The 101,144-nt window shown below is 41.5% G+C and overlaps 3 protein-coding genes and 1 long non-coding RNA gene across 8 annotated transcripts; 3 read left to right on the top strand and 1 right to left on the bottom strand.

Moving 5' to 3' along the window:
• Positions 1–11,391: 11,391 nt before the first annotated feature.
• LOC112432411 (phospholipase D1-like) lies at positions 11,392–24,688 on the top strand. Of its 5 annotated transcripts, XM_076889128.1 has the most exons (6): positions 11,392–11,636; positions 13,740–13,845; positions 22,714–22,830; positions 23,120–23,368; positions 23,792–23,885; positions 24,224–24,688. In XM_076889128.1, exons 2-5 carry the CDS (start codon positions 13,828–13,830, stop codon positions 23,843–23,845), a joined length of 438 nt encoding a protein of 145 aa, XP_076745243.1. In that variant the 5' UTR covers positions 11,392–11,636; positions 13,740–13,827; the 3' UTR covers positions 23,846–23,885; positions 24,224–24,688. The 5 variants fall into 5 exon arrangements, 3 of the variants coding, with proteins under 3 accessions (XP_076745243.1, XP_076745240.1, XP_076745237.1); XM_076889125.1 differs by lacking the exons at positions 11,392–11,636; positions 13,740–13,845 and having other exon boundaries at positions 22,474–22,830; positions 24,228–24,688; XM_076889122.1 differs by lacking the exons at positions 11,392–11,636; positions 13,740–13,845 and having other exon boundaries at positions 22,477–22,830.
• A 4,457-nt stretch (positions 24,689–29,145) lies between these two features.
• Positions 29,146–40,677, bottom strand: LOC143413424 (stonustoxin subunit alpha-like). The gene is made up of 5 exons (XM_076876480.1): positions 40,598–40,677; positions 39,160–39,333; positions 34,447–34,620; positions 30,080–30,126; positions 29,146–29,931 (listed from the first exon to the last, which is right to left on the bottom strand). Exons 1-5 carry the CDS (start codon positions 40,675–40,677, stop codon positions 29,411–29,413), a joined length of 996 nt encoding a protein of 331 aa, XP_076732595.1. The 3' UTR covers positions 29,146–29,410.
• Positions 40,678–43,978: 3,301 nt separating this feature from the next.
• On the top strand, positions 43,979–45,556 carry LOC143413585 (uncharacterized). Its single transcript, XR_013094188.1, has 2 exons — positions 43,979–44,097; positions 44,423–45,556. It is a non-coding gene; the product is annotated as an uncharacterized LOC143413585 (long non-coding RNA).
• A 14,147-nt stretch (positions 45,557–59,703) lies between these two features.
• LOC143413425 (protein NLRC3-like) lies at positions 59,704–96,901 on the top strand. Its single transcript, XM_076876486.1, has 8 exons — positions 59,704–59,756; positions 84,759–84,837; positions 86,809–87,013; positions 87,165–88,962; positions 90,156–90,329; positions 90,543–90,716; positions 90,893–91,066; positions 96,329–96,901. The coding sequence occupies exons 1-8, from the start codon at positions 59,704–59,706 to the stop codon at positions 96,519–96,521; spliced, it is 2,850 nt and encodes a 949-aa protein (XP_076732601.1). The 3' UTR covers positions 96,522–96,901.
• The last annotated feature ends 4,243 nt before the right edge of the window (positions 96,902–101,144 follow it).

Here is a 101,144-nt window from a genome sequence, read left to right on the forward strand (position 1 = left end):
AACATTTTCGGTGCGAGCACCGTGTACCGACCTGTAAAAGCAGGTGAAGAGCAGAGTAAGGAAGACACGATGCGTCTCTGCTTTCCTCCAGAACGTGTCTGAGGAAGCAGCGGAAGGTGGGCTCCACTTACTGCTCCCCGAAACCCCGGAGCAAGCACCAAAGTTCCGCCCTCACTGCTTTCTAACATAAAATGAATCCCTGTTACATGGATTTTCTATCCTCTTAAAGAAACTGAAAATAAATACATATAGCAATGAAAAATGTCCCGTTACATGAGTGTTTTACACAAAATAATATTCATGTGGTCATTCCCTCACAGGGGTGCCACAACTACACTGCTGTTTTGACAGAGACACAGTGTGTTTATCTAACTTGGCTGAAGCCAAAGTTCTCCAGACAAATTCAGTCTGTTTCTGCCAAGTGTGAACTCACTGGATGAGCGCCAGATACACAGAATCAAAAAGGGATAAATTACTTTTCTTATGTCATGTTCCCGTCACAAACTGGCTCAAGGAGAGGGGAAGCAGGAGTCCACAGATGAAATGTTCCTATAAATAAAGTGGAATTTATTCAAACTTTACCAAAACTTCAACACATCAAATACAAGCAGCTCAGCAGGGAGTGGATGTGTGTTGCATGTGCCAGGTGGATGCAGAGAGAGGCCAGGGCCACGTTCAAACCTGAACACGCTGCACAGTGTTTTGTTCCATTTGTTAGGGATGAATGAAATGCTTCCTTGAAAGGATGTGTGCAGTCACCAGTGGGCGTGGAAGCATGTGCGCCCTCATTTGGTGGGTGTGCAAGAAAAGTCATCCTGTCACACAGCAATGCCTACATAAATCACACCACTCTGCTTAAAATAATAATGTTTAGTGAAGCAGGTGAAGCAAAGGGCTGCTTTTAATAGGCTGGGAGACCCAGGTGTGCTGCTTTAGCTGCTGAGCCTCTTATGACAGAACAGCGGAGAGTGGTAAGAAGGGAGGAGGGGGTCTGGCTGTGTTTGTGAACGATAGATGGTGTAACTCTGGGCATTTCTCTATCAAAGAGACGCTATGCTGTAAGGACATTGAGCTGCTAGCGGTTAGCATGAGACCGTACTATCTACCACGAGAGTTTACACACGTGATTATGATAGCTGTGTATGTCCCGCCCTCTGCTAACGCTGCAGCAGCCTGTGAGGTCCTGCACACTGTAACCAGCAGACTCCAAACACAGCACCCTCAGGCCCTTTTCCTGATCTCTGGGGACTTTAAAGATGATGTAACCATTTAATTATGGTTACATAATTAATTATGTAATTAATTATGCAAAATGCAAAACGCTCAGCTGTGTCTCCAATCAAAGCTCTGTAACTTCAGAGGTGATGTTCATATGTTGACTAATGGTTTTCTTTCATTTTTGATGTACTGCAGAATATTTGTATAAAATCCAGGCCAGGAAAATCTCCTTCATGTGTTTCTGTGTTTTGTCTTCAGCTACGTTGACACAAAGGCCTCTGCTGTGACGCTCACACCTTTGATAAAGTCTGGAGAGTGTCAGCTTCCTGTTTATAGATACAAAAATATGTAATGTTGTGAACTCTGGCCGCAGCGGCGCAAGAAAAAGGAGAATTACGGGAAGCACTCACAACAGGTAAAATCCAAATAACAAAGTAAAGTAGGATAAAATAAAAAACAACAAAAGAACAACACAATATACTTCCCCGTACTGTTACTGCTAACCTCTGTTAACCTAGTAACTCTTACCTTCTAACTGACAGCTGGTCAATAAACGAGCTCCATAAACGCTCCATATTCACCTTTACATGGAATATAAAGGGAAAAGAAGAAACACAGTGCTGTGTCAGCGTTAGACATATAGATATATCCTTGCTTTTAATACATTTGAAGGTGGGTGGGAGAGGTGCTTCTCCGCGTAGTCTACGGTCTCTTTGGGATCGCTAAAGCTTTTCCTCACATCACCATGGGTCACTAACAGCTTTGCAGGGTATAGCAGTCTGTACCTGACGCCGGTCATCCCACGTAGTCTTCCTCTCATATTTGCAAATGCGGCTCTGCGTTTCCAACAGAGGGAGGGAAATCTGGGAGGATGTTTATTTTAAAAACCCTTATACATCAGGTTCTTGTTCTCTGCAGCTTTCAGCAGAATTTCCTCACCAATGTGGTAGTAGTGCAATCTCAAGATGATGGGCCGAGGAAGATGACTTTGTTTGGGACGCTGGCGATTCACTCTATGTGCTCGATCGATGAGTGGCTTCTCCTCGAGAGATAGCGCCTCCGCCAACAGGTGTGAACCAACTCAGTCATCTTGGGTCCCTCTGTGCCTTCTGGTATTCCTGCAGTTCTTAAATGATTCCTCCTGGAGTGCCTCAAGAGCTCCACATCTCTCATCTAACTTCTTTACCTCCGCAGACAAACGCTCCACAGTGGCCTGGAGAGTGGCGATGGTGTCAGAGTGGTTCGAGGCACAGTCCTGCAGTTCAGTCAAAGTGTTATCATGCCTGGCCACGTCGCTTTTTATGTCCGAAATTGAGGGCTGGATGCTCTGGTTCAAGGATGATATCTCGCCTCCTATGGTGGTAGAAATCTCTAATATGCAAGTGTCCAGTGCTAGTTAGTTAGTTCTAGTTCTAGTGGTTAGTGGGGCTTTATTTGATGATTCTAGTGTGTGTTACATTGTTGTCATATTGTTGAGTCGCAGAGCTGTACAGTGTTATAGTTTCTGTAGAGTCTGGTATAAGGAACTCAGATCCCTCTGTGAATAATGTTCACTGAAACTGATCTGTAGTTAATGAACTAGTCAGGATTTACACTAGAGAACGTTTCTGCCATTACATGGCCTGTATTTGTAGAGCGCTTTACTCGTCCCTAAGGACCCCAAAGTGCTTTTTTGCCCAAGGACACAACATGTCCAAGCCGGGGCTCGAACCGGCAACCTTCCGATTACAAGACGAGCTGCCAACTCTTGAGCCACGATCGGCCCACATATTGTTGTCTTTTGTTGCAGACACCAAGTGTTGAGATCCTGTCTCAACCTCCTACATTCTTCCAGCAGGTTACACATTATTTTTTGTATTTGGAATCAAATATATGTGTCAGTTGGGCCTAGTGCAGGGGTCAGCAACCTTTAACACCCAAAGAGCCTTTTGGACCCGGTTTCCACGCAAAGGGTCAGGGTTCGGGAAAACACTGGGAGCCGCAAATACTTTGTGACATCTAAAATGAAGATAACACTGTGTATATTGTTTTTACCTTTATGCTTTGTGTGAACAACTACAGTGTGTTGCTTATGAAATCCATGAAGTGCTACAGAGAAAATTACATTTGATTTATGTAATGAACACATTTTGAGCTCTTAAAGAAATATAACAAAGGAAAGCTGAACTACAATGATCCATGTAGCAAACACAAACTGTTATATCGCCTTTGGGCTTTTGGAGCCTTGACCTGACTTTTAAAAAAAGCGCGTTCATGCAAACATCGTCGGGTCTGCCGTGATATGTTTACAACGGGACTTCTGCTCCTGAACCTCTGCGCACAGCGTCTGCAGGTAAGGTAACTTTATTTATACCCAAAGGCAAGGTAAATTTGCTTTACAGAAAAATGACAGCATTTGACATCCCTTTAAAAACACACATACCTAGTAAATATATAAAGCTCACTGTGACACATACTTTAATATTTCGAATCAAAAACAGTTCTTATTTAATTCAGTGACAGCAACGGGGACAAAGCTATTTTTATAACGCTTTGTCCTGCATCTCGGAAATAGAAACCTCCGTCCTGAGGGAAGAAGCTGAAATTCACCCCTTAGAGGATGGGAACCATTTTTAAGGATTGATAAAGCCATCCTCTGTACCTGCTCAGAGTACAGGGAGGCTAAACAAGACTGTGGCTCACCTATCAGACGGCTGGACCATCTCACTATCTGATTCAGAGAGTTTTTCTCTGTGACAGAGGTCTGACCGAACCATGCCACCAAACAAAAGGATAAAACAGACTCAATAAAAGAACGAGAAAACAAAGTTAACATTTTTTGGTCAATGTGGAAATGAACAAGTTTCCTAAGGCAATAAAGGTGCTGGTGACCCTTTTTACAAACTGATTTGCAATTTTGATCAAAGTTCAGTTTTTCATTGATTATGGTCCCAAGATATTTATATGATTGTACTTGCTCTATTTTCTGACCTTTAATTAAAGTGACTCCGTGCCCATTTTGTTCTTTCCTAAAATCAACAACCATGTCTTTTGTTTTAGATATGTTCAGCTGGAGATAAGACTCCTCCCACCACTGAACAAAGTCATCAATGACTGGGCCGTGGTTAGTTTCACCCTCTTTCAGTAAGCTGACAATAACAGAGTCATCTGCATATTTAATAATGACCCTGTTTTCATGTCTGCCCTGACACATGTTTGTATAGAGAGTGAATAATAAGAGCGATAGGACGCAGCCTTGAGGAGAACCTGTGGAGGAGAACACTGGGTCAGACAGAACCCCATTTATTCTCACTCTTTGTGACCTGTCAGTTAGAAAATCTAAAATCCAGCCCAGCAGGTTTTTCCTGATTTCAAACTGTTCTAAAAGTCTTTTAATTAAAATATGGGGCTGTGTTGTATTAAAAGCCGAAGAAAAATCAATGAAAAGAAGTCTTGCAAAAGTCCCTTTACTCTCTACATGTTTAAGAATCAGATTTAGTAAAGTCAAAAGTGCGTCCTCCACTCCTCTGTTGGGCCTGTATGCAAACTGCATTGGATCCAGCTGACCTTCAGTCTCTTCATAATCACATTTCTGAGGATTTTTTCAAAGACTTTCATTACAACTGAAGTGAGGCAACAGGCCTGAAGTCGTTTAGATTTAGGGACAGGAACCACGACTGCTTCTTTGCAAAGAGAGGGCACATGTTGTGTTTGCAAGGATTTGTTAAAAATAACCTGAAATATAGGCCTGAGTTCATCAGCACAAGATTTAATTAGGCGGCCACTAATATTATCAGGACCTGGCTCTTGTTCACATTGACTGTATGAAAGGCCTTTTTAACATCGCTGAGTTCAATGATAAAGTGCTGAGTATCTCTCAGTTTCTGTTTCAGTTCCCAAATATCCTCGCTGAAATCAGAAGAACTAAAACGAGCATAAAACATGTTTAAAGCGTTTGAAAATCTCTGTCTGAATTAAAACATCTAAAATGACCTGACTGCTGCTCTGGGGATTTTGAAACCCTGCTATGGTTTTCATACAAGTCCAGGCAGACCCAAAAGTTTTTGCAGCAAATTTGCTTTCAAGAAGGTTTTTGTCTGTTTTGCTTTCAACATCTCGATTTTCATTTCCTTGGTAGCTGTCTGAAAATCAGTAACAGCCCCTCTTTAAAGGCCTGTCTCTTTTTCCTTAAACAGGATTTGACACTTTTAGTGACCCATGGCTTATTGTTAGCGTACATTTTAACGCGCTTACGGGGTATAATCATGTCTTTACAAAATACTGCATAGGAGCTAGTAACATCCACCAAAGCGTCGAGATCATCTCCACAAGACTGAAGACGGGGCTGTACGAAGTCACTTTATCTCTACAGGACTGTAAGCTGTCGTCTGTGAGGCGTGAGCGTGTTTGTTTGAACACAGTTCACGGTGGAGAACAGCTGCTGACATAATGTGGATCCCAAGATCCATAACTGGCCTACCTGGGGCTGAAAGTCTCCATAAATGCAGGCGTTTCGGCGGCTACACCGGCTTCCACGAGTGTGACGCTTATTTTGAGAAAATAATAGAATATAAATGTATTTTTATATTTCAATATCACAATAATCTTCCAATGTAGAACTACAAGTTAAAAAAGAAGTAACATAAATCAAATCCACTTCAGCTAAATACTTCTCATTTATTTCCATCTTACATGCTGTGACTGCAGCCATTCCCACATCTCTGTGAATGGGACTCATGGACATGGATCAGTGGTTGTTGATCAATGGTCCTGAGAATCTGCATAATTAAGATGAAGGAACGGAGCTCCCAGCCCATCGTTCCTGCAGCTGCTTTCAGTCTTTATGCAAATGTCCTGTTTGTAAGACTGAAACCTGCAGCTGAGACTGAAGACGTCACCTGATGATGACGACACGTTTCTCCCACAAAACGCTGCGTCCAGATGAACAGAAGCAACAGACTCACTTTCCTGGATGATTGAGATGCATCAAGACTTCATTGTGTGTTACTTCTCATTCAGCACAGACACATTATTCCTGTTAGGTCATGTCAGCTGTCACTCAGTACAAGCACAACTGTGAACAACACAAACTTCTCTTCAATGTGTCACAGAAACACTAAGTGTGAGAGCCTGTATGACACACAGGACAGACTGTAAGCTCTGCTGGCTGCACAGCACTTTGTAGCAGTTTTCCAACATGTCCTCCACCCGTGATGTCAGTGGTGGGACCCCAGTCACAGCACTCAGCACCACCTCCTTTAAATGGATTTTATAGCAGTTCCTCCCGTTACTCGGTGCAACGCTTCTTAAATGTGTTTTTGCAGGATAAAACACAGCAGGTGGTGTAGAGAGGACGTCAGCTGACGGAGCAGAGGGAGGCAGACTGTGGATAAATGACAGAGTGAGAGGAGAGCAACCATGACAGAAGCACAGGTGTGGCAGATAGAAGTGGCTTTATAGACACTTATTGTCAGTCCTCGTGCATGCTGTGGAAATAAGTGTCTGTGTTATGAGGTGACATGTGAGCTTATCTTTGGTCAATAAAGCTGAACGACCAGTTTTCACTTTGCTTGTTACGCTTGTTTAGTGACGTCTGGGTTTCTGTGGAGCCCGAATTTTGATGAGTTCTGGTGAAATCATCTGAGATCATCTGAGCATCGGTGAAGAGTCAGCAGAGAAAGTGTGGGACAGAAGTTTGCTTTGGACACATGGACTGAAATCAAAAAGTAACAAACAGGATTTCCAATGGACAGTATGGAGAAGTGAAAGTACACAAAGGCTGTGCTGGAACACGTGTGTTACACTTTTTGACAGCTGAGAACAAAACACAATATTTTGCATCATCTCTGCAGTGTCTCTTCTTTCCTCTGCTGTTGTGCTTTTAGCTCCAAACTGTTTCAAATGGTTTGTCAGCAAGCTGACCTCTGACCTCTGCAGTACTAACTCCTGACCCGTACAAAGAGCGGGCGTTTCTGACCTTTGACCTGCAGCTGTATGTCTCTCAGTCTCAGTTCTTCTCTCCGTCACTGATGGAGCAGGTGTAGTTGCTGCTGACAGTCAGTCGTTTGTTTTCTCAGAGTGAGGCTGAAGTCTGAACTGTTCAGAGCATCAGGTCTCATCAACGTGCGCTGCTGTAACGCCGCTTTGTCCTCTGAGATCACCAGGTATGAAACCTGAGTGCTGACAGAGCAGCATGTTCCCCCTCATTCACCTCCACCACCACAGCCAAGGCATGCTGGGAAACTGAGGACACACAGACGGAGAACTGAAGTGTCTGCTGTGTGTTCATCTCAGAGTCCTCACAGGTGACACATTAGCTCCAGAACACCAAGCCAGGTGTTTGAAGCCTGACAGGGATTCTTCCCATCCAGAGGGAGGATTTAGCTGCACAACAATGAACATTAGTGTGTAGTTTAGAAACACAGACTGTGCCTGCACTGCATCTAGTGAAGAAAAGTGTTACTGCCAGAGAACCAGGCTCCTTTAAAGCAGCTGATATTAAGGTTGAAAAATCAACAATAAGCTGATGTAATCAACGTTTCACAAAATGGTCAGCAGCTAAAATCTGGAGCCGTTCTTTGGTGGTAATTAACAGTTTGTTCTTGTTAGCTAATTATGTCATTAAAGGTAGCAGCAGAAGCCTTGTGTTGAAAGCCCATTCACTCACACATTCACACAGTATGTGTGTGTCTGTGTTACACTGTGGACATCCCTTCTGTTGGAGCGCCATCTTGTGGCAGGTTTAAGAAATGTTCTTCTTGTAAATCCAAACTGATGCACCTCCATAGCAGACTGTGGAGGCTTTCAGTGACATGAAGACTTGATTTATACTGTCATATTCTCCTGTTACACAAAGCACAGCACGCTGAACATGGATGAACTGAAACTCCCAGCATCTGACTGAGGAAAAGCACAAATCATTCTCACACTGACTCCTGCTTGATTTTAGATTTGCTTTCAAATCCTCACACTTTCATATGAAGCACTAAATGGGCTCCAGACTGTTTATCTCAGCTTCCTGTCAAACACACTGCTGCTCACACCGAGGCTCAGTTTACTCCTCCAGCCTGGCTTAACCTGCTGTCTGTTAAAAACAGTCCCACACTCCTCTGTTTAATCCTTCTGATCAGACTCTTTGATTTTGTATTGTTTTTACCTGAAGTTGTGTTTTTGACATGGTTCTGTCTGTGAAATAAAGCTCACACACACACTGCTACAGTCCTTCATACACTTAGAAACGAAGCTGCTCCTTTCCTCAGTGCTGACACATAAAGAAGAGTTGGTTTTATATCCAACACGTCTCTGTTCCAGAAAACAGCTTCAGCAGCCTCTGAGTCTGAACTTGGAGTTGGTTATAAGCCACAGGCCTGTGTGCACAGCAATGAGGAAATATAATGCAGTAAGTGAAACATGGATGTGTGGAACAGATTATCCCAAAGGTTGATTCTGTTCATCTGGACGTTCTCAGTGAAACATTTGGTCTCTCGGTCAGGTGACTCCTTTAGTCTCAGCTGACTGCAGCTTTCCAAACCTTTGTCACTGGATCACTCACTTCATCTCCAACGTGTCCCTGACACAGACAGCTGGAGCCGTTACAGCAAAATCATTGATCATCGTTTTTAGAACATTAGCTGGTGTTGGTGGGCAGGCTAGCAGTGCTAATTGTTAGCACTAGTTCTGCTGCTCTCCCTTTGTCTCTGTTATTGTTGGTCTTTAGTGAACAATAGAAAGTGTCTTCATGAGACTGTTGCCTAATGTTCAAATGTAGATAACACCACCTGCACCAACCTGTTACACAGCACAACCCTCTGGTGTAGCTTTGGCTGGAGCACATATTGGCAGCTCCAGTGACATCACCACTCCATGGTGACATCATCTCTACAGACTGTGGCTGTTACATATCCTCACCTGGTAATAATAAGACTGTCCTCAGCTGCACACAGCTCCAAGATGAACAAACTGAAGTAAATACAAATTAGAGTTACGATAGATTGAAATCTTGTAATCAGAGCTAATTCTTAGTGAAACTCTCACAACATCATATCATGATCCTGGGTTAGTGTCTCGGTCTCAGATCACAACATCAGCACAGGCTTGGCTTGGGTGAGGTATTGAGTGGTTCTTGTCCATGACAGCTGCAGGTACAGTGCCATCAGCCATGCTGCACCACATGTCTGCCCAGGAACATTAGTGTGGCTGAGTCTCATGTAAACATTGTGCTAAAGTGGTGGGAAAGTGGCTGCAAGCTGGCTGCACTGTGTCCAATACTCTCAGTATGATATCCACAAACCTCTGAGTGTCACAGAGTGGGCCTGTGCTCAGCTCACTGTGCCCCATTCAATTCTACTTGCATAGTTTTACAAGTAAAATTAAAAGTTGCTCAATGATAAGTTATTGTAGTAACAACTAAGTCCATGGTCATTATTTGTTAATAGTAGCTTAAAGCTTCTGCACCAATCATGGAGCAGCAGGTTTAGAGCATGTGGATCTACAAAAGTAAGTCCCAGTAAGATGGGCTGAGCCTTACATACTAGAAGAAACATGTCATTCCCAGCAGATGAAGCGCCCTTTAAAGCAGGATCTCACTTTAAACCTAAAGAACTTGCTATGAGCATGCAGTGCATTCATGGTTATTATTCATACGATTGTGGGGAGCTAATAAAGTGCAACTATCACATTACATTTTATTATTAAATTGTTGTTAACAATCCCTTCACTTCTGCTTATCTAATTCATGGTTGCAGGATGGCTGACAGCTTCCATTAGGCAGGAGGTAATGTCCATTCTGGCCACAGTGCAACCCACAATGTGTAACTGACACTATTATATTGCATTATGTCACATTGTTACATCTTTTTAATAAATGATGACAGTCAGCTGAATTTGCTGCCCCCTTGGTGGAGGACATCAGGATCAGCAGCTGCTGCTCCATCACAAACACCACAGAAGAAGAACAACACTGGATCAGATTATCTGGACGTGTTTGACAGGGACAGTGTTCATGTTCATGGACATCAGGACAAAAACAGACGATGGAAACCTGCCAGATTTGAGCTAAACTGCTCGTTTCCATGTGTAGTCCCTGGGAGGTCACATGACCAACAAAGACACACAAGCTGTGTCCCAAAACGTCGGCTGCATCCTCCGGAGGCCGCATTTGAAGGCCGATGACGTCACAGCCAGGCGACGAAGGCTGTCCCGATTCCTCGACTCCTTCAAATGCGTCCTTCATTCCCCCGAGTTTGAAGGATGGGTCGGGTGTGTCCTTCGTGGCCCACCATATCCCAGAATTCATAGCGCGGCCCAGCCAAATTTCAGCTGCCAACAATGGCGGCCGCTACTAAGTTTTAAAATTTAACGAGGGAGTACTACTTACTTACAATGAATTCCTTACACTATATAATTTTCCCGTCAGTGTTGGGGAATTCTCAATGGTGCTTGGTGCCATACCCTCAGGGACTTTAATGTTATATAAAAACACTGACAGCTCAATATCTGCCTCAGTCACTCTCCCTGATCCAGCTGAGTCAGCAGTGGGAAAAATCTGCTTTTCACAGGAACTTGGTAACAGCAATAAGAGAATACGTAGTTTATTCCAAGAAGATATCATGTCTCTCCCATATATAGAATATCTTACTGGAACCGACATGTTCCAGATATCACCTGGAAGACAGTCTGGATGATCCCATAAATATCTAATTGTGAACAAGGTGAAGGAAATCTCATATAAAATTCTTCATAAATGTGACCCAGCCAGTCACTATATGGTAACATTTAAAAGAGACATAAATACTAATTGAACTTTCTGTGGGGATCATCCAGAAACTGTGGCACATCTCTTTTGGTTCCTCTACACAGAGATTCTGGAAGAATTTAGCAGTTTTGTTATTGTCCATATTTTAAGGGAGTTTTCTTTACGATGGAAAATGTTTTATTCTTTTTCTTTAAGTTCCCCAGGAAGAATGATAAATGTTTTTTTATAAAATATTTGTTAATACTTTTAGCTATTTTATATCCATAAATGTAAGTTTATTAATAAAACACCATATTTCTGCCGTTTTATAAGGATATGAATTGTACATACAATCAATTTCAGACTCAACCAACAAAAAGCCTCTCAGAACAATATTTATATGTAGATTTTTTTCGCCTACTCATATCATCATTTTTTTACTCCTTGTTCTGTATGTTCATGTTCTGTTCTTTTGTAAACTTCATCTGTTTGTATGTTGTATACTCATTGTGTTTCAATAAAGTTCGATTTAAAAAGAGGTACGTTCTAAACGAAGCTTCAGACGTCACTGATCACGTGACTCTGGCCAAACGAATCAAGCCTCGACACGGTGCTTCTGAAGCAGCGCGTTGATCTTTCTGACACACGCACCGGAGCGTCAGCTTCAAGCGGACCATCACTACGTCTCACATCTAAAGGTGTCAAGGTAACTTTGAACTGAGTTCAGTCAATCTGGAGTTTTTCCAAGTTTTCTGTTGCTCTCTGTGAGAGAAGAGCGTTAAAGGCGGGGCTCTCCAGAGTCCAGCAAAACAGGAAACCACAGCTGGGTGTGTGTAAGTGTGCAAACCAATAGAATGCATCGTGGTGGGGGGGGCATCACGGGCAAGAAAAAAATAAAATAATCGGTCGTACCCATGCTTCCCCGACGTCATGCCAGCGCATATTGGGAAATTCGTAGGCACCGATCGGTTTTCTATCAGCCATTTGCTGGGAGTAAGGGCGCCCTCCGTTTGCGAGGTGCGCCTGCTGCTGGCGGCACAGGGAGGAGAGGGCGGGGCGGCGGGGAGTCTCTGGCTGGCTGGAGCGGCATCTAATAACCAACTCGCAAAACAAAATAAAAACAACAAACAGATATTATGATACAGACTTATAATCTGCACCCATGTTTTTTCTAAATTCTACAAAGTGAGCGCGAGAGCCCTCGGTGCGCCTGCGCGCTGCTGAAGTCAAAGTAAACTTTATTGTCATCTCCGCTACAGACAGTCCAGCATATAGAGAGACGAGACGACGAGGCTGCAGTTACAGCGGTGCAAGTAAACAAACAATAAATATAAGAAGAGTAAGAAAATAAATCTACACTTTAGGACTCGGGGTAAAGGATCAATAACAATTTAAATTTATAATTTACAGTTTGATGATTTAAAGTCTCACACAACCCGTCAAAAGGGGCGGGGCCGGCTGCTTCCAAGTAGAGCACATTTCATTTATAATGATGTAAATCCAAGCCCATCATGGATTCACGATCTGAATCCTGGGTTGTGTGAAATCCCAGAAATCAACCTTAGACAAAGTGAATCTGTGAACTAAGGTGTAGGTCTGTTAGGTTAATTGTGCTGATCCTCGGGTTGGGGGATTTGTGTTTGTACTGGAGCGCAAAATTCAAACCAATGGAAGATGGACAACAAAAGTTCAAAGCCATCAGGTGCTCAGGTTAGAAAAAAGAGAAAAGATGCAGGTAAGCAGACGTGTGATTGGATAATGGCAGCTCATCCTGAACCAATCAGACTAAACTCCAAACAATACATTATGTTACAGATTTTAATATTAATTAGTCATTGTTACTTGTTGATTTGTCCTTTTCTCATTGTGTGACGAATTATGACGACTGTTTGGTAGCTGTTATTGTCTCTCTCTCTCTCTTCATGTGTGTTTCTCTGGTGAAACAATAGTTTTGTGTTAATGTTAGGGCTGCACGATTTTGCATAAAATGAGAATCACGATTTTTTGGCTTAGAATTGAGATCATGATTCTCTCATAACAACAAATAAACATAAAAACAACAAATGTCTCACGTTTTGTTGTTGCAGCAAAATGTTGTCCTGCTTGAAATTCCGTCTCCACCGTTGCTCGACGCTGCGTGTACAGAGCAGGTAGTGCAACAATAGAAAAATAGTTGCGGGACGGCACTGTGTAGCGTTTGTCTAGGGTGTTGATCGTTTTCCTAAATCCCTCGTTTTGCACAGTGTTGATGGAGCCATATCTTTGGTCAGGTGATAAGTGATAGCCTCCGTAATGTCTTTGTGCCTGCGGGAGTTCGACGTGTATAGGGAAGCGCTGTATAAGGTTCCCGTTATTGATGTTTGGGTGGTTGACCGGGACGGATTTTCTCCTGTCACTTTCTCGTCATCCCTGACGTGCTCTCCGTTGTTGTTTCCCTGCTAATTTTAGCATCACACGGCACAGCTTCTGTATCACGTGGTATAAGGCTCCGCCCTTGTCATTTGTTGAGCAGGAAGAGTGAGCGCTTGTTTTCATGCAGAGTACGTCCCGGATCAAAATGCGGTACATTTGATCCCTGTTGTCTTTGCTTGATGATTGGTTTGAGTCTTGACAATCCACATTGCTGGCGTTGCATCTTTCAATGGCAGCAATGGCAGGTATCAGTGCTCAAACCTTTTGTGTTTGTTTCCAACAAGTTGCCCACCTCGGGAAACAAAAATGTGTTCTTTTACTTGTCAGATGAACATATGAGACACTTTGACTCTTCAGTGCAGTGTGGAGCCTAACAAAGATCTGTTTTGTGTCCCAGCTGATCAGCAGGAGGAGGAGAGTCTGACGGAGCAGCAGAGGAACATTTTCAGCTACTTGGACTCAGCTCAGCCACTACAGAGGAAACAATGAGCTCAACACAGAAGGTGACAGACAGAGCAGGACCATATGACCAAAGATATTTATCACCATATACATTTGAACATTTGCCATAACGATGTAGCTGACGATAGAATTGACACCAGACAAAATACTTTACAGCTGCACAACTTTATTAAAAAGCCATCAATGTATTTTCACTGAAACAAGCAGCTGTTGTTTATGTGCATTAAAGTTATATAAAAATGTAACAGTGCAAATGCAAATTCCTCGCTGACAGTTTAACCAAAAGGCGTTTCCAGTGGAAACTGGCCGACACATCCTGAGCATAACCATGTATAATATCCACTAAACTTCAGAAGAGGTTATACAGTCATGGCCAAAAGGTTTGAGAATTGCATAAATATTGGAACCTGGAGAAGTTGCTGCTTAAGTTTTTATAATAGCATTTTGCCTGCACTCCAGAATGTTATGAGGAGTGATCAGATGAACTGCATCGTCCTTCTTTGCCATGAAAACGAACTTAATCCCCAAAAAGCCTTATCGCTGCATTTCATTGCTGTCATCAAAGGACCTGCTGAGACCATTTCAGTGATCGTCTTCTTAACTCAGGTGAGAATGTTGGCGAGCACGAGGCTGGAGATCATCATGGCTGTATCCCGATTCAGGTTCTGCAGCTTTAAAGTCCTCAAGGGCCGCGTACTCAAAGACCGCTAAGGCCGAAGTGCGAGGCTCGTAGGCTCGTGAAATGGGACGTCTAGCCTCCGTCGCGCTGCCCAGGTTGCCTAGCAACCATGATACTAACAGCTGGAAACGTTTCATACAGCTTTGTTTGACAGAAATGAAGGAGAACATATTTAGTTCATTTGTTTCTACATGAGCTCTGTGTGTTTTGATGAGTATCTGAGGCTGAGACCACAGGACTGTGAAACATGATTGTTGGGCTTCATTTCTGTGCTGCTGGCTCTTCCTCCTCCTCTTCCTCACACACTGCTGAGTTTGTCCTGGTGGATCATCAGGGCTGCAAAGCCTCACAGATGATGTGCAGCAGTGGCTCCCTCAGTCTGTCCTCACTCTGGACACTTGCAGTCGTCACACATGGAAATCAAATGTGTGATAAGCTGCAGGATTCAAACACAAGTGTAACTTATAAACACATGTTCATACTTTTATTCCACAATCAGAGAGAAAGAAACAGAGAGAGAGTGCAGGACAGACAGACAGGTGGCAGTCTCAGGTGTACACACTGCTACACAACAGCAGCAGAGAAGCAGGATTTAGTGTTTGTGTTATTACGAGTGTAAACAAGAAGAGTTCCAGATGGTGCAGTGGACACATGTGTGACTGCTGTGATTAAAGCATCTTTCTTTCAGCTTAACGAGTGAACCATCAGCTCGTTCAAACACACGTTAAAGTGCGTTTGGCTCGACACCACCGAACAGAGGCAGCAATATAACACAGCTAACATTAACAGTGCAGTGGATCCTGCTTGTGCCGTGATGTTCAGGACTGCAAACCGAGCAGCATCACTGACTTTCAGCTTGTTGTGTTTGTGGATATATGACTGACTTTAATTATCCACAAAATCATCACATTCTCTGTCAGATTAAGGTCGACTATTGAACGGCGTATATTTTAAAGGCTTTAAAACCAAGTTAACGCTGAAAGTACAAACATCACTAATGTCACATAACTCTGCCGACAAGGCATAGCTATGGCTATGAAATGCTCTTTGTGTATCACTTCTTCATTATGAAAGATGTCATTAATGCACTAGTAATGTCTCATCTGGAGTATTGTTCAATCATTTGGTCAGCAGCTAATAAGACAGATCTTAACAGACTTCAGTTAGTCCAGAATAAGGCGTCCAGATTAGTGTGAAGATGTTCATACTATACTAATATTGATAAAATGCATAATAACCTTTCTTGGCTTCCTGTACAGGCTAAAATATTCTATGGCTTACTTGTAGTTCTAAAGAAAGCAATTCTGTTAAACACACCACATTTATTCTGCTCAGCTGCAGTATCCAGATGAAATACATCATCATATTACACAGTTTTCAACAAGCTGCAATTTAGTAAATGCTCGAGTTAAAAGTAACGTTTTGTAAAACTGTTACATTTAGAGCAACTTTTAAGTGGAATAAGTTGCCTTAAAAAATTAGAGAATTATTCAAAACTTCAATGAACACTTAAAAGCCGATTTACAGAGCTTTTAGTTGTTGTAAATATTGTAAGACATGATTTGTTTTTGAAATTTGTGAAATGTCCCTCAATGTTATTGATATTTATCATCAACATTATGAACTTTATTTATAAAGCACTTTAAAACAACCACAGCTGACAGAAAGTGCTGTACACTGGAACTGTAAAATAAAATTACATGAGATATAAATAAAACACAAATAAAAGAAGAGTGAAATCATTAATTAAATAACTACTTCAATTTAAAGAGAAACTAAGTCTCACTGAGGTTAAAAGCCAAGGAATAAAAGTGGGTTTTAAGACGTGATTTAAAAGTGGACAGTGAAGGGGCCTCTCTAACGTGCATGGGCAAATCATTCCATAACTTTGGAGCCACAATAGAGAAGGCCCCGCCCCCTCTGAGCTTCCTCCTGGATCTCGGTACCTCCAGGAGCAGCTGGTCAGCTGACCTGAGAGACCGACAGGGTGTGTGGGGATGAAGAAGCTCAGAGAGGTAAGGCGGGGCAAGACTGTGAAGGCATTTAAAAACAAACATAAGAATTTTAAAATGAACTCTAAAAGACACAGGCAGCCAGTGCAGAGAGGCCAGCACGGGGGTTATATGCTCTCTTTTTTGAGTCCCTGTTAGGAGTCGTGCAGCCGCATTTTGAACCAGCTGCAGACGTGAGAGCAATGACTGACTGACCCCCACATAAAGTGAGTTACAGTCGTCCAGGCGGGAAGAAATAAAAGCATGGATCACTGTTTCAAGGTGCTGCCTGGAAAGAAAAGATTTTACTCTTGCCAGTCGCCTTAAATGATAAAAACCGGACTTCACCACTGCTCTGATTTGGTTGTCCAATTTAAAATCACTGTCCAACTTAAAACCAAGGTCAGTAACCACAGATTTAAAATAGACTTCCAGGGATCCTAAAACAACAGGGGAGGACTCACAGGGACCACTGGGTCCAAACACCAACAGCTGTTTTCTTTTCATTAAAATTTAAAAAGTTTAGAGCCAACCAAGCTTTAATGTCATCTAGACAAGTCAAGAGAGGTTTTATGGAGATGCCATCCATGTGTTTTAGTGTCAAATAAAGTTGGCAGTCATCGGCATAACAATGAAATGAGATCCCATGCCTTCTAAGGATAGAACCCAGTGGCCCTAAAATTGAGCCCTGTGGGACGCCGCATGACAGAGGAGCAGAAGACGATTCGTAACCGAGAAGGCTGACAGAGAAATATTATTATTATTATTATTGATTGCTTATATTTGAACAATTGTGAAACCTCACTGTGGATGTAAGAGTGAAATTATGTGGATATCTTGAATCCACTTTATTGTGTAATATTTTATGTGAGTATTTGACGGAAGACGAGCAACATCTGTTGTGGAAGCTAACGGGGTTCCTTTAGAATAAACAAACATAGGATTTATTATCACTGAATAATTATGTATAAATCTATACAAATTATAGAAATATGTAATAGGAAACAACAAAATAATCTAAATTATAAAATAGAGTGTGTGTGTGTGTGTGTGTGTGTGTGTGTGCATGATTTTAGTGTTTGAACAGTCATGAATTATCTTTAACAGCAGGTTGGATGTAATGTGTTAGAACTACCAGCAGGTGGGGATAAGAGACCTTTAAGGTGTTTGGTGCCACGCTCCACCTTCAGGTTTAAAACTAGTGTTAATGGAGTTTGAAGGTTGAGTTTGTTCCACGACTGCATTTCACTCACTGCCTCTGTTTGTATCTCTGTCACTGCAGGACCAACATGGAGCCAGAAGTCAGCGCTCTCAGGAGGCCGACAAACCTCACAGAAGAAAGGGAGAGAAAAAACACACCTGTGACGAGTGTGGGAAGGCTTTTACTGAGAAGGCTAAACTCAAACAGCATCAGGTCATCCACACTGGAGAGAGACCGTTCAGCTGTGACTTGTGTGGAAAGTCTTTTTCCTTCAAGGGTTCCCTAAAAACACACCAACTCATCCACAGTGGAGTTAAAGCGTACAGCTGTGATCAGTGTGGCAGAGCTTTTACTCAGAGTAGCCACTTACAGAAGCATCTAGTTACCCACTCTGGAATTAAGCCATACAGCTGTGACGAGTGTGGGATGGAGTTTACTCTGAAGGCTTCACTAAAACAGCATCAGGTCATCCACACTGGAGAGAGACCGTTCAGCTGTGACTTGTGTGGAAAGTCTTTTTCCTGGAAGCGTTCCCTAAAACAACACCAACTCATCCACAGTGGAGTTAAAGCGTACAGCTGTGATCAGTGTGGCAGAGCTTTTACTCAGAGTAGCCACTTACAGAGTCATCTAGTTACCCACTCTGGAATTAAGGCATACAGCTGTGATCAGTGTGGCAGAGCTTTTACTCAGAGTAGCCACTTACAGAGTCATCTAGTTACCCACTCTGGAATTAAGCCATACAGCTGTGACGAGTGTGGGAAGGGTTTTACTGTGAGGGCTAAACTAAAACAGCATCAGGTCATCCACACTGGAGAGAGACCGTTCAGCTGTGAACAGTGTGGAAAGTCTTTTTCCTTGAAGCGTTCCCTAAAAAAACACCAACTCATCCACAGTGGAGTTAAAGCGTACAGCTGTGATCAGTGTGGCAGAGCTTTTACTCAGAGTAGCAGCTTACAGAGTCATCTAGTTACCCACTCTGGAATTAAGCCATACACCTGTGACGAGTGTGGGAAGGGTTTTACTCTGAAGGCTTCACTAAAACAGCATCAGGTCATCCACACTGGAGAGAGACCGTTCAGCTGTGAACAGTGTGGAAAGTCTTTTTCCTTGAAGCGTTCCCTAAAAAAACACCAACTCATCCACAGTGGAGTTAAAGCGTACAGCTGTGATCAGTGTGGCAGAGCTTTTACTCGCAGTAGCAGCTTACAGAGTCATCTAGTTACCCACTCTGGAATTAAGGCGTACAGCTGTGACATCTGTGGAAAAACTTTCAGCCAGAGAAGGAGCCGAAATAAACACCTACGCATTCACACCAGACATGATGTGTACTGCTGTGAACAGTGTGGCAAATACTTTACAACAGACGCACACTTACAACAACACATGTTTACCCACACTGAGGAGAGACCTTATCAATGTGACCTGTGTGAGAAGACTTTTAAATCTCCACGTTACCTGAGACAACACCAACAGATCCACACCAGAAAGAGACTCTACAAGTGCAGCTACTGTGAGAGAAGCTTCTCACATTCACGTAGTCGTAACATTCATGAACGTGCACACATGGAAGGAAACTACAGCTGTGACCAGTGTGACAAGAGCTTCAGGAATCTCAGATCATACTCTGCACACAAACTATCCCACGTTACTAATAAACTGTTTCACTGTTACCAATGTGCCCAAACATTCACCTCATTGTCTGCTCTGTGCAAACATCAGCGTGATCACTCAGGGCTGAAATCACTCCCATCACTGGATCACAGTGAATCTGAAGACACAGAAAGATCCTCTGGTTTCTGTGTCGGACTCAAAAAGCTTGAGATCAGGCTCCACAGAGTTCAGATAGAATCATTTAACCTTTTTTGAACTGAACTGGTTGCTGGGCTGAACTTCTACATAATACAGATCTACATGGGATCTTCTTTTCTGTTTTTTACTGAGTCAGTTTTGTCCTTTTTTCTCTGTCCTGGTTTTGCTCGTCTGTAAATGATTGAAACTCAGTCAAATAGTTCATTGTTCTCCAGCAAAACGTTTTGGAAACTCATGTTTAACCTTTAAAACTCTGACATGTTTTAGCACACAAGGCTTCATCGGGGAGTTCACTCATGATTGGACCATGAGAACAAAGGTTTTTAGTTCTTTCAAAGAGAGTCTTGGAGATGTTTGATGTTTCTGTTTTTCTGAAACCACCTGAAAGAAAAACTATTTTTCTTGCTTTATGTAGTGTGGAAGTTTTTAATGTTTCTTCATCTGTTATGTTCTTGAATGTGTTCACGTGAAGATGGTACAAATAAACTGTCCTTTCAGCTTTAGCTCCTAATTTATTCATTATTTATGGATGTAGCACAGCAGCCGTCTCTTGATTAACACATGGAGGGCTCGGGATCTGATGGTGTCGTCTCCCTAATTTGCCCACTCAGTAAATCTCACTCATGGCCAAGAAATTGAAATAAACCTTGTTTCCCTGCTGGATAGTGATCCACTGTAACTCTGCTCCTCCTTCCTGTTTAGGATTTCTGTGGCTGAAGTAAAATTCCCTCCATCCATCACTTATCCCAGCTAACCCAAAGTGAAATAAAGTTTTGCTGGTCTTAAAAAAGCATTACAATAATGGGCATTACCAATGCAAACTGAATGATACAGAAGATGAAAGAAGAGACTTTGATCAGTTAATAAAGCTCATGATCTGGATTCATTGTGGCTGCTACACAGATACTTCTGGGTCACTTCTCTCAGTTAGGAACCTTCCTCACCAAACTGACTGTTGGACCACACCCCTGGTTTCATGAGAAATTGTTTCAGCCATGATTTCTCTTCCTGTATTTCAGAGTAAAGACTGAAGTGACAAATGGAAGCATGTTTAAAAAACACAATGTGAGAGAGACGTTGAGGTCCTTAGAAGTTACCCTGGGTTTTTCTGTCACCCTGCTAGATGTTACACACCTTGTTATTGGACTGATTTCTACTGCTGGACTACTCCTGCGGAGAGTAACAATACTCTTACTAATTAGCTCCCTTTCACACCTTTGGGGATATTTATTTTTGTGTTTGCAGCGCTGTGAGCCAGAACAGCGAGAGAAAAATCTGCAACAGCGACGAGCCGAATGCTTACGTGAATCGCAGCAGCTGCACATGTGCTACGCTGAATTAGAGGATATCTTTGCTCTGGATTTCTATTTCTACTCTTTCATTTCTATATGATTCTTCTTGCATCTAAACAAAGATGATTCAATTTGCTAAATGTTGATGGCTCTTCGTGCTCAGGTGTAAATGAGACGTAATATTTGCTCTTGGTTTGGTTCTCCTGTACAGAACCTTGCAGTACAACAGAAACCTAAAAACATTATTTGTAGTTGTTATTCTTAGTTGTTCTGCTGCCTAAATACCACAGGGTCTGATTATGAAGTTACTGAGCTGCACATACGTTACGACCTGCTTAAGTTCGAGGTCACAGCGTCTGTAGAGCAGCTGGAACATAATGAAGTCTACAAGGTTAAAGTTTTCTCTTCAGTTATTGTTCTTTCTGCTGCTTGGTTTGATGGAGCTGAGAGCTTTTGTTTTTATTATTGTTATTATAATTATCATTAATATTTTACTCTCTAGAAGCTTTAAAATAGTGTTTGCGTTTGAAAAAAATTGATTTAAGAATTGAACAGAAACATCTGTCCTTCTGAAAATCGCCCAAAGGCACGGAGACAAAGTCAAAGGATGCAACCTGTAACTTTCTCTTCCTTCATGTCAGGACCATCATCCATGATTTATATAAAATGCATATAGCAACAGTAGCACTTTAGTTTGGACTTTATGATTTCTGTAACTGGAAAATATAATTTTGTTTAAAGACAGAAGTGACCGCATAGTTGCAACATCAAAGGGAAATATTAATTAATTAGCATCAAGTATATTTGTTGCTTAAGCGTTTGCACTATAACTTAAGTAGGATTATAACTTTTAAGGAAGGAAAGATTTCAGATATTTAGTTCACTGCTTCAGTTATTTTATATGAAATTAAAACATTTACGTTGGTCAAATATGATGCTCTAAATCAAATAAAAGTTTGAAAATAAATGATGTATTTTTAAATGCTGCAACAAATGTTCACAAAAAGTAACTATAATTAAAACCAGTTAAACAAAATCAAATGTTTGAATCATGCTTAACCAAATGCCAGGCTGGAGAGCTGAACCTAAAGTATACGTAGAAAGATTTCAACATCTGAGCAGTTTTTAATGTTTTTATCACATATAAATGTCACAGCAGTGGGTCCTGGCCCAATGCTTTGTGTTTTTGGTTTTCTTTGACTCTTGTTTTTCTTGGTTTTTGTTCTTCTTATTTATCAGGCTCTCAGTAATCTTAGTTCTCCCTCCCTCAGTGTTCATTTCAGCCTGTGTTTAGTTTCTGTTCCCGTGTCCCACGTTTCATCGTTTCATGTCGAGTCAGCCCTGTCTCTCTGTTTCCTGTGTCTCCCCAGTCAGCCCCGCCTCCCTCGGGCACTCATGTGTGATACAGAGTAATAAACCTGACTACATTTGCTACACTCTCTTTATTACCTGTTACTTTAAAACTCATACACTAATTATGTCTGCCCATCTCTCTAATGTGAAGGTCAAAGGTCAACATCCCAGTGACATAAGAATAATCCCAAAGGGGCAAAGGCAGCGGTTAATTTAGCATATTTAGCATTAAGGGTACAGCAAGGATATACTTTTACTTATTGTGGCAGGGGTGTGGTCTCTGGCCTGCTGCAGTGGAGGCTGGTGGCGGGACGTTGGACGGCACAGGTGAGGGTGATGGAGCTCATGACTCTCCCCTTTATAGTGACGGAGGAGACTGGCGTGGGGGAAGCGTGTAGTGGAGGAAGCCGAGGAGAGAGCTGGTTTCTGGCTACAAAGACGGCGTCAAACCAGAAAAGATTGCTCGTGGTCAAATAATGTGTCAATCAGCTGTGAATCAAACTGTGTGTGGCTCAGTTCATGTCACAGTGTTGTTTAGTATATCTTCACTTGTCTCACTCTCCTTCTGTTCTGTCCATCAGGACGATCCTCAGCGCTTACACAGATCCTCCATCGATGTTTTGGATCCAATCAGTGATCAGTTCTACGAGGAGGCCTGGATGTTCACCAGCGCTCGCTACACCTCCATCTACCAGAAGGTGAGTGTACTCCTTTGTACTCAGATTAACATTTTACTTCTTAAAATACATTTTCATATATGAGCTTTCTATTATTTCATGGCCATTTAATCAATATTAAAATTACAAGCATATCAACAAAGGTGAAGCTGGTTTGTTCCACTTGCTGTCACACAGTCATGGAGGAATACAATAAATACATAATCAGTCATAGATCCTGAACAATGACATTAAAAGAAAGTCTGTGGCTCTAAAAACTAAACAGTATAAAGACATGCTCCAAGCTGCTGTTTCTCTCCTACTCCTCTAGGTTTTCCACTGTCGGCCATCCAGCGATGCTGGAGGGCTACCTGGCCAATGCTGGCCTACACAAAGAGGTCCCGGCTCGGAGGAGCTGAAGAAGATCCTTGCCTTCCTCGTCAGTTTCCTCTTCAGTTCCTATCCCAACAAAACCTTCTTGCACCTATTAGCTCCAAAGAGGCTATGGTGCCCGTGGAGGTCTGGACCTGAGGCCTGTGCTCATCACGTGGATAGAAAACACTCTGACACCATTCTGGAGGTCTGATGGGACTCTGACCAAAACACAGATGAAATAAAACTTGTGGCTGGAGCTTTTAAAATTACTTTTTCACCTCATAGATTAATGCTCATGATTGCATGTTAGCAAGACAGCATCTCCCCAAGGTGAAACTCTCAGGAGACATTTACTCTTAAACTGTAATCTGGTTGAGACTACTTGAGGAGATCTTAGTAGCGAGTATGTGGATTTAGTCTCTTCACCAACAGCAGACAGACCCATGCCAAGAAAGCAGACATGTTCTCAAAGAAAGCCGAGAGCAGAGATTGGAAAAAGCTAAAAAGAAAAAGCTGCAGCTTCAGACGACTATCTGCCTGTAAGGCTGAAAAAGTCCAGTTACGCTCTATTTTGGAAAAGCTCCCAGTTTTGGTAACCTGGACTTTTATTTCCCCTCTTCTGCTACAGATGTTGACTGTGACCTCAGAGGCCAACTGGACCACACAGCTGCAGCAGGAGTGAGGGAGAGGAGTCTTCATCCAGCTTCAAAGAAAACATCCAGGTAAAGTGACGTGGATCAGCGGATAAAGCCGTCTCCACTTTCAAAGGAGATCCTCTGAGAGAGAGACTCTCTGAGCCATTTTAGCCTCAAATTATAGGACTTTATAGTACAGCAACACTTTTAAAGGACAAAAATAAGATAAACTGTGACTGTAATACAAACAAAGTATTGCATGTGTTTTTAAAAGTGTTCCTCCGATGGGCAGGATATCACTATTAGACTGTCCCACCAGCCAACTTCAACAAGAGACCACAGCAGCATTCAGTGATCAGCACAGATGTTCCTCTAACACTCAGCATCTGATCCCTGTTGGTCTGTGTGCTTCTGCTTTTGCTCAGTTAGAAACCCTGCAGCAACCCGACCCAAAACTGTGTCTTCTTGTTGGCCTCAACGTTGAAGTGTCAAACGTCCAACATCTGGAAAGGAAACCACGCCAGTGTACTGTGATGTTTCACCAACATGTGGCAGACGCTGGTCCTGCCTTTCATGCTGACATCAGCAGAGAGCCCCGCCTACCTCAAAGCCTCCCCTGTCATGTATTGATCAGGATGATTATGAAGATGAGCGAGTGCAAATAAGACTGTAAAAGTCCACGAGCAGAATGTTTGGATGCTTTCTAATGATTCATGAATATCATGAGAGTGTTTGTGTGTTTTGTCTTTTCTTTGCTGACGTTTGTTACTAACAAAGACAATTTACGCTCTGTGTGTGTTTTCATCCTTACCAGCCGCACTCTAACTGCAATGAAGGAAACAAACTGTAGAAATGGTCGACTCAGTGACTTCATAAAATATTGAAGTGGTTCAGGTAAAGCCAGTTTTTAAATGACCATGAACACTGAGCGTATTGTATCTGTACAGCATGTTTTTCTATTAGACAGATTTGTAACAGAGGCCTTGCTCTCAGTAAGTTTGAAATCCTTTTCTGATTTCTTTTGTAATCTCTGATCTTTGTGTATCCTGCTCAGTTTGCATGCTGCCTGTAGGAGTTTCTGTCTTTGTATTTGAAGAGAATTCATTGAATATACTCAGCTGCTTCCCTTTGGTGCCTCACACATCACTGAAGTTTTTCAGTGTCCAGTTATTTGTTTTTAATAGCTTTTTGAATTCTCTGTTTGTTTGACCCTGTAGACTGTTTAATGGACTGCTCGTCTTCCTGTTTGTAACCACTGCCTGTTTAGGACTAAAGATTTGGATTTTTGACTTTAACACAGCCTCTGCGTGTCGTCCCTTTGTGTCCTCGTCCTCTGTGTCACAGATGTTTCCATGATAATAACACAGCTTTCCCACAGTGGCTTGCAGCAGCATTTATTCACAGCACATTTGAGAAAGGTTCAGATTAACTCGATGAGTTTATATTCAGAATGATTCTGACAGTGGGCCACTGTGAATTGTGATCTTTCATCAGGTCAATGTTTAAGTTCAGTATTTCAAAGCAGGAGCTATGAACAGTCATCATGTTGGCATTAGAATTATTATTATTAATCATTATTAATAATGTCGTTACTCATGTATAACTTTGATTAGTATACATGAATTTTATCAATAGTAAAAATAATGAATAATTCATGTATAACTTTGATTGTGTTTTGTATATTAATTATATTTAAATAGAGATGTTGACCCTGTCTCTACAGTAGCATCAGTGTAACATACATTATTGGTCCAAGCTGTCATAAATGGGGAGCCTGATCCTTTATTATGAAAACATGACGAGTATTTTTCTTGTCAGTTGGGAAGAAGTTGGTCTTTTTTTCCTTCTTTTTGCTCAGTTTGTCTTTTCTTTGATAATTGAAACTCTGATCAAACCTACTCATGTTCACAGCATGTAAAAGCAGCTGACAGTCCGTGGCATTGTTGTTTGTAGAGGTGCAGTGTAGTGGGAGCATAAATCAAAAGAAAACAGTAACATTTATGTAATAAAACATCTGAATGAAAATGAACAGGCCCTTTATGAACTTCAAAGGGATCTGAAAACAACACTTTTTAAAAGAGTATCTTGGGGTGCAGGTGGTCAAAATAGAAAACTGAGCTGAGACTCTAAGTTCAATCCATCCATTGGTTTTTACTTAGGAGGAAGAAATGTCAGGCTGGTGCAGGCTGGTTAGGTGCATGTGGTTATCTTTACCTAAATGAGTTCACTTTGTGGCTGCCAGGTTGGGCAGAAGTACCTGTCCCCTGTTAGGCTTAGCAAGGTTCTCCAGGAGTTTCTCCATGGGTAGAGCTTCTAGCTCCTCCAGCACATCTGTGGCCGTGCAGGCTGCCACTTTCTTGGTTGCTCTTTTTACCCCACTGGTGGATGAGCTGCAATGGTCTCCATTTGTCCCATATGTGTTTACTTCTTCTTCTTCTTTTGCATATTAAACACATTATTCTGTTTCTATGTATTTGCTATGATTTGCTATTTGTTAAGTAACATTGCTTCACTCACTATGCCGGGTTTGTGTGTGGAAGCATTCAGTTGCTGGCAAATCAAACATTCTGCAAATGAAGCTGAATACTCAGTTACATGTTTCTTTACATCTTATTATGTTACAGATTAAGTCATTTGTTCTTACTTTGTTTGTCTTTTCAGTCTTCATGAGGGTCAGGTGTGGGGAAACGCCCGCCCGGCATTTCCTCATTTTAAAGTCCTGCTGATGTCACACATGACATCAGCAGGTCAAACCAAGTGGAGGGGTTTGTTTGTCCATAGAGATGCTTCCTTTTGTTTGTTTTAAGGTTTAAATGGATTTGTTGAATGTGTTTCTTTTCATCAATACTGCCATTTAGTTGTGTAAATGTGGATGTTAGAAGTGTGAAGAGGTTTTGTGTTTAGAAATGTATAGAAACCAATCATTTACTGACAGCATGTCTGATGGAAATAAGTGCAGATTATGTATGAAGTCTAACTGCACACAGTAACTGTGTTACAATAAGGACTTAACAGCGCCCTCTGCTGGAGTGTTTCAGTACTGCGTTAACTAGAATACACCACCTCCTCCTCACACCACCTGCTACAGCTCTACTCTTCTATGACTACAGTCATCCACAGCACTGATGTGAGGTCACATGGTTCATATGTAAGGAGCACAGCTGACCTCAGGTCAGTTTAATGACTGTGAGCAGCAGCTGTGTTATTGTCACTGTGACAGGGAGACACTCTCAGACACAGCGCTCATGTCAGCTTGTTCTCATGCAGGAGGATCAGGAGCTCCATGTTTGTCTTTCTGTTTGAATCATGATGTGTTTGTGCCATCAGAGTCTGTCATGAGTACTCAGGGTTTCACAGCAGCTCTTCTGGATGCTGACGAGGACTCCAACCTCATGTTTCACCTCTCTGAGCTTCTGATGTCTGTGAACACTCGTGTTTCTTCTCTGGGCTCATCTGGACAAAAACACCTTTCTGTGTTTGGCTGCAGCCTCATTCTGACTGACAGGAAGTGTGTTATCCATGAGCTGCACTTCTGTGAGGAAGTTTCCTGCTGTGTTTCCTGTCTGTGGACAAACACGAGTGTTCCAGCTGAGGACTTGGTTCCTTCCACCTGTCCATACAGGACATCACGCTGTCTGCAGCTCTGTAAATGCAGCTCCAGGTCCTTCCACGTGCTGCTCTGTATTTGTGCAGTTTGTAGTGTGTCCTGGGAAACGTAGCACACATGGTGTTCTTCTGCTGTTTCCTCCTTTCACTGAGTGTGAAACACTGACGCTGTGCTGTTGTTCACAGAGGGGAGCTGATTCTAGCTGCAGCTGGACTCTGTCATCTAACTGAATGTGTTGGTGCTGATCACGGGGCTCTGAGGGGGGAGCAGCAGGAGGACTCTGGATGCTGACGTCAGTGTATCTGTGGAAGCTCCCACAGCGTGTCTGTCATTCAATATTGTGCTGTATATTGTATCTATGCAAAGATGAACAGACTGTGTGTTCACTGGTCTCTGTGCTGCAGCTCTGATGTCATCATCACTCCCTCCTCCACCCTCAGCAGTCCCAGCATGCTGCTGTGGTGCACCCCACCCTCACTCTACACCTGAGCCACAGACCACACCCTCCACCTCAATATACACCACAGTTTTCTCTGCTGTGGAAATGAGATCAGGAGGAAATCATCATTATTATTATTTAATAAACGCTCACATTAATGTGGGCTTATTTGTTTCATATTAGAAACATTAGTTGAGTGTTTTTAGTATAAAATGGTCAAAGTCCCTCTTTTTGCTCCTCCCCTCACCTGTGGATGGGCGGTGCTGTTACCGTGGTGACAGCTTGGATGTGTTTCAGTCCTGCCTGGTTATCACTGCAGGAATCTTTCACATTTATTACAGGTAATAACTCTGATTTTTCTGTGTATTATGAACCAAATGTATCCTGATACACACAGAGATGGATGAGCAGAGGTTTTTTTTGCAGTTTATGTAGTTACTATGGACTTAATGCACACATATTATTAAAATTAGGGCTATAACAGTTGTATTGATGTATAGCAACTTGAAATGCTCCCACAAATGGCTCCACAGCATGTAAAAATATAACAAAAGCTCTGGCGGACTTGGTTCTGTGGTCAGTCTTAAAGGGTGAAGTTAAACTCTGTAATCTTCACTGTGTCACAGAGTTCAGTGAGTCCCGTTATTCACAGTATCAATCAGATCATCAGAGAACAGCTGATCAGCAATCAGTGGTGCCAACAGCGCCTCCTGTGGTGAGAGGATGCAATAATGCAATGTAGCATTTTTCCACTCAACACTTGCAGTCATGGAAACTGTCTGTTGGATCTGTGTGACGTTGCTTTCTTGGTTAGAGTTCCTCACAAATGTCCAGATGATTCTTCTAATGAGGCGTCGACCATGTTTGCAGCTCTTTGGAAGAAAACGTCGCCCTTTGCCATCCTTACTTTTCTTTGACTTCTTCAAATGCAGCTGAACTCCAGCTGGTATTTTCTTGGACTTTGCAGCTGTTTCTGGTCATCAGTTCATTCTTGCAAACCTCTGAAGCTGAACAACAATGATGCTGCATTGCTGGCTGATCCCAAAAGGTTGATTCTGTTCATCTGGACGTTTTCAGAAACGTTTGCTCACTGATCAGGTGACTTCTTCAGTCTCAGCTGACTGCAGCTTTACAAGCTTACAAACAGCACATTTGCACAATGACTGAAAGCAGCAGCACCTGATATATATGATACTAATATAATACATATACATATATAATCCATACTAATGATGAAGGAACTGAGCTCACAGTCCATTGTTCATTCAGTGAACTACTCAGTTTATTTTGGGCCTCAGAAATGCTCACTCTGTTTGTACATCACTGTCAGCAATAGACTCATTCTGCTGTGTGGACAGGAACACATGTGACATCACTTCCTGTTTGTTTGTGACTGAAGAGGAAGAAGTTTACAAGGAATCATTTAGAAGAGTTTCAAACATCAACTGATTGAATCCATGAATCTGAAAACGTGTTTGTGAGTGAAAGAGACAGACATGTACAGACTGAACTATCTGTTCAACAGTCAGAGTGTTTCTGTAACAGGAGACACTCTTTACACTCCACTCAGCACAGGGACACTGAGGAACCAGGATAGACTCCAAACCCAGGATAAAGAGTTTGAGTGAATGTGGTGTTGAAGGTGTGGAGGTGGATCAGAGTGTCAGAGGAGACTCTGTAGAAGGACAGAGTGCCAGCAGGACAGTCCACATACACTGCTGCTCTGTTAGAGACAGAGGAGGAGGAGATGGATGTGTAGCTGTTATTGTGCCTGACAGACTGAGGACCATTATAATCACAGTACAGACTCCAGGACTGATCATTGTATCCAAACAAACAGTCAGCACTGTCTCCTTTCCTTCTGATGCTTCTGTAACTCAATGATATAAAAACGTCTCCTCTCCACTCGACCTCCCAGTAACAGCGACCAGTCAGACCATTTCTACACAGCAGCTGATAAACATCAAATCTGTCTGGATGATCAGGATATGACTGAACCTCCTCCACACGTGTCACCTTCCTGTTGTTGTCAGACAGTTGGAGCTTTGTGTTCACTGTGTTTGTGTCGATTGTGAGTTGACAGGAATCTGATGGAGAGAACAAACACAATCCAGCTGCAGTTATTGATCCATCATCTGTTCATTGATTGACACTTTGATGATGACTCCTGACATGATGAAGATGGTTGAATGTGTGCTGCTTTGTTTTCATGAATCCCATTAAAAACACACTTACACTTCCTCAGACCTGGTCTCAACCATCGGACTCCAGCAGGCTCCACCCTGAAAGGAGGAGGGGGGTCAGAGCAGCACAGTCAGCATGCACACATGGACATTACATGGCTCTCACACACACACTGTTACACACTGAGCTCAAAGCTCGGCTCCACTGTTTTATTCAAAGAAATCTACATTTATTTATCAGCACATTTAAAAACAGCTTGAGCCAAAGTGCTGCACAGAGTAGAGAGAAAATAGGAAACATACACAGTAATGACTATAAAGACTGGTCAGGATTGAAAGCTACAGAGTACAAATGTGTTTCCAACCGGCTTTTAAAAATGTCCAGTGTTGGTGACGACCTGATGTGAAGGGCGACTGTTCCAGAGTTTGGCTGCAGCCATCGATAAAGCTCACCTCTGTTTTTACGTCTAGTTCTGGTCAGAAGCTGCTTATCTGCAGACCTGAGGGCTCCACTTGGATTCTTTTGTTAAAGAGAGATAAGATGGAGCCAATCCATTCACAGATTTAAAGACAACCAGATCTGGAAGTGGATTCTACCACGTACTGGTAACCAGTGGAAAAAGCTGGTGATGGGTCGTCTAGCACAGACCCACCGCTGGAACCAGACAATTGATGAGGGAGAGAACTGTGACAGCGCCGTTCCTTCACTTGACCTCAGTCGCTCTCGTCTGCTCCCTCGTAACACTGCTCTTTATTGAGCTTACATGAATATGCACAAGTTCATTATGACGTCTTACACAGGTATGAACAAAGAGTACCAGTCTGTGCATAGTGTGTGTGTGTGTGTGTGTGTGTGTGTGTGTGTGTCTGTGTGTGTGTGTGTGTGTGTGTCTGTGTGTGTGTGTGTGTGTGTGTGTGTGTCTGTGTGTGTGTGTGTGTGTGTGTGTGTGTCTGTGTGTGTGTGTGTGTGTTCCAGATGTGACCCTGTGACCCCAAAGCTGGTGCTAAGAGTCCAGCGGTCCCCCTAACAAAGGGCTCTTATACTTAACCAGACACAGAGTAGGTGTCCTCCTACAACCAGGGGTCTCAAACTCGCGGCCCGCGGGCCAACTGCTGCCCGCAGGACGATAGTTTTTGGCCCCACCTTAATATGAAAATGTAATGTTAGTTTGATAATGTATGACACTTTACAGTGTTGTGGGCGGAGCTGAATTATCCCACCAATCAGGGTGGGATATGGATCTCAGGGGACACCAGCCGGGCTTGATGCAAGCAGGGAAACATTTCTCAATGAGTCAAAGTTCCAGCAGCGTTGCCCTGGAGTGTTTCTTTCTTTCTGTGCCTGGCTGGCTTCCTCCTTTCTATTGGGCAAACGCCGACATTCGCCCCAGCGCGCTGCGTTCACAACACTTCAAAAAAAGTTGTTTTTTTAAGTTGCTGCCCAGCGGGACATTATACGTATATAGATTTATACACACGTCAGTGGGATTTAAAGTTTTTTTTCCACAGAGAGAGATCTCATATTAACTCTCACAGTGATGCGTAGGCGGCGGGATAAAAGAAAAGTCATGAACTCAATGCAGCCCAATTTAGTCTGCAGTCACATAGCGACACCTGTTCATCGGCAACAACAGTCCCCGGTAACCCGGACTAATTATAGGGTCGCACCGTAATTTGTGGCTCCATGTTTTTATTTGCATCACTGCGTTTGCATTGCAGCAAACATGAACATGACAAGCTTGGACAATTTTTGAGAGACTTGAGCCCTAGTTTCCCTCGGCTTTCCCGAATGTTCAAGCGGACCATGTGCCTTTTTGGTAGCACATACTTGTGCCAAAAGCTCTTCTCCACTTTGAACTTCAATAAGTCCAAGTACAGGTCCAGACTTATGGATGATCATCTTCAAGACATACTGAGGGTCGCAACTGCTTCCTCCCTCAGGCCAAATCTGGCTCGGCTATGCGAGAGGAAACGCTGCCAGGTCTCTAGCAGCAAGGAGTAGGCAAGAGAAGCCATGTTCAGAAGAACAGTTCATTTTCTACAGTGTTCCATTCATGTTCAGAAGAAGGTTATAGAACTGTTAATACAGACATTTCAATCTAAATACAGCAGATATAGAAGACTGAAAAAAACACACAAGTTCACTGACTAAAAATATCTTATTATTATTTTATTTATGTATTACAGATTGATTTATTTTCTTATTAATTCTTAATTTGTTTATTTATTTTTCATATTTTGTGTTAAAAAATAAAAATAAAGAGATTTGAGAAGATTGGAATTTTTTAACCATGCCTTTCTTGTAGAAAACCTAATGCGGCCCAGCCTCACCCAGACTCTGCCTGCAGCGGCCCCCAGCTAAATAGAGTTTGAGACCCCTGTCCTACACCATAAATCAGTAAGAGAGGGTACGACCTCTCTCACGGCCCCAAGTGGTGTGTGCATGCCAGAGCACTCTGGAAGGCACACAAAGTCTTTACAGACTACTCAGGATCAAACCTCTATCATCATGCAATCAATTATACAACTCTAAGCATATATGAGTAAATATTTCTAAGCATCAATCAACAATATAAACCTTACAGCTGGTTTTAATAACAGAGTTCATTTGTTTCTCAAATGAGAAAGAGCTATCGAGAAACACTCCTAAATCTTTAGTTCTGAACTTTTCCAGTGGGCCAAGGTCAACATTATTAGATAATGCTAATTCTTTTCCCTTACATTATAACAATGTGAGGAGTTAATGCTAAGTATACTGCCATTAGCGGCTAATTCTAATTAGGGGTGAATAATTATTAGTAGCTAATGCTAATATCGTTTTCTCTTCCCTTTTAACAATGTGAACAACTAGTGCTAGGTAGGCTGATGCTAGCAGCTAATGCTAATTTGACGTGAATTAGCATTATATTAGTGAGGAGTTAATGCTAAGTAGGCTGCCATTAGTGGCTCATGCTAATTTTAGATGAAAAAGCATTAGCAGCTAATGCTCATATTGTTTTCCTTTGCTTTGTAAGAACGACAGCAGCTAATGATACGAAGTCTACCATTATTAACAATTGTTAATTTGATGTAAATTAGCATTATCTGATAATGGTAACCCTTTTCCCCTGCATTATAACTATGTCAGGAGTTAATGCTAACTAGGCTTCCATTAGGGGCTAACTCTAATTAGGTGAATAATTATTAGCAGCTAATGCTAATATTGTTTTCCCTTCCCTTTTAACAATGTGAGCAGCTAATTCTAATTTGATGTGAATTAGCATTATATTAGTGAGCAGTTAATGCTAAGTAGGCTGCCATTATTAACTAATGCTACTTTGACGTGAATTAGCATTATGTGCTAATACTAATACTGTTTTCCCTTACTTTTTAACAATGTGAGCGGCTAATTCTAAGTACGCTCTTGTAAATAGCTAATTCTAATTTAGTGTGAATTAGCATTATTCAATAATGCTAACACTGTTTTCTCTTACTTATTAAAAATGATAGTAGCTAATACTAATACTCTTTTCCGTTGGGTAACAACGATGTGAGGAGTTAATGCTAAGTAGGCTGCTTTTAGAGGCTTATTCTAATTAGGGCTGAATAATTATTAGTAGCTAATGCTAATACCGTTTTCTCTTTCCTTATAACAATATGAGCAGCTAATGCTAATTTGATGTGAATTAGCATTATATTAGTGAGGAGTTAATGCTAAGTAGGCTACCATTAGCAGCTAAAGCTAATTTGAGGTGAATAAGCATTAGTAGCTAACGCTAATACCCTTTTCTCTTGTGTTATAATGATGTGAGACGTTAATGCTAAATAGGCTTCCATGAGTGACTCCTTTCCCTTGCATTATAAAGATGTGAACAGTTTATGCTAAGTAAGCTGCCATTAGCAGCTAATGCTAATACTGTTTTCCCTTTCTTTATACAACTTGAGCAGCTATTGCTAAGTAGGCCACTTTTCTCTGCTAAAGATTTCTGTGACCATGATAGAAACTCTGATAAGCTAATGCTGCTAAGCTAATGCTGTTTATGGGCCCTGTTAGAATCAATATTTCATTCTCATTCTGTTGTTTGAGAACAATAACAGAAAAATGTGCACTTGAGAACAAATTTATTGTGAATTCAGCTGTGAATGTACAGTTTGTCATTATTTAAGCTTCCATTTCCAAATGTTAGCTGACACTTTATTAGGTACACTGGTATCTATATCAGGTACACCTGTGACCTAAATGTTCCTGCAAACAGACTCCTTGGGGACCCCTACATAAATATCCATGAACTATCCAGCTAGACTAGTGTGTCTGACCCTGAAAATATTCCTGCATGTGTGATTGTTCATGTCTCATCTGCAGGAAACAAACAGGAAGTGAGTGAAAGACACGGGAAATGTTTCCAGCTCTTCCTCCTCTATCAGATTTTCTCTCCATACCTGAGAGTGTCCAGTCTCCAGCCTGGATCCTTCAGTCCAGCCGACAGCAGCTTCATTCCTGAGGGACCTGGATGATTGTAGCTCAGGTCCAGCTCTCTCAGATGGGAGGGGTTGGAGCTCAGAGCTGAGGCCAGAGAAGTACAGCCTTCCTCTGTGATCAGACAGCCTGACAGACTGCAAACACACAAAACAACAATCTATCTGTCAACAGTTGTTTTCTCTTTGTCACAATAACATCTATCCATTTACATCCATTCAATGTAACTTTATTTATAAGTGACAATACCCAACAGACAACAACAGTCATCTGAAGCTGTTTAACAGTGTAAGGTAACCGCCTCCACTGTGAGCAGCACTTGGTGATGGTGGGAAGAAGAACTCCCTTTGACACAAAGATCCTCCCAGTGAAAACAGGCTCCAGGAGGAGCATCTACCATGACTGGTTGCAGGGTGAGGGGAAAGAGAAGAGATGAGCTCAGAGAGACAAGAACAAAACAGAGAGACAAAAGTTAAGGACATGCAGTAGTGACATATAAAAGCATCAGGAGTGAAAAGTGGGGAGAAGAAAGCAGAGCATCATGGGAAGTCCACCAACAGCCTGAGCCTATAGCAGCATAACTAAGTGATGGTTCAGGGTCACCTGATCCAGCTCGAACTATAAGTTTTATCAAAAAGGAAAGTTTGAAGCTGATCTTCAAAGTAGAGAGGGTGTCTGTCTCCTGAACTCAAACTGGGAGCTGCTGCCACACCCAGTCCAACATAGCCAGGCTTTCTTTGCTGCTTTGACAAAACCTCAAATCCCAGTCAGAGACGATGAGCATCATCACAGTGATGATCATTTCTCTGTAACCCAGGCTTTCTGCTTCAGGATCTGTGCACGCTCACAGAACAAGGAGACCTTTAAACATCATTTCACTAAATGGATGGACTGAGCTCAGCCTACAGATGAACTGGTGCCAGAGATCATAAAGAACATCAAACAGTCAAATTCAACACTTTTAATGGAAATATGAGATTAATGCTGCAGACAATCATGAAGCTGCTGAATTCATGAACATCAAGAATGCAGCGAGTGGTAAAATAAAGATTTGACCTCAGTGTGCTCAGTGTTCCTGTCTATTCCTAACATATTCCTAACATGATAGCTGCACTTTAGAGCTCTAAAACTGGAACTGACACATGTTTAAACTCTACATGTTACTCAGTACATTCAGTTCTGACACTCGCCCACAGTCCAACAAAGGAAACATGGAGATCACATCAGTTTGTCACCAAAGTCTAATTATTAGGGCAACTTAACCTGTTATAATCTCGTTAACTCATTAACTGATTAACGTCAGCAATTATTTTAATCACAGTTTTTAAAATCATGATTATTGTGAAAGTGCTCACTGGCTCTGAATATAACAGCCATGGGTCACAGGAGGGATGTTGATCAGTGCTGGCTTGAAATGGGCGTCATTATGCATCTCAGCCAATGAGAGCATTGAGGGTGGGCCTAATACTACTGCAGCGCTCACATGACCCAGGACAGAAAGAAAGGGGCGGGGACAGAAACATGGAGACAGGTACAGATCTTTGACATGTTCATTTTAAACTGTTCCAGGAGGCAGTGTTGATACAACTAAAGTTATCTGTTGTTGAAGAAGTCGGTCTGAGGAACGTTCTTAGGATCAACAAATGACGGCATGTATGAGCCTCAAGACGCAGCATCACAAGAAGAACACATGAGCTGTAGAAAAAGGAGAGACTACGAAAGCCACGGCGTTACAACATGAACATGCTTGATCAGAGTGTGATTGTGAACAGGAGGAAGACTCAGCTGAGAACAGTGTGGTGGACACAGAGCAGAGCCCACCATCAGTACAGAGGCCTGTCCATCAGAGTGCTGCTCCAACATGCAGCACATGTACTTGGCCACAGCTGCAACATCTGTACCTGTGAAAGCTTCTTCTCTGTTGCTGCTCATATTGTGCAGAAGAAGAGAGTTTCTTTATCATCAGAAAATGTCAATGAGCTTGTGAGTCTCAGCAGCTGGCTCGGTGCAGAGGAGGAAGAACATGTCAGTCAGAGGAAGATAAATGCAGTTCATGTTGTCAACTCAACCTGGACTGTTGAAAGAGTTTTTCTTTGTCTTGTTTCTGACTGAGATTCTCCAAAGGAAATCCAGCACAAACACACACTTCACACACTCAAAGTCCTGCACAGTAAATGAGCTGATGAGCGTTTGTGCTGCTGCCTGATAACAGAACAATAGTTCTGCTGCTTCCTGTTCTGGAAACACACATTTATAAATGTTCACTTGCTGTTGATCAAAGGTATGTTGGTGGCTCTGGACGCTGAGGGAACTTTGTAAAAAACTAGATCAAATGTTAACGTCCTGGCAGAGGCAAAGAACTTTGATTTGATATTTGATTAGATTCATGTTTCAGCTCAGACTGACAGAAATATTTGAACTGCTGCTGTGTTAAAGGGAACACTGCTGTTAGAAAGCACCTGATCTGTTTCTGCACACTGAATGTTGCACTTCTCATACTGCAGTACTATTAAAATAAGTACACAATGCACTACTTTTGAACTCATGATTGCATGTTGCTGTAACAAAGCCATTAATGTGATTCAAAGTGTTCATGGTTTCCAGCACAACAAATGATTGCACAAGTGTGACTGATCCACTTTCTAATGTGTGTGTAGCCCACACTGTGTGTCACTGTGTCACAGGTGAGTCTGTGTGTCCAGGTTCTATGAGGACAACAGGATATAGTGACTGAGTCCAGCAGCTTAAAGTCTGACTCCATCCTCCATTTAAATAACTCACAGCAACAACTGAATAGCTTTGCCTTTGTGTAGCTGACACTTCATTTTAATGTCCTTCTATTCTGGTCCATCTGGTCTCAGTTTCTATAAGCACACAGGTTTCATCAGGACTCTATGACCTCAGTGATCTTTGCTGGGCCTTAATGCTCTGAACAAAGCTGCACATCACAAGACTAAATAGAAATGAATCAGTCTTTCATTCTCACTGCTGTTTGACTTCAGCTCTCAATGTCCCACCATAACCCATGGAAAGAATTACTGTCCATCCAGGCTGCTGAACATGGAGCTGAAGAAGGTGGAGTATTGTGAGGGCTGATGGAGATGATGATGAGGAATCCAGGAGCAGTGGGTGGATGGCAGCATCAGCATGAAGGATCAGTGTGAGAACACATCATCATCCACAAAGGAAACCAGTCTGAGTGTCTGACGCTCTTGTTAGAAAGACGCAGTCCCAGCAGTTAGCTTGTCTGCTAGTTAGCTGAGAGCTAACTCACTTGTACATTGAATACCAAACTGTGTAAACCAGGGGTGTCAAACATATGGCCCGTGGGCCAAATCCAGCCCTTGACATAATTTCATATGTCAAATATTGATGAATTTTCAGGCTTGCTGATAATCAATGTGAGCACGGCTGAGGTTTTATTCTGATGAGCAAACCATGTGGCCAATCACTTTCAGAGACAGACTGGGATCATACCATTATGTGAAAGAGGACATGTCCCATAGACAGCAAGGGTAGTGGTAGAGACCAGTACACAGAGAAATGGGAGCTGTACTGAAATGCAAGCGTGTCAGGAAAGAGTGAAAAGGCAAAATGAGCAGCATCTGGCTGCATTTCAGTGATATTGGAGACCACAAAGCTGAGTGCAACATTTATACAGGAGATATACAGGAGACGCTGAGAGTAGAACTGATAAAATTAGGAGCTGGCTAAAGTGAGACCCATTTTTATTTCCACCCATTTTCCACTGTGGAGGACAAAAGGTTTCAAACTGGTCCAGGTCTTAAACCTCACGTGTTCTTCCTAATAGCAGTAAATGGATAAAAATAAGGCTTTTATGAAAACACTGAATAAAACTTGCTGCCTTTAAAAAGACTAAATGTACAGTTCAGTATTGAATACTACATAAAATAAACTATATAAAGTGTGTCTGAATGGCAGAGATGCAGAACTATGTGCATGTAGCACAGAGCCACGGCTCAGTGTCTGAATGAGTCTCACAGACCTGAATGTGCTGTTGAAGCCATTTATAATTATAACGTAATTCTTTACTCGTTTGATCTGCTCCTTACCACAAGCCACCAGACGTAGAAGGTTTTGGACTTTTAACTATATTTTCTGAAGTTTTACAACTTTTCTTACTGTTAAAAACCTCGTTATGGCCGTTCATGCTGTACAAAGTAATTAGACGTGTGGTATCTACAGAAATGTCAGAATCTCAGCTAAAAGTTCACAAAACCATCTCAACAACCACCAAACAGCTGAAACAGCAGGTGAACGGATTACACAAAAAAGATGTAAACACAAATCCCCCTGATTATCTGTTTTTTAAACATGAAGCGTCGTTTTGGACGTTCATTTACTGCTGGTTCAGTGAATTTTGGTTGGACAGTGATGAAACCTGCAGCCTCAGAATCTGTGAGAAGTCTGCTTTCAGCACGCAACTGCATTGTTGTGTTGTGTGGATCCACCTCTGCAAACTCATCACTGTTTCACCATCATGTTTCTACTTAGACAACAACAAAGGAAGCAGTTCCCAGGAACTACTTCCTGTCTTGTTAACATAAGAGTATGTTGCCCTTCAAAACACCTCCACTTCTCCTCTTATTAGAGGACTGCCTTATTATTAATCTGCTAATTCTGTCAGTTGATGAAAGAAAAATGCTTGATCTCACCTGAGAGTTTCCAGTGTACAGCGTGGACTCTTCAGTCCTTCAGACAGAAGCTTCACGCCTGAATCCTTCAGGTTAATGTTACTCAGGTCCAGCTGTCTCAGATTAGAGGTCTGAGAGCTGAGATCTGAGGCCAGAGCTTCACAGCTTCTCTCTGACAGGTCACAGTGACTCAGTCTGAAAAATAACAGATAAACAATTACAAAAATAAAACACTTATGTTGAAGTGTAATGAGATACTATTATATTTAGCAATATTTCATCTTGTTTTGTCAGGAAACTGAGCACTGATGCAGAGCAACATGTGGAGAGAATCAGAGGAGAAGAAGTGAAGAGAGAACAGCAGTAAAACAACACTGAATTGTTCAGTGTGCTTTTGATATCAACAAAATGTGTCAAACTTCTTTATTTTGTATTTGTTTTAGTAGAATTGATGATTATCACTTAGATAACAACCACAGGCCAGGTCTAAATTGCACTTTGGTGACAGTTACACCCAGAAATATTTCAGAAACGTGGACAATTTGTGCTCCATTGTATTCAGTATTGAACAAACTGAGTACCGATGACCACTTAATATTTTTGATATTTTATTTGAGTTGTTCCACCTGATCTGTGTTAACTAGAATAAACATTTAAAAGCTAAAGCTATGATCACATATGTACTTACAGAGCTTTGTTGGAGGCTTTGACCACTGGCAGCAGCCTCAGAAGAGCCTTTTTAAAGGCTCATGTTCTCACTTAGATCATTTATTTCTACTTACATTTCATTCTGGGAAAAATGGGGATTACTTTGAAAATGGGAACTATTTTCCCCAAAAATCAGCCCTGGATTAGTAAATCACTCCAACATGTTCTCAGGCAGAAGAAGCTGTCTTGTTATGAGGGAGAGAAGAAAAGCAGCTAAAATCAGGTGTAAAAGTAAAGCAGAGGATGAGCTGAATAAAGGACACTCAAGGCTGGCTTGGAAAGGAATGAAGTCCATGGTGGGGATGCAGAACAAGGAGCAAAGATGAATGTGAGGCTGAATCAGCAGAAGACTTGGACTCATTTCATTCCAGCTTCTTTATTTTTATTGACATTTTAGAATCACTATACAATACCATCAACTTCAGCTATCTTTCAGTACATATATTTTTTTCTTTTTTTCTATATTTAAACAACTAAAATATCCATACAATAAGAATGAAAGAAGAAGAAGAAAAGAAAAAGAAGCAAAACAGGAAACAACAAACAACATAAATAAAAAATACATAAGGAAAAAGAAAAAGGAAAGAAAAATAAATAAATAAATATAGGGAGTGTGTTTTTGTTTCCATTAATGTAACTAATTTTTCCTGTAGTCTTCTAGTAGTTAACAAAGTCAAAATCTAATGCAAAAGCAAAAACTGGCCTGCGTTTTCTAATGTAGTCCATCCATTTCTTCCATCGTGATACAAACAGGTCCCTCTTGTAGTTCACATCTGCTGTCATTTTCTCCATTCTGTAAATGTCCAGTGTGATGTTCATCCACGTGTTCATAGTTGGGCTCTCTGAAGAAAGCCATTTGTTTGTGATGGCTTTTTTGCCTGCTGCCAGTAAAATATTAAACAAGTATTTATCGTTCTTTGTCCATCCTTCTGGCATAAGTCCAAAACGTAGAGTTTTACTTTCCAAAGGTAAATATCTTCCAAATGTCTCTTGTATTGCTGCATGTATTCCCTTCCAATAAGTTTTAATAACATGACAGTCCCAGAAAATATGATAGTGATTTGCATTTGTATTTCCACAATTTCTCCAGCAAGCGGGAGGGTTACCTTCATAGTGAGATTTTTGGTGAGGTGTAATAAAATATCTTATCAGGCATTTCCACCCAAATTCCCGCCAGCTCTGTGAGCTGCTACATTTCCATTGATATGCCCATATTGTTGTCCATTCTTCCTCCTTTATCTCTATTCCTCCCTCCATTTCCCATTTTGTTTTGATATACAAGGTTGAGTGTAATTTCATATTTGTTAATCCTTTATAGAGGTCACCTATAATACCTCTATTTTTATTTGAACTGCCCTTTAACCCTTGTATGGTGTTCGGGTCTGTGAGACCCATTTTCAGTTTTTTTTAAAAGAAAAATTAAACAATGAATTATTTTTTCAACCTGAAATTCATTGGCTTTGGCTTATTTTCTGTGAAGAACATAAATCTGAACTAATTTTCAATGACCTCATACTGTACCTCCCCCCACGCATTTACATTACATACAAGGTGTTCGGGTCCACTGGACCCAGGTCTAATAAAAGTGTTGAAAGTGTAGGTCCTGTGTTCCCACACTCTGTCTTCCTCCTTTCTGGTGCTGCTGATAGTGTTTTCTTCCCCTCCTGCTCCGCACAAAGTTGCAACATTGTTGAAAATTCAACTACCAACACCGTCCGCTCTGACATTCCCACACATTTTACCCTCTTTCTTGAGGGATCCAAATTTCGTTTTCTCATACCCTGTCACACCTGCAAATTAGGGGCATAATACTATAAATAAGACTTTGCCAGTGTGGTTCTTTATCACAACTGATCAAGATGGCAAAAGATTATCTGCTGCGAGGGCCATCCAATTGATTTTGGAAGAGAGAGGAGCTTCGGATGATGATGTTGACAAAGAGGTTTCAGAATATTTCACATTTCTGAAAATTCAGAGTCTGACAGTGACTTTGAAGAAGAGGATGAGGTTGAGCACCATTTAGTAACAAAACGAAGACGAGTACCCCATCTGCTGCCAGCTCCAAGACCAGAACAAGCCCACCAGACAGCAAGTGAAGAAATATGGATGTCAATAACTGGTGACATTGAATGGTCTTCTTGCCCAAGAAATGAGCCACCCTGCAGAGCTGTTACTGTGATAAGCCAGGGCCAACACGGCTGAAGTTACTCATGTGCAGGACATCAAGTCTTCATTTGAGCTTTTCATCCCAGATTCCATCCAGAAAATTATTCTGGATTGCAGTAATCTAGAAGGAAGGTGTGTTTTTGGAGAGAGGTGGAAGGAGATGGACCAAATTTATTTAAGAACCCCAAAGGCCTACTTTGGGGTTCTTATCCTTGCAGGAGTTTTCAGGTCCAAAGGGGAATCCACAGAATCCCTGTGGGATGCAGAAACCGGCAAGAACCTTTCCGTGCATCAATGTCTCTGGAAAACTTCCACAAAATTTCCAGGATTATCCGTTTTGATAACCGAGACGACAGACCAGCTCGACGGCAGAGAGACAAGCTAGCTGCCATCAGGACAGTGTGGGATAAGTGTGTGCACCACCTCCCCTGTTTTACAACCCTGGGCCTAATGTCACCATTGATGAGCTGCTGATCCCATTTAGTTGTAAAACATATTGCTTCACGTGTAAATGTGTTGTGTCTTTCCACTCACTCCACTTGATTATAACTGATTTATTTTTTTATAACATTTTATAAAAAAATAAAAAAAAACGAGAAGCACATTAATTCATAAATGTGATCTAACAAAGGTAAAGGGAAAAAATAACCATGTTTGCTGTTCATATGGCTTGTAATTGGGATGAAGTAAACATCTGTTGAGTAATTTAACATAAAATTGTTTGATAGTGTTGATTTGGAAAGCCAAAACTCTAGCGGGTCCAGCAGACCCATGAACACTGGCTGAGTAACAAAAATATGAACACCACACAAGGGTTAAATGAACACTTAAAGGCTGATTTACAGAGCTTTTAGTTGTTGTAAATATTGTAAGACATGATTTGTTTTTGAAATTTGTGTAATGTGCCTCAATGTTATTGATATTATTATTATTATTATTGATTGCTTATATTTGAACAATTGTGAAACCTCACTGTGGATGTAAGAGTGAAATTATGTGGATATCTTGAATCCACTTTATTGTGTAATATTTTATGTGAGTATTTGACGGAAGACGAGCAACATCTGTTGTGGAAGCTAACGGGGTTCCTTTAGAATAAACAAACATAGGATTTATTATCACTGAATAATTCTGTATAAATCTATACAAATTATAGAAATATGTAATAGGAAACAACAAAATAATCTAAATTATAAAATAATGTGTGTGTGTGTGTGTGTGTGTGTGTGTGTGTGTGTGTGTGTGTGTGTGTGTGTGTGTGTGTGTGTGTGCATGATTTTAGTGTTTGAACAGTCATGAATTATCTTTAACAGCAGGTTGGATGTAATGTGTTAGAACTACCAGCAGGTGGGGATAAGAGACCTTTAAGGTGTTTGGTGCCACGCTCCACCTTCAGGTTTAAAACTAGTGTTAATGGAGTTTGAAGGTTGAGTTTGTTCCACGACTGCATTTCACTCACTGCCTCTGTTTGTATCTCTGTCACTGCAGGACCAACATGGAGCCAGAAGTCAGCGCTCTCAGGAGGCCGACAAACCTCACAGAAGAAAGGGAGAGAAAAAACACACCTGTGACGAGTGTGGGAAGGGTTTTACTGTGAGGGCTTCACTAAAACGGCATCAGGTCATCCACACTGGAGAGAGACCGTTCAGCTGTGACTTGTGTGGAAAGTCTTTTTCCAGGAAGGGTTCCCTAAAAACACACCAACTCGTCCACAGTGGAGTTAAAGCGTACAGCTGTGATCAGTGTGGCAGAGCTTTTACTCACAGTAGCAACTTACAGAAGCACCTAGTTACCCACTCTGGAATTAAGCCATACAGCTGTGACATCTGTGGAAAAACTTTCAGCCAGAGTGGGAACCGAAATACACACCTACGCATTCACACCAGACATGATGTGTACTGCTGTGAACAGTGTGGCAAATACTTTACAACAGACGCACAGTTACAACAACACACATTTACCCACACTGAGGAGAGACCTTATCAATGTGACCTGTGTGAGAAGACTTTTAAAGCTCCACATGACCTGAGACGACACCAACAGATCCACACCAGAAAGAGACTCTACAAGTGCAGCTACTGTGAGGTATGTATTTATATTGTTATCTTGTCATTTTAGCCTGACTGTTTGGAACAACTCTGCTCATTAAACTGTGTTAGCATGTTAGCAATTCTACTGCATGGAAAAGCAGCTCTGAGTGATTATTCAGATTTTCCTTTCAGTTATGATTTTAGTATTACTGTAGTATTATGGTGGTAGTATTGTAGTTATTGCAGCCCAGTAAACTGAGTGTGTTAACTGAAACAGTCAAATGTAGTTGGACGTCTGCAGAGATTCTCTTTATTTCAGGCGACGTTCAGGATACAAATGTTGAAGGACTAACTTACACTGTCTTTGTGTCTTTGTTTAGAAGCAGAGCGACACAGATGGATCCAGTTCTCAACCCTGTCATCACTGTGGTGGTGGGAAAGACTTTCATTGTGACCTCTGTGGAAAAACTTTCAGTCGGCAAAAGACCCTAAAAGTACATCAACGTAGACACACTGGAGACAAACTGAAATACTGCAAAGAATGTGGGAGAAGCTTCACCACACCAAGTGAGTTAAAACGACATGAACTGATTCACAGTGGGGTTAAAAAGCACCTCTGTGATCAGTGTGGGTCATCCTTCACCACTGCAGGTCAGCTTAAATCACACAAACGAGTCCACACAGGAGAGAAACCACACAAGTGCAGACACTGTGAGAGAAGCTTCTCACAGTCAGGTCATCGTAACATTCATGAACGTGCACACATGGAAGGAAACTACAGCTGTGACCAGTGTGACAAGAGCTTCAGGAATCTCAGTTCATACTCTGCACACAAACGATCCCACGTTACTAATAAACTGTTTCACTGTTACCAATGTGCCCAAACATTCACCTCATTGTCTGCTCTGTGCAAACATCAGCGCGATCACTCAGGGCTGAAATCACTCCCATCACTGGATCACAGTGAATCTGAAGACACAGAAAGATCCTCTGGTTTCTGTGTCAGACTCAAAAAGCTTGAGATCAGGCTCCACAGAGTTCAGATAGAATCATTTAAACTTGTGTTGAACTGAACTGGTTGCTGGGATGAACTTCTACATAATACAGATCTACATGGGATCTTCTTTTCTGTTTTTTACTGAGTCAGTTTTGTCCTTTTTTCTCTGTCCTGGTTTTGCTCGTCTGTAAATGATTGAAACTCAGTCAAATAGTTCATTGTTCTCCAGCAAAACGTTTTGGAAACTCATGTTTAACCTTTAAAACTCTGACATGTTTTAGCACACAAGGCTTCATCGGGGAGTTCACTCATGATTGGACCATGAGAACAAAGGTTTGTAGTTCTTTCAAAGAGAGTCTTGGAGATGTTTGATGTTTCTGTTTTTCTGAAACCACCTGAAAGAAAAACTATTTTTCTTGCTTTATGTAGTGTGGAAGTTTTTAATGTTTCTTCATCTGTGATGTTCTTGAATGTGTTCACGTGAAGATGGTACAAATAAACTGTCCTTTCAGCTTTAGCTCCTAATTTATTCATTATTTATGGATGTAGCACAGCAGCCGTCTCTTGATTAACACATGGAGGGCTCGGGATCTGATGGTGTCGTCTCCCTAATTTGCCCACTCAGTAAATCTCACTCATGGCCAAGAAATTGAAATAAACCTTGTTTCCCTGCTGGATAGTGATCCACTGTAACTCTGCTCCTCCTTCCTGTTTAGGATTTCTGTGGCTGAAGTAAAATTCCCTCCATCCATCACTTATCCCAGCTAACCCAAAGTGAAATAAAGTTTTGCTGGTCTTAAAAAAGCATTACAATAATGGGCATTACCAATGCAAACTGAATGATACAGAAGATGAAAGAAGAGACTTTGATCAGTTAATAAAGCTCATGATCTGGATTCATTGTGGCTGCTACACAGATACTTCTGGGTCACTTCTCTCAGTTAGGAACCTTCCTCACCAAACTGACTGTTGGACCACACCCCTGGTTTCATGAGAAATTGTTTCAGCCATGATTTCTCTTCCTGTATTTCAGAGTAAAGACTGAAGTGACAAATGGAAGCATGTTTAAAAACACAATGTGAGAGAGACGTTGAGGTCCTTAGAAGTTACCCTGGGTTTTTCTGTCACCCTGCTAGATGTTACACACCTTGTTATTGGACTGATTTCTACTGCTGGACTACTCCTGCGGAGAGTAACAATACTCTTACTAATTAGCTCCCTTTCACAGCTTTGGGGATATTTATTTTTGTGTTTGCAGCGCTGTGAGCCAGAACAGCGAGAGAAAAATCTGCAACAGCGACGAGCCGAATGCTTACGTGAATCGCAGCAGCTGCACATGTGCTACGCTGAATTAGAGGATATCTTTGCTCTGGATTTCTATTTCTACTTTTTCATTTCTATATGATTCTTCTTGCATCTAAACAAAGATGATTCAATTTGCTAAATGTTGATGGCTCTTCGTGCTCAGGTGTAAATGAGACGTAATATTTGCTCTTGGTTTGGTTCTCCTGTACAGAACCTTGCAGTACAACAGAAACCTAAAAACATTATTTGTAGTTGTTATTCTTAGTTGTTCTGCTGCCTAAATACCACAGGGTCTGATTATGAAGTTATTGAGCTGCACATACGTTACGACCTGCTTAAGTTCGAGGTCACAGCGTCTGTAGAGCAGCTGGAACATAATGAAGTCTACAAGGTTAAAGTTTTCTCTTCAGTTATTGTTCTTTCTGCTGCTTGGTTTGATGGATCTGAGAGCTTTTGTTTTTATTATTGTTATTATAATTATCATTAATATTTTACTCTCTAGAAGCTTTAAAATAGTGTTTGTGTTTGAAAAAATTGATTTAAGAATTGAACAGAAACATCTGTCCTTCTGAAAATCGCCCAAAGGCACGGAGACAAAGTCAAAGGATGCAACCTGTAACTTTCTCTTCCTTCATGTCAGGACCATCATCCATGATTTATATAAAATGCATATAGCAACAGTAGCACTTTAGTTTGGACTTTATGATTTCTGTAACTGGAAAATATTATTTTGTTTAAAGAAAGAAGTGACCGCATAGTTGCAACATCAAAGGGAAATATTAATTAATTAGCATCAAGTATATTTGTTGCTTAAGCGTTTGCACTATAACTTAAGTAGGATTATAACTTTTAAGGAAGGAAAGATTTCAGATATTTAATTCACTGCTTCAGTTATTTTATATGAAATTAAAACATTTACGTTGGTCAAATATGATGCTCTAAATCAAATAAAAGTTTGAAAATAAATGATGTATTTTTAAATGCTGCAACAAATGTTCACAAAAAGTAACTATAATTAAAACCAGTTAAACAAAATCAAATGTTTGAATCATGCTTAACCAAATGCCAGGCTGGAGAGCTGAACCTAAAGTATACGTAGAAAGATTTCAACATCTGAGCAGTTTTTAATGTTTTTATCACATATAAATGTCACAGCAGTGGGTCCTGGCCCAATGCTTTGTGTTTTTGGTTTTCTTTGACTCTTGTTTTTCTTGGTTTTTGTTCTTCTTATTTATCAGGCTCTCAGTAATCTTAGTTCTCCCTCCCTCAGTGTTCATTTCAGCCTGTGTTTAGTTTCTGTTCCCGTGTCCCACGTTTCATCGTTTCATGTCGAGTCAGCCCTGTCTCTCTGTTTCCTGTGTCTCCCCAGTCAGCCCCGCCTCCCTCGGGCACTCATGTGTGATACAGAGTAATAAACTTAAATACTTATTTTCCATCCTGATTTATGAATAAATTCTTTACAAATCCTACCATGTGAATTCATGGATTTTTTTTTCACATTCTGTCTCTCACAGTTGAAGTGTACCTCTGGTGCAAATTACTGACCTCTGTCATCATTTTAAGTGGGGGAACTTGCACAATCGGTGGCTGACTAAATACTTTTTTGCCCCACTGTACAGCTGATTATGATGCATGTTTTACTGTTGCTATGTTCACATCATCTGCTTGGCTTTATTACTGAAAGCCTGGAGATCCTCTGACGTGTGCATGGCTGATGTGAAGTATGATTAGTCCTACATGACATCAACAACAGAGGCAATGAAAGCTTTGTTGTTAACAGGTTGTAGGTAAAGTCAAATGTCTACTTCTACACTTGTGTTGGGTAAAGTTCTTCTCACTGCAGCAGATTTATATCTGTGCTTTCACAGGGCGTGATGTGGAGCTCAGCGCTGAGGTGCAGGTCTCCTTGGAGACGGCATCCTGGCTGAAAATATTATCATGCTTCCAAAACATTTCAGCTTTTATTTTGAAAGAAACAAGACTTGAAAACGAATCCCCTTCTTCCTCTTTGTCTTTGTTCTTCAGAGGAGTGTCACCTGGACAAACTCAGGGCTGTTCTAGAGCCTTTCTTATTATTTGACTCCATAGAAATAAAACTGAATGGAATCAAACAAAAACTCCCAAACAGCTAAAACACTTTGCTTTATTCTCTTTTTTAACAAATACGTTGAAGTCCATCCACAACAACACAGCTGAGATCTCCTTTGTAATCAAGTGTTTACATCCTTTGTACAGATCTGCATACAAAACAATCATTTACGTCCCACAGAAGTCTAGTTACACGTAACTATACAAGAACTGGTGAATGACAGAAACATGAGACACATGATCACAGGTGATAACAAAAAGAGAAAGAATTCATGTGTTAGTGATGTTTTTCAGCCCTGATGGCTCATGTTGGAGAAACAAGCTGAGGTACGTGGAAAGTTCACACACACAAGTGGGCGTGAGCGCACACACAGAGAGAAACACAACTGAAGCATCTGTTTGCTGTTTCTGCTTTCATCATCTCTGCTGCTGTGTCAGGCTGGGGTCTCTCAGTGACGTGGTTGAGGTGAAGTATGACGAGTATCCCTGATTCAGTCCATCGAGACAAAGGGCAAAGAAAGCTGTTGTTAACAAACTCTATGGTGATGTGGCATTTAGCTCTGACTCTACGCTCTGCTGAATCCTTTGAACCTGCTGATCAGTAAAGCTCTACGTGCTGCAGCAGATTGACCTCATCTGTGTTCACAGGTGTGGACCTCAGCGCTGAGGTGCAGGAGAGTTTCATTCAGTTCTCCCTGCAAACAGCATCCAGCCTGGAAATACTGTCATCTTTCCCACAAACGGTGCTCTTATCTCAGAGAAGAAGTCTGATGTAAATAACTGCAATCAACAGTGATGTTCTGCACAGATCACTTTTCCATTTTGCTCTCTAGATGAGTCCCAGCTGCCTGACCTTGTGTCCAGGTGATCGTCTCACTGAGGAGCTTTTGTTCTGAAAATCTCACGTCCATCACCTGTTTCCTTTTTACTATCTCTGCTCTTTCTTTATTCACAATGCTCATAATATCACACAATTATATTCATCACCTGCATGTTTTTATCCAGCTGCTGTTAGAACCAAACAAATAAAAAGGATGAAAAGCCTGAAATCCTTTGATTTATTACATTTGAAACAAATATGAGAGCATCCCTAACAGCACAGCTGAGACCTTTGTTTTAATCAAGCCTTTGTATCGACACACTTGTAAAGATTCATATACAAAACATAATAGAATAAATCAATATAAAATACACATAATCACAAAAATGCAGCCATGTTGTGAGTTTGCATCTAAAACATGCATGTTTCCCTTTGTACAGGCAGATTTACAGCAGACAAAGCAACACGCTGATCGACTTTGACCGCTGCAAAAACAAAATACCCACCAAGTCTGAAGTCGATCAGAGGAACTGTTGACAGACTGACAGACAAACAGATGCTTGATTCATTAGTGCGATTAAATGTTCTTCTTTAGCAGCATCACTTCATGTGTTTGTGTTCCAGGAATAAAGGTCTGTTTAAACTGGACGTCTCCTCAGCATCACTCGTGCTGTCATGGTTTCAAAGCTGTGCAGAAAGAATCTGAGGGATGATACAGAGGTGACCAAAGTTACAAACATCCAGCTGTGCTGCAAATGTTTGCAGAGCTCCAAACTCTTTGGCTTTCTGCAGAGCAAGTATGGAAGAAGCACCTGAGCTAACTTCAGTTTAGACGATATGAGGAAAAATGCTGCTTCCCAAAGTTTCCTACAAGTATCCAGTTTATATTTAGAGAAGCGAAGGCTCTTTATCCTGACAACTACTCCCTGGTGGATCCCTGTCCTGTGACAGCAGCAAAGACTGTGTATCAGTATCATCAAAGCCACTTCAATAACCAGTGTTTAAAGCTCTCTAGCAGATGGACTTCAGTGGCAGCAGCCTCTGTCTGCTGTGTACAGAAGGTTCTCTGATGAAGCACACAGCAGATGCTGCACTACAACAGCAGCAGCAGCTCAGCTTCAGTTTGCTTCGACGCCCTTTTTGACCTGTGAAACAGCAGAAAATGAAACATTTCAACACCCGTTTGTTAGCGTGAGCTATTCTGCTGTTTTTCATCATTTCACAGGTGAAATAAAATCACATTTACTTCCTGTAGGAGTGATCGTGTCCAGCCTGACTGAGACCATGTGCTCCATCCTGCACAGGTAATAAACCTCTGACATGAAGGGCTGTCAAGTAGTTTTAGACAAATGGGGGTAAAAGAGACGTTAAAAGCTTAAAGAGAAACTACATTTTCTAAGAACTGTCTGACGTTCACCTCTCACACAGTGGATACGATTCTGCCGCTGCAGGAATAATCTTTGTGCTTATGAAACTGTCCATGTGTTTGCAGAAAATGTCACATGTTCAAAGCCATCCCAGCACCTGGGGTTTGTATAAGTGCAGCTGTTGGTGGGGAGATAGTCTCACTCTTCTATATAAAGAGTCAGCAGGCAGCAGATCTTCATCTGTGATCTCCTCCATCATCACGTCTTCACTCTTCAGCAGCTATGGCTTCACTTCGTGCCCTTCTGCGAGTGGTGCTGTGCTCCTCATGGTTTCTGCTTCTGCCTCAGGCCGACTTTGATTTACAGAGTCATCCATAATATTTTTTATTTTTTATTTTACTGCCCATCTATTTTCATACAAATGTCTCCGTCTTATGGAAAAGGGGTGGAGCTTATCCAACGAGGACAGGCAGGGCCCCCCCAGACAGTTTAGCAGTCTATACAGGAGGCTGACCTTTGCAACATGTACTTCTATAATGACTTCACCATTTAGGTTATTTGGTTATGTTTCACCCTGGATTTTGTGTGATAATATTTATTTTGTCCACTGATTTAAAAACAACAAACTATATGAATATAAAACAGAGTGAACAACAAAACATCAGCTTTGGAAACTTTGATGTAAAATTCTGCAATTGTTTTCTCAGATATAGCATAAATCAAACTAACATACATCAGTGTGTTATTAATGTGCACACACACACACACACACACACACACACACACACACACACACACACACACACACACACACACACACACGTGTTACCATAAACAGCTCTTATGCTTCTGTATGATTCTCAGTGCTTTCCATTTGCGTGTCCACAGGTTGCTGTAAGTGGTGCTTGACTGCAGTTTGCTCTCATTTCAAGTGGTTTGCTGTCACAAAGCCAACAGGAAGTCCGGCCATGGTTGAGCCAACTGAAGATGGGTTGAAGGTGGCGTCCTCGTTTCCTCTGTGAGCGCGAGAGGACAGACAAAGCAAACACCGTTTGGACAGCATTAAAATATTTACACTGATGATTAATGTTGTGTCTTTGCACCTGTAGCGATACATGTTGGAAAATGGAGACTTTAGCCACCAAGACTGACGTGCCTGGAAACTTCCCTGTGAGTACGCCCACAAAGACAGGAAACAGTTTAGCCACCGCGGTTAATCCTCCATCATCATCCAGTATTTTCCACATCTTTTCTTCTGCTGTTTCCCTTGTTGTCAGTCACGGGGTTTGTGACTGAAATGCGTGTGGTCGACGGGAAGCCTGACGAGTACGGCCTGAATCATTCCATCAACACCGGACGGAGTGAAACCTTTGTTGAAAACAGATTATATGGTAACGTTGCATTTAGCTTCAGTAAACTGTGAAGTTACAGCAGCAGATTTACATCACGTGGCTTCACAGGAAGTAGTCTGGACCTCAGCGCTGAGGTTCAAGCAGCTCTGCTTGCAGACGGCATCCTTCCTGAAAATGTTCTTCATCTTCCTAAAACCAGAACTTTTACATTGGTGCTGAAGTTCTATATAAAAACAGCCTGAAATACAAAGTGATGTTGTGCACTGATTACCTCACACTTTCCATGTTTCCTTCTACAGAGGAGTGTCCGCCTGAGTGTTTTGTCTGATCTGTTGTTGATCGTCTCATTGACACTGCATGCAGATCTGACACCAGGGCTGGACTGGGACAAAAAATGGTCCCGGGCATTTTGACTGGAGACCGGCCCCCCAGGTATTAAAGGAAAAACCATGAAGCCTTTGAATGAAAACAAACGCTGTTGTCACAGTGATGGACGCTGTCTTGTTGGTATACATGCATCAGTCTAATAAACTTAAACCTGCACCATCCTCCCTGTCCTGCTATTCTAAACAGGAAGTAGACTGTTGGTCGAGTTAACCTCCTGAACATCTACAACACACGGTGGAAACCTGACATTAAGACAGAGACTAGAGGTGAGACATGATCATTGCTGATTACTGATGACAGATTTAGATATATTTCATAAACCTTTCATTTGCCACATCAATAAACAGCACGGCAGGGCAAAATATGTTTTCTAACATGGCAACCTTTAAAAAGTGAAAGGAGACAGAAAGACAGCTGAGAAAGAATCAAACGGACTTTTTGATGCATTTTACACACAGTACTGGTGCAGAATCTAGAAAATGTGGGAAACACTGGCATCATATGCAGTACTTACTTCTGAAGAAATTATGATGGGACCCTAAAAAATGACTATGTACAATAATGGATTTCTATACATTTTACATCAGATGAAAACGTTTGTTGTAAGATTCAGATAATTATTTATTAAAAGTGAGACATTTTAAATGAGAATAAGAAAGAAAAGTATTTCTTTGTGCCCCCCTCTCCCTGTTAATGCCCTACCTGCCCCCCTGGCAACACTTTGCTAGACCCGCCCCTGCACAGTTACCAGCTGTCAGCTACACAAAAAGGATCCTGGTGTTATTTGTCTCTCAGAAACAGTTCATAACTTCAACTCATTTTTGTTTTGTCATGTTTTGTTCTTTACATTGTCTTTCTTCTATATAATTGTTAAACATTTAATAAATATGTCTACAAAAAGATTTTAAAAATCAGACATTTCACACAGACACCCAAATGATTTCTGACTGATGAAGGGGGCTGAAGGTGCCCTGCTCTTGCCCAGCTTCTGCTGCTCTCTCCCTGCTCACTGTCAGCAGCTGGCAGCCTCGGTCCTGCCTGAGACTCTTCATCTATCAGTGCCAAAGAATATGGGAAATAGCAACGCACAACATGCACATTACAAAACAAGCACATGAATCAGCATTACATTCATTAGTGAAGTGCTGACGTTCGTTCCTAAACTTTGGGCCTTAATTAACATCACTGTGAACTAATGTTTGCTTTGCTTCTTAACCAGTGAAGCAGCGAGGGGCTTTCTGAGGTTCCTGCTCGTAAATGCCCAAAATGAGTCGAGTATTTCTCTGCAACTACAAACTCTGCTTTCATCAGAGGTGTAAATATTACAGCACTGTGTCAGAGTCACTGAGGCTGGAACACAGAAAAAGGAAGTAGATGTATTTATTTTTAGGCTTTATTGCCTGGAACCACTTTAAAAATACGCTTTGGGTCACAATTAACTGCAGAAACCAGGAATCCACATATGAACATTATCTGTGCAGAGATCTATGCTTCTGAAGGTAAACAGTGAAAACTTGCAGCACTAAATGCACAGATAGCCAGGCGTTTCACATTTTGGGACCATCTGCCAGTTTTCATTTCTTAGGTATTGAAGAGCAGAAATGATTGAATTTTATTTACATGCTTAAAAATGTTTGCTTTTGAATATTATTTGAAGAATTACCCACACACTCAGGCACTGTGGGCCTGTTTCCCTTTGCACAACCGAGTGTTGGAAACGGGCCTTTTCTCTTTAAACTCTGAGGGGCTGTAACTTTGGCTTCTATTGGCAGATTTGCATGATTGACCCTCTTTTTAAAATAGTTTTAGCCAAGAGAATCAAGCTAACATCACTGTTTTTACGTCAGCTCACGTCACACGAGCTGTTTCAAGAAAAGTCCTCCTGTCACACAGCAATGCCTACATGAATCACACCACTCTGCTTAAATAATAATAATAATGTTTAGTGAAGCAGGTGAAGCAAAGGGCTGCTTTTAATAGGCTGGGAGACCCAGGTGTGCTGCTTTAGCTGCTGAGCCTCTCATGCTAGCCTCCATCTATAAGCTGGGATCACAGGAGCACTGCAGTCCTGACTAGATCAAGGATTGTTATTCATGCAGGTGACAAAAGTTTACATTCACAGAGTCATAGGATTGAGCCTGGTTTGAAAAGCAGCTGTTTAATGCAGCTGCTTAGAGTTCACACACAGTAGAAGAATCAGACTTGAGTCACATTTCAAACACTGGAAAAATACTCAGCAAGTAACAATGAAAACAGCACAGACTCAGTATATCCTGTTCAGTCCTGTGTTTGATATGAATGTGCTGTTCAGAGAGGATCTCATGTCCTCTTTTACAAAGCCTTTGTTTCATGATGTTTGTGTATAAATGAATGTAGGTGTGTTTCTAAGTGTGAAGGAGCCCTGGGAGAAAAGACTGAAGCTTGTGCCAAAGAACAAACAGGAAAGAAAGATCAGCATTAATGAAGACGAGCACAGAAGGAGCCCAAGCACGTGTTGCTTTTTCAGATTTCTCTAAAAGTGTGTGTTCATTTGTTCCATCCTTCACAACAAACAACAGCTGACAGACACACATGCACTCTGTGTCACTTCACAGGGGCTGATGAAAGTGGACACAGTAAAGGGAGAGCTGGACCTGCTCTACACATCCTGCACTCTGTTAACAGACTTTATTCTGCAGCATCAACAGATAAAAATATATGAAGATATAGAAACGTTTAACATTGTGACTGTTCACATTAGTGAAGCTGTTACTTTGCTGCCAGGTGGGAAAAGAAGCCTAAAGCTGAGTCTGATTAAACATCTGCTGCACCAGAGAGTTTCATGGCCCTGCTTTATCCTGTGCTTGCTGACCACCTCGTCCTGAAACCTCTTCATCATCCTCACAGTTGTGTGAAGAAAGAGGGAAGCAGGTGGAAACCATCTGTGCTGCTGTGTTCACTTGTGTGTGTGCGTCTATGGTCATATCTAATGTGTACCTACAGACAAACACAAACACCTGGCATTGCACAAGAGTCTCTACTGGAGCAACCTGCAGATGTCAGAGATGTGATTAGAGGGTAAAGTGGACTAGTGAGAGCATCTATGTTGTTGTTGTCTGCTGGGGGACAGCATCAGCTCCAGAGATGCATCAGGATCAGCAAACTAATCTGCAAGGCTGCAAGTGTCACTGAAGGAGTTTGAGTCAGTGAGGGACTCAAACTCACACAGCTGGTCAAGAAGGCTCAGCAGCTGCTGTATTTCCTGAGGAGGCTGAGGAAATTTGGTATGTTGGCCAAGATCCTCAGCAGGTTCTACAGCTGCACTGTGGAGAGCAGCCTGACCAGCTGCATCACTGCACGGTACGGCAGCACTACTGCAAACCGCAAACGCCTGCAGAGAGTGATAACAACTGTGGAGAAGATCATCAGGACCCCGCTGCCCTCTCTGCAGAGCAGCTACCATCACAGAGTCCAGAGGAGAGACACACCTCTGCCCTCGAGACGAAGGTTCAGAAGTGTGAAATGTAGAACATCCAGACTCAACAACTCCATCTTCCCCACTGCTATCAGACTCCTGAACAGCTGACCGACCTCAAACTGCAGTTTGCACATCAGGTCACTTTGCACACTAAGTTCATTTTGCACATTAAACTCCATGTACATCCATGTACATCGACATCTGCAGACCACACGTGTCTTCAGTTACTTATTTGTACTTATTTGCAGTTATTTATCTTTTTATTTTATTTTTTTAAGTTATTTCTTATCCTTATTTTATCTTTTTATTTATTCTTATCTTGTTCTTTTAACCATTATCTAACTTGGCATTGTGCACGGTGTGTTTAGATTCAGTTTAAATTCAGGGACACGGAGCCCCTGTTGATCCTCTACCTAATCACACGAGCCACGGTGTGAGAACGGGTGTGGGTCACAATCAGCCAAGGTTTTGGGTGAACCCATTGTGAGATCTAGCCCCACCCCATCATGTGATTTCCTGTGATCAAATGTCCCAGGATGTGGGTGGGCGTTAAGACGTCCATGTCCCTCTTCAAGCAACTTAAAGAAGTCCAGACGCTTTTCTTTCCAAGCTCCTTCAACAACATCATTCATAGAACAGCTTCCAGCTTCTTTTGCTCGGCTACAGTTTGGATGGATTTGCAGATGCAACAAGACTAAAATGGTTAGGGTCAGGAGGTCAAAGGTCAGGGCTCCTGTGGGTCTGAGGGCGGCCTCACGCTGGAGAAGGATGAAGGAGTCTGACCTGAGCCAGTGTTTGACATGAACACATCAGCACTGCTGTCAGTGAGCCTAACGACAGCCGTTAGCATCATTTCAGTGTTTCAGTCATAAAAACACTTCCTGTCACTGTGGTGGTTACAGTGACATCATGCAGTTTGTGCTTTGACCTCCAGAGGGCGACAAATCAGCACAGACAGAGAGCTCCATTCAAACTTTGCTGCCATCAGGAATAATTCTTCAAATATAATCATCAGTGTTTGAGCAGCTATGATATCAGGGACAATCTAGACATGTGTGACAATACTGAACATGTCACATGACACACCTCAAACATCATGTGATCCACTCTCAGTCTGCACTTTCATTCATGACTTCAACAGGTTGAAACGAGCTTTGAAGAAACATTCAGTGAAATAAATCTTTCATGGATTCATGTGAGCAGCAGATGAACTTTGTACTAACAACATCTTCAATAACAGAGTCTGAATGAAGCTCAGGTGTTGATGCTGCTCACTGATTGGACGCTTGGTTTCAGCTCTGCTCTCAGTCTTTACTGCACAGGTGAAGGTAGAAAGTGTGACTGGATCTATAGACTGGAAACAGAGAAACATGCTGAACATTTGAAGCTTTGCAGCAGAAATGTTCATGTTACAAATACAGCAGAGCTGATCTGGGATCAGTGTGTTCACTAGTGATGTGCGATACCACTGATTTCCTTTCCGATCCGATACCAAGTAATATTCAGGGTGGTATCGACGATACTGATCCGATACCGATACTTTGTACAAAACGGATTTTATTTATTGTATCTCAAATTATAGCGTCATAATGATTACAGGACATCAGAATACCTTCTTCTTATCACTTAATAATGCAGAGTTCATCATATAGAAATAAAAAAACTAAAGTTGTGTGCTATTTGAACACCTTGCCTGCCTGGAGGACTAAAGGACTCCGTGAGAGACTCTCACCCTAGCAGCACCTGTCCCTCTCCTCCTCTTCAGTTCGCCTCAACATACACTCGTCATATTTTGTGATATGATTTACTCTGAGGTGTTTGACAAGGTTAGTGATGTTGCCACAACCATACATGCCAACCCTCCCGATTTTTCCGGGAGAATCCCACCTTTCTCCAGATTTTCCACCCGGACAACAAAGTTGAAAAACCATATCGCAGAATTCATAGCGCGGCCCAGCCAATTCTAGTTTCCAACAATGACGGCAGCGACTTAGTTTTAATATCACTCTTATTTCTCTTTCTGGGTCGCAAAAAATTTTTTAACATATTTTCAGGTGAGAATGTAGCTGTGTAAACTTCAAATATCTGAGCCGACCGACACATCGTCTTCAAACCCCCGCGGTCTTTCACCACTCGGGTTAAACATGATGTACAAGTCACTTTGATAACTTAAAAATGTTCTTGTTTGGCTTTTTCAGTGTTTTATTTGTTCGTGAGTAAATCGGTTTGGCTGAGATTAAAGTTATTAGATTAGATTAAATTAAATTAAACTTTATTATTCCCTCGGGAGGGTTCCTCCGGGGTTTTCACACAGCTGAATAAACGTCAAACAGAAAACTGATTAAACAGAAGAGTTTACGTCAGTGTCCGGTTATATTTTAGACAGCAAGGAGCAGACGGCAGAGTTTCACTCCACCGAGGGAGCTCGTGACGTACTACCCGGCTTTCTTTAGACCGCGAAGGCCGGTCCTCAGGTGGAAGCAGCCTCTGAATTTGGACACCCCCGCTGTTTCCGGGCCGGCCAATAATAACGGTGACATTTAACGTATTTTATCCGATAAATAAACCCTGTATAATATATTTATCCGCCCAAACAGCAGAGAGTGATATTATACCCCTTTCGTCAAAAAAAGTGACAGGTTACTTCCGGAGCTCATTAATTATTCATGAGCTCCGGAAGTCCGGAAGTAATTAAATTATTCATGAGCTCCGGAAGTCCGGAAGTAATTAAGTAATAAAAATATGATATTCATAAAAATATGATATTCATAAAAATATGATATTCATAAAAATATAATTGATTATTTAGAAAGTTTCTTATATATCAAAATAGCATTCTTTTATTTCTTTAAGCAATTAAATTTTTTTTTTTTTTTTTTTATGCTCAAAAAACGCCATCTGGTGGCGGGTCAGTGTGTGTGCGCGCGCCCGCGCGCGCCCGAGGCTGTGTGTCTGGGCGCGCGGGGGCGCGCCCGTGTCTCCGGACCGTGCTCTCTCGGGCTCCGTGCTCATGTGTTTAAAAATGTATTAAACCATATTAAAATTGTTTAGTTAAACTTGTGCTTTTGTAACGTTCAGTATGGCCACAAACACATGCTGCATGCCTTGGGGGAAAACTTTATTTCGATTTATATGCATTTGTAGATTTAGAATAAAACTCATACTCAGAAAAAATTCGCGATCCCCTAACCCTCCTTAGATACATAAGCAGGGAAAACTCCTTAAAAAACCCTCCGCTATTTCTCCAAAACCCTACAATAACTTGTTAGGGTACCCCCTCTATTCCCAAAACCTTATATTCGATAACAGGGAAAATCCTGAAAAATTCCTTAGTCTTTTTTCTCAAATTCAGCGCCCCGCGGCTCCCTTCATGCTCAGCCAAACAAAGCCAAAACTCCTTTTAAAAATTTCTCCGCGATTTCTCCAAAACCCCTAGAATAACTTGTTAGCTACCCCTCTATTCCCAAAAACCTTATATTCGATAACAGGGAAAATCCTTATTCTTTTTTCCTTCAAAAACTTCCCTCTTACTAGCAAGCTCTAAAATTCAACCCACACTCTAAGTTCTACCTCGCTCTTAATCTCCGATCCACAACTTCTTGCAGAGCACAATTTTTTCCTGCTTGTTCGCTCCCCGCTCTGCTCCCTAATGCGCTGCTTACCTCGTTTGAAAATTCCCCCCTTAGACCAACTCCGCCTCACTGCGCCCCGCTGCCAATCACATAACCCTTGCACCGCTCCCTTCGCACCCCGGTTAGCCAATCCGCTCCAGGTCTGATTTTACGATCTCCCGCTGAGGTTAAGACTATCTTCGAACCCCCAGAACACATCTGACTTCAGACGTATCAACAACTGGAACCGCTCAGACTGCTTGCGAGCTCAACAGCCATGAAACCAGGGATCAACAACTACCTTCGCGTGCCCTATGTGCATATCACTCGGTAAGTGTTAATCTTCCTCTCTAACTACATTTTCGCATTTTCCTTTTTACCATTCTGTCAATCCTTTCATTTAAAAAAATAAATAAATATCACAATGGTTTGTAACAGGTACAATACACCATCCATCCATCCATTCGCCTCCACTTATCCTTTTCTCAGGCTCGCGCGGTGCGCTGGAGCCTATCCCACGTACAATACACTTTAAAATATATATAAGCTCCACTTTTAACTCCCGTAAAAGTTTATACATTACATGTCTACATCACCTATCATGGCCTCATCGGGTATCTCATATCATCTTGTTATTGTTATGTTATGCTCCTTTGATATTTTGCTAGTTTGCGTGTTTTAAAACTCTTTTTGTTTTTCTTTATATTTTTAGACCCAGATGTGTTAACCTGATCCCTGCGAAACACCAGCTCTGCGTAGATTTTGACCGCGAGTGACCGGATGTTGTTTCCGGCCTGAGGTTGCCTGAAATGCCGTGAGGCTCGTTTGAAAGATTGCGCCCGAGACCAACTCCGCCTCCAAGGCATGCCTACCTTTAGCTGCCACCAGTGAGATATCAGAGCCGGGCTCCACATATCCAATCAGGAGCACGAGCAAGACAGCTTTTGCAGACTCTCCAGAAATATACAAGTCCTTACCAACTGCTCTGCAACCCAGTGTTTCTGGTCCCCTCACTAACATCGCTTTTTGAGATATTTTTTATGAACCACCAAAAAAGCAATTTTACCCCACAGACTGGGTCTGAGGGCAGCAGCGGGGACAAATGATTGTAATGAAGCGACGGACATTTCATGGCTGGTCTTGCATAATCGTGAGTTATTATGTCATATGGTGATAAGTACATAGTTTTGCAAGAGGCATACAAGCACTGTGGAAAAAGTAATCATAAAACTGTTTTTGTGAACACCCTACGTTATGCTTTAAAAAATGTGATACATGTAATGTGATCATCAAAGAACATGATTTTTTAAAAAAAACTTTTATTCTTATGCTTTTAAAGTATGTCAGATTATCTTAAAACACTTATTTGTATGTTATAATGTTTTTCTTACACCATGTGTAATTTTTATAGACACCTTATTCATTGTATCAATGTGTAATTATGTATCTTTGATAAATAAATAAAATATTTAATCTTGTATTTGTGTACTTTCTGGTGATTCAATAAAAAATTAGTCACATATCGCTCTGATAAACACAGATGGCTGAAAGAAATGTTTGATGGAACAAAGGAAACAAGTGTCTTGCTGCTAAACTTTTAAGTCACCATGGTTTAAATGAGAAAGTCTGTATGTAAAACATGAAAAACTCCATATCAGTGATATCTACAAAGGTGTACTCATTTCTTTGTTATGGTACTTTACTGTTCCAATGAAACAAAAAGAAAATCTCATTTTTAAAGTACATTTTTCGGCCATCCTGACCTATTTTCAGGGGCAAGAATGTTGATGTTAGACTGTGTTTTAAATCAGGTTGTGATCTTAAACTAACTATCACAGCACTGATTTCAGTTGTAATGTCAATTAGAATCCCAATTTGGCTTTTCTCCAGTCAGTGTTATGGTGAAATTTAACTTGTTCTTTTGTGTAATTGCACATGGCCCAGCAAAGGACCCCTTAGTAAACTGTACAGCATAAGTTTTCAATTCACTTTTGTCAGAAAACTTCACAGTATGAGAAGTTACAGCACAGTTTTCTCCAAACGTGTGGTTCTTTTTCAGCCAGCGTGCTTTTAGAGCATCTACATTAGCTCATGTAGTAAAAGTACAATCAGTAAGTGTACTTTAACATTTGAGATTCCGAGTCACTCTTGCTTAGATCATGTGAACTATATCATGAACCTTTTTTTGTATAATGCATCAAACGTGTTCAAATCAGTTTATTTTCAATTTATTTTAACTAATCTAGAGACAAGCAACTCCTTTTTAGCTTCTGTTATGCATTTACCTCTCACGCGTTAAACTAAATGTTAGTGTTCTCAGAGTTAACATGTCTCATGTTGCCATGTTGTATTTCTAATACCCAGCCTCAGTGTTCGCCCTGTTGACCCTCAAATCCAAACACCAATGATCTAGATATTCACAAAATTCATAAGGAGATTCTTAAGGTCTTAAGTTTTATTGTTTTTATGTTTTACAAAAAAAAAAAACTTCACATTTTTTATATTTTTAAACGAAAGTGACATGCAAGGATATTTTTCTTTAGTGATGTTGCTTCAGCAATCTCAAATACTAATTATTCTGGGAATTTTTATGGTCAAACTATGTGATTTTCCAAATGTGTGTGTGTGGAGTAAAATGACCTTGTTCTTATGATGTTGTCACCGTGAATCATTTAGGATTAACAACACAAATTGTATCGATAGCAGAAACAGTCTTATAACTTATAATTCTCACACGTTACCGCTAGTTTTACAAACGCAGTCTTCTTCAGCTCTGTTTATGTAGCTTTTATGAAACTGATTTTCCATAGTACAAGTAGAATTTAATTTTTCTTTGCTCTCCAGTATAAATGCAATAATTTGCAGGCTTTTTACTGAAACTCTCACAATGCAACACTCAATGCTCAGAGCTTCATATATCAACAGCTCTGAAAATATCTTCTTTTTTTAAAGTAATGTAGGACAGGATCTCTCACTCTCTGTGTCTCAAAAAAAAAAACCAACTAAACTGGCAATCACCACTAAACAAATGAAAGTAGTTTATGGCTTTTTTTATCAGCTGCATTTCTTTCATTTATGTATTGATCCCATTGTTTATTGGTAATGCTTTTAGGTCACTGTTTTAGCATGTCTGCCTCACACTCCATTTAAACAGTTTAACAGATAGTGGGGTCTGGTAAGGAAGTTGGGGGGAAGCAGACAACTCCACAGGAAGAGTCTTTTTGTCTTTTCTCCACTGTAAAAGATAGCAAGGCAGTGTGAAACTTTCTTTGCGGGAAAGACAAAACTGAGAGCCATGCTAGGCTCAGTGAGAGACTCTGCTCACCCTCTGCCCCAGCGATGGCAGTCCCTCACCAAGCTTGATTTCTGTTCTTTGTCTTGATTAAAGAATGGTAGCTACCGCTCATCGCTTGTCTGCAGGCTTTATTAAACGGAAAACTTCCACAACAACCTCTAAACAGTGGTTTATGGCTTTTTGTCACCTGCAACACCATGTAACACTTGGATGTTAGATTCTTTTACCAGTCAGTGTTGTTAGCCCCAACCCCCAGGCTCCAGGTGTCTGAGCTCTAACCCTGGCTGCCAAATGTCCCCCTGAGGCCTTTGTGCCTTTTACCACCAGACTAAGTTTGTAGTCCTATCTACTAATATTATTTTATTTTTTTATTATAGCACAAGTTTCAGTTAGGTTACTACTTTGACTTCCTCAATTTGAGCACATTTCTGACCCGATACTTTATCAAGCTTTTACTCGAGTGTTTTTGACACTAGCAGCTGTACTTCTACGTAAGTAAAAATTGCCTGCAATTTTGCCACCTCAGTTGCCACTTTTCTGGAGTTTGTACACTTTTTATATTGAAACGTTCAACGTTTTACGTGTTATCCTTGATCACAGTTCTAAACAAGTTAACTTTCTTCACTTCAAAGTAACCCAAAAAAGAAACTATATGTCCAGTTCTCTTTACTCCAAACCTGGTTTAAGGCTATGCTGTTGTTGTGATATGGCCATACAAATAATATTAAGTTTAATTAATCTTAAAAAAAAAAATGGCTGCTTCATGGCTACCTGTTCAGAGAATTTGCAGACTTTTATGGAAACTGTCACAATGTAACCCTCTCACTGTCAAAACATGGTTGATCCATGTTTCTATGAACACTGATTAATATATCAACAGCTCTGAAAATCCTTTTTTTTTTTTAAAGTAAAGCAGAACAGGATCTCTGTATCTCTAAAAATCCCAACAAAACTGGCAATCACCTCTAAACAAATGGAACTAGTTTATGGATCTTTATCACCTGCAACACCATGTAACACCTAGATGTTAGACTCTTTTACCATCACATTTGCAAGGGTTTATGTGTTATGGGGGCGCGCGGGCGCGCGCACACACACTGACCCACCACCAGATGGCGTTTTTTGAGCATAAAAAAAAAAAAAAAAAAATTTAATTGCTTAAAGAAATAAAAGAATGCTATTTTGATATATAAGAAACTTTCTAAATAATCAATTATATTTTTATGAATATCATATTTTTATGAATATCATATTTTTATTACTTAATTACTTCCTACTTCCGGAGCTCATGAATAATTTAATTACTTCCGGAGCTCCGGAAGTGACCTGTCACTTTTTTTGACGAAAGGGGTATAATATCACTCTCTTAAGTATAAGAGCCCTTTGTTAGGGGGACCGCTGGACTCTTAGCACCAGCTTTGGGGTCACAGGGTCACATCTGGAACACACACACACACACACACACACACACACACACACAGACACACACACACACACACACACACACACACACACACACACACACACACTATGCACAGACTGGTACTCTTTGTTCATACCTGTGTAAGACGTCATAATGAACTTGTGCATATTCATGTAAGCTCAATAAAGAGCAGTGTTACGAGGGAGCAGACGAGAGCGACTGAGGTCAAGTGAAGGAACGGCGCTGTCACAGTTCTCTCCCTCATCAATTGTCTGGTTCCAGCGGTGGGTCTGTGCTAGACGACCCATCACCAGCTTTTTCCACTGGTTACCAGTACGTGGTAGAATCCACTTCCAGATCTGGTTGTCTTTAAATCTGTGAATGGATTGGCTCCATCTTATCTCTCTTTAACAAAAGAATCCAAGTGGAGCCCTCAGGTCTGCAGATAAGCAGCTTCTGACCAGAACTAGACGTAAAAACAGAGGTGAGCTTTATCGATGGCTGCAGCCAAACTCTGGAACAGTCGCCCTTCACATCAGGTCGTCACCAACACTGGACATTTTTAAAAGCCGGTTGGAAACACATTTGTACTCTGTAGCTTTCAATCCTGACCAGTCTTTATAGTCATTACTGTGTATGTTTCCTATTTTCTCTCTACTCTGTGCAGCACTTTGGCTCAAGCTGTTTTTAAATGTGCTGATAAATAAATGTAGATTTCTTTGAATAAAACAGTGGAGCCGAGCTTTGAGCTCAGTGTGTAACAGTGTGTGTGTGAGAGCCATGTAATGTCCATGTGTGCATGCTGACTGTGCTGCTCTGACCCCCCTCCTCCTTTCAGGGTGGAGCCTGCTGGAGTCCGATGGTTGAGACCAGGTCTGAGGAAGTGTAAGTGTGTTTTTAATGGGATTCATGAAAACAAAGCAGCACACATTCAACCATCTTCATCATGTCAGGAGTCATCATCAAAGTGTCAATCAATGAACAGATGATGGATCAATAACTGCAGCTGGATTGTGTTTGTTCTCTCCATCAGATTCCTGTCAACTCACAATCGACACAAACACAGTGAACACAAACCTCCAACTGTCTGACAACAACAGGAAGGTGACACGTGTGGAGGAGGTTCAGTCATATCCTGATCATCCAGACAGATTTGATTACTGGAAACAGCTGCTGTGTAGAAATGGTCTGACTGGTCGCTGTTACTGGGAGGTCGAGTGGAGAGGAAGAGTTTATATATCAGTGAGTTACAGAAGCATCAGAAGGAAAGGAGACAGTGATGACTGTGTGTTTGGATGCAATGATCAGTCCTGGAGTCTGTTCTGCTCTGATGATGGTCCTCAGTCTGTCAGGCACAATAAGATACAAACATCCATCTCCTCCTCCTCCTCCTCCTCCTCCTCCTCCTCTGTCTCTAACAGAGCAGCAGTGTATGTGGACTGTCCTGCTGGCACTCTGTCCTTCTACAGAGTCTCCTCTGACACTCTGATCCACCTCCACACCTTCAACACCACATTCACTCAAACTCTTTATCCTGGGTTTATGGTCTGGTCTGGTGCCTCAGTGTCCCTGTGCTGAGTGGAGTGTAAAGAGTGTCTCCTGTTACAGAAACACTCTGACTGTTGAACAGATAGTTCAGTCTGTACATGTCTGTCTCTTTCACTCACAAACACGTTTTCAGATTCATGGATTCAATCAGTTGATGTTTGAAACTCTTCTAAATGATTCCTTGTAAACTTCTTCAGTCACAAACAAACAGGAAGTGATGTCACATGTGTTCCTGTCCACACAGCAGAATGAGTCTATTGCTGACAGTGATGTACAAACAGAGTGAGCATTTCTGAGGCCCAAAATAAACTGAGTAGTTCACTGAATGAACAATGGACTGTGAGCTCAGTTCCTTCATCATTAGTATGGATTATATATGTATATGTATTATATTAGTATCATATATATCAGGTGCTGCTGCTTTCAGTCATTGTGCAAATGTGCTGTTTGTAAGCTTGTAAAGCTGCAGTCAGCTGAGACTGAAGAAGTCACCTGATCAGTGAGCAAACGTTTCTGAAAACGTCCAGATGAACAGAATCAACCTTTTGGGATCAGCCAGCAATGCAGCATCATTGTTGTTCAGCTTCAGAGGTTTGCAGGAATGAACTGATGACCAGAAACAGCTGCAAAGTCCAAGAAAATACCAGCTGGAGTTCAGCTGCATTTGAAGAAGTCAAAGAAAAGTAAGGATGGCAAAGGGCGACGTTTTCTTCCAAAGAGCTGCAAACATGGTCGACGCCTCATTAGAAGAATCATCTGGACATTTGTGAGGAACTCTAACCAAGAAAGCAACGTCACACAGATCCAACAGACAGTTTCCATGACTGCAAGTGTTGAGTGGAAAAATGCTACATTGCATTATTGCATCCTCTCACCACAGGAGGCGCTGTTGGCACCACTGATTGCTGATCAGCTGTTCTCTGATGATCTGATTGATACTGTGAATAACGGGACTCACTGAACTCTGTGACACAGTGAAGATTACAGAGTTTAACTTCAACATCTGACTGACGTCACACAGACAGAAGGATGAACCAGTGAGGCACAGAACACAGTTACTGGAGATACTGGATCAGCTCCATGTGAACCTCTGATGGAGAAGCTGCTGAGCCAGAGAAACATCAGGACATGACAGCAGCTGCACTTATCTAACAACATGTAGCAGAGCTGATCTATGTTAGAGGATCTATCACAGCAGCTGAAGCCAAAGTCCAACACTGGATACCAGCTGAGCCTGTGCTGAGTGTAGTGTTACAGGAAAAGGGCAGAAACACTGGTAGCTCCCAGTGATGCTGACTGGGGCACAGAGCTGAATGATGCAGCATCAGGACACTGTTTCAGTCTGACTGACAGAGAAATCTGTAGCTGTATCTACATGTGAGGCAGAGGCCACACAAGCAGCTTTCTATGTTTCACAGTGACTGAGATCTTCAGTGGGGGTGGACATGCTCCTGTACAGACCTCTGAGGAGAACCAAGGTGCAGTCAAAGAGTCCAGTCTGTCCTCACAGATGTGAACATGTGCTTTCATCAGGTCTGCTGTCAGCTAGCAGGCTCACATCAGAATCACTGTTCCTGAAAAACACAGTCTGTGTGACATCATCAGTCAGCTGATGGTCCCAGATCTGAATGGTTTCTGTCTCTACTGAGGAAGTCAGAGAATATCACTGAGGTGTGGATCAGGTCTGAGTGAGCTGTGGAGGGACAGCTTTAAACAGTCCACAGGTCTCACGTCCTGCTCAGTCTGGTAGCAGATACCTCGTATTGTTCCAGATGTGCTGACATCAGCAGCAGCACAGCTGTGTGATACCATGAATCTCAGTTATTGATCCAACACACAGTAAATACAAAGATCAGGATTTCTGAGAGTAATCATTATGACTCTGAACACATGATCACTGAATGTTAGTCTCCACAATAATAAGCTAACACAAGCAAACACAGCTTTCAGCTCTTATTTTGAAACTGGCTTATTTAGAGAGCTGTGATGTGAGCGTGCCTGGCTCTGAGGCACTTGGGTCAGCCTCTGTTGTTTAGAAGTGTTACAGACTGTGAATGACACAGACCTGTCAGTTTCCATGTTTGTCTGTAACACAGCTCAGGGCTCCATGCTGAACGCATCCATCCAGTGTTATTGATCCAGGACTGATACCAGCATTGGGATCAATACTACAACACACAATCACATGTGTCCACGTGATGTGTTTGACCAGCTTTATTCATTAATGATCAATCAGCTTATTTACTGCATCTGAGTCCAGCTTCATTTAAATGATCCAACCATGAAAATGACATCAGTCCTACAGAAGCACTTCATGCTAACAGGAAGTCATTTATTAAGGTGGAATAACACAGAGACACAACCACTCACAGCTAACCTGACCCCACTAACTGCATGTGTTTGGACTGTGGGAGGAAGCCGGAGTACCGGAGAGGACGCACACAAACACGAGAGAACATGAAGCACTGAAACAAAGATGGTGGATTTGACCTCAGGACCAGGCGGGGTTACGGGGGTCATGACCCCCCAATAATAGATCCAGCTACACTGAAACTGTCAATTTCATTTACTTTTACTGTTTTAACCTGTAAAAGTAGGTGGGTGGTCTTGGGTCTTGGGTCGATTTGTGCCATTTTTCATTGTTCATTTACACGCCATTTGCACAGTGTTGAATGGAATATAGCGAAAGTCTGCAAAAAAAAGTTCGGTCACATTTATTGTTAAAATTTCAGTATGACTTCCGGAAATTAGCTTCAGTGGCTAAGCTACAGACAAACTTACACTATCGGTCCTAGTGGTCGATTTGTGCCCCATTGAAACCCATTATAAACGCTATTTTTCACGGCAAAAAAATTACGGTCAAATCGATCGTGATCGGTTATGTTTCCGTTTCCGTTTGCAGTACTGGCCTTAGAGTTGTAATTTTTTTATTTGTCCACCGGGTGGCGCCCTTGCTCCACATTTGACCCCGGGCTGGAAAACAGCGGGCTGCTTAAACAGACCTGCGGGAAACGAAGCCTCATTTCCGGCGTGCAGCGGGCGGGACCATTTTCGGCCCCTAGGACCGTTTGAGGGTGCTTTTTTTTTTTAATCAACAGGAAATGACGTATTTGTTGTGACGTGGTACCGGACGTGTGTGTTGGAAAAAGGGGTCCGACGCAACATGCCCCGGTCATCGTCGGGAGTTAACCCGGGAGGATGCACTGATTTCGGCCTAGAGGAGGAGCATTTGCCGCCTGGAGACCATTTTCTGGTCCTGAAAAAAAAAATAAAAGGCGATTGAAATGAAGGTTGGTACCAATCTTTAGTCCATCTAAAGGCCTAATTATAATAACAATCAAATATTACTTCAAATGTTTGTTTTTTTAAATATTTCGTTTTGTTTTGGGGGGCTAAAAAAAACGGTGCGCTCATGTAATTAAACTGCGATTAAAAGGGTTAAAATCCGCGAAATGTAATTAAAACTTGACATGAATATTTCAAGGAGAAGTAGGTCTAAAAGATTGGCTAATTTAAAGTGGAAAAAAATATTAATATATAAATTTTTTTACAGCGCTTTTTAGGGCGTGGTCGATTTGTGGCTCTAAGCCCGATAGTGTATGCATTTTTCTAGGACCCCCCAGAGGTTAAAGCTATCAGGCTGCTTTGTGGCTCACTCAATACTAAACTAAGATACTTTCAGTGTGAATCATTTGCAGGAACACAGGCAGGATTTAAAGTGCAGAACTTTACAGTCTCTGTCTCAAAGTTGGTCTGAACATGCTAACAGCTCTTTGTTCTTTTCAGTTTTCACTGGTTTTATGTAATGAAAGAAATTTTAAAGAAGCAGACGATTGTTGTTATTTTAGTTCTATAGTTTCATAAATCGTGGTGTGGATCTAAGTCAACATTCAGAATAAATAAGATAATACAGCACTTTGATGGTTGCCTTTGTATTTTCCCAGCAGTGCTCAGGTTGGTTCTCGGCTACATTTACATACCGATGTTAATGTGTTCAGCAGCTGGACTCATCTGAGGAAGGAACATTGGAAAGGTGCTCAGTGCACAACTGCATCACTAATTTTATGTAAGACCCTGTGTTTTATTGTATTTATATATTTGTAACATTTGACTCAAACACTTTTGGGAAGGATGAAAATGTTTTCAGGAGGAAGTTTTTCCTTCTGTCCGACTGCAGTACACACAACACTGCGTCTCCCCCCATTATCACACTTCCTCAGGCTGCTGATGAGCGCCCCCTGGTGTCAGTGTTGATGACGTCATGCACCGTGAAACATAAACGGTGTCTGTTAATAAAAAATCATGTGTCCATTCTCATGTTTGCATCATGTTTCTGTAAAATCATCAGCTGTTTCTGAACCTTCTTCATTGTTTGACTCATTCCAACAGCTGTGAGCTGTGATGGAGTCAGAGCAGCTTCATCACTGATGTTCAGGTGAAGCTGAACTTAATAAACTGTAGAAATGATCAGGATTCAGGCTGGATGTGTAAAACACTTCTGTGTGAGGTCGCAGTGCTTCATATGTGTGTGTGGGCTGAAGCACACACGTGTGAGTCCTCAGAGGTTTCACACACATCACTGCACACACTTATAATCCTAGTTTAAGCTTGTGGATCATATCGGACACATCAGCAGCTCTTTGGAGACAAAGATTTGAGATTTAAGATGAGTCATAGTCTTTCTATCCATGGTAGCTTCCACTGCTGAGGCTCGGGAAACATGAAGAGGATGATTAAGAGCAAGCATCAGCTCTGTCTCATCTAACTACACAGTATTATGATCATGCACTTATGTCTCAAACTAAGACACAATGAGACAAAATGAGTTCTGTGAGTCTTTAGATTATCAGTAAATTCTGGTGACAGTTTGACGCTCAGTGGAGCCATTTTTGGTTTGTGATGAGTGTTTTGTGAGCTTCTGTTTTGTGAATCGCTCTTTGTAATTTAGAAGATGGTGCAGAAATGTGCGCGCCCTTATCTGAGAGGACACGGAGAGAGTGTCGCAGACTCGAGGTGAGGAGATAAACCTCGGAGCTGGACGGCCTGCACGTTACCCATGTGCATCTTTTCAGTGACATCAAGTGAACCCATAATAAGCATTTCTATGTCTTAGACATCATGTCCATTTCTAATGAGAGATTATTTTTAAATGAGGGAAACCTGGTCTAACAACACGCTTACAACAGAGCTAAAGGTTCACCACAGTGAGACGGTGGGACTCTGATAAGAACTGAAACACTGTGTATGAACAGCTGAGACAAAACTATATATAAACACTCATTTATTCCAGTTTAGTTTACAATGATTTCAAAGTAATGTGGAACGATTCATGTTCATGAGCTGTTACAAACACAACTATTGATTTGTCTATATATGGTCGGACTACAAGGCTTGTGTTGAGGCTCTTGGAATAATGTGTGAATTACAGCAAGAAATGATGGTTTTCCATTTTACCAAAGTGGAATAAAATCACCACAGCAAAGAAATCATGTTATTGTCTGCAGCTAAAATATATGGTGAACATGGTTTTATAATAATGTGCAAACACAACCTCACTCTGCTCTATACGAGGAGCCAACCACAGCTGTCCGGGTCTTCATCCACCACCTCCACCATCTTTGCTCATCATCATTCACTTAATTGCTGATTGGTTTAAATCAAACTCCATTACAGGTTCAACTCCATTATATAACAGCATGTTGACTTTGGATCTGGTGTGCAGTGCCACCTTAAAAGATGAGGAAACTAAGAGATTACAAAAAAAGAAGTGGAGGAGTTAAAGAGCTGCAGCAGATTAACAGTTTCTGACAGTCATGTGTTAGAAATAGGACGATTAGATGAGCTGAGGGATCCATCTACTGCTCAGTGAAGCCTCATCAGAAACAGTCTCAGTGGAAGGATGGCTCTATTGTTAAGGAAGGACACAGGCAGAAAGACTGGCGTCTGTCACACAGGAACTGGACTGAAAATCAGCTGCACATATTCATCAGTATGTGCAAACATATTATAGGTGTGGAATTCAGGACAGTACCATCAGAAGTTGATCCACTGTGCAAATGTCTGATTGGCAGTGGCTTCATTTTTCACTATGAACAAACTGCTAATGCAGCATCACAGGACGTCAGCCATGGATTGGCCTCCCCAGACCTCAACATTACTGAAACATCTTAACAGAGGATGGAAACAAAGGGAACCAACATCCAAGAAAAGAGCTGCTGCTGAAAACTTCCTCACAGAAAACACAAACAAGCTTGACTAAGAGACTCCAGGCTGTGCTGAATTATAAAGGTGGACTGACCTCCAGGGTCCTTAGTATCATATAAGCTCAGTTTGTGTCTTATATACTTTCCATTTATATAACAAAATATATAGAAAGGAGGGTGGTTTAAGATGTGTGTAGAGTTTTATTCATTATCTTTAGACAAACAAAGAAAGCACCATCCATTCGTCTCCAGTCTGTATGAAAAACAGGGGAAAGGTCAAATTAAACCTTTGAAATTCCTTTCACAATAAATCCATAAATAAACAAAATAAAACATAGAAAAGTGTTTAAACCCACTTTTCCATAAAGCTGTCAATAGGAAATGTTCCAGTAAACATGTCTGTGTTTCTGCTGTTTTCCTTTCATGCGTCCACAGCTGACAGGTAACCCTATTGGAGTCGCCATAGTGACGGGTGGCGTCTCAGCTTCAGCGTGTTGATGGGCACAGCCATGGTTACCACAGCTGGAGTTGGTATACGGCGAGCTGTGAGAGGACAGAGATGGAGAACGCACATTTAACTCTTTAACAGGAGATACGTTACGACTAACAGACGACTGCTGTCTACATGATGTCTTTGCAGCCCTTATGCTACATGTTACACAACTTTTCTTCATGCCAACAAGACTGAGGTGCCACATAGTCGACACATACAGCTGATTATGATGCATGTTTTACTATTGCTATGTTCACATCATCTGCTTGGCTTTATTACTGAAAGCCTGGAGATCCTCTGACGTGTGCATGGCTGATGTGAAGTATGATTAGTCCTACATGACATCAACAACAGAGGCAATGAAAGCTTTGTTGTTAACAGGTTGTAGGTAAAGTCAAATGTCTACTTCTACACTTGTGTTGGGTAAAGTTCTTCTCACTGCAGCAGATTTATATCTGTGCTTTCACAGGGCGTGATGTGGAGCTCAGCGCTGAGGTGCAGGTCTCCTTGGAGACGGCATCCTGGCTGAAATATTATCATGCTTCCAAAACATTTCAGCTTTTATTTTGAAAGAAACAAGACTTGAAAACGAATCCCCTTCTTCCTCTTTGTCTTTGTTCTTCAGAGGAGTGTCACCTGGACAAACTCAGGGCTGTTCTAGAGCCTTTCTTATTATTTGACTCCATAGAAATAAAACTGAATGGAATCAAACAAAAACTCCCAAACAGCTAAAACACTTTGCTTTATTCTCTTTTTTAACAAATACGTTGAAGTCCATCCATAACAACACAGCTGAGATCTCCTTTGTAATCAAGTGTTTACATCCTTTGTACAGATCTGCATACAAAACAATCATTTACGTCCCACAGAAGTCTAGTTACACGTAACGCTACAAGAACTGGTGAATGACAGAAACATAAGACACATGATCACAGGTGATAACAAAAAGAGAAAGAATTCATGTGTTAGTGATGTTTTTCAGCCCTGATGGCTCATGTTGGAGAAACAAGCTGAGGTACGTGGAAAGTTCACACACACAAGTGGGCGTGAGCGCGCACACACACAGAGAAACACAACTGAAGCATCTGTTTGCTGTTTCTGCTTTCATCATCTCTGCTGCTGTGTCAGGCTGGGGTCTCTCAGTGACGTGGTTGAGGTGAAGTATGACGAGTATCCCTGATTCAGTCCATCGAGACAAAGGGCAAAGAAAGCTGTTGTTAACAAACTCTATGGTGATGTGGCATTTAGCTCTGACTCTACGCTCTGCTGAATCCTTTGAACCTGCTGATCAGTAAAGCTCTACGTGCTGCAGCAGATTGACCTCATCTGTGTTCACAGGTGTGGACCTCAGCACTGAGGTGCAGGAGACTTTCATTCAGTTCTCCCTGCAAACAGCATCCAGCCTGGAAATACTGTCATCTTTCCCACAAATGGTGCTCTTATCTCAGAGAAGAAGTCTGATGTAAATAACTGCAATCAACAGTGATGTTCTGCACAGATCACTTTTCCATTTTGCTCTCTAGATGAGTCCCAGCTGCCTGACCTTGTGTCCAGGTGATCGTCTCACTGAGGAGCTTTTGTTCTGAAAATCTCACGTCCATCACCTGTTTCCTTTTTACTATCTCTGCTCTTTCTTTATTCACAATGCTCATAATATCACACAATTATATTCATCACCTGCATGTTTTTATCCAGCTGCTGTTAGAACCAAACAAATAAAAAGGATGAAAAGCCTGAAATCCTTTGATTTATTACATTTGAAACAAATATGAGAGCATCCCTAACAGCACAGCTGAGACCTTTGTTTTAATCAAGCCTTTGTATCGACACACTTGTAAAGATTCATATACAAAACATAATAGAATAAATCAATATAAAATACACATAATCACAAAAATGCAGCCATGTTGTGAGTTTGCATCTAAAACATGCATGTTTCCCTTTGTACAGGCAGATTTACAGCAGACAAAGCAACACGCTGATCGACTTTGACCGCTGCAAAAACAAAATACCCACCAAGTCTGAAGTCGATCAGAGGAACTGTTGACAGACTGACAGACAAACAGATGCTTGATTCATTAGTGCGATTAAATGTTCTTCTTTAGCAGCATCACTTCATGTGTTTGTGTTCCAGGAATAAAGGTCTGTTTAAACTGGACGTCTCCTCAGCATCCCTCGTGCTGTCATGGTTTCAAAGCTGTGCAGAAAGAATCTGAGGGATGATACAGAGGTGACCAAAGTTACAAACATCCAGCTGTGCTGCAAATGTTTGCAGAGCTCCAAACTCTTTGGCTTTCTGCAGAGCAAGTATGGAAGAAGCACCTGAGCTAACTTCAGTTTAGACGATATGAGGAAAAATGCTGCTTCCCAAAGCGAAGGCTCTTTATCCTGACAACTACTCCCTGGTGGATCCCTGTCCTGTGACAGCAGCAAAGACTGTGTATCAGTGTCATCAAAGCCACTTCAATAACCAGTGTTTAAAGCTCTCTAGCAGATGGACTTCAGTGGCAGCAGCCTCTGTCTGCTGTGTACAGAAGGTTCTCTGATGAAGCACACAGCAGATGCTGCACTACAACAGCAGCAGCAGCTCAGCTTCAGTTTGCTTCGACGCCCTTTTTGACCTGTGAAACAGCAGAAAATGAAACATTTCAACACCCGTTTGTTAGCGTGAGCTATTCTGCTGTTTTTCATCATTTCACAGGTGAAATAAAATCACATTTACTTCCTGTAGGAGTGATCGTGTCCAGCAGAAAATGTCACATGTTCAAAGCCATCCCAGCACCTGGGGTTTGTATAAGTGCAGCTGCTGGTGGGGAGATAGTCTCACTCTTCTATATAAAGAGTCAGCAGGCAGCAGATCTTCATCTGTGATCTCCTCCATCATCACGTCTTCACTCTTCAGCAGCTATGGCTTCACTTCGTGCCCTTCTGGGAGTGGTGCTGTGCTCCTCATGGTTTCTGCTTCTGCCTCAGGCCGACTTTGATTTACAGAGTCATCCATAATATTTTTTATTTTTTATTTTACTGCCCATCTATTTTCATACAAATGTCTCCGTCTTATGGAAAAGGGGTGGAGCTTATCCAACGAGGACAGGCAGGGCCCCCCCAGACAGTTTAGCAGTCTATACAGGAGGCTGACCTTTGCAACATGTACTTCTATAATGACTTCACCATTTAGGTTATTTGGTTATGTTTCACCCTGGATTTTGTGTGATAATATTTATTTTGTCCACTGATTTAAAAACAACAAACTATATGAATATAAAACAGAGTGAACAACAAAACATCAGCTTTGGAAACTTTGATGTAAAATTCTGCAATTGTTTTCTCAGATATAGCATAAATCAAACTAACATACATCAGTGTATTATTAATGTGCACACACACACACACACACACACACACACACACACACACACACACACACACACGTGTTACAATAAACAGCTCTTATGCTTCTGTATGATTCTCAGTGCTTTCCATTTGCGTGTCCACAGGTTGCTGTAAGTGGTGCTTGACTGCAGTTTGCTCTCATTTCAAGTGGTTTGCTGTCACAAAGCCAACAGGAAGTCCGGCCATGGTTGAGCCAACTGAAGATGGGTTGAAGGTGGCGTCCTCGTTTCCTCTGTGAGTGCGAGAGGACAGACAAAGCAAACACCGTTTGGACAGCATTAAAATATTTACACTGATGATTAATGTTGTGTCTTTGCACCTGTAGCGATACATGTTGGAAAATGGAGACTTTAGCCACCAAGACTGACGTGCCTGGAAACTTCCCTGTGAGTACGCCCACAAAGACAGGAAACAGTTTAGCCACCGCGGTTAATCCTCCATCATCATCATCCAGTATTTTCCACATCTTTTCTTCTGCTGTTTCCCTTGTTGTCAGTCACGGGTTTGTGACTGAAATGCGTGTGGTCGATGGGAAGCCTGACGAGTACGGCCTGAATCATTCCATCAACACCGGACGGAGTGAAACCTTTGTTGAAAACAGATTATATGGTAACGTTGCATTTAGCTTCAGTAAACTGTGAAGTTACAGCAGCAGATTTACATCACGTGGCTTCACAGGAAGTAGTCTGGACCTCAGCGCTGAGGTTCAAGCAGCTCTGCTTGCAGACGGCATCCTTCCTGAAAATGTTCTTCATCTTCCTAAAACCAGAACTTTTACATTGGTGCTGAAGTTCTATATAAAAACAGCCTGAAATACAAAGTGATGTTGTGCACTGATTACCTCACACTTTCCATGTTTCCTTCTACAGAGGAGTGTCCGCCTGAGTGTTTTGTCTGATCTGTTGTTGATCGTCTCATTGACACTGCATGCAGATCTGACACCAGGGCTGGACTGGGACAAAAAATGGTCCCGGGCATTTTGACTGGAGACCGGCCCCCCAGGTATTAAAGGAAAAACCATGAAGCCTTTGAATGAAAACAAACGCTGTTGTCACAGTGATGGACGCTGTCTTGTTGGTATACATGCATCAGTCTAATAAACTTAAACCTGCACCATCCTCCCTGTCCTGCTATTCTAAACAGGAAGTAGACTGTTGGTCGAGTTAACCTCCTGAACATCTACAACACACGGTGGAAACCTGACATTAAGACAGAGACTAGAGGTGAGACATGATCATTGCTGATTACTGATGACAGATTTAGATATGTTTTCATAAACCTTTCATTTGCCACATCAATAAACAGCACGGCAGGGCAAAATATGTTTTCTAACATGGCAACCTTTAAAAAGTGAAAGGAGACAGAAAGACAGGTGAGAAAGAATCAAACTGACTTTTTGATGCATTTTACACACAGTACTGGTGCAGAATCTAGAAAATGTGGGAAACACTGGCATCATATGCAGTACTTACTTCTGAAGAAATTATGATGGGACCCTAAAAAATGACTATGTACAATAATGGATTTCTATACATTTTACATCAGATGGAAACGTTTGTTGTAAGATTCAGATAATTATTTATTAAAAGTGAGACATTTTAAATGAGAATAAGAAAGAAAAGTATGTCTTTGTGCCCCCCTCTCCCTGTTAATGCCCTACCTGCCCCCCTGGCAACACTTTGCTAGACCCGCCCCTGCACAGTTACCAGCTGTCAGCTACACAAAAAAGGATCCTGGTGTTATTTGTCTCTCAGAAACAGTTCATAACTTCAACTCATTTTTGTTTTGTCATGTTTTGTTCTTTACATTGTCTTTCTTCTATATAATTGTTAAACATTTAATAAATATGTCTACAAAAAGATTTTAAAAATCAGACATTTCACACAGACACCCAAATGATTTCTGACTGATGAAGGGGGCTGAAGGTGCCCTGCTCTTGCCCAGCTTCTGCTGCTCTCTCCCTGCTCACTGTCAGCAGCTGGCAGCCTCGGTCCTGCCTGAGACTCTTCATCTATCAGTGCCAAAGAATATGGGAAATAGCAACGCACAACATGCACATTACAAAACAAGCACATGAATCAGCATTACATTCATTAGTGAAGTGCTGACGTTCGTTCCTAAACTTTGGGCCTTAATTAACATCACTGTGAACTAATGTTTGCTTTGCTTCTTAACCAGTGAAGCAGCGAGGGGCTTTCTGAGGTTCCTGCTCGTAAATGCCCAAAATGAGTCGAGTATTTCTCTGCAACTACAAACTCTGCTTTCATCAGAGGTGTAAATATTACAGCACTGTGTCAGAGTCACTGAGGCTGGAACACAGAAAAAGGAAGTAGATGTATTTATTTTTAGACTTTATTGCCTGGAACCACTTTAAAAATACGCTTTGGGTCACAATTAACTGCAGAAAACCAGGAATCCACATATGAACATTATCTGTGCAGAGATTTATGCTTCTGAAGGTAAACAGTGAAAACTTGCAGCACTAAATGCACAGATAGCCAGGCGTTTCACATTTTGGGACCATCTGCCAGTTTTCATTTCTTAGGTATTGAAGAGCAGAAATGATTGAATTTTATTTACATGCTTAAAAATGTTTGCTTTTGAATATTATTTGAAGAATTACCCACACACTCAGGCACTGTGGGCCTGTTTCCCTTTGCACAACCGAGTGTTGGAAACGGGCCTTTTCTCTTTAAACTCTGAGGGGCTGTAACTTTGGCTTCTATTGGCAGATTTGCATGATTGACCCTCTTTTTAAAATAGTTTTAGCCAAGAGAATCAAGCTAACATCACTGTTTTTACGTCAGCTCACGTCACACGAGCTGTTTCAAGAAAAGTCCTCCTGTCACACAGCAAAGCCTACATGAATCACACCACTCTGCTTAAATAATAATAATAATGTTTAGTGAAGCAGGTGAAGCAAAGGGCTGCTTTTAATAGGCTGGGAGACCCAGGTGTGCTGCTTTAGCTGCTGAGCCTCTCATGCTAGCCTCCATCTATAAGCTGGGATCACAGGAGCACTGCAGTCCTGACTAGATCAAGGATTGTTATTCATGCAGGTGACAAAAGTTTACATTCACAGAGTCATAGGATTGAGCCTGGTTTGAAAAGCAGCTGTTTAATGCAGCTGCTTAGAGTTCACACACAGTAGAAGAATCAGACTTGAGTCACATTTCAAACACTGGAAAAATACTCAGCAAGTAACAATGAAAACAGCACAGACTCAGTATATCCTGTTCAGTCCTGTGTTTGATATGAATGTGCTGTTCAGAGAGGATCTCGTGTCCTCTTTTACAAAGCCTTTGTTTCATGATGTTTGTGTATAAATGAATGTAGGTGTGTTTCTAAGTGTGAAGGAGCCCTGGGAGAAAAGACTGAAGCTTGTGCCAAAGAACAAACAGGAAAGAAAGATCAGCATTAATGAAGACGAGCACAGAAGGAGCCCAAGCACGTGTTGCTTTTTCAGATTTCTCTAAAAGTGTGTGTTCATTTGTTCCATCCTTCACAACAAACAACAGCTGACAGACACACATGCACTCTGTGTCACTTCACAGGGGCTGATGAAAGTGGACACAGTAAAGGGAGAGCTGGACCTGCTCTACACATCCTGCACTCTGTTAACAGACTTTATTCTGCAGCATCAACAGATAAAAATATATGAAGATATAGAAACGTTTAACATTGTGACTGTTCACATTAGTGAAGCTGTTACTTTGCTGCCAGGTGGGAAAAGAAGCCTAAAGCTGAGTCTGATTAAACATCTGCTGCACCAGAGAGTTTCATGGCCCTGCTTTATCCTGTGCTTGCTGACCACCTCGTCCTGAAACCTCTTCATCATCCTCACAGTTGTGTGAAGAAAGAGGGAAGCAGGTGGAAACCATCTGTGCTGCTGTGTTCACTTGTGTGTGTGCGTCTATGGTCATATCTAATGTGTACCTACAGACAAACACAAACACCTGGCATTGCACAAGAGTCTCTATGGAGCAACCTGCAGATGTCAGAGATGTGATTAGAGGGTAAAGTGGACTAGTGAGAGCATCTATGTTGTTGTTGTCTGCTGGGGGACAGCATCAGCTCCAGAGATGCATCAGGATCAGCAAACTAATCTGCAAGGCTGCAAGTGTCACTGAAGGAGTTTGAGTCAGTGAGGGACTCAAACTCACACAGCTGGTCAAGAAGGCTCAGCAGCTGCTGTATTTCCTGAGGAGGCTGAGGAAATTTGGTATGTTGGCCAAGATCCTCAGCAGGTTCTACAGCTGCACTGTGGAGAGCAGCCTGACAGCTGCATCACTGCATGGTACGGCAGCACTACTGCAAACCGCAAACGCCTGCAGAGAGTGATAACAACTGTGGAGAAGATCATCAGGACCCCGCTGCCCTCTCTGCAGAGCAGCTACCATCACAGAGTCCAGAGGAGAGACACACCTCTGCCCTCGAGACGAAGGTTCAGAAGTGTGAAATGTAGAACATCCAGACTCAACAACTCCATCTTCCCCACTGCTATCAGACTCCTGAACAGCTGACCGACCTCAAACTGCAGTTTGCACATCAGGTCACTTTGCACACTAAGTTCATTTTGCACATTAAACTCCATGTACATCCATGTACATCGACATCTGCAGACCACACGTGTCTTCAGTTACTTATTTGTACTTATTTGCAGTTATTTATCTTTTTATTTTATTTTTTTAAGTTATTTCTTATCCTTATTTTATCTTTTTATTTATTCTTATCTTGTTCTTTTAACCCTTATCTAACTTGGCATTGTGCACGGTGTGTTTAGATTCAGTTTAAATTCAGGGACACGGCGCCCCTGTTGATCCTCTACCTAATCACACGAGCCACGGTGTGAGAACGGGTGTGGGTCTCAATCAGCCAAGGTTTTGGGTGAACCCATTGTGAGATCTAGCCCCACCCCATCATGTGATTTCCTGTGATCAAATGTCCCAGGATGTGAGTGGGCGTTAAGACGTCCAAGTCCTCTTCAAGCAACTTAAAGAAGTCCAGACGCTTTTCTTTCCAAGCTCCTTCAACAACATCATTCATAGAACAATTTCCAGCTTCTTTTGCTCGGCTACAGTTTGGATGGATTTGCATTCAAAGATGCAACAAGACTAAAATGGTTAGGGTCAGGAGGTCAAAGGTCAGAGCTCCTGTGGGTCTGAGGGCGGCCTCACGCTGGAGAAGGATGAAGGAGTCTGACCTGAGCCAGTGTTTGACATGAACACATCAGCACTGCTGTCAGTGAGCCTAACGACAGCCGTTAGCATCATTTCAGTGTTTCAGTCATAAAAACACTTCCTGTCACTGTGGTGGTTACAGTGACATCATGCAGTTTGTGCTTTGACCTCCAGAGGGCGACAAATCAGCACAGACAGAGAGCTCCATTCAAACTTTGCTGCCATCAGGAATAATTCTTCAAATATAATCATCAGTGTTTGAGCAGTTATGATATCAGGGACAATCTAGACATGTGTGACAATACTGAACATGTCACATGACACACCTCAAACATCATGTGATCCACTCTCAGTCTGCACTTTCATTCATGACTTCAACAGGTTGAAATGAGCTTTGAAGAAACATCAGTTCAGTGCTGAAATATTTAAACGCTGCAGGAAGAAGAACAACAAAGTGATGACGGATGTTTGTGCTTCAAACAGGAAAACCAGCAGAAATAAATCACAGCCTGCCAGAGGTTTGGAGTTTCCGAGGTGCAACTGAACGCAGCACAGTGTTCCAATGCTCCTGATTGTCCTCAAACGTCTCTTTGGGTGTTTCCTTCCTGCTCAAAGTTTACTTTCACTTCCTGAACTTCGTGGAGTGGAGCTTGTTGTTGGTGTGTGAAGAAACTGTAAGTTTGCTTTGTTTCCTCCTTTAACAGTTTGTCTTTAGGAACTTTACTGTTTGTTCAGCTCGTGTTTGATTTCTTCACACAACAAACTGTGTGTGTTTGTATTTCCGGTCTCTCCATTAAAGTCAGTGTGTAATGTTTCCTGGCTAACATCAGCTGTGTGCAGCTTAGTTCAGCACAAATCTGCCGCTCCATAGTTCACGGTAACGGACTCACAGCTGGACCAACGAGGCCGAGTGTGTCCGCCACTCTGAGCTACGTTCGTGTTTGTGTACTTGTAGTTTGTACTTTGAGTTCACTCAGAGCCCACAGAGGACGCAGCGTACGTGATGACGTCACAGCCCTTTACCTCCTTTACTGTCACTGTGATTAATATTTACACACGAGACACCTGCAGAGCTCTGACGCTAAGCTAGCACACAGCATGCTAACACTAAGCTAGCCAAGAACCCAGAGTGAGTTAAAGCTGAGTAAACACTGACCCCAGACCAGCACCGTGATAAAGTGAGCTGCTGCTGCTGAACTTGAACAGATAACAAAGTGATGAGCAGTCAGGCTGCAGGTTTCTACCTGTTCATGTTTCTACAGTAGAATCACTTTGAAGTGTCTTTGTGCTGTTTCATCTTTGATTTGTGTTCATAAACACTCAGAGAAACATCACGTGACCTCATCAGGATCTGTGTTGGTGTGTGGGGCTGTACCTCAGCTTTATGTTGTTACATGCTCATTTGTTCATTTTAACATCAAAGTAATGTTATGAGGAGTAATGAAGTAACGTACTCCATTACTTTTAATTAAAGTGTTCTGTGTAATATGTGTAATAATGACTGTTTTGAGTAATGACCAACACTGATCACAACAAAGAGGAAATGCCTCCAACATGCACAAACATTTGAGCCACAACATGCAGTTAATGTGCACAAATGTCTTTGATATGCTGCTCAGTGATGGTGGTGACTGTCAGAGCAGAGCTACTGAGAATCAATAAGTAATATCAATGATGGGATCAGAATCACTAAATTCTTCTCATCCCTGTCAGTATCATACATGTGCTGTATAATGTGATAAATGTAGAGGTGCTGGCTGTTCTCTCACTCTGCTGTTTAGCTGTAAAGGACGCCTCCCTGCCTTTGTCTCATTCATGACCTTTAATAGTCTCTTCTAACATGCAGAGATCTGTATGATCTGTTTCATAGAGTCTAACCAGCCTGTACAGGTAACAACAACAGTCACTGCATCACTGACACACAAACGTCATCTCTGTCAATAACAACATTCATACATGGAATAAAAACACATCAGTGGATCATTGCTGGAGCTGATGTTTGTGCTCCTGGTGCAAAGGCTCTCAGTTTCCTCCTTGAAATAACATCAGTGGTGGGTCAGCGACATGCTTTCTTTCCCTCTCAGGTTTAAATATCTGGGACTCTCCACCGTTTGGTTTTACAGCTGAAGAAGCTTCTCAGATGAAACGTCTTCCAGAAACTTAAAGACGTCTCTTTTCTCTCCAAGCTCCTTAGATCACATGACCTGGATGACTGAACCTACAGACATATTGACCTGGTTTCATGGTCACATGACAGGTCAGAGGTCAGTTCCTCCTGTTAATGTGAACTCACTGAGTGTTTGTGGTTTACCTCTCAGACTGACTGAAGATGATGATGGAGGAAGAGGAGGACAGAGCAGAGTCTGCAGGGTCCAGCTGTCCGTCTGTGAGGAGTGACCGGTCCAAAGATCTAAATCCAGGCTTCAGTGGTGAACCTGGAGCAACGAGGTCAGAGAGCTGAACTCACTGAGTAACAGAAATAATTCTGCACTGACATTATAATCAGTGTTGACTCTGGTTGATTGTCTGACTGTGTTTGTGAGCTGAGAGGAAATGAAAATGAGTTTGTAACAAAAATCAGTTTTGTCCAGTTTTCCTGTAAAAAGCTGAACTCTAATCTAAGAGGATGTTACTGACAGGAAACAGCTGCATTATCTGCAGTCTGTGTGATCACAGCTGCTTCAATCATGTTTGTGTCTGCAGAGGTCAGAGGTCACAGTCTGCAGGGTCCAGCTGTCCGTCTGTGAGGAGTGACTGGTCCAAAGGTGACCCTCCACTCTTCAGTGGTGAACCTGGAGCAACGAGGTCAGAGAGCTGTGATGACTCCTTTACATGTTTGTGTTTCCTGGATAAATATGACCTGAAACATCCTCAGATTGTTACAAAGATTCATTAAAAAGAAAACAATGAAAGAGAAAAGATCCAAATGTTCGACTTGGTCATTTGCTGTTTGAGGACAGTGATGCTCATATCTGTGGGGAAAGTGTGACCTGAGTGGGTTCATGTTTGTCTTTAAAGAACAGAGCTGCTCTGATTCTCTTTGTGTCTGATCTGTTAAACAGTCTGAGAGGTCACACAGAGACCCAGCAGCTAAAGCCTGGATCATACTGGCTGCTGTTACTCCATCAGGACAACACTGAACCACAGTGGTGTGGATGTAGTGGATAAATCCCACCATACTGATGCTCAGAGTTAACCACAGGGAACAAAACCAGATGTTACCTTCAGATTGTGACCTTTGGAGTGGACGATGCAGATTTCAATAGAGAATAAATGTTGTTGTTTTTCAGCTGTGAAGAAAGAATCTAATTTTCTGAACTGAAGAATTTATGATGCTGGAAACAACATGGAGACTATAACACAACATTTCCACTGTGTTCATAGAATGAATGTAAAACTGTCAGACATTCATTAAATATGCAAAATGTCTACAGAAGCATCAGAGGGTCAGACGTGAAGCACTCAGTGATTTTGATCAAATGACTCATCAGTTATTGATCTGTACTACACTGATCTACCACGTTAGTAAAGCTGGTGTTCTGGTGGTGGAGGGAGACTCGGATCATGTTCTGGTTTTGGAGCAGTGATCTGCTGATGGTTCAGTTTGATGAGCTTCTTCAAAATCATCCCTGACATCACCACTGAAAGGACGTCCATGAAAACAGACTGAAAATTACTGATATGTTCACAATCTGAGAGTTTAAAACTTGACAGACTTGATTCAGATGAAGTTATTTGAGCAGAAACTCCTGGATCTTTATCCTGTGTTGATCTGATCCTTCATGGTTCCTCCACAGAGTGGACCAGCAGAGCTCAGAGGTTCCCAGTGGTCAGTCTGCCCAGCAGCATCAAACACAGCTGGACTCCATATTTATGGTCTGTACATGTACAACAACTACTTTATTATTAATAATAATGCATTTATTTATAGGTCCCTTTCAGAACACCAAGGACTCTGTGGACTAAATGACCAAAAGAAACAAACTTTGAAATCAGACGGTGCAAATGTGATCACAGGGAAACGTTTTAAACATCGAGGCTTTAAACAGAAACCAAAGTGAAACAGTTTGTAGTCGAGATCAGTGGGAATGAAGCTGAATAACTGTTTCTTCAATAACTTTGATCTCTTAAAAAAAGAAAAACTAGCTGAAAGTCTGGCTGCTCTTATGAAAAGTACAGAGAAATTATGGGTCGCTCAACGCTTGTGCACAATATAAGAGTTTAAATAAATCTAAAGAATAACTCAAAGTCCTACAATCATACTGATAAAGTCATCTACAGCTAACTATCCAAGTGGATTTGTTTAAGACAGCTCCATCTGCTGGTGGCCCTCTGCAGGTGCATGAAAGGGGCATGTTTATAGTGAAAGTAGTAGAGAAAGTAAACCCCACGGGAAGGAGGAGGACTCTCAGCAGCTTCCAGCTCATATTCAGACATTTGACTTCTCACTGAAAGCAGCAAGTTTGAGTGTTAGTTAGAAGAGATAACATGTCAGTAGTAATTAGAGTTGATTGAGCAATGCTGTCCTTGTAATGTAGTTTATGATTTTTATGGACAAGTCCAGTTTTTCTGTAGAGCCTCTCAAGTTGGTGACAGCAGCAGTCAAAGTTCACGTGTAAACCAGAGCAGCAAATCAGGTCCAAATGTGTTGTTCACAGTGAGTGGGATCATCATTGGCTGCTATGTTAACCTCCTGCAGCAGGATGTCTTTGGTCAGAGAATGGATAGATCACTAAGTCATTGTTGAGTTTAGGGAGACAGTAGACAGTTGGAGGAGGTTCAGCCAGTTGACACACAGTAGATAAAATAACTGAAGGCAGGAGCAGACACCTGTATGACTTTCCACCTCTCACATAGATTATTTCCCTGGGCAGCGCCACAGGGCTGGTAGATGTAAACAAAGCTGGAGGAGAGGATTTATTCATCTGGGAAAAGTCACAGAGTTGTGTCTTGATGCTCAATCATCCAGGTACGTAAATCCCAAAAAGCTTGATTCTGTTCATCTGGATGTTTTCAGTGGGAGAAACGTTTCATCATCATCAGGTGACTTCTTCAGTCTCAGCTGACTGCAGGTTTCAATCTCATAAACAGGACATTTGTATGACTGAAACCAGCCCACTGAAGGAACAATGGGCTGGGAGGTCAGTTCATTGATCATTGGTACGCATATTGTCAGGACCATTGATCAATGGTTGTTGATCAATGGTCATGAGTCCAGTTCACAGAGAGCTGGGGAATGGCTGCAATCACAGCATGTAAGATGGTGACAGTTGTACCCTTGGGCCCCTCCTCCATTCAGAGATGGTCTTTCCTTTTCACATAAATGGCCTCCTTGACTCCGCCCTCAAACCAGCGTTCACATTTACTCAGGACCTTCTTGATGTGAAGTTCTTCTGCTTCGCTGGCTGCTGTGTCTGTGGGGATGGTGTTTGTTCTGTGTTGTAGCGTCCTGATGACGCCCAGTTTGTGCCCCAGTGGATGATGAGAGTCAAACCTTAAATACTGATCTGTATGCGTAAACAGAGTGAACCTTTAAGACCAGTTGTCTGTACGATCAACTCAGTCACCTGAAACATCTCCAAGTTTCTGGCTTTGATCATCAACCTGTTGGTAGTTCAGCTCTGAACACCAGTGAAATGTTTCTCCCACTGAAATCGCTGCATTCATATGAACAGCATCAACGTTTTGGGATCATGGAGTTGTGGACAAAGTCTCAGTTAATCAGATAAAGTCAAACCTATAATTGGTAAAGAGTTCGTGGATGATATGCCCCTTGATCGTAAAGAAGTGGATGTTGTGTGGACTAAAGTTCAGAGTGGTGGGTCATTCATAAATATTCTGTTCCAGCTGCTGGAGGACAACATCATCACTTTTGTGAAGAACGAGCTGAAGAAGATCCAGAAGGCTCTGAATCCAAATAAGCCCCAGTGCTTGGGGTTTCAGAGGGAGGATGATGAGCAGAGGAGAAACAGCAGAGAGGCATTTGTGAAGATCACAGTGGACTTCCTGAGGAGAATGAAGCAGGAGGAGCTGGCTGACCGTCTGCAGAGACGTAAGAGGATTTATCTAAAGATTTAAGCTGCTGGATAAATGAGAGACTTGTGACACCAGTGTGTTCAGTCATTTCTCAGTGGGTCAGAAATTGTCATCAGCATTTTGTAAAATATGATTGTTAAAGTTGTATTTTTATTATTATTATTCAGAACTTCCAGCTGCTGTTTGTCATCGTAACCTTAAGTCTAAGCTGAAGAAGAAGTTCCAGTGTGTGTTTGAGGGCATCGCTAAAGCAGGAAACCCAACCCTCCTGAATCAGATCTACACAGAGCTCTACATCACAGAGGGAGGGACTGCAGAGGTCAATGATGAACATGAGGTCAGACAGATTGAAACAGCATCCAGGAAACCAGACAGACCAGAAACAACCATCAGACAAGAAGACATCTTTAAAGCCTCACCTGGAAGAGATGAACCAATCAGAACAGTGCTGACAAAGGGAGTGGCTGGCATTGGGAAAACAGTCTTAACACAGAAATACAGCCTGGACTGGGCTGAAGACAAAGCCAACCAGGACATCCAGTTCATATTTCCATTCACTTTCAGAGAGCTGAATGTGCTGAAAGAGGAAAAGTTCAGCTTGGTGGGACTTGTTCATCACTTCTTTACTGAAACCAAAGAAGCAGGAATCTGCAGCTTTGAAGACTTCCAGGTTGTGTTCATCTTTGATGGTCTGGATGAGTGTCGACTTCCTCTGGACTTCCACAAAACTACAATCCTAACTGACCCTAGAAAGTCCACCTCAGTGGATGTGCTGCTGATAAACCTCATCAGGGGGAAACTGCTTCCCTCTGCTCGCCTCTGGATAACCACACGACCTGCAGCAGCCAATCAGATCCCTCCTGACTGTGTTGGCATGGTGACAGAGGTCAGAGGGTTCACTGACCCACAGAAGGAGGAGTACTTCAGGAAGAGATTCAGAGATGAGGAGCAGGCCAGCAGGATCATCTCTCACATCAAGACATCACGAAGCCTCCACATCATGTGTCACATCCCAGTCTTCTGCTGGATCACTGCTACAGTTCTGGAGGATGTGCTGGAAACCAGAGAGGGAGGACAGCTGCCCAAGACCCTGACTGAGATGTACATCCACTTCCTGGTGGTTCAGGCCAAAGTGAAGAAGGTCAAGTATGATGGAGGAGCTGAGACAGATCCACACTGGAGTCCAGAGAGCAGGAAGATGATGGAGTCTCTGGGAAAACTGGCTTTTGATCAGCTGCAGAAAGGAAACCTGATCTTCTATGAATCAGACCTGACAGAGTGTGGCATCGATATCAGAGCAGCCTCAGTGTACTCAGGAGTGTTCACACAGATCTTTAAAGAGGAGAGAGGACTGTACCAGGACAAGGTGTTCTGCTTCATCCATCTGAGTGTTCAGGAGTTTCTGGCTGCTCTTCATGTCCATCTGACCTTCATCAACTCTGGACTCAATCTGCTGGAACAACAACAAACAACATCCAAGAAGTCTGAAACAGGAGAATCTGCAGAGAAACACTTCTACCAGAGTGCTGTGAACAAGGCCTTACAGAGTCCAAATGGACACCTGGACTTGTTCCTCCGCTTCCTCCTGGGTCTTTCCCTGCAGACCAATCAGACTCTCCTACGAGCCCTGATGACACAGACAGGAAGTAACTCACAGACCAATCAGGAAACAGTCCAGTACATCAAGGAGAAGCTCAGTGAGAATCTGTCTGCAGAGAAAAGCATCAATCTGATCCACTGTCTGAATGAACTGAATGATCGTTCTCTAGTGGAGGAGATCCAACAATACAGGACTTCAGGAAGTCTCTCCACAGGTAAACTGTCTCCTGCTCAGTGGTCAGCTCTGACCTTCATCTTACTGTCATCAGAAGAAGATCTGGATGAGTTTGACTTCAAGAAATACTCTGCTTCAGAGGAGGCTCTTCTGAGAATGCTGCCAGTGGTCAAAGCCTCCAACAAAGCTCTGTGAGTAAACATGTTGTCATCGCTTCATTGTTAAAATCATGGGAAATAAATCAGAAATGCTGAGTTCAAAGAGCACTGTAACATTTTTTTAAAATAGTAAATTAAATGATCATCAGTCACTCAGTAAATATATGGTAGTTTTAATGTTTCACTCCAGCATTTCTAAAACACACTTTGTTCTGTAACTCTTATCAAAGGACAATCCAGACCCAGCCTATAAGAACATGAGCTCTGATGCTTCAGCCCCTCTGACAGGTTTATTATCCTCAGCTTGTTCATTTGTCTCCAACTCCAGGAGTTTGGTTGTTTTATTCTAATGCACAAACTTCACCTGCCAGACTTCACCTACATCTTTTTCTGATGTTCATAATTTAAGTTCAAGTTTGTATCTCACTTTCAGTGCACACCCTCCCTTTTTAAATATAAATCTCTGCTGTGCTGTCATGTTTTCATCCTGTATGGAGGGAGAAACTCGGTCTTCATTACTGAAATTGCCTCTAAGGTCGTGTTTCTTGTCAGTAACCATATGTAACTGTAAGGCTTCCATAACCAGTGTTATCACAGAATTACAGTGGGTTCACTCTGGGTCCTCTACAGTTTCTTCCCACTGTCCACAGACATGCAGTTAGGTTACCTGGTGATCTAAACTTCATGCAGGTGTGAGTGAGAGTGGTTGTCTGTCCCTCTGTGGGCTTAGTGGAAGAGACTGGATGGATCTCTGCTTTGTCTTTGATATATGCTGACAGCAAACATTCTCCATGAAGTCTGCATTTCAGCTCATCTCCTTTATACACACCTTTAACAGGAAGAGTTTTATACAGCTAGTGTTTAAAATCAAGTGTTATTCACAATACACAGGTAATGAGCATGATTATTGAATTACTAAAATTTTCTAAAATAATTGTTTTAGTTAATATTGTATGACAGTGTACACAGAATTATTAGCTCAGTAGGCAGAGTGGTCGCCCCATGATCATAAGGTCAGGGGTCGAATCCACCGAATAGTTACCTTGTGGTACCCCTGAGCAAGGTACCATCAAGGTACCAATCATGTGCACTGGACTGGTAGCACTCATAGTCTCATAGGTTTAAATAAATTTTTTAAAAAAAGGGTTCAACATATAAACAAATTTAATTTGATCACATATATTGTTTGTTTTTTTTTGTTTTTGTTTTTTTCCTTTCTCTCTCAGACTGAGCAGCTGTAACGTCTCAGAGAAAGGCTGTGAAAATTTGCTGTCAGTGGTCAGCTCCCAGTCCTGTAGTCTGAGAGAGCTGGACCTGAGTACCGACAGCCTGAAGGCTTCAGCAGTAAAGCTTCTGTCTGCTGCAGTGGAGAGTCCACATGCCAAACTGAATGTTCTGAGGTCAGATCAATTTGTATTATGTTTATTTCTGTTTGTTTATGTGTTTGATGTTTGTTTTTGTTTATGTCTTTATCCAGTTATCCTTGTTTCATAGCATTTTTATTCATTTCAAAGTTAAACGGAAGTTTTACTAACCTGCTCAGCACAAGACAATAAGCTATTGCACCTTGATTACACTTTAACAACAATCTTTATTCATGTTTTTATCTTCAGACTTAACATCTGTGAACTCTCAGAGGAAAACTGTGAAGCTCTGTCCTCAGTTCTCAGCTCACAGTCCTCTAGTCTGACAGAGCTGGACCTGAGTATCAGAAAGCTGCAGGATTCAGGAGTGAAGCTTCTGTCTGCTGGACTACAACGTTTAAACTGTAAACTGAATACTCTGAGGTCAGATCAGAAAACATTTAGTTTTTAGCATTATTAATTAAAGTTCATCCATATGATGTTGTATCTTAGTATGTTTATGTTTCCTTTAAAAATAGAAAGTCAACATTTAATGTTGTGAAATGTATTAACAAACTCTACATGAGTACTTGTTTTATAGATTGTCTTTTATTTTTCAGACTGAGTGGCTGTAACCTGTCAGAGAGAAGCTGTGAAGCTCTGTCCTCAGTCCTCAGCTCCCAGTCCTCCAGTCTGAGAGAGCTGGACCTGAGTAACTCTGACCTGCAGGATTCAGGAGTGAAGCTTCTGTCCGCTGGACTAAAGAGTTCACAGTGTGCAGTGGAAACTCTCAGGTCAGGATTCAAACTTTTCCACAGATGATCATTTGAAATGTGAATTATATTATTGTATAAACAGGTAACTTTTACAGCTGTCAAGTGAACTTTTATTCACATTTGAGTGGATAATTGGACTCTGAATTACTAAAAGTTGTTATAGTCATGTCTTTGTTTATTTAAAAAAATACTTCATGCACTGCCTAATTTAAAGATTTAGGCTCCTTTGGGCCCATAATATATATATTTGATTTCTTTGTGAATGAAATTAGGAGGATATTGGCGACTGCTGATTGGCTCGCTGTTTGTTTTTTATTCACAGTACTTAATTTTAAAGGCTGATTTCTCAAAATGAGATGTTTATCTTTTCTTCTACAACACGTGGAGCCACCAAATCTTCTTGCTTCATTTATTCATTACAGTTTGATTTAAAGAATATTAGACTCGTAAAATAATAAATATATTTATTTCACTTCTTCTTGAGAGAAAGAAAGGGATGACTGGGTGAGCTCCAGTGGTTCATCCCAGCAGAGAGAGCGGCACACTGGGCTGCAAATGATCACAGTAGTAATGGCCATAGTTTGATAAAACAGAGTCGCCCGGTACTAACTACATACTACTAACTACCTCATCCAGATGTCTTCCCTACTAAACCTGATAAGAAGTAACTGCAGTAGCCTTATAGATCAAATCAGTTTCACCTGTTAAAGTTAGCTCCACTATTAATTAGGGGTGGGGGAAAAAATCGATACTGTGTAGTATCGTGATATTTTGTTTGCTAATAATGTATCGATACAGGGACAGCAGAAATCGATATTTTGTTACAAACAATTTTTTCTCTGAAGTCAACATGCTCTGGAGTCAGAGCATGTTGACTTCAGAGCATGTTGATCCTTTTTCTGAGCAACAATCCTGACATTCCTTCACTGTCCAAATGTGTTTAACTTTTTTTTTGGCAGCAATAAACATGACAGTTTACTTATTTTAATTTAAGACATGTTTAATTTTAATTAAGTTTGAAACTTTTTTATTTAATGTAAAATTATATATTTTTTAAAATTTACTTTCAAATTCTTCAGTTGCTGAAGGGGCTGCATAGTTTTCATAAATTGCATAGTTCAGAATAGCTATAATTGTACCAGATGGTTGCATTCAGTTAAGTTGGACTAGACTGTAATACAAACCGTTCAGTTTGTCAACAATAAAACTGACTGAAATGAGAGAAAGACTGAGTGTGAGACTTTGATATTAGATAAAATGAATATTGATAAAGTTTACCTTTATGTGCAGAATTTAAATATCGCAAAATATTTTAAAAAATCGCAATAATATCGTATCGTGCGTTAAGTATTGTGATAATATCGTATCGCGAGTTGTATGGTGATTCCCACCTCTACTATTAATGGTGTCACTTGTTATTTCTGGGATGAGTTTAGTAGCCTGAACAGCTGCTTAAAGGAAAGTAATTAAATAATAAAAATAACCTAAGTCCGGGGGAACTGCAAGAGCTGTTTGCACAAAGAATAATGCTCAGACTTTGAGGTTTTATCGTTTTACACAAGGTTTAAAAATGAATGTCCACAATTGAATTGCAGAAATTGTTATTGAGCTAATACTGATGTAGTTGTTATCTTTGGTAAGGAGAGGTTGGAGGAAGGATGAGCACAGTCAGGCCTAAAGATGCTCTTAATAATAATAATGGATTGCATTTATATAGCGCTTTTCGAGACCCTCAAAGACCCTTTACAATCCCACTACAGGGAGTGCAGAATTATTAGGCAAGTTGTATTTTTGAGGAATAATTTTATTATTGAACAACAACCATGTTCTCAATGAACCCAAAAAACTCATTAATATCAAAGCTGAATGTTTTTGGAAGTAGTTTTTAGTTTGTTTTTAGTTTCAGCTATTTTAGGGGGATATCTGTGTGTGCAGGTGACTATTACTGTGCAGAATTATTAGGCAACTTAACAAAAAACAAATATATACCCATTTCATTTATTTATTTTTACCAGTGACACCAATATAACATCTCCACATTCACAAATATACATTTCTGACATTCAAAAACAAAACAAAAACAAATCAGCGACCAATATAGCCACCTTTCTTTGCAAGGACACTCAAAAGCCTGCCATCCATGGATTCTGTCAGTGTTTTGATCTGTTCACCATCAACATTGCGTGCAGCAGCAACCACAGCCTCCCAGACACTGTTCAGAGAGGTGTACTGTTTTCCCTCCTTGTAAATCTCACATTTGATGATGGACCACAGGTTCTCAATGGGGTTCAGATCAGGTGAACAAGGAGGCCATGTCATTAGTTTTTCTTCTTTTATACCCTTTCTTGCCAGCCACGCTGTGGAGTACTTGGACGCGTGTGATGGAGCATTGTCCTGCATGAAAATCATGTTTTTCTTGAAGGATGCAGACTTCTTCCTGTACCACTGCTTGAAGAAGGTGTCTTCCAGAAACTGGCAGTAGGACTGGGAGTTGAGCTTGACTCCATCCTCAACCCGAAAAGGCCCCACAAGCTCATCTTTGATGATACCAGCCCAAACCAGTACTCCACCTCCACCTTGCTGGCGTCTGAGTGGGACTGGAGCTCTCTGCCCTTTACCAATCCAGCCACGGGCCCATCCATCTGGCCCATCAAGACTCACTCTCATTTCATCAGTCCATAAAACCTTAGAAAAACCAGTCTTGAGATATTTCTTGGCCCAGTCTTGACGTTTCAGCTTGTGTGTCTTGTTCAGTGGTGGTCGTCTTTCAGCCTTTCTTACCTTGGCCATGTCTCTGAGTATTGCACACCTTGTGCTTTTGGGCACTCCAGTGATGTTGCAGCTCTGAAATATGGCCAAACTGGTGGCAAGTGGCATCTTGGCAGCTGCACGCTTGACTTTTCTCAGTTCATGGGCAGTTATTTTGCGCCTTGGTTTTTCCACACGCTTCTTGCGACCCTGTTGACTATTTTGAATGAAACGCTTGATTGTTCGATGATCACGCTTCAGAAGCTTTGCAATTTTGAGACTGCTGCATCCCTCTGCAAGATATCTCACTATTTTTGACTTTTCTGAGCCTGTCAAGTCCTTCTTTTGACCCATTTTGCCAAAGGAAAGGACGTTACCTAATAATTATGCACACCTGATATAGGGTGTTGATGTCATTAGACCACACCCCTTCTCATTACAGAGATGCACATCACCTAATATGCTTAATTGGTAGTAGGCTTTCGAGCCTATACAGCTTGGAGTAAGACAACATGCATGAAGAGGATGATGTGGACAAAATACTCATTTGCCTAATAATTCTGCACTCCCTGTATTCATTCACTCTCACATTCACACACTGGTGGAGGTAAGCTACAGTTGTAGTGGTAGGTTAGGTTTTGCCGAAGGACAAAATGACCAAGACAGAGAGAGCTGGCTCATCAGACAGACAAGCTCATCTTGTAACCTACTGGTTCGCTGGTCAGCACACCAGCTGACTAGCGAACCGGCTAACTAGCACACCAGCTAACTAGCACACCGGCTAAATAGCAAATCAGCTAACTAGCAGACCAGCTAACGGCAGCCACAAGCTGAAGGACGATTAAATGTAGTGGAGATATCAGAGATGACACTGGTGTGTCCGATTCACTCTTTAGCACTCTGGTCACTCCGGTGTGTCAGCCAGAACACCACTGAAGGCCAAATGATCCCAGCATGTGGAATAAAGAGCTTAAGGTTTGGTTTGAGACACTTTATTCTTTCACTGATTGATTCTTGCGGCTGTGATCATGTGTGTGGTTTCTTACAAAAAGGAAGTACACAATACAAATACATGACAAATAAGATGAATAGATAAGTTACATATCCAGTTATATGTACGTACATCAGTATAGCTAATATAGCCATATATAAGGACAAAGATCACAGTACTATAATGCAGTAATGTTAAACACAAAGGTGTATATCTACATAAATCTGTCCTATCAGTGATCAGGGTACTGTAGTATACTTCCACTACATAAACTATAGAAACTAAACGACATTAGTGTGACTTTAAGTTACCATCAGTACAGACGAACTGATGGTAGTTGTACAAAATAAAGGCATTGCAATTATTGTGAAGGGCTTCCGGTTAAACTAAGATCAGCTGATTACCTCATAACAAATTGTTTGCTATAGAACGCAGCTCCTACTCTTCATTAATATCATGTACTGTAACTCCCAAGTAACCATGGTTACCCAGCCACGCCCAGTAGTCTCCAGAGAGACCAACAGCTGGTGCACGTTGTAACGCCGTGGCTTTCATAGTCTCTCCTTTTTCTACAGCTCATGTGTTCTTCTTGTGATGGTGCGTCTTGAGGGAGGCTCATACATGCCGTCATTTGTTGATCCTAAGAACGTTCCTCAGACCGACTTCTTCAACAACACTAATCAGCCTGCAGTTTGTAGCTACTCACTTCACTGTGGCGTTTGTTAGCTTGTCTTTCTTTGGTTTTATCCTGACTCCTCCCACAAGCTGATCCTACGTAGTCTGCCCAAGCCTCCCACCTCTGTTTGTTTGGGTGGTTTGTTTGCTGCCATCAACAGCGTGTAATGCATTTAAGTCATACTTCAGACATGAAGTACTGCGACAATAAAAAACTCAACTTTGCTTAAAAATAACTTTAGTTGTATCAACACTGCCCTCTGGAATAATTAGACTTTGGTGACAAACTGATGTGATCTCCATGTTTCCTTTGTTGGACTGTGGGCGAGTGTCAGAACTGAATGTACTGAGTAACATGTGGAGTTTAAATATGTGTCAGTTCCAGTTTTAGAGCTCTAAAGTGCAGCTATCATGTTAGGAATATGTTAGGAATAGACAGGAACACTGAGCACACTGAGGTCAAATCTTTATTTATCCAGTTCATCTGTAGGCTGAGCTCAGTCCATCCATTTAGTGAAATGATGTTTAAAGGTCTCCTTGTTCTGTGAGCGTGCACAGATCCTGAAGCAGAAAGCCTGGGTTAACAGAGAAATGATCATCACTGTGATGATGCTCACCATCTCTGACTGGGATTTGAGGTTTTGTCAAAGCAGCAAAGAAAGCCTGGCTATGTTGGACTGGGTGTGGAAGCAGCTCCCAGTTTGAGTTCAGGAGACAGACACCCTCTCTACTTTGACGATCAGCTTCAAACTTTCCTTTTTGATAAAACTTATAGTTAGAGCTGGATCAGGTGACCCTGAACCATCACTTAGTTATGCTGCTATAGAGATGGATAACAGATGGATTGTTGTTTTGTGTGTCTGCAGTCTGTCAGGCTGTCTGATCACAGAGGAAGGCTGTACTTCTCTGGCCTCAGCTCTGACCTCCAACCCCTCCCATCTGAGAGAGCTGGACCTGAGCTACAATCATCCAGGTCTCTCAGGAATGAAGCTTCTGTCGGCTGGACTGAAGGATCCAGGCTGGAGACTGGACACTCTCAGGTATGGAGAGAATGTCTGATATAGGAGGAAGAGCTGGAATCATTTCCTGTGTCTTTCACTCACTTCCTGTTTGTTTCCTGCAGATGAGACATGAACAATCACACATGCAGGAATATTTTCAGGGACAGACACACTAGTCTAGCTGGATAGTACATGGATATTTATGTAGGGGGTCTTCAAGGAGTCTGTTTGCAGGAACATTAATGATAACTGATAAGTCATGTTGAGAGTTTCATTAAAAGTAGACTTACAGTTAGGTAATATTTGGACAGAGACAACATTTTGTAACTTTAGATACAAGTATCAGCCATGTGTGTGTTTCCCATGCTGTATGTCCACAGTCACAGTGACACTGACAGAAGGATGAAACAAGGCTGTGAATCATTTCAGTCTTTGTGTGTGACAAAGAGGCAGACAGGAGCAGCTAACATTTGGAAATGGAAGCTTACTGGAAACACTACATTCACGGCTGAATTCACAATAGATTTGTTCTCAAGTGCACATTTAGCAGCTAATGCTAATACTGTTTTCCCTTTGCTTTCTACAGCAGCTATTGCTAAGTAGGCCACTTTGCTCCGCTAAGGATTTGTGTGACCATGATGGAGACTCTGATAAGCTAATGCTGCTAAGCTAATGCTGTTTATGGGCCCTGTTAGAATCAATATTTCATTCTCATTCTGTTGTTTGAGAACAATATTAACGTTTCACATCATTATAACACAAGAGAAAAGGGTATTGGCATTAGCTACTAGTGCTTATTCACCTCAAATTACCTTTAGCTGCTAATGGCAGCCTACTTAGCATTAACTCCTCACTAATATAATGCTAATTTACATCAAATTAGCATTAACTGCTCATATTGTTATAAGGAAAGAGAAAACGGTATTAGCATTTGCTGCTAATAATTATTCACCCCTAATTAGAATAAGCCGCTAAAAGCAGCCAACTTAGCATTAATTCCTCACTTTGTTGTTACCCAACGGAAAAGAGTATTAGTATTAGCTACTATCATTTTTAATAAGTAAGAGAAAACAGTATTAGCAGTAGCGCATAATGCTAATTCACGTCAACGTAGTATTAGTTAATAATGGCAGCCTACTTAGCATTAACTGCTTACTAATATAATGCTAATTCGCATCAAATTAGCATTAGCTGCTCAAGTTGTTATAAGGAAAAAGAGAAAACGGTATTAGTATTAGCTGCTAATAATTATTCACCCCTAATTAGAGTTAGCCCCTAATGGCAGTCTACTTAGCATTAACTCCTGACATTGTTATAATGCAGGGGAAAAGAGTTACCATTATCGGATAATGCTAATTCTCATCAAATTAGCATTAGTTAATAACGGTAGACTTCATATCATTAGCTGCTGTCATTCTTACAAAGCAAACAGTATGAGCATTAGCTGTTAATCCTTTTTCATCTAAAATTAGAATTAGCCACTAATGGCGTATTGTTAAAAAGTAAGAAAAAACATTGTTAGCATAAGCGGATAATGCTAATTCATCTCAAATTAGTATTAGCTAATAATGGCACCTGCTTAGCATTAGCTGGTCACATTGTTATAAGGCAAGAAAATATGGTATTAGCATTAGCTGCCAATTTCTATTTACCTAAAATTAGCATTAGCCACTAATGGTAGCCTATAGCAAAAACTTCTTAATGCTAAATGAAGTTAATTAATGCTAAGTAGGTTTAACTGAAATTAAAGTAGTGTTAGCATTAGCTGCTGATATTGTTAAAAGGTAAGATAAAACATTGCTAGCAGCAGCGGATAATGCTAACACACATAATAATTAGCATTACCTAATAATGGCAGCCTTCTTAGCATTAGCTGCTCATATTGTTATAATGCAAGGGAAAAGAGTTGGCAAAAACAGTGTTAGCATTAGTGGATAATGCTAATTCACCTAAATTAGCATTAGCTAATAATGGCTACGTACTTAGCATTACCTACTAATATTGATATAAAGCAAGAAAATATGGTATTAGCATTAGCTTCTAATGCTTTCTCATCTAAAATTAGAATTAGCCACTAATGGCATCCTATTTAGCATTAACTCTTCACATCGCAAGGGAAAAATTAGAATTCAATAAATAAAAAAAAGTGTTCACATTAGCTACTTGTATTGTTAAAAAGTAAGAAAAAACATTGTTAGCATAAGGGGATAATGCTAATTCACCTCAAATTAGTATTAGCTAATAACGGCAACCTACATAGCATTAGCTGGTCACATTGTTATAAAGCAAGAAAATATGGTATTAGCATTATCTGCCAATTCCTATTCACCTAAAATTAGCATTACCTGCTAATGGCAGTCTACTTAGCATTAACTCCTCACTAATGTGATGCTAATTCACATTAAATTAGCTTTAGCATTAGCTGCTAGCATCAGCCTACCTAGCACTAGCTGCTCACATTGTTAAAAGGGAAGAGAATACGATATTAGCATTAGCTGGTAATATTTATTCACCCCTAATTAGAATTAGCCACTAATGGCAGCATACTTAGCGTTAACTCCTCACATCGTTGTAATGCAAATGAGGCTAACTTGCATTAAATTAGACTGCTGTTATTAGCTAATGCTATTTAGCAGTAGCTGCTCACATTGTTATAAAGCAAAGGAAAACGATATGAGCATTAGGTTCTAATGCGTATTTGCCTTAAATTAGACGTAGGTGCTAATGGCAGCCTACTTAGCATTAGCAGCTCAGATGTTATAATGCTAGGAAAAAGAGTGTTAGCATTAGCCGTTCACATTGTTATAAAGTTAAGGGAAATAGTGTTAGCATTAGCTACTCACATTTTTAAAAAAGTAAGTGTTAGCATTAGTGCATAATGCTAATTCATGTCAAATTAGCATTAGTTAATAACGGCAGCCTATTTAGCATTAGCAGATAATGTTGACCTTGGCCCACTGGAAAAGTTCAGAACTAAAGATTTAGGAGTGTTTCTCGATAGCTCTTTCTCATTTGAGAAACAAAGGAATTCTGTTATTACAACCAGCTGTAAGGTTTATATTGTTGACTGTCATTTATGCTTAGAAATATTTACTCATATATGCTTAGAGTTGTATAATCGATTGCATGATGATAGAGGTTCGATCCTTAGTAGTCTGTAAAGACTCTGTGTGCCTTCCAGAGTGCTCTGGCATGCACACACCACTTGGGGCCATGAGAGAGGTCGTACCCTCTCTTACTGATTTATGGTGTAGGACAGGGGTCTCAAACTCAATTTAGCTGGGGGCCGCTGCAGGCAGAGTCTGGGTGAGGCTGGGCCGCATTAGGTTTTCCACAAGAAAGGCATGGTTAAAAAATTCCAATGTTCTCAAATCTCTTTATTTTTATTTTTTAACACAAAATATGAAAAATAAATAAACAAATTAAGAATTAATAAGAAAATAAATCAATCTGTAATACATAAATAAAATAATAATAAGATATTTTTAGTCAGTGAACTTGTGTGTTTTTTTCAGTCTTCTATATCTGCTGTATTTAGATTGAAATGTCTGTATTAACAGTTCTATAACCTTCTTCTGAACATGAATGGAACACTGTAGAAAATGAACTGTTCTTCTGAACATGGCTTCTCTTGCCTACTCCTTGCTGCTAGAGACCTGGCAGCGTTTCCTCTCGCATAGCCGAGCCAGATTTGGCCTGAGGGAGGAAGCAGTTGCGACCCTCAGTATGTCTTGAAGATGATCATCCGTAAGTCTGGACCTGTACTTGGACTTATTGAAGTTCAAAGTGGAGAAGAGCTTTTGGCACAAGTATGTGCTACCAAAAAGGCACATGGTCTGCTTGAACATTCGGGAAAGCCGAGGGAAACTAGGGCTCAATCCTCTCAAAAATTGTCCAAGCTTGTCTGCTTTTCCACTCACCTCCCTGAACTTTGCTTTGAGTTCAGAGTTGCACTGCAGCTCAATGAGCTCCATTTGAAGCACAGAAGGGGCATCTTGCACATCAAAGGAGAAGGGGTCCGCAAAAATGTGAAAGGTGGCTCTGTGTGTCTTGAAGTCAGCAAATCTGTGATCAAATTCCTCCTGTAGCCTCAAAATGACATCAACATACTCGTCAGCACTGAATGGTGTGCCTGCATCCACGAGTGCCTTGCATGCTGGGAAATGGCAAAGGTTTGTCTGAGAGAGCTGAGCTTTCCAGAGCGCCAGTTTTGTGGAGAATGCTCTCACGTTGTCATAGGCAGCACTGACAAGTTGCCCCTGGCCTTGTAACGTCTTGTTCAGTACATTAAGCTCATGTGTCATATCAACAAGAAAAGCTGAGTCCATGAGCCATTTGGGATCAGTTAGCACAGGAACACTAACTCCATCCTTCTCCATGAAGGCTTCACTTCTGCTCTCAACTCAAAAAGTCTCTTTAATACATTTCCCCTGCTGAGCCAACGTACCTCAGTGAAGTCGAGCACATCCCCATATTCTGACTCCATTTCCTCTAAAAAAGCACAGAAGCTTCGGTGCTTTAAGCCCCTGGATCTGATTTGGTTGATGCATTTCACAACAATAGACATCACATTGTCAAACTTCAGGCATTTGCTGCAAAGGACCTGCTGATGGATGATGCAGTGCAGAGCAATGGCCTCCTCCACGCCTTCCTCTTCCAGTTTGTTTTGTGCCACCAGTCC

This window comes from Maylandia zebra, linkage group LG2, assembly GCF_041146795.1.
Source record: "Maylandia zebra isolate NMK-2024a linkage group LG2, Mzebra_GT3a, whole genome shotgun sequence".
Lineage (NCBI taxonomy): Eukaryota > Metazoa > Chordata > Actinopteri > Cichliformes > Cichlidae > Maylandia > Maylandia zebra.

What these genes read in the sequence shown, in the direction of transcription:
- LOC112432411 (XM_076889125.1), top strand. Translation starts at nt 22,609, where the DNA reads ATGTGTCAATCAGCTGTGAATCAAACTGTGTGTGGCTCAGTTCATGTC. An exon ending in ACACCTCCATCTACCAGAAG is followed by an intron (nt 22,831 to 23,119) that starts GTGAGTGTACTC and finishes CTACTCCTCTAG; the next exon opens with GTTTTCCACTGTCGGCCATC. An exon ending in ACTCTGACACCATTCTGGAG is followed by an intron (nt 23,369 to 23,791) that starts GTCTGATGGGAC and finishes CTTCTGCTACAG; the next exon opens with ATGTTGACTGTGACCTCAGA.
- LOC143413424 (XM_076876480.1), bottom strand. Translation starts at nt 40,677, where the DNA reads ATGAACACGTGGATGAACATCACACTGGACATTTACAGAATGGAGAAA. An exon ending in TGTACACTGGAAACTCTCAG is followed by an intron (nt 34,621 to 39,159) that starts GTGAGATCAAGC and finishes GTGTGTTTGCAG; the next exon opens with TCTGTCAGGCTGTCTGATCA. An exon ending in TGGAGACTGGACACTCTCAG is followed by an intron (nt 30,127 to 34,446) that starts GTATGGAGAGAA and finishes TCCTCCTTTCAG; the next exon opens with GGTGGAGCCTGCTGGAGTCC.
- LOC143413425 (XM_076876486.1), top strand. Translation starts at nt 59,704, where the DNA reads ATGAAACCAGGGATCAACAACTACCTTCGCGTGCCCTATGTGCATATC. An exon ending in GGCTGACCGTCTGCAGAGAC is followed by an intron (nt 87,014 to 87,164) that starts GTAAGAGGATTT and finishes ATTATTATTCAG; the next exon opens with AACTTCCAGCTGCTGTTTGT. An exon ending in AAAGCCTCCAACAAAGCTCT is followed by an intron (nt 88,963 to 90,155) that starts GTGAGTAAACAT and finishes TTTCTCTCTCAG; the next exon opens with ACTGAGCAGCTGTAACGTCT.